This window comes from Cervus elaphus, chromosome 9 (assembly GCF_910594005.1).
Source record: "Cervus elaphus chromosome 9, mCerEla1.1, whole genome shotgun sequence".
Classification (NCBI taxonomy): Eukaryota; Metazoa; Chordata; class Mammalia; order Artiodactyla; family Cervidae; genus Cervus; species Cervus elaphus.
The window spans coordinates 12,985,732-13,107,627 of NC_057823.1; the positions used below are offsets into that span (position 1 = coordinate 12,985,732).

The 121,896-nt window shown below is 38.1% G+C and overlaps 5 protein-coding genes and 2 pseudogenes across 5 annotated transcripts; all 7 read left to right on the forward strand.

The window, feature by feature from the left end:
* Window positions 1-6,337: 6,337 nt before the first annotated feature.
* On the forward strand, window positions 6,338-8,724 carry LOC122700878 (annotated as a pseudogene).
* Window positions 8,725-35,590: 26,866 nt separating this feature from the next.
* On the forward strand, window positions 35,591-36,692 carry LOC122700879 (annotated as a pseudogene).
* Window positions 36,693-56,977: 20,285 nt separating this feature from the next.
* On the forward strand, window positions 56,978-58,016 carry LOC122700880 (olfactory receptor-like protein OLF4). The gene has a single exon (XM_043913910.1). The coding sequence runs from the start codon at window positions 56,979-56,981 to the stop codon at window positions 58,014-58,016; it is 1,038 nt and encodes a 345-aa protein (XP_043769845.1). The 5' UTR covers window position 56,978.
* Window positions 58,017-76,715: 18,699 nt separating this feature from the next.
* LOC122699350 (olfactory receptor 7A10-like) lies at window positions 76,716-77,720 on the forward strand. Its single transcript, XM_043911181.1, has one exon. The coding sequence runs from the start codon at window positions 76,716-76,718 to the stop codon at window positions 77,718-77,720; it is 1,005 nt and encodes a 334-aa protein (XP_043767116.1).
* Window positions 77,721-85,088: 7,368 nt separating this feature from the next.
* Window positions 85,089-86,033, forward strand: LOC122700881 (olfactory receptor 7A17-like). The gene has a single exon (XM_043913911.1). The coding sequence runs from the start codon at window positions 85,101-85,103 to the stop codon at window positions 86,031-86,033; it is 933 nt and encodes a 310-aa protein (XP_043769846.1). The 5' UTR covers window positions 85,089-85,100.
* A 13,834-nt stretch (window positions 86,034-99,867) lies between these two features.
* LOC122700882 (olfactory receptor-like protein OLF4) lies at window positions 99,868-102,067 on the forward strand. The gene is made up of 2 exons (XM_043913912.1): window positions 99,868-99,879; window positions 101,093-102,067. Exon 2 carries the CDS (start codon window positions 101,108-101,110, stop codon window positions 102,065-102,067), a length of 960 nt encoding a protein of 319 aa, XP_043769847.1. The 5' UTR covers window positions 99,868-99,879; window positions 101,093-101,107.
* An 18,590-nt stretch (window positions 102,068-120,657) lies between these two features.
* Window positions 120,658-121,611, forward strand: LOC122699351 (olfactory receptor-like protein OLF4). The gene has a single exon (XM_043911182.1). The coding sequence runs from the start codon at window positions 120,676-120,678 to the stop codon at window positions 121,609-121,611; it is 936 nt and encodes a 311-aa protein (XP_043767117.1). The 5' UTR covers window positions 120,658-120,675.
* Window positions 121,612-121,896: the final 285 nt, after the last annotated feature.

Genomic DNA, 121,896 nt, shown 5'->3' on the forward strand with positions numbered 1-121,896 from the left:
GCAGTATTGCTTCAGATATTGACAAATATCTTAAGGGCAAAATTATCTCTGGTTGAGAACCAATGACTTAGTTGAAACATGGAAGTACCCTGACAGAATTCTGATCAGAGCCCTTTCCTGCCTCAGTTTGAGCCTTTCAACAAATCATTTAACTGCTTCACGTGCATTTATTTCTGCAGTGGGAAATAGAGCACAACATTTTCCATGAAGTGCCTAAAAGTTATCTGTCTCAGGTTAAATAGCATTAAAACATCTAATTTTTTAAACAATTAACAAATATTTTATGTGAGGGAATAAATGACAGTTCTTAACTTGCAATAAAGGAGGACATTCTTAAATTTTTAGACAAATGTTACAAGAAGTCAACAAATGTGGTGACATATCAAAAGAATACTTCTGTTTTGAAGAAAAAAGCAATTTTATGAGAATTAAAGGACTTTGTGCTCACCACAAATTAATCTTTTAAGGATCAAAGGGACCTAGTCTTGACAGTTCCCTTAGTCTCAGGGTTTGGAAAAAAAATTTAGGATTAAGCTACAGATGTCCAGGTTAGATCTCTGAAAAACAGACAAGATCAAGCACAAGGAGTAATAAAGACTGGATTTACTTGACTTTGAAACTGATCTCTTGGGATCAGAGAATCATTAGGAAAATATTTCTTTCATTTTATTGCAGTGGCCCAGAGAGAAATCATATATGTAGAGGTAGAACTAACTAGAGGGAAATATGCCTAATGAGCAGGTATAGAGAGCTATTAATATCTCCCTTGCTGAGGTCCCTTAGTGTTTGCATCCTTAAGCTGGACAGGACACAGAGTTGCTTTTAGAGTAAAAAATCTGGATCAGGGGCCAGTGCTTTACTACACAGCTGTTTTGTCTGGTGACAGAGCTTCAGTCTTCATCATCAGCTACACAGTGACAGATTCCACAAGAGACCTCCTTCTAAGAAACTCCATCTAGGTAAGTCTGAGAGCAGAGGAGTTACTTCAGGAAAGATTCAGAGTATATGAAACCTGAGAACTTTTACCTGAATTCAGCTAAGAGCCTAAACAGCCTAGCCCAGAGATGAGAGAAGACTGTTTATATTCTTGGTTAACTAATAATGTATAGTTTTATTTATTTATTTAATCTGCTAATAATAATGTGTTTTTTTGAATCTGCAATGCAAATGGACAATTAAATAATGGGAATGAAGGTCTGGTTCGATGACAATGTGAAATAAGTGAGATAAATGACATATTTCCAGTAAAATTAAAATATATATGAGTTTTGCTGTTCAGCAGAATAACATATATAGTATTATATGTGGAGGCCTATGCAGAAATTTGAATATTTTTTTAAAATTTGAGCATATTCTGTATTCATTTAAAAAACATCCAAATCAAAGGAGGTAGATATTACCTGCAACATCAGTTTGTGAGACATCTATTTCACAATATTTTCTCTTATGCTGTGTGCTCACATGAAAAAAAATGCATTTAATACATCTGAAGAAGAATGCTGAACACTTTTTCTTTGCAGTTATTTCATTACTAATGAATCCACATATATTGATATTTGGGGGATTTTTACATATTTTTTCTTTTGTAAATTGAACGTGAAAGCTCTTTTCACAGTTTATATACAAGCACCTGAGTTTCTAAATATTGTTTTTGTTCCATATTTTCAAAAAAAATTTATTTTTACACTAGCTGCTCTTTAACATTAATTCATGTGTGTGTGTGTGTGTGTGTGTGTGTGTGTGTGTGTGTCCTGACATATGGTCTATTCTCCACTATTTCCCAGCACAAAATTTTCTAAAACTTAAGTCATACAGTGCCTATAAGATGTTAATCTCAGGTTAAATAGTATTAAAATATCTATATTTTAAAAAATAGTTGACAGATATTTTATATGAGAGCATAAATGACAGCTCTTAATTTGCAATAAAGGAAGACATTCCTAAATTTTTGAAAAAATGTTTTAAGGAGCCAAAAAATGTGGTGCCCACGATTACATAATATGAATATGTTTTAGGGGGAAATCTGTGAAAATATATACATTTTGAGTGGTTCAGTCAATCAGTTCAGTTGCTAGTCATGTCCGACTCTTTGTGACCCCATGGACTGCCACACACCAGGTTTCCCTGTCCATCACCAACTCCCAGAGATTGCTTTACTGAGTGCTTAGTTCTATTATTTAATCATATCATGTCTTCCCATGTTATATTTTATATATTTGGAAATTTTTTCTGTATCCTTAATAGTGATGACAGTCTTTTATATGTATTGTGTTCTTATTTCACATCTGTTTTTCCTTAATGGTAGTTTTTTTGCCTTTATGTTTAGATTTGTTTTTAAAAATAGAAGTTATTTTCTCTCCTCTTGTGGAAGGCATTTTTTTTTTTTCATTCAGTTAACTACTGCTTCTTTTTCATAAGCATTTTGGAGTCTTTTTATTGTTATATTGATAGAAAGTAAAACTTTAGATGTTGTCTCATTTTTTGCTTTTCAAGTATTGTGTCTTTACATTTTTCATTAACAGTCCTTTGCCATTTTGAACTATAATTAGAGACCCAAAATAATACAATTAAAATTTTATTTTACATGTCTTATTTCATATCAGTCTTATTAAATATCATTTAATACAATTGATTGAAACCACTAGTCTTCACATCGAAGAAGGCAATGGCAACCTACTCCAGTACTCTTGCCTGGAAAATCCCATGGACGGAGGAACCTGGTAGGCTGCAGTCTACGGGGTCAGGAAGAGTCAGACATGACTGAGTGACTTCATCTTCACTGTTCACTTTCATGCATTGGAGAAGGAAATGGCAACCCACTCCAGTGTTCTTGCCTGGAGAATCCCAGGGACGGCGGAGCCTGGTGAGCTGCTGTCTATGGGGTCACACAGAGTCGGACACGACTGAAGCGACTTAGCAGCAGCAATCTTCACTTGGTTTTATTTTTCTTTGCATCATTTTTATTTTATAAATTGTCATTTCCTCAATATTTTTCTATATAAATGCACACACTTTTAAAACACAAAGCTGAATAAAATATGAGGCCTCTGTTCATTTGAATATTAAATCATAATATAAAAAATTTATTGCAATCGGGCCTGGTGCACTGGGAAGACCCAGAGGAATCGGGTGGAGAGGGAGGTGGGAGGGGGGATCAGGATGGGGAATACGTGTAAATCTATGGCTGATTCATATCAATGTATGACAAAACCCACTGAAATGTTGTGAAGTAATTAGCCTCCAACTAATAAGAAAAAAAAAAAAGTTTATTGCAATCATATAAATGCATAAATGTGATATACTGTCCTCAGAGATAAATCATATGTTAAAAGCATATATTATCTTGGCCTCTGTAGGATTTTATGGAATATGGTGTGGAGAAGCCTCTGCCTGTTGGACTAGCAACAGAATCAGGTCTAGACTGTGCCCATAGCTATTGTAACTAGTACTGCTATGAACATTGCAATACACTGTCTTTTTCAATTATGGTTTTCTCAGGGCATATGCCCGGTAGTGGAATTGCTGGGTCACCTGGTAATTTTATTCTTAGTTTTTAAGCAATCTCCATACTGTTTGCCACCACAATGTTATAAAGCAATTATACTCCAATTAAAATAACTTTAAAAAATAAAAATAAACAAAAATGGAAAAACGTCCCATACTGCCATGAATTTCAGATATTTTGACTATGTAGAGAAGAAGACATGCCTTTTACATTGTTTTACACACCTTTTACATTGCATATTGCAGTATATGCAAATATAGACATAAACATATATGTACATACACAGACAGATATACTAACTTACTTTCAAGGGACTGAACAAAGAGAACCCTGATATGATTTTGTCTGTATCCTTACTCTGAAGGATGCTCTTTGATAAGTTATTTTGTGTTTTATTTAATCTATTATATTTAATTCTTAGAAAAGGTAGTTCAGTTCCCTAGTAGGTCCTCATCTCAGAATATGGAAAAATATTCATTTTGTGTGTCCTCCATACCTGTTTTAGCATTTCCCTGCCTCTGTTCATCCTTTCATCTTTCAGCCTTGGCAATTTTGTGGGACCATAATCTTTCAAGTTCATGTGATATATATTTATTCATCTACCATTTCCAGCTAAGTCTGGTGTGGGTGGGGTCAGAATGGCAGTGAGTAAGTATAGCATCATTACATGTGTCAAGATATTCACAACATAGGAAAATAACAAGGAATGAGAAATATACACTGATGGCTCATATAGTTAAATTAAGTGTATGAAGAAATGTCACTTTCCTTTAGATTTATTAATTTAAAAAATGGTTCATGAGAGAGCTTCCTACAAGCAATGTGAAAGCGTAGATGGAGTTTTTGAAGACAAAGGAGGCGTGAACATTTCCAAGTAAGAAAGTGAATGAGACTCGAAAAAAGGGAAGTATTATAGTGGCTCTGAGCATTAAAGCTTTCACATCTGGTGAAACGGTCAAGTTCAGTGTTTACTAGCTCTATGTGGCCAAGAGCAGGGCAATGTGAATGTGAAGTTTATAGAAAGCACACAGGGTGAGCATCCTTTTAAGCTACAGAATTTTGGCTTCATTCTCCAGTGGCAATTTACTATTCTGAATTATGTATTTATTCATTTTGCTCATTTTTCTACTTCATTCAGTAAATGATCTTTGCATTATAAGGACATCAGTCCCTTTTCTTTTGAATAAATTGATGTTTTGCTGCTTTACTGGTTATTCTGGTCATCATGGGGTTTCTTTGGTGGCTTGGTGGTAAAAAATCCTCCCGCGAGGCAGGAGATTCAGGAAACACTGGTTCAATCCCTGGGTGGGGCAGATCCTGGAGAAGGAAATGGCAACCCACTCCAGTATTCTGGAAAAGCCAATGGACAGGGCTATAACAGAAGTTGCAGTACTCCCTGAACTAAAGAAGCTTTCTCCTCATCTCCTTCTCTCAGAGACGACCTGAGTTTATTAAGCCATTTTTCTCCCTCATGTCTATTTCTTTCCTACAACTAGGCTTTTTGAACTTTTTAAAATATTTCATCAAATAAAGAGAGAAAATAGTCATATTAAAATGGAGATATTTTATTAAATATTAAAAAGCATATTAAAATGTTTCACTGTCCATAGAAATCTTAATAACTGGAATTTGGGTACTACTTCCCCATAATTGAGAGTATAGATAATCTGGTTTTGACAGCTCACCTTGTATTATTTCTGATCTAATTTTGCAGCTGAAGTTGAGAAGATGCTGTGTATGTTTGTGTGTGTGTGTGTGTGTGTGTTGTGAGGTATGAAAGTCTTTATGGCAGGAGGATCTGAACTCATATACACAAATTATTCTCCTTAAAATACAGACACCAGAGAGTAACATGGAAACTTACATTGCCATATGCAAAATAGACAGCCAATGGAATTTGCTATATGACTCAGGGAACTCAAACAAGGCCTCTGTAACAATCTAGAGGGGGAGGATGGGGAGGGAGATGGGAGGAAGGTTCAAGAAGGAGGGGACACATGTATACTTATGGCATCATGTTATTTGGCAGAAAAAAACAAAATTCTGTAAACCAATTACCCTTCAATTAAAATAAATACAAAAACAGAATGATGGCCGTTATAAGGTTAGAGCAAAAATATATTAAATAAAATCAACAAAATTATAAAGTGCAAGACCAACATGTGAATGATGGGCTCCCTGTATTCCTTAGCATCTGTCTTATCTCTCATCACTCTCCCTCTTGATCATTCCCCTTGACACACAAACTTCCACTTGAGCCTTGACTATCAGAAACAATGGCCTTCCTCAGGGTTTTAGCACTGGCCATTCCTCCTGCCAGGCCCACATTTCCTGAGATAACCTTGACACCCCAGATCCTCTTCCTTGATATCTCTGTTCAAATGTTACGTTGTTTGCCAGCCTAGCTGAACACCCAGTAAAAAATAACACCTCTACTACTACCTACTATATACCTTCTCTACTTTTCTTCATTTGACATTTTATTATATTTCTACTTGTTTACTTTCTTTCTCCATCATTGAACTGTAGGGGTTTGTGTCTCCTAGCATACTCTACTTATTCAGGAGATGGTGAGTACTCAATATATAGCCTCAGTGCTTTGTCAGAATCCCTCATGCAAAGTTTACAATACATGACCTCTTGGTGAAAATACAGATGAACAGGAATTTGTAATCAGAGGATGTCCCAAAAGGGAAAAGTTTCACACCAAAACTGTAGATGTTGATTTCTTGACCACAAAACATAAATTGTACAATTTCATTTATACCAACAAGATCTATTTTTGTTAAATCAGTCTTATTATTATTTTTATTTCTAGGTAGTGACCTCCACTACATGGAATCAGGAAATGATACACAGATTTCAGAATTTCTTCTTCTGGGATTCTCAGAGAAACCAGAAATGCAGCCCCTCATATTTGGGCTTTTCCTCTTCATGTACCTGATCACTGTGTTTGGAAACCTGCTCATCTTCCTGGCTGTGAGCTCAGACCCCCAACTCCACACCCCTATGTACTTCTTCCTCTCTAACCTTTCCTTTGTAGACATCTGCTTCACCTCCGTCACCATCCCAAAGATTCTGTGGAACATCCAGAGGCAGAGCAAAGGTATAAGTTATGCAGGCTGTATTAGCCAGATGCACTTTTTCCTACTGTTTGCAGGGCTGGATAACTTTCTCCTGACTGTGATGGCCTATGACCGCTACCTGGCCATATGCCACCCTTTGCACTACACAGTCAAGATGAACCCCCAGCTCTGTGGACTGCTGGTTCTGGTGTCCTGGGCGATGAGTGCTCTGAATTCCCTGTTACAAAGCTTAATGATGCTGCGGTTGTCCTTCTGCACAGGCTTGGAAATCCCTCACTTTTTCTGTGAGCTCAATCAGGTTGTCCGATGTGCCTGTTCTGACACCTTTCTTAATGACATAGTAATATATTTTGCAGCTGCAATCCTGGGTGGTGGTGCATTCACTGGAATCATTTATTCATACTCTAAGATAATCTCCTGCATAAGAAGAATTTCATCAACTCAGGGGAAATATAAAGCATTTTCCACCTGTGCATCTCACCTCTCGGTTGTTGCCTTATTTTATTGTACAGTCCTATCAGTGTACCTTAGCCCTGCTTCTACCCATAGCTCACAGTCAAATATAACAGCTTCAGTGATGTATACAGTGGTCACACCCATGCTGAACCCTTTCATCTACAGTCTGCGGAATAAAGACATAAAAAGGGCTCTGAGAAGATTCATTGGGATGGCGTCTCTAAAAATGCCAACTTACCTCTGGTTGAAAAAGTGTAAATGATTATCAAGCTAAAAATCTGGAGCAAGAAATTACTATTTTTTGACCAGATTGTAGGTGTAGACCATGCTTTTTCTATTATTTCCTGGTATTTCCTCTGCTTTGACTTCAACTTCTATCTACATTTAAGAGATTCAATTTTTTAAGATTTCCACTCTAATGTATAAAATATTTTTCTGCTTTCACACAGTCAGAGAATAATAAATAAATGATCATGATTTCTGGCTACTAATCATTTATTAATGATATATACAGATGCAGATTAGTTGACATTAATGGTGGAAGTTAGATTGGGGGAAAAATAGATGAGGACTTGTTTCCAAGTAGAGGAAGTGCCCAGGGGTTTATAAAACTTAGAAATTAAAATCCACCGCAAGTAGAAGAAAAACTAGTTCTTTCTTAATGAGATAAGGAAGCAAAATCTAGCAGACATGCAGGACCAAACCTGTGGCGAAGAAGGGTTGCCAACAAACTGAGTGCATAAACAAGGTAAGAATGGGCTAATGTGAACTAACTGATAGGACAAGGAGTAGAGTTGTGACGGATGCCTGATCAATAGTGTGTGGTCTCGGTGGGAAAGAAGTGAAAGTGGGAGGTGACTAGTGAATTGTGAATGAAAGGAAGATTTGAAAGCCCTGAATTTTTGCTGGGCAGGTGATTGGATGGCATCACCAACTCAATGGACATACATTTGAGCAAAATGACCTGCCTTTCAAAATCTTTCCACACACTAGGATTGTAATGCCTTCTTCCCTTCCTCCCTTTCTTCCTTCCCTCTCTCCTTCCTTTCCTTCCCACCATTCTTCTGCTTTTTTTGTTTGTTTGTTTTTAACCCCGCAATGACTATTTATTGTCTTCTGTATCCTCATACCTTAAACACCATCTTCCGCCATCCTTATTGTAAACTGATACCCTTGACTCCTAACTCACTGAGAACTTGGAAGAACTTCGAAACAATTTTCCAAAGGGATGCACCTCCATAACAATCCACCCACCAGCTCTACCACTAAAATCTCTGCCTTCCTACCTGTCACTGTAAACACTGCTTCTATGAAAGCCAGTATAAATATATATATATATGTATATATATATATATATATATAAAATCTCATCAGCTCAAGGGAAGTATAAAGCATTTTCCACCAATGCATCTCTCCTCTCAATTGTCTCCTTATTCTTTAGTACAAACCTAGGAGTGTACCTTAGCTCTGCTGCTAGCTCCAGCTCAAGTAAACTGCCTTGGTGATGCACACTCTGGTCACACCATGCTGAAACCTTTCATCTACAGTCTGAGAAACAAAGACATAAAGGGGGCTCTGAAAAGACTCTTTGTGATGGTAAGTCCAAAAAAGACAGTTACACTGGATTTGGAGAAATGCCCACGACTACTATAGGGCTCAAAGTTTGAGAGTCAGTAGTTAATGATCCTTTAATCAGATTGTAGATGTAGAAGTTGCCTTTTTATTTATTTCCTGGAATTTTTATATTTTTCAGCTGCTCTGTAGAATGTAATTACCTCATTATTAGTGAAAATATCCGAAGGCTTTCTCTTCTTTTTCTTTCCTCCTGTGTCCCTTCTTTCTTCTCAAACTTTGATATGAAAAGTTGGAAATTCTCATGTATCTCATGGAACTGCCTTAATTTATTAAGAATCATTTCTTCTTAAATGACAAATATCACCCCATGTAATATGTCTTCAGTTTTACTAAAAGACTAGTCATGAGTTACCACTCTATTGGGAGAAAAAAAAAAAAAAAAAACTAAGCTTGGAAACTTGATTGTGTTTATAACATTACAGAGAGGAAAAACTTGAGACTACAGTTTTTTTATTTCTATGTCCATTGTCCCTTTTTACATCACTTCCTGAATTGGTGTTCCTGATAATGAGGACTTCAACATACTAGTGTCTTTTTTTATATATGTAATAGACCATTTAGTTTTATTCTGTAAATAGGATTCTATTCTCTTAACAGGCTCTATGTCCACATTGGATACCATAGTTACTGGAAAAACTGATTATCAAATACATGTCTGACAGTTTCAGTCTATACATAAATAGATCGACTTAATATGACCTTCAAGTCAGAGAAAACATGGAATATAATGAAACAAACTTTAAATTATACTTTGTAACATTATGCATGTCATTTCTTTTCAAACTATACATCTACTGAATAAATTAAGGAAAACCTCCTTACTCATAGGTAGCTGCTGGTGCTGCCACTAAGTCGCTTCAGTCATGTCCGACTCTCTGCGACCCCATAGACGGCAGCCCACCATACTCCTCTGGTCCCTGGGATTCTCCAGGCAAGAATACTGAAGTGGGTTGCCATTTCCTTCTCCAATGCATGCATGCATGCTAAGTCTCTTCAGTTGTGTCCAATTCTGTGCGACCCCATGGACAGCAGCCCACCAAGTTCCTCTGTCCACGGGATTCTCCAGGCAAGAATACTGGAGTGTGTTGCCATTTCCTTCTCCACCCATAGGTAGAGACAGTAAGAAATAGAGGTATTAGCATAATATATAGGAAGCAGAGAATACTAAGAAGGGAATATACAAGAATTTCACAAACTAATAAACAGGCAGTTCGTCTCCTAGACTATATGCCAAGACATTCACATCATAGTTTTATCCATTTATGAATGAAATTTACATACTAAAAATGAATATATATGTTTCAGGGTCTACATTTCATATTTAGCTGTAATTTTTTGTATAGATAGTTCACTAAAAATATGTTTTTAAATTGTAAGAAAAATTTAAAAATAGTATGGGACACCAGTGTCAATGTATAAGGTGATTTCTTCATTGAGGTGAAGGACTGATGAAACTGTTTTACATTTTCTTATTGAATCATCTTATTCTTCCTGCTTGAAAACTTGCAGTGATGCCTACAACAATTATTTTTCCCATTGTTCTACATAAAAAACCTAATTCGTCCTAAATACTGCCATAAACAAAATGAGCAGTAAGTGATATTATCCACTTCATATCTCCCATATGATACAATAGAATTTCTTCAGTTTTCATGATCAGGGTTCATGAAAGAACTTGAATTTCTACCTACTCAAATGTTCAGGGTCAACAGTTTTTGTGTACAAATATGTGTGTCCTTGCAAGCTCTCCTTGGTATCTGGACAGGAATATCAATGAAGTCACTTTTTAATACAGTTCTGTAGGCTATCAGGATGCCCAAGTGGTCTAAGGCATCAGACTCAAGCTAATACAATTTTGTGAAGAAAAATAAATTTAAAAAAACGTGAGTAACAAAGCAATCAGAAATGCTGTCTCCAAACGTCAGAACATGGTCTAACATAGGGACAATAATCCAAAAAAGAGTGGATATGTGTATGTATAACTGATTCACTTTGTTGCACACCTGAAGCTAACACAACATTGTAAATTAACTATATTCCAATAAAGCATTTTTTAAAAAGAAACAGTAGATTATTATTGCCCACTTCATTCCCTTTTATTATTACATTTTTAGTGGGTTACGTTATCAGCCATCCTAAAATAAAATGGTAAAACATAATGTGCGTGCATGCTAAATCATTCCAGTCATGTCTGACTCTTTGTGACCCCATGGACTGTAGCCTACCAGGCTCCTCTGTACATAGAATTCTCTAGGCAAGAATACTAGGGTAAGTTGCCGTGCATTCCTCCAGGGCGTCTTCCTGACCCAGGGATTGAACTGGTGTCTCTTATGTCTCCTGCACTGGCAGGCAAGTTCTTTGCCACTAGCACCACCTGGGAAGCCCCAAAACATAATGCATTTATTATTTAATGGGATGGTATGGTTTGGAATTTTTCCAAGCTCTGTTAATTTCCTCATGAGTCTGTAATTAGCTGTCTATCTCTACATATGGTTTCTAAGGCTCATCTGTGCCTGGCTATAGTGTTCTTCCATCTTAAACTAAATTATAGTTAGTTCATTCATTTCTCTATCTATTTAATTTAGTTTACAGGAAAAAAAATGATTTTATCATATGTACATTGCCTTAATTTATTCCACTGCTCCTATGATCATACATAATACTTTGCTTTCTTCCCAGTTAGAAGACATATCATCCACACTTGTTCACTGTGGCTCAGCTACCTGTATTCAATCTGACCCTGAGTCATGCATCTTTAGATTTATTCCCCTTTAACTCATTAGAGTATGCCATGTGATAAACTGAATATATTTAACATGTACTAATAATAGAGGAAGTAGAGGGACTTTTCCAGGGTGACATCAAAACAAAATGGCAGTGTAGGAAATCCTATACCTGTCCCCTCCCAGAAACATCAAATTGAAGAACTATCCATTCACCAAAATACCTTCGTACAAGCAAAGCATTTCAGGTGAGGCATCACAGCACCTTGATGAAGGAAACTACTTTTTTTAAGATGCATTGAATAGAATAGGAAGGACAATTTCACATTATCCCTGTCACTCCTACCCCAAATCTAGGCATCCCAGGATGAAGAGAGAAACCTCCAAGTGGGGGAAAGATGAGTGAAGGAAGTATTTGACTTCACCTCATACTCCAGTGCAATATCTTTAGTAGTGTCAGGCTAGCCCTTGTGGTCTAGATCTCAATCCAATTCCTGCAAACACAAGATCTGAATTTGCCGCAGCACCAAGCTATTCCTCATGCTGTCAGTGTCCATGCAAGCTGCAGCAGACAGTCCATGCAGTCTCCTTCAGACACAGACTTGTGCCTCATCTAAAACATCATGCTGGCCCCTGAGACCCAACATTCAGGCTTGACATGGAACCAATCCAGCACATGGTCCCCATTCTCTAGGAAATCTCCCTCAAACTAAAGATCACAACCCTCACCAGAATAAAACCAATCTCTACCAATTGAAATGTCAAGCTCATAGCAGGGGTCCTTGGCACCTGGTTGGCAACTTTGGACCAAAATTTCACTCCTGATCATAGAATTACATGTCATGCTCACCACCACAGATTCAAGCACCAAGTCTCCCCTGGTGATTTCAAGATCCAGCCCCTGCTTGTATGATCTCAGACACTGGACAGATCACAGGGACCTGAGAATTAGGCAACTTGATTACTCAGACCCCAAACTTGCCCACCCAAGGACTCCAGAAGCACTTCCACCTGTGGACATCATCAGGGAACTCACTCAGTATCTTTTGTAGGGTGACTGCAGAAGGACTTGGGCTACTATCATGAAGAAATTTTTAAAAATCTGTTTTCAGATTTTACTGTTTTCTACAGTGGAAGCACCAATTTACTTTCCCACTAACAGTGTAAAGGGGGTTCCCTTTCCTCCAGACCCTCTCCAGAATTTGTTACTAGCTGACTTTTTAAAGATGACATTTCTGACCAGTTTGATGTTGTACCTCATTGTTGTTTTGATTTGTATTTCTCTAATACTTAGAGATGATGAGCATCTTTTCATGTGCCTGTTGGCCATCTGCATGTCTCCTTTGGAGAAATGTGGATTTATGTCTTCTGTGCATTTTACAATTGAGTTTTTTTTATTTAATTTGCATGTTTTTGAAATGAACCCCTTGTTGGTCACATCATTTGCAAATATTTTATCCCTGTCCATAGGCTGTCTTTTCTATTTATTTATGGTTGCCTTTGGAAGCAAAAGCTTATAGGTTTGGTTAAGTCACATAGGTTTATTTTTGCTTTTATATCTATTGTCTTGGAAGACTGACCTAAGAAAACATTGCTATGATTTATGCTGGAAAATGTTTTGCCTATGATCTCTTCTAGAAGGTTGATGGTGTCTTTACTTATATTTAAGTCTTTAAGCCATTTTGAGTTTATTTTTGTGTATAGTGTGAAGATATGCTCTCGCTTCATTGATCTACATGTGTCTGTTCCAGATATCTCAACACCACTTTCTAAAGAGACTGTCTTTTTCCCATTGTTTCCTTTTTCAAAATTTAAGTGTCCATAAGTCTGTGAGTTTATTTCTGGGCTCTCTATTGTGTTATATTGATCCACATGTCTTATTTTTGCCAATAGCACAATTTTGATAACTGTAACTTTATAGTATTGTCTGAATGTGGAAAGGTTTTGCCTTCTGCTTTGTTCTTTTTTCCTCAGGATTGCTTTGTCAACTGTGGGTCTTTCATGGTTCCGTATATATTGTTGGATTATTTTTTCTAGTTCCATGAAAAATGTCATGGGTATTTTGATAGGGATTACCTTAAAACTGTAGATTGTTTTGGGTAGTATGGCCATTTAGCAATATTAATTTTTCCAAGAGCGTGAAATAACTTTCAATTTCTTTGAACCATTTTTGTTGTTGTTCAGTTGCCTAGTCATGTTTGACTCTTCGTGACCCATGAACTGCAGCACACCAGGTTTCCCTGCCCTTCACCATCTCTGGTTGTTTGCTCAAGTTCATGTCTGTTAAATTAGTGATGCTATACAACCATCTCATTCTCTGTCACCCTCTTCTCCTCCTGCCTTCAATCTTTGCCAGCATCAGGGTCTTTTCCAATATTGAATCATTTTAAATTTCCCTTATTAATGTTTTGTAGTTTTCAGTATATAAGTCTTTTGCCTCTTTGGTGAGGTATTTTCCTGAGTACTTTTTAGATGCAATTTTAAATGAGATTGCTTGTTTACATTCCCTTTCTGAGATTTCATTGTTAGTGTACAGAAATGTGACTGATTTACATATGCTAATTTTGTATCCTGCAACCTTGATGAATCTGTTCATCAGTTCTATTAGTTTTTGTACGGAATATTTAGTTTCCTGTCTATATAGAGCATCATGTTATCTGTGTTTAATGACAACATTACCTCTTCCCTGAAAATCTGAATACATTTTCTTTTTTTTTCTTGTCTTCCAATTCTATATTAAAGGGAAATAGTGAGAGTGAGAATCATAGTCTTGGTCTAGATTCTAGTGGAAAGTCACTCAGTTTTTCAGTGTTAAGTATTATATCAGTTTTGCAATTATCATAAGTAGTTTTTATTATGTTGAGATATGTTACCTACATGGCATTCCTACTGATTTAGATAGTAAAGAATATGCCTTAAATGCAGGAGACCCAGGTTTGTTCCCTGGATCAGGAAGATCCCCTGGAAAAAGGAATGGCAATCCACTCCAGTGTTCTTCCCTGGAGAATTCCATTGACAGAGGAGTCTGGTGGGCTACAGTCCATGGGATTGCAAAGAGTTGGACATGACTAAGCACTAACATTTTCCCTATATATTAACTTTAATAAAGGTTTTTATTATGAAAAGATGATGAATTTTATCAGCATTTTTCATTTTCCTACTATGATTTTTATTATTTTCTTCCTTTCATTATTTTCTTCCTTCCAACTTTGGGCTCTTTGCTCTTCTTTTGCTACTTCCTTTAGATGTAAAAGTAAATAGTTTGTTAGATATCTTTCTTGTTTCTTGAGTAGGTATGCATTACTATGAACTTCCCTCTTGTTAACACTGTTGCTTTATCTCAGAGGTTAATATATGTCATGTTTTTATTTTCATTTGTCTTCAAGGTTTTTTATGACTCCTTTGATTTCTTAATTGACTCAATATTGTTCAGTAGATCATGTTTAGCTTGCAGATATTTGTGATTTTCCAGCTTTTTTCTTATAGTCCATTTGTAGTTTCATGCCATTACAATCAGTAAAATGCTTAATATAATTTCAGTCTTCTAATTTTTTTGAGATTTGTATTGTGTCCCAACATATGGTCTATTCTTGAGACTGTTACACGTGCACTTGTGAAGAATGTGTATTCTGCTGCATTACATTTGGATGGAATCTTGCTACTCAAAGAGTGGTCCATAGACTAAGAGCTGTAGTATCAACACCAGCAGGAGGTTTCTTTGATTTTCAGAAGCTCTGGGCCTACCAGAACCTGATGAATCCCAATCTGCATCAGAACTACAATCCTGCATGATTCCTATACACAGTGAAGTTGGGGAAATGCTGGTCTGGAACTAGTTTTCTCATCATCTCAAGTTAACAATCAGACTGCATAATTATTTGTATTGAGTACTGTAGGTGTTTAGCAGTATTGTTTCAGATATTGACAAATATCTGCCAAGGAAAAATTATCTCTGTTTGAGAACCAGTGGCCTATGGTTGAAACATGGTGAATGCTGACAGAATTCTGACCAAAACCCTTTCCTTCCTCAGTCTGAGCCTTTAAACAGATCATTTAACTGCTTAAAACACATTCCTGCAATGGAAAATTGAGCTCACAATAATACTGCTTCTTAGCACAAACTTTTATAAAACTTAAATCAAGCAGTGCCTATAAGATGCTAATCTCAGGTTAAATAGCATTAAAATACATAAATGTGCTTTTTAATAATTAACAAATATTTTACATTAAGGGACTAAGTATGAGCTCTTAACTTGTAGTAAAGTGTGACATTGCTAAATTTTGGGGCAAACGTGTCAAGAAGCCAAAGAATGTAACATCCACAGAAAGTGTAAAAGTTAGTCACTCATTGTGTCCAACTATTTATGACCCCATAAATAGTGGGCTAAAGCCCACCTGGCTCCTCTGTCCAAGGAATTTTTCAGGCAAGAATACTGGAGTGGGTTATCACTTCCCAGGAGATCTTCCTGAACCAGGGATCAAATCTGGGTCTCCTGCATTGCAGGCAGATTCTTTACCATCTGAGCCACCAGGGAAGCCAATTTTTTGGGCAGTTGTGTCAAGAAGCCAAAGAATGTGACATCCATAACTATATATCAACAGAACACTGTCCTCTCTCTAGTTCAAGGAAGAAAGAACAGTTTTCTGACAATGAAGTTCTGTGTGCTCACCACAAATTAATCTTTTAAGGATCAAAGGGACTTCAACCTGGGAGTTCCCTTAGTCTCAGCCTTTGGAAAAATATTAAACCAAGGGTTAGGATAAGGTGGTCCAAGTTAGACTCCTGAAAAACAGACATGATTAAATTCAAAGATTAATAAAGACTGGATTCACTTGACTTTGAACCTGGTCTTTTGGGAGCAGAGCATGATTAGGAGAATCTTTCTTTCATTTGATTCCAGTGACACAGAGAGAAATCATGTACATAGAAATAGAAATAAAGAGAGGGAAAGGTGCCTAATAAGCAGGTATAGAAAGCTATTAATATCTCCCCTGCTGAGGTCACTTAGTGTTTGCATCCTTAAGCTGGACAGGACACAAAGTGGCTTTTGTAGTCATAAATCTGGATCGGGGCCAATGCTTTACTACACTCTGCTGTCTTGTCTGGTGACAGCTCCAGTCTCCATCATCAACCACCCAAGGAGTGACACATTCCACAAGAGACCTCCTTCTAAGAAACTCCATCTAGGTAAGTCTAGATGAGAGCACAAGAATTCCTCTAGGAAAGATTCAGAGAAAATGAAACCTGAGAAGTTTTACCTGAAATCAGCTAAGTGCCTGATCAGCCTAGTCCAGAGATGAAAGATAACTGTTTGTATTCTTGGTTAACTAGTAATTGCGTATTTGTTTATAAACTAGTAATTATAACAACTATAACTAGTAATTATTATAGAAACTAGTAGTTTGTTTATTTAATATAATAATAAGGATGTGTCTGTTTGAGTCTACAATGCAAGTTGATAATTAAGTAATGGTAATAAAGGTCCAGTTTGATCACACTGTAAAATAAGTGAAATAAATAATATGGCTCCATGAAAATGAAAACATATGTGAGTTTTGCTGTTCAGAGAAACAGAAACACTTATTATGTGTGAGGGACTATGCAGAACATCAAGTATTTTTTAAATTTCTAATTTGGGGTATATTTGAGCATGTTCTGTATTCATTTATTTATTTTTTAATTTTTTCCCAATTACTTTTATTAGTTGAAGGCTAATTACTTTACAATATTATAGTGGTTATTGCCATACATTGATATGAATCAGCCATGGATCTACATGTGTTCCCCATCCTGAACCCCCTGTCACCTCCCTCCCCATCCCATCCCTCTGGGTCATCCCAGTGAACCAGCCCTGAGCACTTGTCTCATGCATCCAACCTGGACTGGCGATCTGTTTCACACTTCATAATATACATGTTTCGATGCTGTTCTCTCAGATCATCCCACCCTCGCCTTCTCCCACAGAGTCAAAAAGTCTCTTCTATACGTCTCTGTCTCTTTTTCTGTCTTGCATACAGGGTTATCATTACCATCTTTCTAAATTCCATATGTATGTGTTAGTATACTGTATTGGTGTTTATCTTTCTGGCTTACTTCACTCTGTATAATGGGCTCCAGTTTTATCCATCTCATTAGAACTGATTCAAATGTATTCTTTTTAATGGCTGAGCAATATTCCATTGTGTATATGTATCACAGCTTTTTTATCCATTCTTCTGCTGATGGGCATCTAGGTTGCTTCCATGTCCTGGCTATTATAAACAGTGTTGCGATGAACACTGGGGTACACGTGTCTCTTTCAGATCTGGTTTCCTCAGTGTGTATGCCCAGGAGTGGGATTGCTGGGTCAGAGTTCTATTTTTAAACTATTTGCATGGTGAAAGTGAAAGTCGCTCAGTTGTGTCTGACTCTTTGCAACCCTGTGGACTATACAGTCCATGGAATCCTCCAGGCCAGAATACTGGAGTGGGTAGCTGTTCCCTTCTCCTGGAAATAGAACTGCCATATGACCCAACAATCCTCCTCCTGGGCATACACACCAAAGAAACCAGGACTGAAAGAGACACGTGTACCCCAATGTTCATTGCAGCACTGTTTATAATAGCCAGGACATGGAAGCAACCTAGATGCCCATCAGCAGAAGAATGGATAAGAAAGCTGTGATACATATACAAAATGGAATATTACTCAGCCATTAAAAGGAATGCTTTTGAATCAGTTCTAATGAGATGGATAAAACTGGAGCCCATTATACAGAGTGAAGTAAGCCAGAAAGATAAACAATACAGTATACTAATGCATACATATGGAATTTAGAAAGATGGTAACAATAACCCTATATGCAAGACAGAAAAAGAGACACAGATGTATAGAACAGACTTTTTGACTCTGTGGGAGAAGGCGAGGGTGGGATGATCTGAGAGAACAGCATCGAAACATGTATATTATGAAGTGTGAAACAGATCGCCAGTCCAGGTTGGATGCATGAGACAAGTGCTCAGGGCTGGTTCACTGGGATGCCCCAGAGGGATTGGTTGGGGAGGGAGGTGGGAGGGGGTTCAGGATGGGGAACACATTAGACCCATGGCTGACTCATGTCAATGTATGGCAGAAACCACTACAATATTGTAAAGTAATTAGCCTCCAACTAATAAAAATAAATGAGAAAATAAATAAAATTTTTAAAAGGCAATATGGTAAGTATCTTAATGTTCTACTTTATGTATATAATTTCTCTCAAGCAAATTAATAAAAGAAACAATCCAGAACTGAAAAAAAAAAAAAAAAAAAAAACTTAGTGTTGTTGTGGGTGTTCTGTAGAGTCTTGGAAATCCCCCACTTCTGTGAACATAATCAGGTGATCTAACGTGCCTGTTGTGGCACCTTTCTGAATGACATCATGATGTATTCTTCAGCTGGAGTACTAGGTGGGGTGCCTTCATTGGAATATTTTACTCTTACTCTAAGATAGTTTCCGCCATCAGAGGAGTCTCATCAGCTCAGGGGAAGTATAGAGCATTTTCACCTGTGCATCTCACCTCTCAATTATTGCCTTATTTTATGGTATGCTTCTAGGAGTGTATCTTAGCCCTGCTGATACCCACCTCACACTCAAGTGTAACAGCCTCAGTGATGTACACTGTGGTCACACCCTTGCTTAACCCCTTCACTTGCAGTCTGTAAAATAAAGACATAAAGAGGTCTCTGAAAAGATTCATTTGGATGGTTTCTACAAAAAGGCCAACTATTCTGGGACTGAAGAAGTACCCAGATTGCAGGGCTCAAATCATTGGAGCCTGAAACCACCTTTATTGGATCAAATTATGGAAGCAGAAATTTCTCTTTCTATTGTGTCTTGAAATTGCTATTTCTGTGACTTCAAGTTCTCTCTACACTTAAGTAATGCAATTTATCAACTTTTCTGCTCTAATACCCATACAGTTTTTCCGTTTCTCTATTCTCCTGCTTTCACAAAGCTTTCCCCAAACTTACACCAAATAGTTGCAAAGTTCTGGTTCTTGAGAATATGGATGTCTTAAGAATAATCTCTTCTCAGATGAAATATTATCCCAAGTTTTTTTTTCTTTTTTCTTCTGTTGTACTAAGGATAGTTGTGAGTTATATTACTCATATGGAATAAACTCTACTTGGCACCTTCTCTGTGAAATGTATGTAGCTCACCTCATTAGACTTTTTTTTTTCTGTCTCATATATAGATAGTTTACCATTTCTTCTCCTACTTTTGCAAAGTTTTCCCCAATCTTATATCTGAAATATTTGGAAATTCCTGTTTTCTTCCCCCATAAGGCAGCATGAATGTCTTATGAATAATTTCTTCTCAAATTATATTTATCATCCCAAGGTTTTTTTTTCCCTTTTATACTAGAGTTACTAGTTGCATTTTTCACGTGAATAAAAACTACACTTGAAAACCCAATGTGTATTTTATAACAGAGAAACATCTGAGACCACAGTTTGTCACATTTGCATACATCATTTATTTATATATAAATATCTTAACTGCTCTTCCTGATAATGTAGAGTTTGACTACTATTGTGCATTATAGATGGGCTTCCCAGGTGGCACTAGTGGTAAAGAACCTGCCTGCCAATGCAGGAGCTGCCCGTTCAAGCCCTGGGTCAGGAAGATATGCTGGAGAAGGGAATGCAACCTACTCCATGATAAATTGATGAATTCCATGGACAGAGGAGCTTGGTGGGCTACAGTCCATAGGGTCTGAAAGAGTCAGACATTACTGAAGCGACTTAGCATGCATATTCATGCTTTATAAGTGGTGACTGAGTTTTATTATCCTCCTTAACATCCTGCTTTTTAATTCAGTCATGTTCACGTACCTGCCACAGCGACTGGCAAAATGTTTATCAAATACGTATCTCCATGTGAAGTCTACACAGAAACACAAATTTGAATAGATAGGTTGACTTAATATGGTCTTTGATTGAAGGAAGACCTTAACTATATATGATGAAGCAAAATTTTAAATTATACTTTCTATTTCATTTTCATGCTATATTGAAATATGGAAGACTGGTGCCCAGGCAAACGGTTGTTGTTGTTATTGTTGTTTTCTTTTTTGGTTTGTTCCATTTGGATGTAGAATTATTTGAAATATTTATTTTTATTATTGAATTAGCTTTTTTTTCTGCTTAAAAATGTACATTTCTCCCTACAAATGTGAATCCTCTATTGATCTTAATGAAATAACTCCTCTTTCATAAATTTTGTCATATTTGCTAAAGGAATATTTTTCTTGGTTAGTCTAGCTAAGGTTTTTTGTCAATTTTATCTTTTCAAAGAACCAGCTCAGTTTTTTAAAAAAGCATTTGATATTGCTTTCCTTACCATTATTATATTTATCTCTGATTCAATCTTTGTTTCCTTTCTTCTTCTAATTTTGGGCTCAGTTTCTTCTTCCTTTTCTAATACCTAGTCATAATTTTTTTATTTTATTTTACTAAGAGTAGTATTCAGAATAGCATGGTCCTGGTATAATAAAAGACACATTAAGACCAGTATATCATAGTGGAGAGCCCGGAAGTAAACCCATGCATACATGATCACTAAATATTTGACAAACCAGCCAAGAATACTCAATGGAGAAAAGACTGTCTCTTTAGTAAATGGTCCTGTGAAAACTGGGTATTCACACTTAGAAAGATGAAACTAGACTCTACCTTTACCTCTCACAGTTCTACTGTCAGCAGATTTCAATTATACAGCACAGTATTTTCAACTAAATTAATCATGCTGTTTATGAGATCCTCAACCTTATAATCTTGTATCTAAAAATTTGGACTCTCTTGCCAACCACTCCTCAATCCCCATGCCCAGCACCTTACAATAGCCATTCTACTTTTCTTCTATATGTTTATTTTTTATATTAGACACAAGCGATACCATATAATTTTTATCTTTCTCTGACTTACTTCACTTAGCATAATGCTTTCAAGGCCCATCCATATTGTTGCAAATGACAGGGTTTCCTTCTATTTAAAGTTAAATTCCCTTGTCTATTTCTACCACATTTTGTCTATTTGTCTGTCAACAGTTTGTCTCCATACAATGACTGTTGTGAATGAACATAGGAATGCAGATAGTCCTTTAAGATAATGTTTTTCACTTCCTCTGAATATATCCTAGAAGTGGGATGGCTGGATTATATTGTAGTTCTATTTTAATTTCCTGAGGAACTTCCATACAGTTTTGCATAATGGCTGTACTAGTTTACTATCCCACCAATAGTACTAAAGTGTTTCCTTTTCTCCACATCTTCTCCAGTATTTATTAGCTCTTATCTTTTCAATAGAATACATTCTAATGAAAGGTTGTTGCTGAACGATAAGACGCCGGGATTCTTGGCCTCTGGAGGAGATGAATTCAATCCGGGGCCAGAGACAAGGCTGGATTCCACGCTCAGAGCTTTTGTGTAATAAAGTTTTATTAAAGTATAAAGGAGATAGAGAAAGCTTCTGACATAGGTATCAGAAGGGGGCAAAAGAGTACCCCCCTCCTAGTCTTTAGCTGTAAGTTATATAGTCACTCACAGTCTGTTAATGAAAAGAAAGGAATGTCATAAAATTTAGAATGGCACCAGATAATTGATCCCTGGCCATAAAACGATTGACTTGAATCTTGTAGAAGGGCAGAATACCAACAAATAGTTTCATTTACATAGATTAGGGAACAATATCTGAGTAAGTAGGTTAGGCCATTTGGCGGAACCAACTTGAAGACAGAGTCTGGGGTACATTAACATAGCTTAAGACAACATTTCCATAAGAAAAAGAAATGTATTGGTTAACTCAAGGTTTGAGAGTAGTTAGCTTCAGGTGAAACCAGGTGTCATGGCAACACAGCATTTTAAGAGAAACCTCCTTTTAAATTTGTATAGAGAAGAAAATATATCGCTGTTTTTTTTTTCTCCTGCCGCTTAAGAGAGATAAAAATGTCTGGCACTTGCAGCCTCTTTCCTCCGTTTGGAGACCCCTGGCCTTCCTGACTGTTACCCTCTCACTAACAGGTGTGAAGTTATATCCCAGCATAGTTTTGATATACATTTACCTGAATATTCATGGTAATTTTTTCCATTTTCATGTACCTGTTGGACAACTGTATATCTTTGTCCTTTGGAAAAACGAAAAAAATGTCCAAAGGAAAAATGTTCTTTGTCCTTCTTTTTCTTCCAGTATTATTTAGATACAATTGACATGTAGCACTGTGTAAACTTGGGCTTCCTTGGTGGCTCAGGCAGTAAAGAATTTGCCTGCAATGCAGGAGACCCAGGTTCAATCCCTGGGTAGGGGAGATACTCTGGAGAAGGAGATGACAACACACTCCGGTATTCTTGCCTGGAAAATCACATGGATAGAGGAACTTGGCAGGCTACAGTCCATGGGGTCACAAAGAGTTGGACATGACTGAGTGGCTAACAGTTTAATGCTGTACATAGAAGGTAGTAGTCAGTCAGCTTGCTTGGTAAGAAGCTACTCCTCAAATCACAATGGTTTGCAATAATGAAAGTATATTTTTATCATATTAGACAAATCCTGCAAGGTGTCTATGGCTCTGACCCGACTGTACTAGGCTGCATGCATATCTTCATTCTGGGAGTCATGCCAATGGACCAGCTCCTGTGTGGGAGGTGCTCTTTCTTGTGACAGAGAGGGACAGTAATAGAAAGGGTGGACTTTCCTAAAGCCTCTTTGAACTTCTCCTTTTGCACTGAGCACCTCATGTTTGCCCTCATTCTATACACCAAAGCATGTGGCATGTCCAAGTCAAAGCCAATCAATGGGGACATGCACTCCTCCCACCTGAGGCACAATCAAGACTCAAAGCAATGGGTCAGGATGTGCAGACCTCCTAAGAGTATGAAGTAAGAGTAAACCAATACTTGTGAAGAGTTTAAAAAGTCCACCTGGGGAAGAAACAACCACACAAATAGTCTATACTTCTACCAGCAGCAAATCTTTATCAATTATATGCTATAGACACTCAACAAAGGAAGATAAGAAGAGTTGGAGAAAGGTATGATTTAAGAAACAGCAGTTTTACACACATACTTAGTAAGGTATTTATTTAAGGTGTTTAGTCTCTGAATCCTGTCCAACTTTGTGATCACATGTTCTGTAGCCCACCAGTCTCCTCTCTCCATGGGACTTCCCAGGTAAGCATACTGTAGTGGGTTGCCATTTCCTACTGCTGGGGATCTTCCCAACCCAGGGATGGAACCTGCGTCTGCTGCATTGCAGGTGGATTCTTTACCACTGAGACACCAGGGAAGCCCTAGTGGATCATAGAAACATGGTAAAATTGGTTGAGAGTGTAAAAATTCTTCCTCAGGCTGTATAGAGCCAACATAAGGGCGTCACAGTTCATGTCCTGTGTAGAACAATGTCCTGCATAGAACAACTGATTGTGATGTGTCCTCACAATCACTCTGCTTCCTGTGCGGGGCCCTCGGAGAAAATATGTCTTCAAGATCACATCTCACTGTCTCCCAAGAGCAGTCATCCTGGACTCATTTCTAATCAGCAAATTCTCTGGAGTCCAAATGATCTTTGTAGTTTTTGAACTTGGACATAGTCATAACAGGTGCTATGGATTGAGCATCTGTTTGTGCCACATAATTTCCTGTGACTCTAAAATATCAACTTCTCACACCAGCTCCTTAGGTGGAAACTCCCCAGTTTATATATAAGGAAATAAAAGTTAAAAGTTTATTTCCTGTCAAGAGGGAAATGTTCAAAAAGCACATGTAAACTTAGGCATGTAGATGTTGAATGACCAGATCCAACAACTGACCACCTTTCATCAGACCTGAGGTGGGAAGGAAGAATCCTAATGGAGAAAATATAAAATACCTACACCTGACTGTAACACTGGTCCACAGTCCTGATACTCACGAGGGTGGTCCACAGAACAAGACCTGACCTGCAACATCAACAACATCTGGTAGCTTGTTAGAAATACTGAATCTCTAGAACACTCTAGTCTTGTCAAATCAGAGTCTGTATTTGAAAAATACTCCCTAGTTATTCACACACACATTGATGTTGGGAGAAGTGCTTATTTAGTGAACAGTGTTTCTCAACCTCACCACTATTGACATTGTGATAGGTAATTCCTTGTGTTAGGGGATGTCCTGTGCATTTTAGTTTTGTTAAACTATACCCTTTGCCTCAGCACACTTTGTTTCAGTTGCAGTTCCCCAGATATGACAATCAAATATTTCTCCAGATATTTCCAAGTGTTCTCTGGAGCCAAAATCATCTCTGATTGAGAACCACTGGCCCAGAGCAAAAGAACTAGGAAATATTCTGTGTTGTAATCAAAGCACATGCCTTACTCAGTTCGTAACTTTGAGCCAATTACCTCACAATTCTGAAAATTTAGAATAAGTTTCAAAATTGTATAGTCCTCATAGGATGGCCTGTTGTAAAAATTAAATGAGACAATGCATATATAATTCTTAGCTCTGCCTATGGTGTGTCAAAAAAATCTAAATGTATCTCTTATAATAACCAAACATTTTAGAAGGATGAAAAAACAGTTTAACACTTCTATTAAAAATGTAAAATTCCTAATTGATGTGAGGAAAGCATTATGAATCCAAGGGTTATTTTACCCATGATTTTATAGCAAAGGGACACACTTCTCTCCTTTATTGAAGAAATAATACTAATTTTCTGGATATATCAAGAGCTGCCTTCTCACCATAAACCAGTGCCTTCAAGACCCAAGATACCGAGTCAAGACAGGTTCCTTAGGCTTAGACTTGAAGGAAATTATGACTGAAGTTCGTAAAAACATTTTAGTGTCAGACCTCCGGAAGCCAGGAGAGAATCTGGGGTAGTAATAGGAACTGAATACACTTGACTTCGAACCTCATCACTTGGGATCAGCAAATCAGTGGGGGAAAAAATCCGTTCTGTCCAGACAAGTTCCCCTGAGGAAATGATGTGATCAAGGTTGAGTAACAAGGGAAAATGTGCTGAGCAGGTATAATGAGCAGGTACAGAAACTATAAGGCGCTATGACCGTCTCCACTGCTTCAATGTCTGAGCAGTTCCACCTTGAGCTGGAGTGGGCATGGTTTTTGCATTTGCAACCCCAAATCCTGTTCTGCTTCACTCCTTCCTGTTCTCTTGTTGTACGACAGACCTTCAGTCTGTCTGAATCATCAGTCTGTCATCATCACCCACAGGGAGGAATTTGGATATCCACAAAAAGACCTTCCTCTCAGCTGTCCCAGCCAGGTGAGTAAAAGACTCCAGTGGGCATTGCAGGAGAAAGTTAGAGAAGAGTGAAACCTATGAAACCTAAGTACATTTACCTGAGGTTATTTGAAAACATAAACAGTGGGCCTGGAGCATAGAGGTTTCCATGATTGTTTGTTTGATTGACTAATTAATTTATAATAAATTTATTTAATATGTTAAAAGGACAAATGTCTATCAGATTCATCAAGTCTAGAATTGTTGTTGACAGTTATGGGATGGGAATGAAAATCTAGTTGAATGAGACTCAAGAAGAAATGGGGGGGCAAGTGGTTGTTCAGTTGCCTGTAGTGTCCGACTCTTTGCAACCCCAGCACACCAGGCTTCCTTGTCCTTCACTATCTCCTGGAATTTACACAAACTCATGTCCACTGAATCAGTAATGCCATCTCAGCCATCTCATCCTCTGTCATCCTCTTTCCTCCTGCCTTCAATCTTTCCCAGAAGTCTTGCTGTTTAAGGGAGTAGGAAAATAAACTATTAGATTAGGAATGGTTTGCAGTGAAATGAGGACATTCTATTTATTTGTTTTAATTTTTAAGATGGGATATATTTGAGCAACTTCTATATTCATTAGGATCCCAGGTGGCATAGTGGTAAAGGATCCACCTGCCAATGCAGGAGACACGAGACACAGGTTTGATTCCTGGGTCAGGAAGATTCCCCTGGAGAATCTTCCCTTGGAAAATTCACTTTGGTATTCTCACCTGGGAAATCCCATGGGTAGAGGAGACTGGCAGCCTCAGTCCATTGGGTCACAGAGTCAGACATGACTGAGCATGCGCTGAGCACACACAGGTCAATGGAGTAGTTGTTGCCCTGTAATCCCAGTTCTTGAGATACACATTTCACAGAAGCTTCACTCACCCTGCATATTTACTTGATAAAGAAATTGCATTTAATATATAAACAGGCATATGTTAAAGGGATTAACTTTGCAATTAGTTCACTAGCTGAGAGACTATACATAGTTTTAGGTTTATTAGCCATTTACTTTCTCTACTGCTAATTGTCTATGTAAGCTTTTTATTTTATATACTGGTGTCTGAGTGATTTTTATCCCCCCCCCCCTTTTTTTTTTGGTTGCATTATTTCCTTATAAATCATTTCATCACCAACTCAGAAAATGCCAGGAACGGCACTCCAACATGTGCAAGAAGGAGAGAATTAGACATATTTTTAATACTTTGAAAAGTCTTACTGCTGAAAATAGAGATACATGTTGTGTTTCTCTCCCCTCCCTTTCCCTTCCCCACATAGGTGTGTTAGGTGTCTTTTTGTGACACCATTTCACCCAAAACTGGCCTAAGCTGCAACCAGTTCCCTTACTAGAATCCTTATTCCTCTCTCTCTCCCTTTATTTTTGTTTTTTATTGCATTCTTTCAAACAAAAAGTTAGAATTTTTAAAGGAAATTTACTATTTACCATTTAAATATTATATTAAATAAATGGTATAAATATATTATACCATTAAATATATATGCTTTCTATATATATAGTTGCCATATTATGTATAGTTTATATATATATATAGTTGCCATATAGTTGCTATATATATAGTTGCTCAAATATACCCCATCTTAAAGCATATATATAAATATATATATGCTTTCCAGGTGGTTCAGTGTGTAAAAAATCCACCTGCAACACAGAAGATGCAGGCAGGCACAAGTTTGATTTCCCAGGTCAGGACAATCCCCTGGAAGTGGGCATAGCAACTCACTCCAGTATTCTTGCCTGGGAAATCCCATGCTGAGAGGAGCTTGGTGGGCTGCAGTCCATGGGGTTGCAAAGAGTCAGACATGTCTGAAGTGACTGAGCATGCAGGCACGCATGCACATGTATGTATGCATGATGTATTTGTTGGGTTGTGTGAGAGTTTATAAACTGTGAGTTGCCCAGTCTATCAGTTTTTTGTCCTCCCGCCCATTGCTTTTTAAACATGGTAGTCAACATTTGCTGTCATCTTGTGGAACACATGTGTTTGTATTCAGCTTAAGATTGCTTACATCTTTTTTAAAAAGCATGTTTGAATCCATTTATATTTATATATTTTGAATGTGTAGTGTTAGATATTGCTTCCTTCACTGTTTTTTTAAAAATTATATTTCCAATCCTTTTCATAAGATTATACCCATTTCATTTATATTTAACTTATGTTAACTTGAATGTTTTTATTTTGTATATTTTGTTTCAGATTCATCTTACTCTTTTACTAATATTCAACATTGTTCAGTAAAGTTGTTTTGAATCAGCTATATTTAATCTGGTTTTATTTCCTGTGATATTCTTTGTGTTTTATAAAATTTATTTCTACATAAATGCACACCTTAATGAAACCACAAGAGTGAACAGTGAACAAATCAGGTGAGGTCCCTGTCTGTTGGGGTCTCACGTTCCAATGGAGAAATAAGATTACAATAAAATAAATGCATGTGTGACAAAAAGTCCTCAGGCATAAACCAAATGAAGGAAGGGGAAGATTTTTGTAGCATGTGAAAGGTTTTATAGCATATTTTGTGGGGGAGGACTTTACCTTTGGGATAGGAATCAGAAACAAAAGTAGAATGTGACCACAGGTTTGTCAAAAAGAGATCAGAATACAAAACCCAAGAATAATAAAGAAAGATGTAACAGGAAAAACAAATGAGAAAAAAGCCAGCTTCATCCACTATTGGACCATATTAAAAATGGTGGTGGGTCAGTCCCTAAGTCTCGTCTGACTTTTGTGACCTCATGGACTGTAGCCCATCAGACTCCTCTGTCCATAGGATTTCCCAGGCAAGAATACTGGAGCAGGTTGCTATTTTCTTCTCCAAGAGATCTTCCTGACTCAAGGATAGAATCTGGGTCTCCTTAATTGCAGGAGGATGCTTTATTGACTGAGCCATCTAGAAAGTTCATAATTTTAAAAAGTAATTAATGCACTCAAACACAGAAAAGACAGGAATAACTAATTCCCATGCCTCAGGGAAATGAGATGGATACTGTAATAAGACAGTGGATGAATAAAGATGCAGTGAGTATGTGGTTCCTTGGGTCTGAGGTCACTTTAGCATGTGCACTGCTTCATGTTCTCTCTGTAAACTGATTCTTCTGTTGAGCTCTTTATTTTTATTGTTTCTCTCTTAGCAGGAACTAGGCTTCTTTCAAAACTATTCTTGTGTTTACTGCAATGGATAAGAAATGTTTTTGACTATGTCCTAGAGTAAAACAGGTGGCCCAAGTGGTAAAGAACCCACCTGCCAATGTAGGAGACATAAGATGCATGGGTTCAATCCCTGGGTCAGGAAGATCCCCCGGAGGAGGGTGTGGCTACCCACTCCAGTATTCTTGCTTTGAGAATCTCATGTACAGAGGAGAGTGGCAGGCTACAGTCCAAAGGATTGCAGAGTCAGACATGACTGAAGCGACTTTGCACCCTTGCAGGCAGAGTAAAACAGGAAACTTACATATGATCTAGTGTGTGTGCACAGACAAGGAATAAATACACATGCATACATACGCAAACACAAAAGGAAGCTAAACAAAGAAAACCAAAAACACTTACCACATGTGACACACCCTGATATTTTCTTTTGTGTTTTACTGTATTCTATTTTGGTCTTACAAACTGCATAGACTGTAGCTGTAACAGGTCTGAGCCTCGAATAGAATATAATAAACATTCCTCCAGCATGTCTTCCATATCTGTGTTACTGTCGCCCAGCTTCATTTTGTTTTCTAATCATAGGCAATTTCTGTGAGAACACATTCTTTCATTCCTTTATCAATATATATTTATTCAGCTACTGTATCCAACTAAACTAAGTATGGGGTCTTAACGGTTATGTATGACATTGATACAAGGCTCATGACACTCACAGTCTAGCACAGAGTATAAGATATTGAATTAAATTAAAATTACACACTGATAACCTTACTATGTAAATTATTGTAAGAGATTATCATTTTGTGGAAATTTTTTTAAAAGATTCATATAGATGATATCAGTTCAGTTCAGTTCAGTAGCTCAGTCGTGTCCGACTCTTTGTGACTCCATGCACTGAAGCACATCAAGCTGCCCTATACATCACCAACTCCTAGCTTACTCAAACTCACATCCATAGAGTCAGTGATGCCATCCAACCACCTCATCCTCTGTCGACCCTTTTGCTCCTGCCCTCAATCTTTCTCAGCCATCAGGGTCTTTTCCAATGAGTCATTTCTTTGCATCAGGTGGCCAAAGTATTGGAGTTTCAGCTTCAGCATCAGTCCTTCCAATGAATATTAAGGACTGATTTCCTTTAGGGTGGACTGGTTGGATCTCCTTGCAGTCCAAGGGACTCTCAAAAGTCTTCTCCAACACCACAGCTCAAAAGCATCAATTCTTCAGCACTCAGCTTTCTTTGTAGTCGAACTCTCACATCCATCCATGACTACTGGAAACACCATAGCTTTGACTAGAGGGCCCTTTGTTGGCAAAGTAATGTCTCTGCTTTTTAATATGCTGTTAGGTTGGTCATAGCTTTTCTTCCAAGGAGTAAGTGTCTTTTAATTTCATGGTTGAAGTCACCATATGCAGTGATTTTGAAGCCACCCCCCCCAAAAAAAATAAAGTCTGTCACTGTTTCCATTGTTTCCCCATCTATTTGCTATGAAGTGATGGGATCGGATGCCATGATCTTAGTTTTAAGCCAACTTTTTCACTCTCCTCTTTCATTTTCATCAAAAGGCTCTTTAGTTCTTCTTTGCTTTCTATCTTAAGTGTGGTGTCATCTGCTATCTGAGATTATTGGTATTTCTCCCAGCAATCTTAATTCCAGTTCGTGCTTTATCCAAATCAACATTTCTCATGATGTACTCTGCATACAAGTTAAACAAGCAGGGTGACAATATACAGCTTGGACGTACTCCTTTCCCAATTTGGAACCAGTCTGTATTCAATGTCCAGTTCTAACTGTTGCTTCCTCACCTGCACACAGATTTCTCAGGAGGCAGGTAAGGTTATCTGGTATTCCCATCTCTTGAAGAATTTTCCACAGTTAGTTGTAACCCACACAGTCAAAGGTTTTGGTGTAGTCAATAAAGAAGAAATAGATGTTTTTCTGGAACTCTTGCTTTTTTGATGATCCAGCAAATGTTGGCAATTTGATCTCTGTTTCCTCTGCCTTTTCTAAATTGAGCTTGAACATCTGGAAGTTCGTGGTTCATGTACTGTTGAAGCCTGGCTTGAAGAATTTTGAGCATTAATTTGCTAGCGTGTGAGATGAGTGCAATTGTGCAGTAGTTTGAGCATTCTTTGGGATTGCCTTTCTTTGGGATTGGAATGAAAACTGACCTTTTTGAGTCCCATGACCACTGCTGAGTTTTCCAAATTTGCTGGCATATTGAGTGAAGCACTTTCACAGCATCATCTTTTAGGATTTGAAATAGCTCAAGTGGAATTCCATCACTTCCACTAGCTTTGTTCACAGTGATGCTTCCTAAGGCCCACTTGACTTCACATTCCAGGATGACTGGCTCTAGGTGAGTGATCACACCATTGTGGTTATCTGGGTCATGAAGATCTTTTTTGTATAGTTCTTCCATGTGTTCTTGCCACCTTTCTTAATATCTTCTGCTTCTGTTAGGTCCATACCATTTCTGCCCATTTTTGTGCCCATCTTTGCATGAAAGATTTCCTTCGCATCTCTAATTTTCTTGAAGAGATCCCTAGTTTTCCCATTCTATCATTTTCCTCTATTTCTTTGCATTGATCACTGAGGAAGCTTTCTTATCTCTCCTTGCTATTCTTTGGAACTCTGCATTCAAATGGGTATATCTTTCCTTTTCTCCTTTGCCTTTCACTTCTCTTCTTTCCATAGCTATTTGTAAGGCCTCCTCAGACAACCATTTTGCCTTTTGTCATTTCTTTTTCTTGGGGATGGTCTTGATCACTGCCTCTTGTACAATGTCACAAACCTTTATCCATAGTTCTTCAGGCACTCTGTCTATCAGACCTAATCCCTTGAATCTATTTGTCACTTCCACTGTATAATCATAAGGTGTTTAAGTCATACATGAAAGGTCTAGTGGTTTTCTCTACTTTCTTCAATTTAAGTCTGAATTTGGCAATAAGGAGTTCATGATCTGAGCCACAGTCAGCTCCCAGTCTTGTTTTTGCTGAATATATAGAGCTTCTCCATCTTCAGCTACAAAAATATAATCAATCTGATTTAGGTGTTGACCATCTGGTGATGTCCATGTGTAGAGTCTTCTCTTGCGTTTTTGGAAGAGGGTGTTTGCTATTATCAGTGCGTTCTCTTGGCAAAATTCTATTCGCCTTTGCCCTGCTTCATTCTGTACTCCAAAGCCAAATTTGCCTGTTACTCCAAGTATTTATTGACTTCCTACCTTTGCACCCCAGTCCCCTATAATGAAAAGGATGTCTTTTTGGGGTGTTAGTTCTAGAAGGTCTTGTAGGTCTTAATAGAACCATTCAACTTCAGCTTCTACATACAGCATTACTGGTTGGGGCATTGACTTGGATTACTGTGATATTGAATGGTTTGGCTTGGAAACTAGCAGAGATCATTCTGTTGTTTTTGAAGTTGCACCCAAGTACTACATTTCAGACTCTTTTGTTGACTATGATGGCTACTCCATTTCTTCTAAGGAATTCTTTCCCACAGTAGTATATATAATGGCCATCTGAGTTAAATTCACCCATTCCATATGCAGTCTAAAAAAGAAGATGGAGTCTTTATTTTAATCAGATGAAAATTAGTTTACAATGTTGTGTTTGTTTCTGCCAGACAACATCGCAAATCAGCCATAATTATATAAGACGGGCTTCCCTGATAGCAGTTGGTAAACAATCTGCCTGCAATGCAGGAGACCTCAGTTAGATTCCTGGGTTGGGAAGATCCACTGGAGAAGGGATAGGCTACCCACTCCAGTATTCTTGGGCTTCCCTTGTGGCTCAGCTGGTAAAGAATCTGCCTGCAATGCGGGAGACCTGGGTTTGATCCCTGGGTTGGAAAGATCTTCTGGAGAAAGGAAAGGCTACCCACTCCATTATTCTGGCCTGGAGAGTTCCGTGGATTGTGTAGTCCATGGGGTCGCAAAGGGTCAGACACAACTGAACGACTTTCACTTTTCACTTTTATATACATATATGTGTGTGTGTGTGTGTGTGTGTGTGTGTGTGTATCACCTTCCTCTTTAACCTCCCTCACCTACCCCTATCCCAGTCTCACAGAAAACCAGGCTGAATACAAAATTGTCATATTTAAATAGAGCCCTGTTTTATATGTCCAGGGTATTTAGGTACTATTGAAGCTGAAGCTCCAGTCCTTTGGCCATCTGATGCAAAGAACTGACTCTGCAAAAATAGCACTGGACTTTAGGTACTATTACTACACTTAGGGAGGAAAGATAATCTAATGTTGACAGCTTGGCTTGTGACATTGTTTTCTAATTGTGTGCCTGAGGTTGAGAATAGCCCAGTCATTGCAAGGAGGCCTCTTGGTACCTGCAATTTTCTCATACTATTTCTCATCACTCTACCTCATGGACTTTCCCATGGACACAAACACTTCCTTTCAAACTTGATATTTTTTTAAACAAATACCTTTTCAGATCCTTTGACCTTGGAGTAATCTCTGTCCAGCACACACATTTCCTTCAGAAAACCTCACATCTCCAGCCCTCACTTCCATGAGGTTTCTGTTCAGATGTTTGGTGTGCTCTGAACACCCTATAAAACGTTGTTGTTGTTGTTGTTCACTCAGACATGTCCAACTCTCTGCAACCCCGTGGACTGCAGCACACCAGGCTTCCCTGTACTTCACCATTTCCTGAAGTTTGCTATGGTGATGCCATCCAACCATCTCATCCTCTGCGGCCCTCTCCTCCTCCTCAATCTTTCCCGGCATCAGGGTTTTTTGCAGAGTCAGCTCTTTGCATCAGCTAGCCAATTGATTGGAGCTTCAGCTTCAGCATCAGTCCTTCCAATGAATATTCAGGGCTGACTTCCTTTAGGATTGACTGGTTTGATCCTGCAGTCCAAGGTACTCTCAAGAGTCTTCTCCAATGCCACAGTTCAAAAGCATCAATTCTTTGGCCTTCAGCATTCTTTATGGTCCAAATCTCACATCTGTGCATGACTACTGGAGAAACAATAGTTTTGACTATAAGGGCCTTTGTCAGCAAAGTGATGTCTCTGCTTTTTTAATATGTTACCTAAGTTTGTCATAGCTTTTCTTCCAAGGAGAAAGCATCCTTTAATTTGATGGTGCATCCACCATCCACACTGATTTTGGAGCCCAAGAAAATAAAGTATAATATCCCCATTAACTTTCTACTTTATACTAGATCTCTTTCTTCGTAACAACTATCTCTCAGTACAGTATACTCTTTATCTAGAAGTAGGTCAGTCCTCAATTTATATTCCCCCAAATCACAGCAGAATTCTCATCTAAACTCCCCAATACATGGCCATTTGGGGAGGAGGCTGGATATGGGGTAGGAGTTGGTACTCAGAGATGGCACAATTCAAACTACCACACAATTGCACTCATCTCACACGCTAATAAAGTAATGCTTAAAATTCTCCAAGCCAGACTTCAGCAATATGTGAACTGTGAACTTCCAGATGTTCAAGCTGGTTTTAGAAAAAGCAGGGGAACCAGAGATCAAATTCCCAACATCTGCTGGATCATTGAAAAAGAGAGAGAGTTCCATAAAAATATCTATTTATGCTTTATTGACTAGGCCAAAGTCTTTGACTGTGTGGATCACAATAAACTGTGGAAAATTCTGAAAGAGATGGGAATACCAGACCACCTGACCTGCCGCTTGAGAAATCTGTATGCAGGTCAGGAAGCAACAGTTAGAACTGGACATGGAACAACAGACTGGTTCCAAATAGGAAAAGGAGTATGTCCAGGCTGTATTTTGTCACCCTGCTTATTTAACTTATATGCAGAGAACATCATGAGAAACGCTGGGTTGTAGGAAGCACAAGCTGGAATCAAGATTGCTGGGAGAAATATCAATAACCTCAGATATGCAGATGACAACTCCCTTATGGCAGAAAGTGAAGAGGAACTAAAAAGCCTCTTGATGAAAGTGAAAGAGGAGAGTGAAAAAGTTGACTTAAAGCTCAACATTCAGAAAACTAAGATCATGGCATCCAATTCCATCACTTTATGGCAAATAGATGGGGAAACAGTGGAAAGAGTAGCTGACTTTATTTTTCTGGGCTCCAAAATCACTGTGGATGGTGATTGAAGCCATGAAATTAAAAGACACTTACTCCTTGGCAGGAAAGTTATGACCAACCTAGACAGCATTTTAAAAAGCAGAGACATTACTTTGCCAACAAAGGTTCATCTCATCAAGGCTATGGCTTTTCCAGTAGTCATGTATGGATGTGAGAGTTGGACTATAAGGAAAGCTGAGTGCCGAAGAAGTGATGCTTTTGAACTGCGGTGTTGGAGAAGACTCCTGAGAGTCCCTTGGACTGAAAGGAGATCCATCCAGTCCATCCTAAAGGAGATCAGTCCTGGGTGTTCATTGGAGGGCCTGATGCTGAAGCTGAAACTCCAATACTTTGGCCACCTGACGCGAAGAGTCGACTCATTTGAAAATACCCTGACGCTGAGAAAGACTGAGGGCAGGAGGAGAAGGGGACAACAGAGGATGAGATGTTTGGATGGCATCACCAACACAATGGACATGGGTTTGAGTGGACTCCTGGATTTGGTGATGGACAGGAAGCCTGACATGCTGTGGTTCATGGGGTCGCAAAGAGTCGGACACAACTGAGCGACTGAACTGAACTGAACTGAACAGATGGCACAGGGGATCTCCTGAAGGGGAAATTTTCATACAGATATTATGGATTTTAATTTTTGAATGGAAAATTGTAGAATTTCAAACTTGTTGCAATGCCAGTTTCAGATACAACTAGTCATGTCATTTGTTTTTTTGTTTGTTTCCAGGTAGTCACCTCTCCTACATGGAATTGGGGAATGATACAGAAATTTCAGAATTTCTTCTTCTGGGATTCTCGGAGGAATCAGAACTGCAGCCCCTCATATTTGGGCTTTTTCTTTCCATATACCTGATCACTGTCTTTGGAAACCTGCTCATCATCCTGGCTGTCAGCTCAGATGCCCACCTGCACACCCCTATGTACTTCTTCCTCTCTAACCTGTCCTTTGTAGACATCTGTTTCACCTCTACCACTATTCCAAAGATGTTGTGGAACATCCAAACACAGAACCAAGTTATCACCTATGCAGGTTGCATCACACAAATTTATTTTTTCCTACTCTCTGCAGTATTGGACATCTTCCTCCTCACAGTGATGGCCTATGACCGCTTTGTGGCCATCTGTCACCCCCTGCACTACATGGTCATTATGAACCCTAGGCTCTGCTTTCTGTTGGTTCTGGTGTCCTGGACCATCAGTGTCCTGAATTCCTTGTTACAGAGTTTAATTTTGTTACAGCTTTCTTTTTGCACTGTTGTGGAAATACCTGACTTTTTTTGTGACCTCAGTCAAATAACCCAACTTGCCTGTTCTGACAACTTTCTTAATAATATGGTAATGTGTCTTGCAGTTGTGCTTCTAGGTGGTGGTACCCTGGCTGGTATCCTTTATTCTTACTCAAAGATAGTTTCCTGTATATGTAGAATGTCATCATCTCGGGGGAAGTATAAAGCATTTTCTACCTGTGCATCTCACCTCTCAGTTGTCTCCTTATTCTTTTGTACGAGCCTAGGAGTGTATCTTAGCTCTGCTGCTACCCACAGCTCACACTCAAGTGCAACAGCCTCGGTGATGTACACTGTGGTCACACCCATGCTGAACCCCTTTATCTACAGTCTGAGAAACAAAGACATAAAGGGGGCTCTGAAAAGATTCTTTGTGATGGTGCATCTAAAAAGGCCAATTATTGTGAACTTGGAAAAGTGCCCAAGAGTGCAGATCTCAAAGTCTCAGAGTCAGTAGTTGTGATTTTTAAATCAGACTTTGGAAGTAGAAGTTGCCCTGTTATTTGTTTCCTGAAATTCTCTCTTTTTTTTTTTTCCAACTATGTTACACAATTTAATTACTCACTTAATTACTCTTCTCTGTCAGATATCCAACCATTTTTCTTTTCTTCTTGTTCTTTCTTCCTATTTTTCCTATTTCATCCCCAAGCTTTGATATCAAAAAGTTGGAAATTCTCACTTATCTCATGAAACTGCTTGGATCTATTAAGAACAATTTCTTCTCAAATGACAAATACCATCCCAGGTGATGCATCTTATTTTTACCAAAAGAATAGTCATGAGTTACCACTCCATCAGAAAAAAAACTAAACTACTGAGTTGATTTTTACAACATTGTGGGAGAGGAAAAACCCAAGACTATAATTTTTCACTTCTGGGTCCATCATTCCTTTTTATATCACTGGCCTGAACTGGTGTTCCTGATAATGTAGACCTCAACATAACAGTCTGTTTTATAAAAGGTCATTGGGTTTTATTCTCCTAAATAGGATTCTATTCTCTTATCAGACTCTATGTACACATTCCCTACCATAGTCATTAGCAAAGCTGATTATCAAATTCAGATCTGCCAGTGTAGTCTACACAGAAACAGAAACTGAAATAAATCAATTGACTTAATATGATCTTCAGCCGTATTATGACTTAGTCAGAGTCATATTACTGAATATGAATCAGAGATGACATTGCATATAATTAAACAAATTTTAAATAATATTTTGTACTGTTACACATGCCACTTCTTTTTAAGCTGTATGTATACTCATTAAAGTATGGAATATCAGTGTAAGTGTATAAGGTGATTTATTCATTGAGGTAAAGGATTGATGAACCTGTTTTTATTTTTACTTATTGAATTACCTCACTGATCCTACTTGAAAATTTCAGGTGATGCCTACAGCTATTACTTTTTCCATTGTTCTAAATAAAACTTAGCATCCATTCTAAATGTTGTCAGAAACAGAATGAGCAGTGAATGGGCAGTATCATCCACTATTTATCTCACCTACACAAAGCAATTCCTTCAACTATCGTGATCAAAACTAAATCATAAGAATGTGCTTTCTTGTATAGACATAAGACCCAGGGTCAGCCTGTTCTGTACACAAACATGCATGTTCTTGCAAGCTCACCTGGTTATCAGGAAAGGAACATAAAAGAAGTCACTTTTTATTTTATTTATTTATTTATTTTTTTAAGAAGTCACTTTTTAATAGAGTTGTGTGGGGAAAAAATGTTGGATGAGTGTTGAAGTCCTTTAATGGACCAGAACCTGGTGGTCCGGAGTCGCCGATAAGAAAGTGAAAGAGAGAAAGAAGCTAATAGTCCCTGGTTTATGCAGAGAACCAATAAAACCCTAGAACAGGGCTTGCACTGCTCATGAAGGCACAGGGCACCCTCTCAAGGGGGTCTTGAAAGCCCGGGCAGGAGAATGAGCTTTGTGGGTTTCCACGCTCCAGAGAATTAGTGGGAGGGAGAGAGAGAGAGAGAGAGAGAGACACGAGGACCCAAGCTCTGATGGAGCAAAGGTGCTTTGATGATCTTTCTGTAAGTATATATAGGCTGTTGTACAAGGAATTTCTTTTGACAATGATAAAGATCAGAAAACCAAATGTATAGCAACCGTTACCAAGGGAACAAGGGATTAACAATGGTCATAAGGTCAGGAGACAATCCATATCTCAAGAAAGAGGATTGAGACTAAGCAGTTTTGTCATAAGGAGAATGTTTACTGAAGGAGATTCATGCATGTCTCATCCAATGACCTCAGTCCTGGGAGCAGTGTGCTGTTCCACTCATTTCTGTTGCCAGAAACTGATAAGGAACAGAGGATTTATGAGAAACAGGATGTAGGAATCCTCCTGTTAAACATTCCCTGACAATTCCCCCTTATTTATTTATTATACTTGTAAAAAGGGTCCCAACCATTTGAGTTTGTTTAATTTTAACAATTTTGCATAAAGGCAATGGTAAACAACAAATATAATTGTCAAGGCAATCACCAAAGTTACAGTTCCAGACCCGATGCTGTGAGTAATGTTCTGAAACCATCTGCGTGGGTCTAGCCCAGATAATTGATTAGCTAGTTGCTCAGCTAAAGTTTTCAAATTAGTGGAAGAGGGCAGATTTTTAGAAAAGGTTTCAAAGATTTTTTTTAATAATTGTAAATTCAGAGAGGCATTATCATGTATGTTTTGTAAATGAAATTTGATTTGTTCCCAGTTGTAGGCACTATGATTGAATTGAATAGGAGTAACACAAAATTGAGTAGAATTCCAATCACATTTTACTATCACCTGTTTTTGTACATCTATTAATTGATCCCCAACCCATTTGATGGCTGTTTTTAGTTCTTGTGTTTCACCTTGAATATCCTCATCTATCTGAGCCTGAGTGGCCCACATAGTATGAGCATCTTTAGTCCAATTTTGGATAAAATTATGTGTTTGAATTGAGGTTTGTAAAGCAATGCCAGTGATGGCATCAGTGGTACAAATAGCTATTAATCCCAAAATGCTAAGAATCAGCCATCCAATGAATCATTTCGATCGCCCGAGTGGTTTAATAAGTAACCGGGAAGCAAGTCCAGCCATGGGACCTTCTTCCCAGGGCCGCTGGTAACCACAGACTATGTCGAGATCGAAGAATCAAAAGGAGTTCATTTCTTAAGGAAACAGAAGAGTTAAGACAAGTATATAATTTGCAATTTATACAAGTTACAGAATGTGAAGTATTATTGAATTGTAAACTCCCTACAGCTAGAACAAAAGGAAGGGGAACACAAGCTTGTATGAAATATGATTGATTATAACGAAAGAAATAGTTACTGTGACTACGAATGGTCCCTGTGAAATGTCCAGTCCAAGTCCCAAGTTCTTTGGTGCTTGCAGCAAGTTTCCAGATGTCCCATTGTTTAGGCCCAATCTGTTTATCGAGGACGATTCAAGGACAAGGTGGGCCCATAGGACGATTCAAGGACAAGGTGGGCCCATATCACCGTCAAGCACCCAAGAAGTCCTTTGTCATGGTAATGCTCCAATGTAGTGTTAGTAACCTTCTATGCAATTTGAGCAGCATAGTCACACGCAGTGATGTTAATATCATCTGAGCAGTTAGATAACCATATACAATGGGGTACCCAATCAACAATGGTGTAATTGGCCACAAACATTAATTTTCCCTGATTTAGCTTGACAATTATCTCAATAAATAGGAGTATATGTAAAGTCTTTATAAGTAAACCCCTTACATTCTAACTTTTGTCCTTTTCCTAGAGTTTTGGTAGTATTGACATGGTTTTCATAAAATGACAGGGCAGTAAACAGTCCAAGCAATGTGTGGAAGTTCCTTTTGGAGGCAGGATGAAAGTGCATGTTTGTCGACTAACATTAATACATAATTTTGTTGGGCCCATGCATAAAGGAAGGAGTTCATAGCCTAGAGAAATGTTAATTAGTCTTCCTTTTTCCTCAGGATGAGAGGGCCCTCCAAGTTCTAAGGAGGGGGCATATGTGTTGAGTCATTAGTGGACATGATTGGTCCTATATCTATCCATTCTACAACCTACAATAAAAGGAAGGGGTTAGGTATATAAGCCCAATAAGTGTGATCAATCAAGTCAGCCTGAGTGGGGCAAGCAAAACAAGCATAACGACAAAAAATATTTTCAGGATTCCGAGGCATTCCCTGTTAAGAAATCAGATTTTCAGCTTGATTAATAAGGACTGCTATTTGTCCCCAAGTAAGGAGACCATAAGGTCGATAATGTCGCGTGCGGTGTTTTGGGGAAATTTTTAAAGCCGCCATGGCTTGTACTGGAATTTCTTCCTTTTGGGGCTTTTGTTGTTTCATCTCTAGTTTGAATGCTGGGGGCCACCTTAGGTTGAATCTTCTGAAGAGGAAGCCATGTGAGTTCGTTGGATCCATCTGGAGAAGTACAAGTATACCGCTTTCCCTGTTCGATTAGTTTCCTAGATTTCCAATGATTAGTTAACCCGTCTTGATACCAAATGGGCAGAGGAAGGGAGGTGTCCTCCAAAGCCTCGAAAGGTTTTTCTGCTTTTGTCAAAACATCTCCTTGTGGTAAGTTTAAAAAAATTAAAACAAATAAAGCTATATTAACAGTAGTTATAGGCTTAAAGAATATATTGTGCTGGAATCAAGTAAAGTCTATTCTGGATAATGAAGATAACAGTGTTCATGGGTATTCCCCCCTTTTTAAAATTTTTTTATTTGTAATTTCAGTGTGTGATGTGCTTATTTAACTATGTCTTGTGTTTGTGAATTATCAGGAATGTCTGTAATTTGTTTAAAAGAGAATGAATGTAAAAATTATTTGAATTGCCTAGAAATATATGCAGGGCCATTGTCTGTTTTTATAGAATTAGGTGTTCTCATTCTTGTAAAGTAAGCTAACAGGTGGGTTATAACATGTCGTGTAGCTTCACCTTGGAGAGGTGTGGTCCATATAAAAGAAGAATTTGCTTTTTGTTTTTTGTTTAAAGAAGAATTTGTATCGATTGAGACATGAAAGAAGGAAGAGGAAGAATGTTCAGGGCAATGAGTTACATCCATTTGCCATGAAACTCTCTCCCGTTTGTCATAAACCTTTTGTATACTTTTGTATTCATCATTCTATTTGCCATTGTTTATACCTTTTTATAAAAAACATACATCTTACTTTTCTTTAGCAACCATGAAGTGTCTTGTATATTAGCATTTTATAGATTTGCAAATATATTTATTATATTATATATTATAATATATAATTATATATGTATATATAAATTTATTAGTAGTTTAAAATCTCTTTAGTTTTTCTATAAGAAAAACTTTTTGTAAGAGGAAGTTAGTGTTCAGTAATTAATGTTGTAAAATCTTGTTTTATTTGGAAATGACCTAGCTATTTAATGGAGAAGGAAATGGCAACCCACTCCAGTATTCTTGCCTAGAGAATCCCAGGGATGGAGGCTGCAATCTATGGGGTCGCACAGAGTCGGACACAACTGAAGTGACTTAGCAGCAGCTAATTAATAAACTTTTACCATTTCAGTTCAATTCAGTCGCTCAGTCGTGTCCAACTCTTTGCAACCCCATGAACCACAGCACGCCAGGCCTCCCTGTCCACCACCAACTCCAAGAATTTACTCACACTCATGTCCATCAAGTCGGTGATGCCATCCAGCCATCTCATCTTCTGTCGTCCCCTTCTCCTCCTGCCCCCAATCCCTCCCAGCACCAGGGTCTTTTCCAATGAGTCAACTCTTTGCATGAGGTGGCCAAAGTATTGGAGTTTCAGCTTCAGCCTCAGTTCTTCCAATGAACACCCAGGACTGATCTCCTTTAGGATGGACTGGTTGGGTCTCCTTGCAGTCTGAGGGACTCTCAAGAATCTTCTCGAACACTACAGTTCAAAAGCTTCAATTTTTTGGCACTCAGCTTTCTTCACAGTCCAACTATCACATCCATACATGACCACTGGAAAAACCATAGCCTTGACTAGAAGGACCATTGTTGGCAAAGTAATGTCTCTGCTTTTTAATATGCTATGTAGGTTGGTCATATCTTTCCTTCCAAGGAATAAGTGTCTTTTAATTTCATGGCTGCAGTCACCATCTGCAGTGATTTTGGAGCCCCCAAAAATAAAGTCTGACACTGTTTCCACTGTCTCCCCATCTATTTCCCTTGAGATGATGGGACCAGATACCATGATCTCAGTTTTCTGAATGTTAAGCTTTAAGCCAACTTTTTCACTCTCCTCTTTCACTTTCATCAAGAAGCTCTTTAGTTCTTCTTCACTTTCTGCCATAAGGGTGGTGTCATCTGCATATCTGAGGTTATTGATATTTCTCCCAGCAATCTTGATTCCAGACTGTACTTCTTCCAGCCCAGTGTTTCCCATGATGTACTCTGCATATAAGTTAAATAAGCAGGATGACAACATACAGCCTGGACGTACTCCTTTTCCTATCTGGAACCAGTCTGTTGTTCCATGTCCAGTTCTAACTGTTGCTTCCTGACCTGCATACAGGTTTCTCAAACGGCAGGTCAGGTGGTCTGGCAATCCCATCTCTTTCAGAATTTTCCACTGTTTATTGTGATCCACACAGTCGAAGGCTTTGGCATAGTCAATAAAGCAGAAATAGATATTTTTCTGGAACTCTCTTGCTTTTTTGATGATCCAGCGGATATTGGCAATTTGACCTCTGGTTCCTCTGCCTTTTCTAAAACCAGTTTGAACAATCTGGAAGTTTTCGGTTCACCTATTGCTGGAACCTGGCTTGGAGAATTTTGAGCATTACTTTACTAGCGTGTGAGATGAGTGCAATTGTGTGGTATTTTGAGCATTCTTTGGCATTGCCTTTCTTTGGGATTGGAGTGAAAACTGACCTTTTCCAGCCCCGTGGCCACTGCTGAGTTTTTCAAATTTGCTGGCATATTGAGTGCAGCACTTTCACAGCATCACCTTTCAGGATTTGAAATAGCTCAACTGGAATTCCATCACCTCCACTAGCTTTGTTTGTAGTGATGCTTTCTAAGGCCCACTTGACTTCACATTCCAGGATGTCTGGCTCTAGGTGAGTGATCACATCATCATGATTATCTGGGTCGTGAAGATCTTTTTTGTACAGTTCTTCTGTGTGTTCTTGCCACCTCTTCTTAATATCTTCTGCTTCCGTTAGGTCCATACCATTTCTGTCCTTTATCAAGCCCATCTTTGCCTGAAATATTCCCTTGGTATCTCTAATTTTCTTGAAGAGATCTCTAGTCTTTCCCATTCTATTGTTTTCCTCTATTTCTTTGCATTGATCACTGAGGAAGGCTTTCTTATCTCTCCTTGCTATTCTTTGGAACTCTGCATTCAAATGGGAATATCCTTCCTTTTCTCCTTTGCTTATCACTTCTCTTCGTTTCACAGCTATTTGTAAGCCCTCCTCATACAGCCATTTTGCCTTTTTGCATTTCTTTTCCATGGGGATGGTCTTGATCCCTGTCTCCTGTACAATGTCACGAACCTCCGTCCATAGTTCATCAGGCACTCTGTCTATCAGATCTAGTCCCTTAAATCTATTTCTCACTTCCACTGTATAGTCATAAGGGATTTGATTTAGGTCTAGTGCTTATCCCTACTTTCTTCACTTTAAGTCTGAATTTGGCAATAAGGAATTCATGATCTGAGCCACAGTCATTTTATCATTAATGACAGATGCATGAGGGAATTGCTGTCACATTGGCTATAAAGCCTTGGCTACAAAATTTTGACAAATAGTAGGACAGTTAAGCGTAACTTGAGGTAACATAGTCTTTTGAAATCTTTTATGAGGCCCAATGTGATTACAAAAAGGGAGAGAGAAAGTGAATCTCTCTCGGTCTAAAGGGTGTAAATGTATATTTAAAAAGCAATCTTGTAAATCAATAATAACAACATGCCAATTTTGAGGAATAGTAGTAGGTGATGGGATTCCTGATTGCAATGCACCCATCCATAGGTTTCATAGACGCGTTAATTTTTCTAAGGTCTGTTAATAGATGCCATTTGTTAGATCTCTTTTTGATAACAAAAATAGGAGAGTTCCAAGGAGAGCAAGATTCCTCAATATGTTTCAGCTCTAATTGTGTGTCTATAAGTTCTTTAGAAGCCCGTAAATTTTCTTTTGTAAGGGGCCATTGCTCTGTCCAAATAAGTTCGTCATTCTTGCAAGTTATTTTAATAATTGCTTTGTTTGTTAAATGAGCAGTGGCCCCTAGGAAAAATGTAGAATGTATATCTGAGCTTGCCATTGCATAAGTAAGTCCCTTGCTATTAGACTAAGGGGTGCATCTATCACATAAGGTCTTAATGTTGCAAGCTGGCCTTTGGTCCCTCACATAGGGAGATTTGAACACTTTGATAAACTTATTGTATTTTGGTTTGAGAAATTCCTTCAATTTGGCAAAAGATTTTTGTATAGGCTAGGATTTGGGCTATAAGTGTTTGGAAATAATAGTAATATTAGATCCAGTGTCGAGGAGACCAGAAAATCTTTTACCATTAATTTTGATACTTATATTTGGTCAGACATATTCAGATACCAATGATGTCCATAAGGATTGCTTTTGATCTGTACTGCTGAATCCGCCTGTCTGTACATCATTAGAGGGGTTAATAGAAATGTAAGGCAAAAGAAGTAATTGAGCAATTTTGTCCCCCCTTTTTGAATTGTCATAGAATCTGAGATGACATCATGATTTGAATTTCTCCTTCATAATTTGAATTAATTACTCCAGGGTGAACAGTAATTCGTTTAGAAGTCAAACTACATCGGCCAAGTAAAAGACTGAAAGTTTATGGGGGCAGGGGCCCAAAAAGTCTGGTAGGTATTCTAGAAGGGACTGCTTGAGGGTAAAGGAGAAAATCATTTAGGGCTGGTATATCGATGGCAGCACTGCCGGATGTTGAGGGTTTGAGGGAAAAGATGGAATATGCCCCTGATTTTTGTTGAAGGGGACCTGGAGGGCCCCCTGCTTGGAGTTTCCTGGAATAGGTTTTCTTTCAATATCAAATTTAGATTTACAATCTTTGGCCCAATGAATTCCTTTATGGCAGCGAGGGCAGATTTTTGGAGGTCTTTTATTAGCCTTCTTAGGGCAGTCCTTTTTTAAATGGTTCTTATCTCCACATGTAAAGCATTCTTCATTTTGCTTTCTAAAGGCAGTAGCCATTGTTTCAGCTAGCATTTGCGTCTTTTGAATTTCTGATCCTAGATTGGGACAAGCCTTCAAATAATAATAGTCCCAGTCTCACGAATTGGAGTGATAGCTTTTTGACATTCCTGATTTGCATTCTCATAAACAAGTAATTTCTCTAGCTGTTTTTTGGCTTCTTCTTCAATTACAGTATGGGAAATAGCAGTTTCTAATCTAGCTAAAAAATTAGCGTAATTTTCATTAGGTCCTTGTAATATTTTAATGTAGCTACTTGTAGGTTCTCCTTGAGGAGTAATTTGATCCCAAGCTTAAAGGGCCACTGTTTTTAATTGTTCATGCAACAAGGGAGGGCATTGTATTTGAGCTTCTATGGCATCAAATGGTCTGGTGCCAGTTAACATTTCAAAAGTAGTTTGGTTTTGGGGAGTGCCAGCTCAAGCATTCTTGTTAGCATGATCTCTGGCTATATCATGAAACCACGTTGTCCACTGGAGATATTCTCCTGGTTTAAGGAGAACTTTTACTAAAATTTTCCAATTATAAGGAATAAAAATTTTAATAGAAGATGTCATAGCATTTAGAAGTTCTTTAATGAAAGGTGAATGAGGGCCATACATAGTTATAGCCTTTTTCATTTATTGTATGTGAGAAAAATCAATGTCTCCATATTGAGGTATTAGTTGTCTTTGAGCATTAACATTTTTTAACATAGGAAAGACAGAAAGATCATTGGCCTCAGAGACTTGAGATTGTAAAGCCAGAAGTATAGAGAGCCTCTGTCATGACAGAGAGCAAATAAATGTCAATTTTTTTGAAAATATGAGTCTGTGTTAAGGACTTATCATTATTATCTAAAAAAGTATTGCCAGTTTTGATGTAAAAAGGTGTTTCAGGAGAGTTGTTGTCAGAATTATTAGGTTCTAGCAAAGGAGAGCCTTTTGGAGTTGCACCTGTTGGCAGGGGAGGAGCATTTGGAGCAGCCAGGGTAGGATTAGTAGGAAAATTTTGAAATATTTTTTGCTGTTTTAATTGGGCCTTTTGTAAAACTTCATCATCTAATTTATATTCATGTTTTGTCTGCTGTCAAATATCAGAAGGGCTAGAATTACCTTGTAATGGCAGAATTACAGCTTTAATGAGAGCCCATAGGGGCCAAAAATCAATTGGAATATTTTTTTCTCCATCTGATGGCTTGTTCAACATTTTCTTGGACATGGTGCCAAATTTCTAAATCAAAATTGTCTTTATCAAAAAAAAAAAAAATTTGTCTTTATCAGGGAAACAAGGATTACATTCAACCACTGTTTGAAGGCAAGCCTCTATTCATTGGAGCAAAACCAAAAATCCCTGAGCTTTAAACAAATGGTGAAGTAGAGAAATAATGGGGCTTTTCAGCCGTTTGACCTGTATCTTAGTACTTACTGACTTCAATAGGTCCCGAGTCACTCTGTCCAAAATGCCACGTATACCAGGTCCCTGTTCTGGGAGCCATTTGTTGTGGTCCTTTAATGGACCAGAACCTGGTGGTCCGGAGTCACTATGGCTAACAAACACATGAAACGATGCTCAACATCACTCATTATCAGAGAAATGCAATAAAAACCACAATGAGGTACCATCACATGCCAGTCAGGATGGCTACTATCCAAAAGTCTACAAGCAGTAAATGCTGGAGAGGGTGTGGAGAAAAGGGAACCCTCTTACACTGTTGGTGGGAATGCAAACTAGTACAGCCACTATGGAAAACAGTGTGGAGATTCCCTTAAAAAACTGGAAATAGAACTGCCATTTAAAAAAAAAAAAAAAAGAACTGCCATATGGCCTAGCAGTCCCACTCCTGGGCATACACACCGAGGAAACCAGATCTGAAAGAGACACGTGCACCCCAGTGTTCATCACAGCACTGTTTATAATAGCCAGGACATGGAAGCAACCTAGATGCCCATCAGCAGACGAATGGATAAGGAGGCTATGGTACATATACACTATGGAATATTACTTAGCCATTAAAAAGAATTCATTTGAATCAGTTCTAATGAGATGGATGAAACTGGAGCCCATTATGCAGAGTGAAGTAAGCCAGAAAGATAAAGACCAATACAGTATACTAATGCATATATATGGAATTTTAAAAGATGGTAATGATAACCCTATATGCAAAACAGAAAAAGAGACACAGATGCACAGAACAGACTTTTGGACTCTGTGGGAGAAGGTGAGGGTGGGATGTTCTGAGAGAATAGCATTGAAACAAGTATACTATCAAGGGTGAAACAGATCACCAGCCCAGGTTAGATGCATGAGACAAGTGCTCAGGGCTGGTGCACTGGGAAGACCCAGAGGGACGGATGGAGAGGGAGGTGGGAGGGGGGATAGGGATGGGGAATACATGTAAATCCATGGCTCATTCATGTCAATGTATGGCAAAAACCACTACAATATTGTAAAGTAATTAGCCTCCAACTAATAAAAATAAATGAAAAAAATTAAAAATAAATAAAAAGTAGAGAAAAAAATAAATAAACACCACATTCCTACAAGAAAAAAAAAGAAAGAAAGAAAGTGAAAGAGAGAAAGAAGCTAATAGTCCCTGGTTTATGCAGAGAACCAATGAAACCCTAGAACAGGGCTTGCACTGCTCATGAAGGCACAGGGCACCCTCTCAAGGGGGTCTTGAAAGCCCGGGCAGGAGAATGAGCTTTGCGGGTTTACACACTCCAGAGAATTAGCGGGAGGGAGAGAGAGAGAGAGAGAGAGAGAGAGAAACGTGGACCCAAGCTCTGATGGAGTAAAGGTGCTTTAATGATCTTTCTATGAGTATATATAGGCTGTTGTACAAGGAATTTCTTTTGACAATGATAAAGATCAGAAAACCAAATGTATAGCAACCGTTACCAAGGGAACAAGGGATTAACAATGGTCATAAGGTCAGGAGACAATCCATATCTCAAGAAAGAGGATTGAGACTAAGCAGTTTTGTCATAAGGAGAATGTTTACTGAAGGAGATTCATGCATGTCTCATCCTATGACCTCAGTCCTGGGAGTGGCATGCTGTTGCCAGAAACTGATAAGGAACAGAGGATTTATGAGAAACAGCACGTAGGAATCCTCCTGTTAAACATTCACTGACAAATGAAAGTAATCAGAAATGCAGTTTGCAAATGTTAGAACACAGTGAAACATAACAAGCAATAGATTATTATCCTTGCTGTTAATATTGTTCCACTGATGATTATATTTGTTAGCAGGCTAAGTAACCATCCATCATAAAATAAAATAGTAAGACATAATGTATTTATTATCAAATGAGATGGTACGGTTTGGGGTTGTTCCAAGTTATACTATATTTCTTGTGAGTCTGTAATTAGCTGTCAGTCTCTGTAATTAGCTTTCAGTCTCTGTACATTTGGAGAAAGAAATGTCAAGCCACTCCAGTATTTTTGCCTGGAGTATCCCAGAGACAGAGGATCCTGGTGGGCTGCCGTCTGTGGGGTTGCACAGAGTCAGACACAACTGAAGGAACTTAGCAGCAGCAACAGCTCTACACAGTACGTCTAAGGCTCATCCATGATCCTGTGCCTGGTTGTAGTGCTCTTCTCTCTAAAACCAAACTGTGCACCATTTCTATTTCTAGGTTAACATAGTTTACAGAAAAAGAATGAGTTTGTCATAAGTAAGTTGTCTTAAAGAAGACTGAGGACCAAAGAATTGATGCTTTTGAACTGTGGTGCTGGAGAAGACTCTTGAGAGTCCCTTGGACTGCAAGGAGATCAAACCAGTCAATCCGAAAAAAAATCAACCCTGAATATTCATGGGAGGACTGATGCTGGAGGTCCAATACTTTGGTCACCTGATGTGAAGAGCTGACTTACTGGAAAAGCCCCTGATGCTGGGAAAGATTGAAGGCAGGAGGAGAAGAGGGCAATAGAGGATGAGGTGGTTGGATGGCATCACTGACTCAGTGATGGGAGTCCTTCTTTTTGTGACACCACAGACTGTAGCCTGCTAGGCTCCTCTGTCCATGGGAGTCTCCAGGCAAGAATACTGGAGTGTGTTGCCATGCCCTCCTCCAGAGGATCTTCCCAACCCAGGGATTGAACCTGGTGTCTCTTATGTCTCCTGCATTGGCAGTGGGTTCTTTACCACTAGCGACACATGGGAGTGAAATTGAAAGTTGCTCAGTGTGTCCAACTCTTTGAGACCCCTTGGACTGTAGCCAGCCAGGCTTCCCTGTCCATGGGAATTCTGCAGGTCAGAATACTGGGCTGTAGCCATTCCCCTCTCCAGGGGATCTTCCCAACCCAGGGAATGAATCCAGGTCTCCCGCATTGAAGGCAGACTCTTTACCTTTTTAACCACCAAGGAAACCAGTGCCACCTGAAAATCCCATTGAACAGAGTAAGGAAAGAAAATTTCATATGACTCCCATCTCTTCTACCCCAAGTCTGGACATCCCAGTGAGAAGAGAGACACCTCAAAGTGGGGAAAGAAGAGTGAAGTGAACATCTGTACTTATAATTTGGAGTAACAAGAGGAATATGTGCCCAACAAACATATATAGGGAGCAAAATTCTTCATAGTTACAAATTCAGGGCTTAATGGGACACCATTGTTTCTTTTCGGTGTTCAAAGCCTGACTCAGAGACTGGTATTTCACTCCTTCCTGCCTTCTTGCCAGGGGGAAGATTTCAATCTCTACCATCAACCATCCAGGGGGAATTTGTGATTCCTCCTGGAGACTGTCCTCTCAGAGATCACAATCCTTGAGTCTGAAAGCTCCGTAGACATTGTAGGAGTGAATCAGAGAGAAGGAAAACCAAGAATGTTTACCTGAGCCAACCCTCCCTAAACTATGCCCCCAATTCACTGTGACTGGTTGCTTGCTTGCCTCATTCATTCATTAATTTATTTACGATGCTTAAGAAAGAAGTGAGTATTGTACTCAGCAAAGCAAGGTCAATGTTGAAAATTAAATTGAAGTGTGTGTTAAGTTGCTTCAGTCGTGTCTGACTCTTTTGACCCTGCAGAAGGTAGCCCACCAGACTCCTCTGTCGAAGAGATTCTCCAGGCAAGAATGCTGGAGTGGGTTCCCATGCCCTCCTCAGGGGATCTTCCCGACCCAAGGATCAAACCTGCATCTCTTACAACTCCTGCATTGGCAGGAGGGTTTTTGTTTTGTTTTGTTTTGTTTTTTTTTTTTACCACTAGCACCATCTGGGAAGCCCAATTAGAAGACAGAATGGGAGATGTAAAGTGCTTCTGGTAAAAGTGGAAAATAAGTCCAAGGATCTCCATAATTAACTGGATTAGAGAAATATCATTATTAGCAGAGGAGGGGATACACAGCGAAGTGATGGCATTCTTTTGTATTTTAAAAGATGGTGCATACTTGACTGTATGTTAATGAGAAACAGACCAAAGAATTCTTGAAAGTAGTCTCTTGCAACAGCATTTCATTAGATATGTTTCTCATGGTATCCTCTCAGTGTGGGTATTCACATGAAAGAAAATTATATAATATATCAAAGTAGCCATGGTAATGACCTTTACTTTCAAATTACTTCATTATCTGTGAAGGTGAATATATTTGTGAGTTTGTTAGAATGTATGATGGAGATACTTTCTCCATCGTAAGTTGCCTATGGGAGTCCTTTCCTTTTGTATAGTGATGTCATAGTATTTCTACTGTCATTTTTCTTCACATTCACTAAAAAAAAAAAGCAAAAAGGCTTTATGTTTTGCTTTGTTTTGTTTTTAACCAACTAGCTGTTTTACATTTGGTTCATTTATGCACGTATAGATTTTTTGTTGAAAAGGGGAATACTAATTTTCTAGAGTTATTGGGAAACATTTCCTCACAACTCAATGCTTTGAAACTCCATGGGACCTAGTAAACACAGGTTATCATTCTCAGATTTGGAGAAAACGTTAGATCAAGGTTGAGATTAGGTGTAATGAGGTGAGATTTCTGGAAGGCAGGAGAGTTCATGGAGAACTAAGAATAGACTGGATTCACCTGATTTCTACTAATCTGGTCTCTTGGGAACGGAGACTCAATAGGAATCATTTTCTTTCTGTTCAGATCAGCGTCCCACAGGGAAATTACGAGCTCAGAAGTTGGGGCAGCAACGGAAACGGTGCCTAAGGAGCAGCCTAGGGAGCTATAACTGTCTCCTCTGCTGTAATTCCTTAGTGTGTGCATTCCTGGTGCTGGAGAGGACTTAGTTGTTGCTTTTGGAATCTAATCATAGCTCAGGAACCAATGCTTTGCTACTTCCTGTTGGCTTGTCTGGAAACCGAGCTTCCATTTCCATCGCTGATCATCCAGACAGTAATTCAAACATCCATACAGAGATTTTTCTTTTAGAGACATTATCCAGGTACACCTGAGAATTCAATAGGTACGTGAGGAAAAAAGATTCAGAGAGAAATGAAACTGAAAACTTTTACCTAAGCTCACCTAAGAGCCAGACTACTCTAGCCCTGAGACAGGAGATTGCCATGTGTCTATGCTAGATAGACTAATTCATCCATAATTAATTCACTTAATGTGGTAAAAAGAGGTGTCTTTTGAACTTAGAAATACAAGGAGCATTGTTACAGCTAACTCATGGAATAGAAAGTTCAGCTTAATGAGAATGAAGAAGGAATTTGAGGCATAGTGTAGTTCCAGTAAAATTAGAACATAGCTGAGGATATTTACAGTTAAGGGGAGTTGTATTATAGAATATTAGGTTCAGAGTCTTGTTCAGTGAACTAAGGGCATTTTTTAAATGCTTAAGACGGGATGTATTTGAGCATGTGTTTACTAGAAAGAGTCATTTTTTTATTAGATAGTTTGTTTTTATGATATTGAGCCACACGAACTGTTACTAATTTTTGGAGACTAATCCTTTGTTGGTTGCATATTTTGTAAATATTTTCATGTTTTGCATCTTTTATTTTCATGTTTGTCCATATATCATGTTTATGCTTGAATATGTTTGTGTGTTGATTAGAAACAAACTAAGGGAGGTGGATATGGATAACAAATTGCACCTAATATGAAAAAGACTTATGCTAACAAGCTCTATTTAACAACTATTTCATTACTGAGAGGTGGGGAAGCAACAGTGACACTTGATACCTAGGGAAGGAAATCAACTTCATCTCATTGGCAGTGATAAACATTCATTTGTTAACAGGAAGGAACTATTCTATTTACTTATTGAATAAATCTGTCTAGCACCTCCAGACAGTGTATACTACTCTCTTACTATGTAAAAGAGAACATTAGCATTTATAATGGTTCCATGGCCACCCATGACAGAAAACTAATATGTGGTACATCCAAAATTCAAAACAGAGTTTTCAAGTGCCCAGAGTCTTTTCATATGGTATCATTTTAAAAAATATTTCACTGTTTCAATTTTTTAAATGTACATTGGTTGTTGTACCTTGTATATTTTCTGTTTTTAATTGAGAATTTATTTCCTATGATCATTACTCTAATTGAATGTTTAATCAGTAACGGGTCATAACATTGTAAAATGTTGTTTGTTTCTCTGGAGACTAAATTGTGTGTATGTTTTTCCTGATTTATTATGTATTCTGGGCATTGGCGAGATATAACTAGGATTTGAATATTGCCAGGACCAATAATTTTTTTTTCTCATCACAATTTCTCAGGAACCACGTGAGTATTCTAGATCTTTTCACCCACTGATGTGTAGGTCTCTCCTCTGTTTTTAAATTGACTCTCATGTTTTCTTAAATACAGGACACAAAATGGTCATATAAATATGGATCTCCATGTTTACATATCCATGGGAGGCTTACCAACTGCAATTTGGGTATTATTTCTACATTCTTTTATTTACTGAGGTAACATTGGTTTAAAACTTTGCATAAGTTTCATGTGTATATTATATTTTGACTTCGACTACAGTGTGCTCACCACCAAAACTTCAGTTTCCATCCTTCACTACACAGTTGTCACTACTGGCCCATTTTGCCTGCCCCAATGCTCCCTATGACAGCTACTGTGTTCTCTGTATCTAAGTGTTTGTTATTATTTTATTTGGTTTGTTCATTTATTTAATGATGTATACACACACACATATACTTTATTCCACACCTGAGTGAAATCATATGGTGTTTGTCTTCTTCCATCTGAGTTATTTCCTTCCATCATACCTCCTAGTTTAGATGAACATTTGTCAAAAATGGTAAGACTTATTTTGACTGAATAGTATTCCATGGTAGACACCTACCACATCTTTATCCATTCATCTATAAATGGCTGCTTCCATATTTTAGTTGTTTTCAATAATACTGCAATGAACATTGGTGTGCATACCTCTTTTCAAATTAGTGGGACTTTTGGGGGGTGTGGATAAAATATTCAGAAGTGGAATTTTTGGATGATATGTCGGTTTTATTTTTAAATTTTGAGGAATTTCCACACTGTTTTTCAACAGTGGCTCCACCAATTTACATTCCTACCAACAGTGCATAAAGGTTACCTATGGTCTTCATCCTCTTTAACACATTATTTCTAGACTTTTTGATAACAGTCATCCTAAAGGGCCAAAGGTGATATCACATTTTGGTTTTGCTTTGCATTCCACTAATAATTAGTGAGGTTGGACATCTTTTCATGTGCCTGCTGGTCATTTGTATGTCTTCTTTGGAGAAAAGTCTATTCAGCTCTTCTGCCCACTTTTGAATTAGGTTGTTTGTAGTTTGATTGCTGACTTATATGAGTTCTTTATAAAATTGAATATGAATCCCTTATCTGATAAATTATTGGTGAAGATTATCTCCCATTTAGTAGGTTGTCTTTTCATTTTATTCATGGTTTCCCTTGCTGAGGAGATCTTTAATTAATATAATCCCATTAGATTATTTTTGTTTTGTTTTTTTCTGCCTTAGGAGAAGTATCTAGCAATATATTGCAAAAGAGTGTATTGCCTTTGTCTTCTTCTAGAAGTTTTATGATTTCTCATGTATAGCATTCATTAGTTTAACCCATTTTGAGTTGATTTTTTTTTGTTAGGAGTTAAACTTTTATTCTCTTGTTGCAATTGTAGGTGGGTTTGTATTTGAGTTTATTTTTTCCTGCTAGTTCCTCATTATTGTATATAAACATAGTAGTTTTTAATATTGATTTTATACCTATAACTTCATAATATTCATTTGTTATTTCTAATAGTTTTTAATGGGATCTTTAGAGTTTCCTACACTAAATTTTTGTCAACTGTGATTTATGATAGATTTACTTCTTTTCCAGTTGCAAAAAATAAATGTCTTTTATATATTTTCTTGCCTCATTACACTAGTTAGGACTTCAATACTATATTGAATATGAATAGGAAGAGTGGGTACCTTTGTCATGTTCCTAATCTTAGAGAGACAGCATCTAGTTTTCAACATTGATTATGACGTTAGCAGTGGGTTTGTCATATATGGGTTTTATTACGTTGAGGCAAATTTCCTCTATACCCACGTTACTGAGAATTTATATGCTTAAAGTTTTTATGAATCTTTTGAACTCTCTTTCAACATCAGCATCTTTTTCTGGATCTATTGAACTGATCATATGTTATTTATTCTTCATCATTTTATTGCTATTTTCCATGTTAATTTGTAGATGTTAAAACATCCTTGCCTTTCCAGAAACATAAACCACTTGACTACACTTTTTTATGGTGTGTGGTCCTTTTAAGTATTGTATTCTCTTGTTAATATTTTGTTGAGGCTTTTTGCTCTATGTTCTTCAGGTCTATTGCACTATGTTTTTTTTTTGTTGTTGTTGTTGTTGTTCTAGCTTGGTTTGGGAATCAGGGTAAATTTGGTCTCATGAAATTATTAAGGATGGTTTTTCTCTCTTTTAATTTTTGGAAAAGTTTGGGGAGGATAGGTAGTGTTTCAAAGAATTCACCCCTGAAGCTGTCTGGTCCAGAACTTTTGATTTGGGGGAGCTTTTTGGTTACTGTTTTAATATCTTTATTAAATAATAGGTCCGTTCAAATGTTTTATCCTTTCATGATTCAGTCATGAAATGTCATATAATTCTAAGATTCTGTTTATGTTTTCTAGGTTGTCTAATTTGTTGACTTATAGCTGTTCATAATCTTTTGTATTTCTCTGGTATTCATTGCTATTTCTCCTTTTTCATTTCTGATTTTATTAATCAAAAACTTCTGCCTCTCTCTTTTATATTTTTAGTGAATCTAGTAAAGGTTTGCCAATTATGTTTGTCTTTTCAAAGAATCAGCTGTTAGTATGACTGATCATTCCTATTTTATAGTCTTTATTTCATTAATTTCTTCTCTGATTTTTATTTCATTCTTTCTACTGAATTTGAGCTGTGTCTTCTTCTTTTTCTACTTCCTTTAGAAGTAAAGTTAGATTGTTTGTTGAGAGCATTCTTGTATCTTGAGGTAGGTCTGTGTTCTTATAAACTTCTCTCTCATTTTTTTGCTCATCTCATAGATTTAGACATGCCACACTTTCATTTTTATTTGTCTTCAGATATTTTTCTTAATGACTCCTTTGATTTCTCAATTGACCAATAGTTGTTCAGTAGCATGTTGTTTAGCCTGCATATATGTGTGATTTTTTTTTTAGTTTTCTTCTATAGTTGATTTGTAGTTTCATACCATTGTGATCAGAAAATGACTGATGAAATTTCAGTCTTCTGAATTTATTGAGACTCTATTGTTTCCCAACATATGGGAAACAATACTTTTGAGAAAGTTCCATGTGCACTTGAGAAGAATGTATATTCTGCTGCATTTGTATGGAATGTTCTGTACAAACCTATCATGTCCATCTGGCCCAATGAAAACATAAGGCTGTTGTTTCTTTTTGATTTTCTGTCTCAATGAGCTATGCAATGATGTAAAAGGAGTATCAAAGCCCTCCTCTATTATCGTGCTGCTGTCAATTTCTCCATTTAGGTCTCCTAATACTTGCTTTATATATGTCAGTTCCTCTATTTTAGATGGATATACCTTAACAACATTTAGTATAACTTTATCTTCACCATTTTTAGGCCTTTCTGAACTCTCAGTTTACAAAAAAAAAAAAAAAAAAGCACCCTCATCCACTGTTTTTTACACTTTTTTACACTATTCATAGACTCTGTCACCATTTATTTGTGTGCTTATATTCTTTATCATTATTCTTTTGGTTTTTCTTTCTCAGAATTTTAAACCTAAAAAATGGCTAGTACTCAGCATATATTTCTCAAATGGATAAAAATATTTCTCATTAAAACTGTGTAATAAAAAGAAAACTGTGTAATGCATGATCCCTTGAGAGAAAATCTGAAAGTTTTCTCTACATCATAATCTAACTGGGGCTACCTTAGCAATTTAGATCTGTTTTTTCCACTTAGGTCAGTATTATGCCTCTCTCTCTAACAGAATTTGTAGTCAGAGATGTCACAAAACATCCTTTAAATGTGAGGATTCATTAAAAATACAGATGAAAAGATGGATGGGTAGATAGATAGGTAGATAGATAGGTAGAGATAGATATAGATGTAATTGTAGCATTTTCAAATGAATAATGCCCATTTGGGTAAAAGTGATTCACACATTTTTTTTTTTTTTCATTCCTAGTCATCAACACCACAACATGGTACCAGGAAATGGTACACAAGATTCAGAATTTCTTCTTCAAGGATTATCAATGAAACCAGAGCTACAGCCCCTCATATTTGGGCTTTTCCTCTTAATGTATCTGATCACTGGGTTTGGAAACCTGCTCATCATCTTGGCTGTCAGTTCAGATTCCCACCTCCACATGCCCATGTACTTCTTCATCTCCAACTTGTCCTTTGTAGACATCTGTTTCACCACCACAACAATCCTAAAGATGTTAATCAATATACAGAGCCAGAGAAAAGCTATATCCTATGAAGGCTGCATCAGTCAGATGTATTTTTACATGCTCTTTGCAGTATTGGATGATTTTCTTCTGACCGTGATGGCCTATGACCGGTATGTGGCCATCTGCCACCCCCTGCACTACACAGTCATCATGAACCCCCAACTCTGTGGACTGCTGGTTCTGCTATCCTGGATCATTAGTACGCTGCTTTCCTTGTTAGAAACCTTACTTGTGTTACGGCTGTCTTTCTGTACAGATTTGGAAATCCCTCACTTTTTCTGTGAAATCAAGCAGATTGTCCAGCTTGCCTGTGATGATACGCTTCTTAATGATACCATTATGTATTTTACAGCAGTGCTGTTGGGTGGTGGTCCCCTGACTGGTATCCTATACTCTTACTCTAAGATAATATTCTCTGTACGTGGAATCTCATCACCTCAGGGGAAATATAAAGCAGTCTCCGTCTGTGCATCTCACCTCTCAGCTGTCTCCTTATATTATTGTTCAAGCCTAGGAGTGTACCTTAGCTCTGCTGCTCCCCACAGCTCTCATTCAAGTGCAACAGCCTCTGTGATGTACACTGTGGTCACACCCATGCTGAACCCCTTCATCTACAGTCTCAGAAACAAAGACATAAAAAGAGCTCTGAAAAGAGTCATTCACATGGCAGTTATAAAAAAGGAAATTGTTCTGGGTTTGAAGAAGCATCCTTGAAGAAGAGCTCAAGCTTTGGAACAAAAACTCCTATTCTTTGATTAGATTCTGGATGTTGAACTTGCTTTTTCTATTCATTTCCTGGAATTTCTGTTTCTTTGACTTTTACACTTTAAATAAATTGTACACTCACTTTTTGAAGCTTTCTCCTCGATCTGATGAAAAGACAGTTATCCCCATTATCCACTTACCTATTTTCACAAAGTTTTCTCTAGCCTAAGAGCAGAAAGACTTTGAAATTCTGGTTAATTTCATGGTGCTACATGGATTACTTATGAATAATTTCATCTCAGATGATATATGCATGTGCATGCATGCTCAGTTGCTTCAGCTGTGTCCCACTCTTTGTGACCCTGTGGACCACAGCCATGGATTCTCCAGGTGAATATACTGGAGTGGGTTGCCCTGCCCTCCACCAGGGGATCTTTCCAACCCAGGCATTGAACCCATGTCTCCTGCATTGCAGGCAGCTTCTGTATCACTGAGCCACTGGGGAAGCCCCAGATGACATATATATTATGCCACATATTTTCAGAAGAACTACAAATACTGGAAAATGGATAACAAAGTATCAATAAGCACATATTTATCATTACTATTTTAAATGCCAATGGGCTAAATGTTTCAACTAAAGAAATAGGGTGGCTGATTAAGTTAAAAAAAAAAAAAAAAAACAAGACTCTTCTGTCTTCTATATGCTGTGTATAAGAAACTCACTTCAGAGCTAAATTCACACAAAGAATGATAGTAAAAGGATGGAAAAGATATTTCATGCATATGGAAATTAAAAGAAATAGGAGATATGGAGAACATTATCTTAGAGGAAAAAAATAGACTTTAAAACAAAGGCTAAAACTTGATGTATATTCTGGGCTGAGGAGTCAATGGGGCGAAGCTACTATCTCTTGGATTATGACTGAACTCCTCTAAGTCAAAATCCCGCCCAGGCTGAAGGATTCCTCAGCTCCACAGGAGCCTCCGAGCCATGGATAGCCGGTCCCCCGCCGTCCCCACTGGTGGGCCACCACCCACGACCCTTGGGGCATGGCATGGCGTGCCCTGCCCCGGGACTGGACTGGGATCTAGTGCAGAGAGCCCTTCATCCTGGGACGCGGGGAGCCGCTGAAAAGGCGGCCACCCCCTCGCCTGACACGCACCGCACATTCATGCGGAACCTGGTGCTAAACCATTCCTAGGCGACCTGCTTCTGGGTGGAGGTTTCTTTTGTAGCAGAGCAGCTCCCTCCCTGCGACCTATTTTTGACACAAGGGTTTATAAGGAAAAAAAAAAAAAAGGAAATTTAAAAAAGATTTTTAAAAAGCCAAAACTAAAGATAAGTACATTATATAATATTAAAGTCATCAATACAAGAAGAGTACATAATAGTTGCTAACATGTAGGTGCTTAATACGGGCTTCCCACGTGGTGCTAGTGGTAAAAAAAAACCTGACTGCCAGTGCAGGAGATGTAACAGTGGTGGATTTGATCCCTGGGTTGGGAAAATTCCCCAGAGGAAGGTATGGGCTACCCATTCCAGTACTCTTGCCTGGAGAACCCCATGGACAGAGAAGCCTGGCAGGCAACAGTCTGTAGGGTCTCACAGTGTTGGACATTACTGAAGTGACCTAGCAGAACACACACACACATGTAACATAATATAGGAACACCTGGAAAAGACCCCGATGATGGGAAAGATTGAGGGCAGGAAGAGAAGGGAGCGACAGAGGATGAGATGGTTGGATGGCATCACCGACCCAATGGACGAGTTTGAGCAAGCTCCAGGAGATAGTGGAGGACAGGGAAGTCTGGCATGCATGCTGCAGTCCATGGGGTGGCAAAGAGTTGGACACGACTGATTGAACACCAACAGCAGGAAGTTGCCATTTAGCACAGGGAGCTCAGCTGGATGCTCTGTTAAGACTTATAGGGGAGAGGGGGAGAGGGAGCCTCAAGAGGAAGGGACGTATATATACTTATGGCTGATTCACTTGTTGCATGGCAGAAACTAATACAGTTTAGTTTCAATACAACAATACAATACAGAAACTAATTACACTGTAAAGTAATTATATTCTAATTAAATTTTTCTTTAAAAAAACAATCATGATCAATCTTATTATATGTAGGTCAGCTGATTAGCAACCTCCCTCTCTCTACCAACTCAATTCCTCTCCTTATATAAAATAATATAGTCTAAAGTTCTGGGGATTAGGATGTGGCCATTCTTTGGTGGCCCTTATTCGGATTATTAAAAAGTATCTTTCAGAAGTATAGTATTTGGAGTCACTTAAGTGCCCTTATATAAAAGAAACAACACCAAAATTTATCATGGCCTCTGGAATGAGTAAATATCATTCTTTCAAAATTACATGCAAAGGCCTTTTTTAGGTGCAAAAGGCTTAAAACTATCTACTCTAGATTTTAACAAAGGATCACAGACTTACTACCCAAAGAATGGTCCTCAGACCAAATCCTGAATGCATTATCACCTAGAAGCTTGTTAGAAATTCAGCATCTCAGGGCCAACCAGGACCTACTGAGTCAGAATCTGCATTATAACTACAATCATGTATAGTGAGTTTGCAGAAGCATTGGACTAGAATAGGTATTCTCATCTTCTCCCTTAACCTTGGGGCATGATAGTTATTTGTTTTCTGTTCTATCCCACACATTGTGGGTGTTTAGCAGCACTTTTTCAGATATCACCAAATATCCTCAGGGGAAAAATGATCTCTGGTTGGAAACCAGTGGCCCACAGGGAACTGAGAATATCCTGACAGAATTCCATTAAAGGTTCCCATCCCTCACTCAATTTATATCTTGGGCAAGTCACTAAATTCCTCCAAGTCCAGTTTCTTTAGTGGAGTACATACAGTACATCATAGAATGAACTTTCATAAAGATTAAATACAATCTGCAAATACAGGTTATATGGCTTAAAAAGAGATCTAAATCTGTTAAAATTAACAAACTTTTTTTTTATGAGGGATTAAATGACAGCTCTAATTTTACTTACTTAATTTGTGATATAAGTGTAAAAACCATACTTGTTTAAGCAAAAGTTTCATGAGGCCAAAAGATATAGTGTTCAAAGTTTCATATTAAAAAAGCCCACTTCTTAGCTTTGTTGGAAGGGTAACAGCAGTTTTCTGGAGATGTTAGGACTCCGCCATTTGTGTCGCCACCACAAATTAATGCTTTGAAGATCTAAAGGACCTAATCAAGACAGGTCCCTCAGTCTTAGATTTTTGATAAAATGTGGTCTCATGGTGGAATAAGGTACTAGGAGGTTATACCTTTAGATGGCACAAGAGTTTATGGAGAAGGATTAATATTAATAGTATTCACCTGATTTGTGACCTAGTCTCTTGTGAACAGAGAATCATTAATAGGAACTTCTGTCTAGACCAGTGCACTGGGGGAAATCACATGCTTGAGGCTGGAGTAACAAGAGGGAAATGTCCCGAATGACCAGATCTAGGCATCCATAAATATCTCCTGCAGTCCCTCAGCTTCTACATCCTTGAGTCGAAGGAGACATACTTGTGTTGGAGTCCTGTGTCTGTAAAGGAACTGGCACTTCACCCTTTACTGCAGTCTTCTCTGAGAACATAGCTACAGACTTCGTCTTCAACCATGCAGGGAGGAATTCAGACTTCCAGAGACCTTCCTATCAGAGTGTGTGTCCACGTGAACCTGGGAACACACAGCTCCTTCAGGAAAGAATCAGAGAGACTGTAAGCTGATAACTTTTACCTGAAAGTCATTAAGAGATTGTAGTAAGACAGGAATAAAGACCATCTCCAAGAAAAGTAAATGCAAAAAAGCAAAATGGCTGTCTGAGGAGGCCTTACAAATAGCTGTGAAAAGAAGGGAACTGAAAAGCAAAGGAGAAAAGGAAAGATATTCCCATTTGAATGCAGATTCCAAAGAATAGCAAGGAAACATAAGAAAGCCTTCCTCTGTGATCAATGCAAAGAAATAGAGGAAAACAATAGAATGGGAAAGACTAGAGAGCTCTTCAAGAAAATTAGAGATACCAAGGGAACATTTCATGCAGAGATGGGTTCAATAAAGGACAGAAATGGTATGGACCTAACGGAAGCAGAAGATATTAAGAAGAGGTGGCAAGAACACACAGAAGAACTGTACAAAAAAGATCTTCATGACCCAGATAATCACGATGGTGTGATCACTCACCTAGAGCCAGATATCTTGGAATGTGAAGTCAAGGGGGCCTTAGGAAGCATCACTACAAACAAAGCTAGTGGAGGTGATGGAATTCCAGTTGAGCTAGTTCAAATCCTGAAAGATGATGCTGTGAAGGTGCTGCACTCAATATGCCAGTAAATTTGGAAAACTCAGCAGTGGCCACAGGACTGGAAAAGGTCAGTTTTCATTCCAATCCCTAAGAAAGGCAATCCCAAAGAATGCTCAAACTACCACACAACTGCACTCATCTCACACACTAGTAAAGTAATGCTCAAAATTCTCCAAGCCAGGCTTCAGCAATACATGACATGTGAACTTCCAGATGTTCAATCTGGTTTTAAAAAAGGCAGAGGAACCAGAGATCAAATTGCCAACATCTGCTGGATCATTGAAAAGCAAGAGAGTTCCAGAAAAACATCTATTTCTGCTTTATTGACTTTGCCAAAGCCTTCGACGGTGTGGATCACAATAAACTGTGGAAAATTCTGAAAGAGATGGGAATACCAGGCCACCAGAAATATCAATAACCTCAGATATGCAGATGACACCATCCTTATGGCAGAAAGTGAAGATGAACTAAAAAGCCTCTTGATTAAAGTGAAAGAGGAGAGTGAAAAAGTTGGCTTAAAGCTCAACATTCAGAAAGCTAAGATCTGGTCCCATCACTTCATGGGAAATAGATAGGGAGACAGTAGAAACAGTGTCAGACTTTACTTTTGGGGGCTCCAAAATCACTGTAGATGATGATTACAGCCACGAATTAAAAGACGTTTACTCCTTGGAAGGAAAGTTATGACCAACGTAGATAGAATATTAAAAAGCAGAGACATTACTTTTACAACAAAGGTCTGTCTGGTCAAGGCTATGGTTTTTCCAGTAGTCATGTATGGATGTGAGAGTTGGACTGTGTGGAAAGCTGAGCGCCGAAAAATTGATGCTTTTGAACTGTGGTGTTGGAGAAGACTCTTGAGAGTCCCTTGAACTGCAAGGAGATCCAACCAGTCCATCCTAAAGGAGATCAGTCCTGGGTGTTCATTGGAAGGACATGAGTTTTAGTAAACTCTGGGAGTTGGTGATGGACAGGGAGGCCTGGCATGCTGCAGTTCATGGGGTCGCAAAGAGTTGGACACGACTGAGCGACTGAACTGAACTGAATAGTCAATTGTATATATGGTCCACATCTTCATTTTTTTTTTCTGTATACAAATTCTCAGAGCAGCTTTATTTGTAATAGTTGCAAACTATAAACAGCACAAATGTCCATCAGCTGCTGTACAGTGAAACAAACTGTGATACATACAGTGGAATTCTATTTAGTAATAAAAGGGAATGGCTTTCTGATACACATGACAATGCAGATGAATATCAAAATTATGCTGAGTTAAAAAAAAGCCAGACCCAAATGAAAAGGACATAGTACATGATTCCACTTATATAAAACTAAACGTGCAAACTCTGGATATTAAATGTGTACAGTTTTTTGTAATTCAATCATAGCTCAATAAAGTGCAAAAATGCAGTTCCCAGTGACTAAAAGCAGATCAGTGGTTGACTTGACAGGACAGTGAGGTGGGGAGTCAGGGAATAAACAGGGCCATGGGAAAACTTTTGGGGACATAAGGCATGATATATATCTATATATATCTATCTATATACCTATATGGGGCTTCCCAGGTGGCGCTAGTGGTAATGAATCCGTCTGCCAATCCAGGAATCACAGGAGACATAGGTTTGATCCCGAGGTTGGGAGGATCCCCTGGAGAAGGAAACAGCAGCCCACTTTAGTATTCTTACCTGGAGAATCCCATGGACGAGGGAGCCTGGTGGGCTACAGTCCATAAGGTTGGACATGACTGAGCAACTGAGTATGCATTCATGCATGTATCTATATATCTATGCATCTATATATCTATATATTTCTTGACTGTGATGAGTTCATGGGTATATACATATGTTAAAACTTATCAAATTGCACATTTTAAATATGTGTAATTTATTGTATGTCCATTCCAGTTCAGTTAATGTATTTGAAAAACAGTTTTTAAAATTGAATTTGAAACCATAAGAATGAATAGTGTGAAATTGCAGTGCTGACCTGTGGGGAGCAGTGGTGGGCTGGGGAAGTGAGAACTCCAGGGAGAGAGAACAGTGCAAAGTTTGAGGCCGAAGGGTATGGTATGTTTGAGTTCAGAAAAGTCCTGTTTGGAAGGAATTGAGAGATCCAAGGGGAAAGGGGCAGGAGATGAGGTCAGAGAGGGTAGCAGAGGCCAGATCACATGGGGCCTCGCATTCATCTATTCTTCAGCAATTATTTGCCAAGTGCTTATCACATGTCAGGGACTTCCCTGGTGGCTCAGACGGTAAACTGTCTGCCTACAATGCGGGAGACCTGGGCTCAACCCCCGGTCAGGGAGATCTCCTGGAGAAGGTAATGGCAACCCACTCCAGCATTCTTGCCTGGAAAATCCCATGAACGGAAGAGCCTGGTAGGCTACAGTCCATGGGGTCGTAAAGAGTCAGACACAACCGAGTGACTTCTCTTTCACTTATTACATGTCAGGAGTTATTATAGGTGGTTGGGGATTATTTAAATTCACTAGGGCTGTGATATCAAAGTACCACAGCCTGGGGTGGGGTGGTGTGGACCTTTTTTTTAATTTCTTTAGTTTAATTGGAAGCTTTAATTTTAATTTAATTTAATATTGTAGTGGTTTTTGCCATACATTGACATGAATCAGCCATGGGTGTACATGTGTTCCCCATCCTGAACCCCCCTCCCACCTCCATCACCAGCCCATCCCTCTGGGTCATCCCAGTGCACCAGCCCTGAGCACCCTGTCTCATGCATCGAACCTGGACTGGTGATCTGTTTCACATATGATAATACACAGGTTTCAATGCTATTCTCTCAAATCATCCCACCCTCACCTTCTCCCAGAGTCCAAAAGACTGTTTTATACATCTGTGTCTCTTTTGCTGTCTCGCATATAGGGTTATTGTTACCATCTTTCTAAATTCCATATATATGCATTAGTGCACTGTATTGGTGTTTTTCTTTCTGGCTTACTTCACTCTGTATAATGGGCTCCAGTTTCATCCACCTCATTAGAACTGATTCAAATGTATTCTTTTTAATGGCTGAGTAATACTCCATGGTGTATATGTACCACAGCTTTCTTATCCATTCATCTGCTAATGGACATCTAGGTTGCTTCCATGTCCTGGCTATTATAAACAGTGCCACGATGAACATTGGGGTACACGTGTCTCTTTCAATTCTGGTTTCCTCGGTGTGTATACCCAGCAGGGGGATTGCTGGGTCATATGGCATTTCTATTTCCAGTTTTTTAAGGAATCTCCACACTGTTCTCCATAGTGGCTGTACTAGTTTGCATTGACACCAACAGTGTAAGAAGGTTCTCTTTTCTCCACACCCTCTCCAGCATGTATTGCTTGTAGACTTTTGGATAAGCCACTCTGACTGGCGTGAAGTGGTACCTCATTGTGGTTTTGATTTGCATTTCTCTGATAATGAATGATGTTGAGCATCTTTTCATGTATTTGTTAGCCATCTGTATGTCTTCTTTGGAGAAATGTCTGTTTAGTTCTTTGGCCCATTTTCTGATTGGGTATTTTATTTTTGTGGAATTGAGCTGTAGGAGTTGCTTGCATATTTTTGAGATTAATTCCTTGTCCATTGCTTCATTTGAATTGGATGCTTTCTGTTCACTTATTGTGTAGTTCTTCTGCAGAAAACTTCCAGTGCTATGCTGTATAGAACTAGCAAGAATGGGCATTTTTGTCTTTCAACTTAGGAGGAAAGCTTTTATTTTCATATTTGAGTTTGCTGTTACCTGTGAGGTTGTCATATAATGCCTCTATTATCAAAAACTTTTGAGGTACATTTATTCTAAACCCATTTTGTTGAAAGCTATTACCATCATAGAGTTTCCTTGGTAGCTCAGCGTTCACAATCTGCCTGCAATGAAGGAGATACAGGATGCGCATCTTTGATTTCTGGCTTGGGAAGATCCCCTAGGAGGGCATGTCAACCCACTCCAGGGTTCTTGTCTGGAGAATCCCACGGACAGAGATGCCTGGAAAGCTACAGTGCCTAGGGTCGCAAAGATTCAGGCATGACTGAAGCTACTGAGCATGCACACATTATAAAGGATGTTTAATTTTGTAAAAAAAAAAAAAAATTTCTCAGTCTTTAGTGATTATATTTTTTATTCTTCATTCTGTTAATTGGTGTATTACATCTATAAATTTATATATGTTGAGACATCCTTGAATCTCAGGGGGAAATCTCATTTGAATTCAGTGTGTAATATTTATCCTGTGCTATGGAATTTTTTTTAAACTGGCATTTTGTGGGGAGGGAATACTTTGCATCTATGTTTCCCAGGAATATTGTTCTGTAATTTTCTTTCCTTGTAATGTTTTTATTTGATTTAGGTGTCAGAGTAATGTTGACTTTGTCAAATGACTTAGAAAGTGCTACCTCCTTATCAACTTTTTTAGATTTTGAAAAGGATTGTTATAATTCAACAGTGAGGCCATCTTACATGGGGCTTTTCTTTAATACTGATTCAAGCACTTTTCTATTAATTGGTCTGTTCAGATATTCTGTTTCTTCATGATTCAGTCTTGGTAACTTGTGTGTTTCTAGGTATTTGTTCACTACTTCTCAGTTACTTAACTTGTCGATATATAATTGTTTGTGATGCTCTCATGATTCTTTGTCTTTGTGTGGTATCAGCTGTTACGTCTCCTCTTTCATGTAAACACTTCTTAGTCATTCCGCTTTTTTCTTAGTCTAGCCAAAAGATCACCAATGTTGTTTGTCTTCTCAAAAATCACCTCTTAGTTTCATTAATTTTTAAATTGTCTTTCTAGCCTGTGTCTTATTTCTCTATACTCCAATACTTATTTCCTTCCTTCTGTTGACTTTGGGCTTAGTTTGCTGTTCTTTTGTAGTTCCTTGATGTAGAAATTTAGGTTGTCTATTTGGTATCTTTCTTTTATCTTTTTTTCCCCATTTATTTTTATTAGTTGGAGGCTAATTACTTTACAATATTGTAGTGGTTTTTGCCATATATTGACATGAATCAGCCATGGATTTACATGTATTCCCCATCCCGATCCCCCCTCCCACCTCCCTCTCTACCCGATCCCTCTGGGTCTTCCCAGTGCACCAGGCCCGAGCACTTGTCTCATGCATCCAACCTGAGCTGGTCATCTGTTTCACCCTAGATAATATATATGTTTTGATGCTGTTCTCTTGAAACATCCCACCCTCACCTTCTCCCACAGAGTCCAAAAGTCTGTTCTGTACATCTGTGTCTCTTTTTCTGTTTTGCATATAAGGTTATTGTTACCATCTTTCTCAATTCCATATATATATATGGAATTTCTTTTATCTTAATTTGCCACTTCATATGCATGCTAAGTCCCTTCAGTTGTGTCCGACTCTCTGTGAACCTACAGACCATGTAGCCTGCAGGCTTCTCTGTCCATGGGATTCACCAGATAAGAATACTGGAGTGGCATTATTAGAGAAATGCAAATCAAAACCACAATGAGGTACCATTACACACCAGTCAGGATGGCTGCTATCCAAAAGTCTACAAGCAATAAATGCTGGAGAGGCTGTGGAGAAAAGGGAACCCTCTTACACTGTTGGTGGGAATGCAAACTAGTACAGCCACTATGGAAAACAGTGTGGAGATTCCTTAAAAAACTGGAAATAGAACTGCCATATGACCCAGCAATCCCACTTCTGGGCATACACACTGAGGAAACCAGATCTGAAAGAGACACATGCACCCCAATGTTCATCGCAGCACTGTTTATAATAGCCAGGACATGGAAGCAACCTAGATGCCCATCAGCAGATGAATGGATAAGGAAGCTGTGGTACATATACACCATGGAATTTTACTCAGCCGTCAAAAAGAATTCATTTGAACCAGTCCTAATGAGATGGATGAAACTGGAGCCCCTCATACAGAGTGAAGTAAGCCAGAAAGATAAAGAACATTACAGCATACTAACACATATATATGGAATTTAGAAAGATGGTAACGATAACCCTATATGCAAAACAGAAAAAGAGACACAGAAATACAGAACAGACTTTTGAACTCTGTGGGAGAAGGTGAGGGTGGGATGTTTCAAAAGAACAGCATGTATACTATCTATGGTGAAACAGATCACCAGCCCAGGTGGGATGCACGAGACAAGTGCTCCAGCCTGGTGCACTGGGAAGACCCAGAGGAATCGGGTGGAGAGGGAGATGGGAGGGGGGATCGGGATGGGGAATAAGTGTAAATCTATGGCTGATTCATATCAATGTATGACAAAACCCACTGAAATGTTGTGAAGCAATTAGCCTCCAACTAATAAAAAAATTTAAAAAAAAAAATAAATGGCAAATTCCTAAAAAAAAAAAAAAAAGTGTAAATCACACTGTGGCAATTTGTTTTATGTCTGTCAGATTTTTAAAGTGCAAATATCAATTAATATTCATTGACTAAACAAATGAGTCAAGATCCTTACATAAATTATCTTCTTTTCTAATAAAGATTTTTAAAAGAAAAAAAAAAAAAAAAGAATACTGGAGTGGGTTGCCATGCCCTCTTCCAGGGGATCTTCCTGACCCAGGGATCCAACCAGGTCTCTTTCATCTCCTGCATTGGAGTCGGGTTCTTTACCACTAACACCACCTGACAAAGTCCTTGGTGTTTAGAGGGCAAGTTTAATCCTTTTCCATCATATGAGGATACAAGAAAACTTTTAACTTACAATCCAGAAGACAGCCTTCTTTGGACTTTGACCATGCCTGCACCTGACCTTACATTTACAGAACTATAAAAAAATAAAAGTGTGTTGTTGGTAGGCTACAAGTTTATGAAATTTCGTACAGCCCCTTGAACTGATGACAACCCACTCCAGTGGGTAACCTGGAGAATTTCATGGAAAAAGGAACTTAGTGGGCTACAATTCATGAGGTTGCAAAGAGTCAGCCATGATGAATGACTGAGCACACCTGCCCTGACTTTTAACCATTTCACAAGACAGCAGCTTACTACTTAAAAGTCAGCCACAGAATCAGTCCTCCGCTTCCAAACTTTTCTTTTAGGAAGGGCCCAGTCTCTTTTAAGGGCTAACTTGATTGCATCAGGCCAAAACAGGATAACCTCACTCTTGATTAGCACAACGAAAACTGAATTGAGACTTTATTAAACCTGGAAAATATTTTCATTTTTTTCCGTAAAGTATATCCTAATATTGAATGTTAAATTCACTTATCCACACTCAAGGGGAGATGCATCTAGAGTGCATAAAGCAGAAACAGGGATCTTGAAGCTGTCTCAGAATTCTGCCTGCTACACTGTGTTAAAGAAGATTCAGTATTGTTATGATGTCAGTTCTACCTAACCTGTTCTACAGATGGAAATTCAACTAAAAATTCTTACAAATTTTCTTTTGGGTAGTAATCGCCAATCATTTCTCATATTTATATGGAAAATGCAAAGAACTGCCAAAGGCAAAAAAATTTTTTTGAAAGTTTCACACTAACAGGTGCTCTAAAAATAAAATAATGAAGACACTGTGATTTGGGACTTTCCAGGTGGCACTAGTGGTAAAGAACCCCCCTGCCCATGCAGATCACATAAGAGATGAGGGTTCAATCCTTGAGTCTGGAAGATATTTTGGAAGAGGGCATGGCAACCCACTCCAGTATTCTTTCCTGGAGAATCCCCATGGACAGAGGAGCCTGGCAGGCTACAGTACATGGGGTTGCAGAGTCAGACATGACAGAAGGGACTTAGCACATATGCACACAGAAACTTATGGAGGAGTGGAACAGAGTCATGAATAGACATGAGTCATATCTGCTCAACTGATTTTTGACAAAAGCATTAAAACAATGAAGAAAATAATGTTTTGACAAAATGGCACAGGAAGTGGATATCTGTAGAGAAAAATACATAAACATCTATGCATCAATATCAGTAACTATATTAAATTGTGTGTATGTCCCACCCATATCACCTTTATTCCTATCATGTCTGATATTTCAAAGCTCAGTTTTCAACTACTATATCTTGATCTCTTTATCCAAGGGCTTTAAGTGGACAATGAAACATTTTCTCACCATTTGCACAGTTATCTGAGAATTGCAATGAAATATTATAACCTTTCCTGGAATTCTTTATTCTTATGGTAGTCAATCCACACAGTTTCTAAGATTTTTACTTATTTTCTTGGGCTCAAAAATCACCCCAGAGGGTGACTGCAGCCATGACATTAAAAGACACTTGGTTCTTGGAAGGAAAGCTCTGACAAACCTAGATAACATATTAAAAAGCAGAAACATCACTTTGCTGACAAAGGTCCTTATACTCAAAGCTATAGTATTTCCAGTAGTAATGTACAGATATGAGAGTAGGACCATAAAGGAGGCTGAGCATTAAAGAATTGATGTTTTTGGCTCATGGTGCTAGAGACTTTTGAGAGTCCCTTGGGGAGCAAGGAGATCCAACCAGTCCATCCTAAAGATCAGTCCTGGGTGTTCATTGGTAGGACTGATTTTGAAACTGAAACTCCAATACTTTGGCCACCTGATGCTAAGAGCTGACTCATTTGAAAAGACCCTGATGCTGGGAAAGATTGAGAGTAAAAGGAGAAGGGGACGACAGAGGATGAGATGGTTGGATGGCATCACCAGCTCAATGGACATGATTTTGGGTGGACTCAGGGAGTTGGTGATGGACAGGAAGACCTGGCGTGCTGTGGTTCATGGGGTCGCAAAGAGTCGGACATGACTAAGCGACTGAACTGAACTGAACTGAACACCTAACTTCTAACCTGTTCATCTGGGAATGGCAAATCAGCACGGAAATTTTCCATTTTGTCCTGACAAGTTTCCCTGAGGAAATGATGTGTTCAAGGGTTGGAGTAACAATGGAAAATGTGCTGAAAATAATGAGGAGATACAGAAAATATAAGGAACTACAAATATCTCCTCTGCTACAATGTCTGAGCAATTCTATCTTGAGCTGGAGAAGGCGTGGTTGTTCGTTTAGATTCCCAAGTCTGGTTTTGCTTCACTGCTTCCTAATCATCTCTTGTTTAAAGATAGAACTTCAGTCAACATCATCAACCATTCAGGGAAGAATTTGGACTTTCACACAGAGACCTTCCTCTCAGACTTTCCACCCAGGTGAGTCCCAGTAAGAAACAACCACTGAAGGAGAAAGTTCCAGAGAATGAAACTCAACGCTATTTATCTGGGGTCACCTGAAAACCTAAGCAACTGACCCAGAGCCAAGAGATCTCCTGTTTGCTTGTTTGCTTTATTAATTCATAATAAATGTATTTAACAACTTAAAAGGAAAGTACCTATGAATTCGGAAATACAAGAATTATAGTTGATAATTAAGTTATATGAATGAAAATCTAGTTGGAAAAGACTCAAGAAGAAATGGGAGGCACAGTGATCAGTGAAATTTGAATGTTTCCAAAGACTTTTGCAGTTGATGGGAGTAGGAAATAAACGATTTGGTTAGAAGTGATTTGTAGTGAAGTGACAACATTTTATTTAATTTTTAAGATGCAATATATTGGAGCATTCATAAGGAAGATCCAGATCAATGGCTGTAGTAACTACCTGGAAATATAGTTCTTGAGACACACACGTCACAGAGTCTTTACTCAGATTTGAGAGTTCACTTGTTTTAAAATTGCATTTACTATACAAACGGGCATATGGTAAAGGGGTTAACTTTGCAATTAGTTCACTACCTATGGGCTGAATATATTTTGGGACTTATTGGCTATTTAGTTTCCCTACTGTAACCTGTCCATGCAAATTGTTTCACATACTGGCTTCTGAGGGTTATATTCTTCTTTTTTTTTTTTTTTCTACACCCCTTCTTTTATAATTTCTTTCACCTCTGGCTAAGTAAAGGTCAGAAACTGCACTCCAACAAGTGGAAGAAGGAGAGCATGAAATGTATTTTAAATACCTTGACAAGTCTTGTTGCTGAAACCAGAGATACAGGCAGCTTCTCTGTCTCCACTCTTCCCATCCCAACACAAGTGTATCAGGCACCATTTCTGTGGCTCCTTTTCACTGAAAAATGCTCTCGACTGCAACAATTTCCCCTACTCCAGATTCTCTATATGAGTCTCTCTTTATTCTTGTTTTTATTGCATTCTTTCAAACAAAGGGTTATCATTTTTAAAGGAAGTTTGCTATGCCCCATTTAATTCTTGTATGTGTGTGTACTGCATTTGTTGGGTTGTATGAGAGTGCATAAATTGGAAATGGTCAAAACTATCAGTTGGTCATATTTTTCCCTCCCTTCCACTGCTTTTCAAACATAGAAATTCTTCTGCCTCCTTAGTAATAACAAACCATCATTTATGTGAATTGCCATCTTATTCACATGTTTTTGCTTAGGGCTACCTTTTGCCTTTTATGAGTAGATCTGTTTTTAACATGGCAATAATTTGTTGCCCTTTTGTGGAACACATGCTTTTGCATTCAACTAATTTATTGCTTATTTCTTTTTCATAAACATGTTTGAATCCATTTAAATGTATTTAGGGCTTGCCTGGTGGCTCAGATGGTAAAAAATCTGCCTGCAATGTGGGAGACCTGTGTTTGATAGAGATCAGGAAGATAGAGGTCAGGAAGATCCCCTGGAGAAGGGGATGGCTACCCATGCCAGTATTTTTGCCTCTAGAATTCCATGGACAGAGGATCCTGACAGTCTACAGTACATGGGGTCGCCAAGAGTCAGACACAACTGAGCAACTTTTACTCACATATGTGTTTAGGTTGAATCTATGTTTCTACACACTGCTTACTATAATGATTTTTAAAATTATAATGCATATTCTTTTTTTTTAGGTTTTTGCTCATTACATTTCACTTGTGTAAATTTGACTATTGTTATTTTATATATTATTTCTTTCAAAAATTCATCTTACTATCTTATTCAATTTTGTTTAGCTGTTTTGTACCCACTATATTTAGCATGCTATCCTATTTATTTCATAAACTTCATTTTCTAAAAATCTGTTTTATATAAATGAACAACTTTATGAAGCCACAAGAGCAAGGAAAGCAGGTGAGGTCCATGCTTTACAGATCTCCTTTTTTTTTTTCATGGATAAAGAAGATTACAATAAAATAAATGTGTGTATTACAGAATGTCCATAGGCATAAACCAAATGAAAGAAAAGGTAGATTTTGTGGCATGTATAGGATTTTATAAATCACCCTGTGAGGTGGCTTCCTCATCTGGGACAAGAATCAGAAAGTGAACTAGAACCTGAAAAAGAATGGATATATGTCTCTGTTTGACTTAATCATTTTGTTGTATGCCTAAAACTAGTACAGCATTGCAAATCAACTATAATCCATTATAATTTTTTAAAAATTTAAGTAAGTAAAAGAAGTGAAGTATAAAAAAGAGAAGTAGAGTGTGACCAATGGGTTTTTCCAAAAAAAAGAACAAAAACAAAGCCCCGACATAATAAAGAAAATGACACATAAGAAAATTAACAGAAGGGTCAGCTTCATCCACTATTGAATCACAGGTGCTTAGTTGCTCAGTAGTGTCTGACTCTTTGTAACCCCATGCACTAGCCCACCAGCCTCCTCTGTCCATGGGGATTCTCCAGGCAAGAATACTGGAGTGGGTGGCCAAACCCTTCTCCAGGGGATCTTCCTGACTCAGGAATTGAAGCAGGGTCTCCTGCATTACAGGCAGATTCTTTACCAGCTGAGCTACCAGAGAAGCCCACTGAACCACATAGAAATAGATGTAGTCAAAAACACAGAAACAAATATGAAATAAAAATTCGATCAAGGGCTTCATGTGGATACTGTGATGTTGTAAAAAGAGGAAAAGAAGTGTGGTCAGTGTGGTCAGTGTGGTATCCCTTGAGTCTGAGATCACTTCAGTGCCCATGCTGCTGCCTGTTCTCTCTGTAACCTGCCTCTTCTGTTGAGCTCTTTATTTGTATTGCTTTCCCTCAACAAGATTGCTTTCCCTATCCTTGCATTTATCTCAGTGGATAAGAAACTTCTTTGAAGTGTCCAAGCTATCTACATGCTTTTAACATCTAGCATGTATGCACAGGCAAGCAAAAAATAGATACATGTGCTTATGTGCACACACATACAGACACAAACACATCTGAACAAGTGTGTTAGTTGCCCAGTCATATCTGACTCTTTGCAACTCCATGGACTGTAGCCTGCCAGGCTCCTCTGTGCATAGAATTTTACAGGCAAGAATACTGGAGTGGCTTGCCATTTCCTTCTCCAGAACATCTGAACAAAGAGAACCAAAAAACCCATATTATGTATGATGCACTCTGATATTTTCTTTTGTGTTTTACTTATTCTATTCTATTTTATTCTTACAAATTACAGAGTCTGACCCATTAATAATTCTGGATCTCCAAATATGGAAAATATTCTTCAGCATGTTTCCATACCTATGTTAGTATTTCTTGGCTTCTTTTTCTTCTTTCATCATCAGCAACTTCTGTGAGAACATATTATTTTATTCCTTTATGCAATGTATATTTAACTCAGCTACTATTCCTAACTAAACTAAGTCTGGGGTGTTGAGGAGTATGCGTGATATTAATAAATGCCTCAAAGTACTCACATTCTAGATAGGATAATAGGCATATAATTAAGCAAAATTTACAAGTTATTGCAAGAGAAATACTTCTTTATATGTGGGAATATTGTTAAAAATGATTCATGAACAAGATTACATAGGCAGTCTAATAAAGAAGATGACATTTTGAATATAGTGGTAAATAAAAAGTTCCAAATAGACCAGTGGTTGACTCTCCAAGCAGAGGGAAACAGATGCACATAGACTCTGAGTCTTGAGCCTGTGATATTCAGTGATGCTGTGACTGAAGATCAATATTTATGAGATTGATGTGGGTGAGGGTAGCACAAGGAGATGAAGTTGGTGATTCAGATAATAAGAGTCAAGCCTAGAGTTTGAAATTATGGGGTTTGGGGTTCATCCTTCAGTGGGGAGACACTGGGAGATGATTAAGTCTGGGAGTTGGGCAGCCTGCTTTGTAATATTGAAAGGTTTCTATGGGTCAGTGTAAATATTGGCTGCAGGGGTACCAGCCTGTGAAAGACAGGTGGCATTGGGAACCTCAATAGGAAAGCAATGGAGACATTTGAGAGGAAGAAGAAAAAAAAAAAAAAAACAGTCAAATCTCATTGCCAGAGGTAACCATTTACTAACAGGAAGTAGCTGTAGCATAGTACACGTGCCTGCTCAGTCGTGTCTGACTCTTTGAGACTCCATGGACTGTAGCTCACCAGTCTCCTCCATCCATGGGATTATTCCGGCAATACTAAAGTGAGTTGACATTTTCTTCTCCAGGGGAATCTTCCCTACCCAGAGATCAAATCTGCATCTCCTGTGGCTCCTGCATTGACAGGCTAATTCTTTACCACTGGGCCACCAGAGAAGCCCACCACCAGGAAGGAACTATGCAAAGCTTTTTATGTGTACTGATTAAATCTGCCAGGCTTCTGCGACTTAGCAACTAAACCACCACCACTAAATCTGTCAGCTACTCCAACAGGATGGATACTGCTATTCCTATTGTTTGGGTGAAGATATTAACTTTTAAGATATTTCCAGTGACTTTCCAAAATCAAACAGCAAATATGTTCAGAACCAAAACTCAAAACAGGAGTTTCAAATTACAAAAGGTTTACATTTGATATCACTTAGAAAGAGCTTCAAATTATAAAAGTTTTGCATTTGATCTTATTTAGAAAAATATTTCAGCAGATAGCTTTTTAAAATCCTCCATTTTTGTTGTAGTTTCAGTACTTTCCTTTGTGAATTTTTAATTTATTCCTCTTGTCAATTTTTCTAGTAGGATGTTCTACATTGATCATATAAATATATCATCCTTTCTTTTTGGTAAAATGCTTTTAGCTTCTTTACTCTTCTGGGTATCCAGGATTGAAAGATTTCCAGGACCAAGTATGCTTATCTTTATCACAAAAAATTAATACACCCATTAAGTCTCTTTTTTATACCTGATTTTTTTAGCTTTACAGAGCCTGTCATCTGATAATTTTTATAATTTCTTATTTGCTTCTATTCTTCCTTCATCATTGAACTGTATGAACTATTGTATATTAGCACTGTATGCTCTTTATCCAGAAGTTAGTCAGTCTTCAATTTATACTGCCAAATATGTGACATAATTTCTCTTCAAAGTTTAGAATAAATGATTTTATGGAGAGAAGATTGAATGTGGAATGAAGTATTCAGAGATAGCACATGGAATCACTTGAGGGAAATTTTTCATATAAAAATTATAGATATTAATATTAAATGAAAAATATGAATTGTAGAATTTCAACTATGTTTACAATGTTAATTTCTGAGAAAACTAGTCATGTTATTTTTGTTTCTTGATAGTCACATTCACCACATGGAACCAGGGAATGATACAAAAAATTTGGAATTCCTTCTTCTGGGATTCTCAAAAGAACCAGAACTGCAGCCCCTCATATTTGGGCTTTTCCTCTCCATGTACCTGATCACTGTGTTTGGAAACCTGCTAATTATCCTGGCTGTCAGCTCAGACTCCCACCTCCACACCCCCATGTACTTCTTTCTCTCCAACCTGTCCTTTGTAGACATCTGTTTCACCTCCACAACCATCCCAAAGATGCTGCAGAACATAAGGACACAGAGCAAAGTACTAACCTATGAAGACTGCATCACCCAGATGTACTTTTTCATCCTCTTTGCAGTGCTGGACATGTTTCTCCTGACCGTGATGGCCTATGATCGATTTGTAGCCATCTGTCACCCCTTGCACTACATGGTCATCATGAACCCCCAGCTCTGTGGTCTGCTGGTTCTGGTGTCCTGGATGATGAGTGCCCTGAATTCCTTGTTACAAAGTGTAATGGTGTTGAGATTGTCCTTCTGTACAGACTTGGAAATCCCCCACTTTTTCTGTGAAATTAATCAGTTGATTCAACTTGCCTGTTCTGACATGTTTCTTAATGAGATAGTGATGTATTTTGCAGCTGCAATATTGGGTGGTGGTTCCCTCACTGGGATTCTTCATTCATATTCCAAGATAGTTTCTTCAATACAAAGAATCTCATCAGCTCAGGGGAAGTATAAGGCATTTTCCACCTGTGCATCTCACCTCTCAGTTGTCTCTTTATTTTATTGTACATGTTTAGGAGTGTACTTTAGCTCTGCTGCTACCCACAGCTCACATTCAAGTGCAATCGCCTCAGTGATGTACACAGTGGTCACACCCATGCTGAACCCCTTCATTTATAGTCTGAGGAACAAAGACATAAAAAGGGCTCTGGAAAGAATCATTAGGAAGGGAGGTATAAAAGTGTTATCTGTTCTGGGGTTGAAGAACTACCCATGATTGCAGGATTTAAATAAATTGCTATGTTTTAACCAGATTTTGGAAGGAAAACTTGTCCATTTACTTTTAGGAATTTCCTTTTATTTGAATTCAACTCATCTACACAGTTTAAGGAACTCAATTTATTGAGTTTTATTATGAATAAAGGTTTGGAAATTTTGATAGAGGGTGCATGAGTCTGTAGAATGCTTTGGGTAGTATCAGCATTTCAATAATATTAAGTCTTCCAAGTCATGGACACCTTATATTTTTTCATCTATTTGTCTTCTTTAATTTTTCTCATCAATATCTTACAGGTTTTAGTGTAAGATATTTAGTGTACAGATTTTAGTGTAAGATATTTTAGTCTTTCCCTTCATTGATTTTTGTATCTACATGATCTATCTAACCCCTCTGAACAACAATTCTGAAAATTTAGAATGAGGTTTCTGATTGTATAGTACTCGTTGGATGGACATCTGTAAAGAACAAATGGGACAATCAGACTTAGCTTTGGAGAAATCTTTGTCTCAGGGCTGTAAAAAGGTTCAGTGTTTTAACTTTGGAATCCAGAAGAGTTCATGGACTAGTAATAAGCATTGGATACACTTAACAGCTAACTGGTCTCTTGGGAACAAATCAGCCCAGAAAACTTCCATTCTGTCCAGATAAATTCCCATGAGGGAGATGTGCTTGGGCTTGCAGTAACAGTGGAAAATGTGCTAATGAGAAAATACAATGGATATGCAGAGCTGTAAATATCTCCACTGCTGCTAGGTCTAAGCATGTTCCACTCTGAGCTGGAGAAGTCATGGTTTGTGCATTTGGATTCCTGAGTCTGGCTCAGGGACCCTTACTTCACTTCTTACTTCTTTCTTGTCTGGGAACAGAGCTTCATTCTCCACCATCAATCACCTGGGGAAGTTTTGTATTTCTACCCAGAGACCTCCATCTCAACCTTTCCATCCAGGTGAGTCTTAGAGCCCAGTAGACACTTCAGGAGAAAATCACAGAGAATGAGATCCAAGAACATTTACCTGCAGTCACTTAGAAACCCAAATACCTGGCTCAGAGCCAAAAGATCTCCCTGTTTATGTGCATGGTTGATTAACTGATTTATAATCAATTTATTTAACATGTTAAAAGAGAATCACCTATCAGATTCAGCAGTACAAGATTATTAGTGATAATTAAGTGATAGGAATGAAAATATACTTGGATGAAATTCAAGAAGAAATTGGAAGCACAATGGTCTCAGTAAAATTTTAACATTTCCAGGGAGATTTCAGGTAGGAAAATAAACTATTACATGAAGAGAAATTTGCAGTGAAAAACAGTGACACTGTTTTAATTTAAAAATTTTTAAATATGGGATGTGAATTTGAGGAAATTCTGGGAGATAGTGAAAGTCAAGGAAGGCTGGTGTGCTGCAGTCTACGGGGTCACAAAGATTCAAATCAACAGCATAACTTCTACCTGAAAACCACAATTTTTGATACACATTTCACAAAATTTTCTCTTACACTGGGCATTGACTTGAAAAAAATTAAATTTAATATGCAAACAGACAGATGATAAAGAGCTTATCTTTGCAACTGTTTATTACCTGGGAGACTGGATATATTTGGAGGTTTATTAGCCATTTGCTTTGTCACAAACTGTTTATGCATATTCTTTGGTTTACACACTGGATTCAGATTGTTTTATTCTTTCCAGGTTTTTTTCTGTATCATTTCTTTTATAATCTATTTCATCTCCAGCTCTGAGAGAAAAGGCCTGGAATTATATTTCAACATGTGGATGAGGGGGAGAATGAGATGTATTTTAAATACCTTGACAAGCCTTCTATGCTGAAATAGATACACACAACTTCTCTCTCCCCACTCTTTCCCTCACATATAGGTGTCTCAGGTACCATTTCACCCCAAACTGTTCTAAGCTCCAACCACTTTCTCTTTCTCCATTTATTCTTGGTTTTTTAATTGCATTTCTTTAAACAAAGATTTACAAATTGTTTTAAAAGAATTTTTGCTCTTTGCAATTTAAATCATGTATGTATATGTAATATAACTGTTGTTGGGTTGCATGAGAGCTTATAAGTTTGGGATGTTTAAATCTATTAATTGGTCATATTTTATCCTCTTTCCCACTGATTTTTTAAACATCAAAAGTTCTTATGCATCCATCAGTTCAGTTCAGTTCAGTTTAGTTGCTCAGTCGTGTCCAACTCTTTGCAACCCCATGGACTGGAGCATGTCAGGCTTCCCTGTCCATCACCAACTCCCAGAGCTTGCTCAAACTCATGTCCATCGGGTCAGTGATGCTATTTAACCATCTCATCCTCTGTTGTTCCCCTCTCCTTCTGCCTTCAATCTTTCCCAGCATCAGGGTCTTTTCCACTGAGTCAGCTTTTCGCATCAGGTGGCCAAAGTATTGGAGCTTCAGCTTCAGCATCAATCTTTCCAATGAATATTCAGGACTGATTTCATTTATGATTGACTGGTTTGATTTTCTTGCAGTCCTTCTATGCATCCATAGAAGTGATAAACCACTTGTTATAGGCATTACCATATTATCTCACATGTTTGTTGTTGTTGTTTTTTTCCTGCCACCTTTTGCCCTTTGTGAGTAGTCTATTTTTAAAAGAGAAATTATTTGCTGGCTTCTTGTGGAATATGTGCTTTTGCATACAATTAAAGATTGCTTCCAAAAGGAGATCAGTTCTCAGTGTTCATTGGAAGGACTGGTGCTGAAGCTGAAACTCCAGTACTTTGGGCCACTTCATGCAAAGAGTTGACTCATTGGAAAAGACCCTGATGCTGGAAGGGATTGGGGGCAGGAGGAGAAGGGGACGACAGAGGATGAGATGGCCAGATGGCATCACCGACTCGATGGGCATGGGTTTGGGTGGACTCCGGGAGTTGGTGATGGACAGGGAGGCCTGGCGTGCTGCAATTCATGGGGTCGCAAAGAGTCGGACACGACTGAGCGACTGAACTGAATTGAACTGAAAGATTGCTTATATGTTTTTCATTAGAATACCTTAATCCATTTATGTTTGTGTAACTTGAAATTAAAATTTTAGATATAACTTCCTGCACTGTTTTTTAAATTGCATTTTCTATTCTTTTTTAAGTTTTTACTCATATTATTATATTTAAAACCTGTGTTAATGTGACCATTGTTACTTTACATTTTTCTTTCAGAAGTTCATTTTATTATCTCATTCTATTTTGCTTAATATCTTTGTTTTGAATCCAATACATTTAATCTGGTTTTGTTTCCCTTGGTGGTCTTTTTATTTTGTAAATTTAATTTTCTAAAATATTTGTTTCTGTATAAATGCACACCATTATGAAACCATTTCATTCTATTTTGCTTAATATCTTTGTTTTGAATCCAATACATTTAATCTGGTTTTGTTTCCCTTGGTGGTCTTTTTATTTTGTAAATTTAATTTTCTAAAATATTTGTTTCTGTATAAATGCACACCATTATGAAACCATTAGCATGAACAAAGCAGGTGAGGTCTCTGCTTTGGATCTCATATTTTCATGGAGAAAGAAGAGTATAATAAATAATGCATGTATGACAAAAAATTTCCTTAGGTATAAATCAAATCAGAAAGGAATAAGTAAGTTTTGTGGCACGGGTAGGATTTCATAGAGTATATTGTGGGGAGGTCTTTGCATTTGGGACAAGAATCAGAAACAGAAGTGAAATGTGACCCATGGTTTTAGCAAAAAGAGATCTAAACTCAAAGTCCAAGAATGACAGTGATACCACATGAGAAAACTGAGTGACGTGACATCCTCATCCATTATCTTATTACCCCATTCTTTGAAATGTATAAAAATAAGTGTAGTCAAATGCACAGGAATAAATACAGAATAAAAATTCAGTCAAGGTTCTAATGTGAATATCATAATGAGGCAAGTGGAGGAATAAAAGTGCAGTCAGCATGTGGTCCCTCCCTGGAGTCTGACTTCCGCACCCACGAAGCTGCCTGTTCTCTCTGCAACTGAACTCTTGCCTTGAGCTCTATTCACATTTCTTCTCACCCATTTAAGGACTAGCCTGTCTTGTAAGTATTCTTGCATTAACTGCAGTGGATCAGAAGCTTTCCAGAATGTGTCCCAGAGTAAAGCACACCTTTCACATGTGACCCCACTTGTGTGCACAGGCAACAAGGAATACACCTGTGCATGTGACTTCCCAGCTGGCGCTAGTGGTAAAGAACTACCTGCCAATGCAGGAGACATAAGAGATGTGTGTTTGATCCCTGAGTCGGAAAGATCCCCTGGAGGAGGGAATGGCAACTCACTCCAGTATTCTTGCTTGGAGAATTCCATGGACAGAGGATCCTGGGGGGCTATAGTCTGTAGGTTCACAAAGAGTCAAACACGACTGAAGTGACAGCACACATGCACCCATGTGTATGCACATACACACACAAGAACAGCTGAACAAAAAGAATCAACCCTTACATGTATTAATACAATGTACTTTATTCTTCTGTGTTTAATTTGCTATATCCTATTTTATTTTTACAAACTATAGTCTAATACTGTAATAAATCTTAATCTCGGCATATGGAAAATATTCCTCCAGCATGCCTCCCATGCCTACATTAGCATTTACCTGCTTCATTTTCTTCCCTAATCATCTGCAGTTTCTGAGAGAACATATTCTTTTATTGTTTTATGCAATATATAATGAATTTATTCAGCTATTTTTCCCAACTAAACTAAATTTGGGGGGATTGAGGAGTATGCATGATATTGATACATGCTTCAAGGCACTCACAGTCTAGATGAAAATATTGAATTAATAAAAATCACACAGTGATAACCTTTTATCTAAATTATCACTAGATAAACTGTCCTTTTTCTGTGGGAATAATTTTAAAGTTCATATAGGAGATGTCCAAAACTCCATCTCTAAATAGGAGATGGAGTTTTTAATACACAGATAAGTGAAAAAATTCCAGATGGACCAGTGATTGAGTCTTCAAGCAGAGGGAACAGGTGCATATATGCTCTGAGACTCGAGCCTGTGGCATCTAGTGAATCTGTGGCTCAAGTTAAATATTTATGAGATGAAGGTGAGTAAGGGCAGCATGAGTGTAAAGTTGGTGGTTCATTCAGGGAAAGTCAAGGCTGGGGTTTGAAGGTATAGAATTTGGGGTCCATTCTCTATTAGGGAGTCACTGGGGAGAGTTAGGTAAGGGGGTTGGACAGTCAGCTTTGTAATATAGAAAGACTTCTTTAGATTAATGTGAATATTGGATAGAGGGTCCTGTACCAGCCTGTGATAGGTGGGAAAGATGATTGGAAACTGAAAGAAGGCTGGGGATTGGGGACCAAGATGTGGGAAAGCAATGGAAACATTTGAGAGGAAAAAGAGAAAAATCAGTCGAATCTCATCACCAGAGGTGATGTAAATCACTCATTTACTACCAGGAAGGAACTATTCTAAACTTTTTGCATATATTGACTAAATATGTCAGCTATCTTATTGCGAGTACTGCTATTCCAATAACTTGAGTAATAATATTAACATTTAGAAGGTTCCAATGGCTCTCCATGTTCAAACAGCAAATATATGCAGATCCAAAATGTAAATCTAGAATTTCAAACTACATAAGTTTTACAGCTGATATCACTCGGAAATTCTTTTACCAGATCATTCTTTAAATTCTCCACTTTTGTTGAACTTTATTTCACTTTGTGCATTGTGGGTTTATTCCCTTTGCTCATTTTCCTAGCGGGAAATCTGTCAGATATTTGATAACATAAATACATCTCTTCTTTCTCTTTTAGATAAAATGTTTTTTGCTGCTTTGCTATTCTGGGTAACATGGAGATAGAGCAGGGGCTAGAATGTCACCAAAACTAAGGAAGTTTTATACTCACCACAAACTACAGATTACCTAAATTTATTAGAACTTTTTTCCCCTTACATGTCCTTTTCTGCCCCTCTCAGTTTTTTTAAGTGGTATTTTATTTTTCTTTGAATACTGGACATAAAATGGTCACGTTAAAAAGGAGGCCTACCCATGTTTACAGGTCCATGGGAGACTTAGCGACTGGAATTTAGGTACTATCACTACAATTTTGCAGGAAAGATAATCACTGACATTGACAAAACATTGACAACTTGCATTGTGTGTCCTGATTATTGCGGCTGAGAGTGTACTGGTAGTAGCATCACTCCAGTAGGGGTGTGTATGCATGTGTGTGAGTGTGCAAACATGCATGTTGTGGAGCATGAACAGTTCCCAAGGCAGAAAAGGGATACCTGAAGCCATGTATGCATACGTGTGTACTAAGCTACTTCAGTCAAGTCCTACTCTTTGTGACTCTACGAGCAGTAGCCTGCTAGGCTCCTCTGTCCACGGGATTCTCCAGGTAAAAATATTGGAGTGGGTTGCCATTCCCTTCTCCAGGGGATCTTCCTGATCCAGGGATTGAACCCGTGCCTCTTATGTCTCCTGCATTGACCGGTGGATTCTTTACCACTGGCGCCACTTGGGAAGCCCAAGTCCACATATAAGGGCTTCGGTATGAGGTCCTTATACTATAAACCAATATATAAAAATAAATTATAAAAAAAGAAAATAAAATAATAAGGGAGGGATTCATTTCTAACCACTGGATCTCTTGGAAACAAAATTAATAAAATGCAGGTTAAAATATGGTGAACTAAGATCCCTGTGACTTGAAGTCTCAGCTGTGGCAGGAAGGACACTTCGTTCCTCCAAATTCTCTGACACTTTTTAGTATCATTCTCCATCTTGCACATTCCCTGGACACAGTGGTTTACTTTTTAACCTTGACTTTCTAAAACAACTGCTTTTTAGGTCCTTCACCCTGGCTTTTCACTCTGACTAGCACACACTTCAACCAGATAACCTCATGTCTCCCACCCTCTTTTCCATGAGGTCTCCAATCAAATATTTTCCAGTCTAACTCAATGACTGAGTAAAAAATAATGTACCTTTAACCATTTTGCTATACTTGATTTTTTTTGTTCATTTCATCTGTTGCCATCTAAAAATTTGTATGATTTTTTTTCTTTATATTTTTTCTCCATTATTGAAGAACAGTAGAGACTGTTGTACTTTTTGCCTAGATATTGGTCAGACCTCAACTGACATTCTTCAAATGTGTCACATTAACTTCTTATTAAAAGTGTAGAATACCTGACCACCTGGACAAAAGGCTGGATGCACAATAAGAAGGCACAAGAGCATGCCTTGAAGGGGAAAGTTCCATACCAAATTATGGATACTGACTTCTAATGCAAAGTATATATTGTAGAATTCAATTAGATTTCCAATCGCAATTTTTGAGAAATTTAGTCATGTTGATTTTTTTGCATGGTAGCCATCTCCACCACATGGAACCAGTGAATGATACACAAATTTCAGAGTTTCTTCTTCTTGGACTATCAAATGAACCAGAACTGCAGCTTCTCATATTTGGGCTTTTCCTCTCCATGTACCTGACCACTGTGTTCGGAAACCTGCTCATCATCCTGGCTGTCAGCTCAGACCCCCATCTCCACACCCCTATGTACTTCTTCCTCTCCAACCTGTCCTTTGTAGACATATGTTTCATCTCCACCACCATCCCAAAGATGCTGAATAATATACAGACACAGAGCAAAGTTATAACTTATGAAGGCTGCATCACCCAGATATACTTCTTCCTATTCTTTGCTGCACTGGAAAACTTCCTCCTGACTGTGATGGCCTATGATCGTTTCATGGCCATCTGTCAGCCTCTGCACTACATGGTCATCATGAATCCCCGGCTCTGTGGACTGCTGGTGCTCCTGTCCTGGGTGATGAGTGCCCTGAATTCCTTAAGCCAAAGCTTAATGATGTTGTGGCTGTCCTTCTGTAAAGACGTGGAAATCCCCCATTTTTTCTGTGAAATTAATCAAGTGGTTCGACTTGCCTGTTCTGACTCATTTCTGAATGACATGGTGATGTATTTTGCAGCTGGGATGTTGGGTGGTGCTTCCCTCACTGGTATTCTTTACTCATACTCTAAGATAGTTTCCTCCATACGAGGAATATCATCAGCCCATGGGAAGTATAAAGCATTTTCTACCTGTGCATCTCACCTCTCAATTGTTTCCTTATTTTATTGTACTATCTTGGGAGTGTACCTTAGCTCCACAGGTACCTACAGCTCACACTCAAGTGCAATCGCCTCAGTGATGTACACAGTGGTCACACCCATGCTGAACCCCTTCATCTACAGTCTCAGAAATAAAGACATAAAGAGGGCTTTGAAAAGAATCACTGGAATGTCAGTTATATAAGGTCCAATTGTCCTGGGGCTGTCCTCATGATTGTAGGGCTCAAAACCTCAGAAGCAGAAGGTGCTATTCTTCCTTTTTTTAAATTTATTTGAGTGAAGTATAGTTGATTTACAATGTTGTATCATTTTCTACTGTACAGCAAAGTGATTGTTATATATATATATGTATGTGCGTGTGTGTGTGTGTGTGTGTATATATATATATATATATATATATATATATATGTATATATATATACAGCTGCTAAATAGCTTCAGTTGTGTCCGACTCTGTGCAACCCCACAGATGGCAGCCTACCAGGCTCCTCCATCAAAAACCATGATGCAAAAGAATATTGAATATAGTAGGTTTCCCATGTAGCTCAGCTGGTAAAGAATCTACCTGCAATGCAGGAGACCCTGGTTCAATTCCTGGGTCGGGAAGCTCTTCTAGAGAAGGGATAGGCTACCCACTCCAGTATTCTTGGGCTTCCCTGGGACTCAGCTGGTAAAGAATCCACCTGCAATGTGGAAGACCTGGGTTCAATCCCTGGATTGGGAAGATCCCCTGGAGAAGGGAACGGCTACACATTCCAGTATTGTGGCCTTGAAAATTCCATGGACTGTATAGTCCATGGGGTTGCAAAGAGTCGGACACGACTGAGGAACTTTCACACACATTGAATATAGTTCCCTGTGCTCTACACTATAGGACTTTGTTGTTTATCCATTTAATACATAATAGTTTGCATCTGCTAACCCCAAACTCCAAATCCATCCCTCCCCAGAACCCTCTCCTCCTTGGCAACCACAATTCTATTCTCTATGTGAGTCTGCTTCATAGGTAATTTTAGATTCCATGTATAAGTAATATCATATGGTATATTTCTTTCTCTTTCTGACTTACTTCACATACTATGATAATATCTAGGTTTATCCGTGTTGCTGAAAATGGCATTATTTCATTATTTTTATGTCTAAGTAGTATTTCATTATGTATTTTGTATATGTGTGTGTGTGTGTGTGTGTGTGTACAGTGGTGTTGGTGGTGGTTCTAGTTTCTCAGTCATGTCCAACTCTTTGTGACCCTATGGGCTGTATCCAGTCAGGCTCCTCTATTTGTGGACTTCTCCAGGCAAGCATACTGAGGTGGGTTGTCATTCCTTTCTCCAAGGATATACATATATATCCTTGGAGATGCACAAAGATGCATCTCTAAAGATGCACATGTGTATATTTACACCACATTTTTTTTTTAATTTTTTTTATTAGTTGGAGGCTAATTGCTTCACAACATTTCAGTGGGTTTTGTCATACATTGATATGAATCAGCCATAGATTTACACTTATTCCCCATCCCGATCCCCCCTCCCATCTCCCTCTCCACCCGATTCCTCTGGGTCTTCCCAGTGCACCAGGCCGGAGTACTTGTCTCATGCATCCCACCTGGGCTGGTGATCTGTTTCACCATAGATAGTATACATGCTGTTCTTTTGAAACATCCCACCCTCACCTTCTCCCACAGAGTTCAAAAGTCTGTTCTGTATTTCTGTGTCTCTTTTTCTGTTTTGCATATAGGGTTATCGTTACCATCTTTCTAAATTCCATATATATGTGTTAGTATGCTGTAATGTTCTTTATCTTTCTGGCTTACTTCACTCTGTATAAGGGGTTCCAGTTTCATCCATCTCATTAGGACTGGTTCAAATGAATTCTTTTTGACGGCTGAGTAAAATTCCATGGTGTATATGTACCACAGCTTCCTTATCCATTCATCTGCTGATGGGCATCTAGGTTGCTTCCATGTCCTGGCTATTATAAACAGTGCTGTGATGAACATTGGGGTGCATGTGTCTCTTTCAGATCTGGTTTCCTCAGTGTGTATGCCCAGAAGTGGTATTGCTGGGTCATATGGCAGTTCTATTTCCAGTTTTTTAAGGAATCTCCACACTGTTTTCCATAGTGGCTGTACTAGTTTGCATTCCCACCAACAGTGTAAGAGGGTTCCCTTTTCTCCACAGCCTCTCCAGCATTTATTGCTTGTAGACTTTTGGATAGCAGCCATCCTGACTGGTGTGTAATGGTACCTCATTGTGGTTTTGATTTGCATTTCTCTAATAATGAGTACACCACATTTTTATCCATTCATCTGTCAATGGAGTTTTAGATTGTTTCCATGTCTTGGCTATTGTAAACAGTGCTACAATGACTATTAGGGTGCATGTATCTTTTCAAATTACAGTATTCCTTGGATATATGCCTAGAAGTAGAATTGCTGGATCATATGCCAATTCTGTTTTTACTGTTTTGAGGACCCTCCATACTGTCTTCCATGGTGACTCCAATAATTTACACGCCCATCAACAGTGCAGGAGGGTTCCCTCTTGTCCACACTCTTGCCAGTATTTTTTATTGGTAGACTTTTTAACGATGCCCATTCTGACAGTGTGAAGTGGTACCTCACTGTTTTGATTGTTGAAGTAGAAGTTTCTCCTTCTATTTATTTACTTCAATAACCATTTCTTTGAATTCAACTCCTCTACACAATTTGTCATTCACTTTATTAAGCTTCTACTCTGTATGTTATATAGACATTTCCCCTTTGTCCATATTCACACATGCCCAAAGTTTTTCCCAAGTTTAAATCAGAAATGTTTGAAAATTTTCCAGTATCTTACACAGGACAGCTTTGATTTCTTAAAAATAATTTCTTCTCAAAGACCTGTTTCAGTGGACTTGTGGACACAGTGCAAGAGGGAGGGAGTGGGACGAATTGAGAAATCAACATCAACATATATGCACTACTGTGTGTAAAATGGATAGTTGATGAGAAGTTGCTTTGTAACGCAGGGAGTCCAGCCTGCACTCTGTGATGACCTAGAGGGGTGGGATGCGGGGAGGGAGGGTGACTGCAGAAAGATGGGACACAATAACTGCAGATTTAAAGTGCACAATTTGATGAATCATAAGAGTTATAAAAAGACTAACAGAATGTACTGCATATTTCCATTTGTGTGTAATAATACAGTGCACATATATTTAACTGCTTTGCATGTAATTGTGAAAACTTTAAGCTCCCCGAGGCTCAATTTCTTTATTTCTGAAGTTAATGTGGAATACTAAAACTTCATATGGATGCTGTAAGAAATAAATGAAATGTGTGGAAGTTCATATTTTGTGCAAATAAAATATTTTTGTGTTTATATGAGTGTGTTTCATACAGTTTTCTTTGAAACTGGCATAATAGTACACACACATATACACATACAAACACAATTAGGATTCTATCTTTTATGATAATAGGAAACTTGACAGAATGTTGGAAAGGATAGATATGAAAATAATGAATATCTGAATTACCAAGAAGCATAAAGATGTAGAAATATAAGCACAAAGATTTAAAGTCAAATGGGTAACTTTGTTTTCATAATACATTGCTTATCTTATCTTAAAGTTATGAAGACATCATAGTCAGGCAAAATTAATATTTATGCAGTGAAGAATTCACTAATAGCACAGAATACCTTTAATTTGATTTCAATTTTTTTCTACTTAATGTAAATTTTCAACATAAAATGCCCTTACCCAAGGTAAACCAATGAAGAGGCTTAAAGTTAATTCTAGCAAGAAAATTTTATTGGCAAAATGTCTATATTATGAGAAAGAAGATTGAAGCTGGAGGAATCAAGCTTCCTAATTTCAGGTCATTCTACAAAGCTACAGTCATCAAGACAGTATGGTATTGGCTCAAAAAAGAAATATAGACCAATGGAACAAGATAGAAAGCCCAGAAATAAACCCATGCACCTATGGGTACCATATTTTTGACAAAGGAGGCAAGAATGTACAACGGGGCAAAGACAGCCTCTTCAATAAATGGTGCTGGAAAAACTGGACAGCTCTATGTAGAAGAATGAAATTAGAACACTTCCTAACACCATACACAAAAATAAACTCAAAATGGATCAAATACCAAAATTTAAGACCAGAAACTATAAAACTCTTAGATGAAAACATAGGCAGAACACTCAATGACATAAATCAAAGCAAGATCCTCTACGAACCACCTCCTAGAGTAATGAAAATAAAAACAAAAATAAACAAGTGGGATTAAACTTAAAAGCTTTTGCACAGCAAAGGAAACTATAAGCAAGGTGAAAAGAAAATCCTCAGAATGGGAGAAAATAACAACAAATGAAACAACTGACAAAGAATTAATTTCCAAAATATACAAGCAGATCATACAACTCAATATCAGAAAAACAAACAACCCAATCAAAAAGTGGGAAAAAGACCTAAAGAAACATTTCTGCAAAGAAGACATTCGGATGGCTAACAAACATATGAAAAGATGCTCAACATCGCTCATTATTAGAAAAATGCAAATCAAAACTACAATGAGATATCACCTCAAACTGGTCAGAATGGCCCTCATCAAAAAGTCTACAAACAATAAATGCTGGAGAGGGTGTGGAGAAAAGAGAGGGTGTGCACTGTTGGTGGGAATGTAAATTGATACAGCCACTATGAAAGATGGTATGGAGATTTCTTAAAATGCTAGGAATAAAACCACCATATGACCCAGCAATTCCACTCCTAGACATATACCCTGAGGAAACCAAAATTGAAAGAGACATGTGTATTCCATTGCTCACTGCAGCACTATTTACAATAGCCAGAACATGGAAGCAATCTAGATGTCCATCGACAGATGAGTGGATAAAGAAGTTGTGGTATGTATACACAATGGAATATTACTCAGCCATAATAAGAAACACATTTGAGTCAGTTCTAATGAGTTGGATGAACCTAGAACCTATTAAACAGAGTGAAGTGAGTCAGAAAGAGAAAAATAAATACTGTGTTCTAACACACATATACGGAATCTAGAAAAAATGGCACTGAAGAATTTATTTACAGGGCAGCAGTGGAGAAACAGACATAGAGAATAAACTTGTGGAAATGGGGAGAGGAGAGCAGAAGGTGAGATGTATGGAAAGAGTAACATGGAAACTTGCATTACCATATAAAAAAGTCTATATTATGTTCCTACTGCTATTGTAAAATACTCCAACTCTAGTTGCTTAAAGTAAACAAATACATACTCTTACAGTTCAGATATCAGAAGCTTGAAATGAGTCTTATTTGGCTAATATTAAATGTTTAGGGAGGTGGTTCAAGATGGTAGCATAGGTAGATTCTAAACTCACCATGACCCACGAACACACCAAATCAACAGCTGTATGTGGATCAATTTCTTCTGAAAAAGATCCAAAACCTAGGTGAATATTTCCTCCATAGCAAAGACTTATAAGATCCCATAAAAATGGCAGGAGAAGCAGAGATGCGGTCTCTTCGAAGACCCCACTACTGGTGTTGGTAACCCACCAGTGGGCAGGATCTCACATTTTCACTAAGTAAAATGGGTTTGTACCTTACATCATGCACATGAGCCCTTGGGATCTACACCAAAGAGATGTCACCAAAGTGCATGGATCTAAACACCAATGGAGCTGCTTTTCAGGAGACCCTAAAGTCGGTAGGGACGGGAAAGTCTGCTCTGAAAAAGCTTCTGCACATTCACTGACTCCAGGGCCCAGCACAAAAGCAGCAGTTTGAAAAGCACCTGCTGCATGCATGCTAAGTCGCTTCAGCCGCGTCCAGCTCTTAGCTACCCTACAGACTGTAGCCCGCCAGACTCCTTTGTCCATGGAATTCTCCAGGCAACGATACTGGAGTGGGTTGCCATGTCCTCCTCCAGGGGATCTTCCTGAATAGGGGATCGAATCTCTTATGTCTCCTGCACTGGCAGGCGGGTTCTTTACTAGCACCACGTGAAAAGCACCTAGAAGGTGTATAAAGGAGATTCATAGTTAATTAAAGCATCTGCTGGGGGTGCAGGGGCTTGAAATGTTCTCCGGGAACAGAGGCACTTGCAGGCATCATGTGTGCGCTCTCAATCCACCGTGCTAGCTCATCACCGGCAGGTGCCACTATTGCGCTCCCTCCACTTTGCTAGCTTGTGCCAATGGAATGCCCTATCTTCATGTTTTTCCTTCACCTTGTGAAGTCAGCAGGTTTTCCTGGAATTTGCACTTTCTTTGCCCCACTAAAACTCGAGAGCTTGTCCCCACACTCTCCCATGCCCATTCTATGGTCAGTGGGTTTGCCCCACCCATGTGTCTCCCACAGCCACACTGCCCTTGGAGGGCTCATTCGCCCGTGGATACCCACATACCTGCTGTAACCAGTGGGCTTAACCTGGCTTCAGGCACTCCTGCAGCCCTGCTGAAGCCAGAAAGCTTGCCCTGCACCATGATCTTCCTAGGCCCTGATGTAGGTAAGGCTTCCCCTGGTCCAGGCTCCTTTGAGAGCCTCGCTGAGAGTTTGCCCCACTCATGTGCTTATCCATGACCCTGCTTCAGGTGAACTTGCCCTATGCTCCTGCCCCTCCACCTACAGCTGGTGATGTTCTGCCAGACTTGGACACCCCTGTAGTCCAACTGCACACTTCTGGCACACACAGCACACACAGGAGGTGCCATTTGAACACCTGGCATTGTGAACAGGTGGCCTGTGTTTAGGGGTCCTAAATCCCCACTCAATCATGTCCTACTCTTTGCCATCCCATGGACCATAGCCTGCAAGGCTGCTGTGTCCATGGGATTCTCCAGGCAAGAATACTGGAGTGGGTAGCCATTCCCTTCTCCAGGGGATCTTCCTGACCGAGGGATAGAATCCAGGTCTCCTGCATCGGCAGGAAGATTCTTTACCTTCTGAGCCACCAGAGAAGCTCAATCACAACTAAATTTTGTCTTAAATTAACTGTTTAGGAGCCCTGATAAATCTGAAATACGAATCTTTCCTTGTGACAAAAAATATCATATTTGAAGTTAATTGGGATTGAGATGTGGAAATACTTTGGAGGTCCTTATTCTGCCTACTACAGAATCTTTCTCAAAAGTGGATCATTTTGTGTCATTCAAGAACCCTTATATAAAAGACACCTGTTGGTTTACCACAGCCTCTGGAATGAGTGAATAAGTTATTCCTTCAAAATTACATGCAAAGTCAGTTTTTGGTGCAGAAGAACTAAAACTATCTACAACTGACTGTATCACAGGCTGACAGTCTTTCTACTCAAAGGGTGATCCACAGATTGGGACTACCAGCATCAAAGTCATCCAGGAGCTTGCTAGATATTCAGAGTCTCTGGGCACACCAGGACCTGCTGAATCAGATTCTGCATTTGTTGTAGGATTGTTGTTGATTCCCAGAGAGATTGAAGTTAGAGAAGAACTTGTCTGGAGTAAATTTTTCAACCCTTTACTGTTGACATTTGGGGCAGGATGATGCTATTCTGGGAGTTCTTTCCCATGAATTTTAGATGTTTAGCAGCATCATTTCAGACATCATCGTACATCCTAGGGGAAAAATCCTTTCTGGTTGAGAACCACTATCCTAGAGTTTGAAAGACAGAAGCATCCTGACATGTTTTTGTTTTTGTTTTTGTTTTCATTTATTTTTATCAGTTGGAGGCTAATTACTTTACAATATTGTAGTGCTTTTTGCCATACATTGACGTGAATCAGCCATGGATTTACATGTATTCCCCATCCCAATCCCCCCTCCCACCTCCCCCTCCACCCGATTTCTCTGGGTCTTCCCAGTGCACCAGCCCTGAGCACTTGTCTCATGCATCCAACCTGGGCTGGTGATCTGTTTCACCCTTGATAATATACATGTTTCGATGCTGTTCTCTCGAAACATCCCACCCTCGCCTTCTCCCACAGAGTCCAAAAGTCTGTTCTGTACATCTGTGTCTCTTTTTCTGTTTTGCATATAGGGTTATCATTACCATCTTTCTAAATTCCATATATATGCGTTAGTATACTGTATTGGTCTTTATCTTTCTGGCTTACTTAACTCTGTATAATGGGCTCCAGTTTCATCCATCTCATTAGAACTGATTCAAATGAATTCTTTTTAATGGCTGAGTAATATTCCATGGTGTATATGTACCACAGCTTCCTTATCCATTCGTCTGCTGATGGGCATCTAGGTTGAGAAGCATCCTGACATGTTTATAGTCAAGGCACATCACATACTCAGATATTAACTTTGGCCAGATCACTAAACCCCTCCAAGCCTCCTTTCTGCAGTTGATAATGGAATTCTTAATGTACTTCCTCATAGATAAAACATTTATAAATAATAAATTAAAAAATCTGTATAACATGCTAAGCTATGGCTTTAGTAAAAAAAAAAAAAAAAGATCTAAATATATTTCAGATCACGAGCAAGTATTTTATGAAAGTGAAAATGTTAGTCATGTCCAACTCTATGTGACTCCACGGACTGAAGCCACAAGGCTCCCCTCTCCATGGAATTCTTCAGGCAAGAATACTGGACTGGGTTGCCGTTCCCTTCTCCAGGGTATCTTCCCAACCCAGAGATCAAACCAGTGTCTCCCATATTGTAGGCGGATTCTTTACCATCTGAGCCACCAAATATTTTATAATGTAGAACTAAATGATAGCTCAAAAATAGATATGAAATTCCTAACTGATACAGCAAAAGTGTTAGGAAGACAATGCATGCAGAACCCATGTATTATTATCAAAAGAACTCAGTTTCTCCCCCCTACACACACACACACACACACCTTGTTGAAAGCATAGAAATTTTCTGGAGATTCAGAAGGTAAGTCCCCACCACAAGTCAATGTTTTGAAGATACAAGAAACCTAATCCAGATGGGTTCCTCAGTTTTACACTTGGAGAAAATTTGAGATAAGGAACTGGGAGATTTAGAGATCTCAAAAGGAGGCAATTTCATGGAGAAGGAGTGAAAAAAGGAAAACAAAATTGGATTCTCCTGACTTCTACCCTGGTCTCATGTGAATAGAGGATCATTAAGAAAAATTTCCTTCCTTCCAGAACAGTTTTCCACAAGGGAAATATATGTTTAAAGGTTGAAATAACTAGAGAGAAATGAGCAGATATAGGGCATAATATATATCTCTACTCTGTAGCCTCTCGGTGTTTATAAACTTGGACTGGAAGGGACCTTTCTTTTCCTTTGTTTGTTTGGAATTCTAACTCTAACTGGGGAGCTGTAGCTTCACTCCTTCCTACTGTCTTGTCTGGGGAGACAGCCTTAGCCTCCATCATCTACCATCCAAGGAAAAATTCAGACTCCCAGTTGGAGAATGACCTCTCAGAGTTAACATCCAGGTGAGTCCAACAACCCAGGTTACAGTGCATGAGAAGGTCAGAGACAAAGGAAGCCAATTAAACTCAGCCCAGAGAAAAGCAAAAAGCTCTGTCTCTTTGCTTGATTAACTAATTAATGTATCTATTTTGGTTGTTACATAATATTTCACAATGTGACTGTGCTACTTGTACTTTTGATGTCTTTCATATTCTTTACCATTAAATTGCTACTATGTCGATGCTAGAAAAAAATATGTTGAGACTGTTAAATTTGAATCATGGTTCCTATAAAAGACAATCCCTCCACCCCACTCAGGGGACACACTGAGCAATGTCCAGGGACATTTTTGTCATGCTGGAGAGAGGTGGGTGGACACCATGGATACCGTAAACATCCCTCAATGCATAGGACAGAGCACATAAAAGAGAACGATCTGGCCTAGAAAATTCAGTGCTGAAACTGAGAATCCCTGGGATAAGAATATCTGTATTTGTAATATTTATTGCTGTCTTCAGGTTGTTTTTCAATCTTGTAATCCTTTGTGTTTCTGCCAGAAAAACTAGAGTATTGCTTTTGCTACCAGTTGAAAAGTTCCAACCTCAATCACCATGACAGTTCTTTTTTACCAGGCTGATGAGTGTAACACATTTCTCATTTTCTTAAACTACTGCACAGTTTCAGCAAAATTTACATGTATTGAATATCATTACTGTTTGCTTATTATTACTATGTGCCCACATATTACTTGCCCATTTTTCTATTACTTTCAGCACTCCGAATGATCTCTACTGATCATTCTTGCTCAGTGGAATTTTGGAGGGAGTATACCCCTTCATTTTTTTTTTTTTTTATGATGTCTGAGATACGGGACCAATTTCATATTCTTCCAGATAGATAGCCATTTACTCCAGGTTTTATTTAACAACCCAAACTTTTTCTACTAAATTGAAATATAATCTGGCCATATGGTAAATGTCTATATACAGTGAGGTCTAAGTTTGTGAGGTCAGTTCTGTCAATCACATTATGTTTTCTCCTACTACTTTTTATACTTGAAAGATTTCTGCATCCTTATTAGGAATAACATCCTTTTATATTTATTGTGTTCTTCTTAAAACATTTGCTTTTCCTTTCTGCTACATTTTAGCCTTTTGTGGTGAGATCTATTTTTGTAAAATAGCAATCACCTCATCCCCTCTTGTGGGAGACATTCTTTTACATTCAGCCAACTACTGCCTCTTTCTCATTGGAATTCATTTATGTTTATATAGGTGAAAAGTATAACATTAAATACTGTTCCTTCAGCTTTTCAAGAAGTATATTTTTATAATTTTTATTCTTAGATCTTTGTCATTTTACTCTTTAATGAGAAAATCATGTTGATGTGATTAAAATTTTACTCTTCGATGTGTTATTTCAGAAATCAGTCATAAATTTTTATTAAATGTCGTTAAATATAATTATTTTAATCCACTAGACTTGCTTTTATTTTCCTCATTATTTTTTTATTTTATGAATTTTCTTTTCTATACTTTTTTCTATACAAATGCACACATTTTGAATCAACAAAAATGAAGAAACTATGGGGACTCTTTTCTGGATTATAAACAACAAGGAAAGGCCTAATACAATAAAGTAAATGCATGAATCATAAATAAATCATTTAAATATATGAATCTTCATAGCCTGGAGGACTTCATGGAATATGACTTGGTAGGACTTTATGGAATATGACCTAGGAGGACTTTGCATGCTGAACAAGGAGGGTGGTGGGAATTGCCTTTTATAGGAACCATAGTTTAAATTTAACAATCTCAACATATTTTTTCTATAATTGACCTAGTAGCAATTTATTGATTAAGAATATGAAAGACAGTCAAAATTGTAAGTAGCACAGTCACATTATGAAATATTATGTAACAACCAAAATAATTACATTAATTAATTACTCAAGCAAAGAAACATAGGTCTAGAGTATACCCATTGGATGTGTCAAAAAAGAGATCAAAACCCAAAGCTCAATAATAGCGGAAAATAATGTCACAAAGAAAAATGAGATAAGGACCAGCACACCCACTATTGCACTATATTAAGCAATCATGGTCAAATGTGCATGGATATGTACAGGAATAACAGATCAGGAGGATAAGGTAGATATCACTGTGAGGCAAGTGGAGCAATAAAGGTTCAGTCAGTGTGTGGTCTCTAGAGTCTGAGGTCACTTCAGAATCCACACTGCTGCTTATTCTTTCTGCAACCTGACTCTTCTATTGGGCTCCTCATTCATGTTGTTTACCTCTCATTACCAGGATTTCCCTTTTTAAACTAGTCTTGCCTTTACTGAGGTAGATTCTTGAGATCTAGACTATATCTAAAATCTATGCCTTTATTTTGTGGTCCAGCATGCTTGCTCATAGAAACAAAGAAATACAACAATATGCACACACTTGCATGACTAAACAAAGAGAACTATGCAACAACCTTGCATGTCCCCCTTACTATGCATTTGTGATCATCTCTGAGTTTTTCTTTTGTAACTTATTGGTACTACTCTATTTGATTCTTAATATCATAGTCTGAAACCCTAATGGGTCCCAATCTCAGTATATGGACATTTCTCTGACATATCCTCCTTACTTGTGTTAGTACAATTGATCCTCTATATCTACAGCTTCCACGTCTGTTGGTTTGCCGATTTGCAAATCAAAACTATCCAGAAAATTTCAGCAAGTTCCAGAAAGCAAAATTTGAATACACTATGCACCAACAGCTATTTACAGGACATTTCTCTGTTATTAGATATTATAAGCAACATAGAGATGATTTAAAATACAGTACACTGAGGATATATGTAGGCTATGTGCAAGACTACACTACACCATTTTATATGAGACTTGCTCATCCTCAGATTTTGGTATATGCAGGAAGCCAATGCTCCATGGATACAGAGGGACACACTTCTGTGCTTTCTTTCATCATTGCCAATTTTTCTGAAAATAACTTCCCTCACTCTTTCTTGCAATATATGTTATCTATTCAGGTACCTTTCCAAGCAAACTAAATCTGATGTGGAAGAGTGGTGAGCAAGTATAGCATTGCCATGTGCCTCTGGGAACTCACAGTCTGGTGATGGATAAAAGACATGCACATAAATAAAATTTTCAAAATGATAACACTTCTATCAAAATTAAGTGCACAAAGTGTCTTTTTCCTATGAAAATATTAAGAAGAAAATAAAGCTTCATAAAATAGATAAATCTTGGCAGTCATAAAGTGTAGATGGAGATTTGGATATGAAAAGGAGGTAAAAACTTCCAAATAGACCTGTGGTGAGACTCCAAGAAGAGAGAAACAGGTGAGTAAAGTCACTGAGCATCAGCGCTGCAGGGTCAGGGGAAGCGGTCAGTCAGGTTCAGGGTTTGTGAGATCTGTGTGGATGAGGGCAGGGCAATGTGAAGGTGGAGCTGGCAGACAGGTCTCAGAGATTCAGGCTTCAGGTTTGAGGCTAAGGGATTTTGTCTTCATTCTCCATTGAAATGTCACAAAGGGGAGAGGAAGTTTGAGGATCAGCTTTGCAATATAGAACATTTATCTGGATCAAAGTGAATACAGGGCTAGAGAGGTGCCAGTCAGTGACAGATGGAAGAGACAACAATGAATAGGAAAAAAAACAACAACTGTGAAACTGGGGACCAAGAAGTGAAGAAACGGAGACACTGGGGGAGCAGAAAAAAATGCGCCTCATTTTAGCCTAAGTGTTAACCATTCATTTACCAACAGGAAAACTTCAATCTGTCAACTACCTTAGGATGATTGATACTGTTCTCCCCACTATTTGAACGATGATATTAACATTTTGAAAGGTTAAGTTGGCACTCTCCAGGTTTAAAAAGCTAAGGAGTGGTAGATCTGAAATTCAAATCCAGATTTCCTGATTCAAAAGTTTTGCATTTCATATCATTAAGTAAGTTCTTCTCATATGATCCCTTGTATTTCAGCAGCATCAGTTGTAATTTCTCCTTCCCCATTTTTGATTTTGTTGTTTTGAGTCCTCTGCTTTTTTTCTTGAGGAGTCTGGTAAAAGGTTTATCAATTTTATTTATCTTCTCAAAGAACTACCTTTTAGTTTTATTGATCTTTGCTACTGCTTGCATCAATTCTATTTTGTATTTTCTGCTCTGATCTTTATGGTTTCATTCCTTCTACCTAAGGGTTTTGTTTGTTCTTCATTCTCTAGTTGCTTTAGGTGTAAGTTTAGATTGTGTTTTTTTCACTTATTTTTATTAGTTGGAGGCTAATTACTTTACAATATTGTAGTGGGTTTTGTCATACATTAACATGAATCAGCCATGGAGTTACATGTATTCCCCATCCCAATCCCCCCTCCCACCTCCCTCTCTACCCGATCCCTCTGGGTCTTCCCAGTGCACCATGCCCGAGCACTTGTCTCATGCATCCAACCTGGGCTGGTGATCTGTTTCACCCTAGATAATATACATGCTTTGATGCTGTTCTCTCGAAACATCCCACCCTCGCCTTCTCCCACAGAGTCCAAAAGTTTGTTCTGTACATCTGTGTCTCTTTTTCTGTTTTGCATGTAGGGTTATCATTACAAATAGATTGTTTATTTAAAACTTTTCTTGTTTCTTGAGGTGTGATTGAATTACTATAAACTTCCCTCTTAGAACTGCTTTTGCTGCATCTTCTAGGTTGTGGGTCATTATGTTTTTGTTGTCATTTGAATCTCTGTATTTTTTTAAATTTCCTCTTTGATTTCTTTAGTGATCTCCAGGTTATTTCAGTAGCATGTTGTTTAGGTGCCATGCATTTTTCTAGCAGTTCTTTTTCCTCTTGTTGATATCTATCTTATAGGGTTGTGGTCGGAAAAGATGCTTGATACAATTTTAATTTTCTTAAATTTTCCAAGGCTTGATAGATAGATGTCATCTATCCTGGAGAATATTTCACATGTACTTGAGAACAAACTGTATTTTGCTGCTTTGGGGGGGAAATCTTTAAATTTCTAATTTGTGGCCTATAATTGTTCATAGTAGTCTTTCATGATCCTTTGTATTTCTCTGGAATCAGTTGTAACAACACTTCTTTCATTTCTGATTTTTGTTTATAAGTGTGCTGGCCATTCTTCTGCTGGCATACACTTCCACACACAACCCTGTGTGTCCGTCCTATTCTTAACTGAAGTCACTGTTCAAATGTCAACTTGTTTGCCAGTCTTGCCTAAACACTCATTAAAACCACAATGCATTATTCACTCTCGTGTTTAGATTTGTTTTCCATTGTTGTCATATCACTCGTCCTCATCTGAAGTGGTGTAGAATTTTATTATTTCCTTATATACATTTTCTCCATCAATGAATTGTAGGGATTTTTGTGCTTCCGCATCCATTACTCACAGTCTAGTTAGTGCCCAAAATGTGACCAGACTTCAATGTACTTTCCTTACATACAAGAAGGATTTCTTATTAAAAGTATAAAATTCCTGTCCCCTTAGAGAAAAAGCTGATTGGGACAGAAATTCCATATCATAAGTGACACAGAATATCCCAAAACAAGGCTCTGTAACAACCTAGAGGGGTGGGATGGGGAGGGAGGTGGGAGAGAGGTTCAAGAGCCAGAGGACATAGGTATACCATGTTGATCTTTGGCAGAAATCAACACAATATTGTAAAGCCATTATCATTCAATCAAAAATAAATAAATTTAATTATAAAAAAGAAAGCCAGATCCATACAATGAATATCAAAATTAATGTATTGACTGAAAAGTACATGTGGTAGCATTTAGAATATGTGACTAATGTAAGTTCATGTGAATATTAATCATATTATTTGCTTCTCTCCTCAGAGTCACAGCCAGCATATGGAATCAAGAAATAAAACAAGAATTTCAGAATTTTTACTTCTGGGATTTTCAGAGGAACAAGGAATAAAGCCCCTCATATTTGGACTTTTCCTTTCCATGTACCTGGTCACCGTCTTTGGAAACCTGCTCATCATCCTGGCTGTCAGCTCAGATCCCCACCTCCACACCCCCATGTACTTCTTCCTCTCCAACCTGTCCTTTGTAGACATCTGTTTCACCATTACCACCATCCCAAAGATGCTGTGGAACATCCAGTCACAGAACAAAGCCATAACCTATGAAGGCTGCATTATTCAGATGTATTTTTTCATACTCTTTGTATGTTTGGATGACTTCCTCCTGACCGTGATGGCCTATGACCGTTTTGTGGCCATCTGTCATCCCCTGCACTACATGGTCATCATGAACTCCCAGCTCTGTGGACTGCTTGTGTTGGTGTCCTGGGTGATGAGTGCTCTGAATTCCTTGTTACAAAGCTTAATGGTATTGCGGCTGTCCTTTTGTACAGACTTGGAAATTCCCCACTTTTTCTGTGAAATTAATCAGATGGTCCGACTTGCCTGTTCTGATACATTTTTTAATGACATGTTGTTTTATTTTGCAGCTGGCGTGTTTGGTTTTTTAACCCTCACTGGAATTCTTTACTCATATTCTAAGATAGTTTCCTCCATAAGAGGAATCTCATCAGCTCAAGGGAAGTATAAAGCATTTTCCACCTGTGCATCTCATCTTTCAATGGTCTGCTTATTTTATTGTACAAGCCTAGGAGTGTACCTTAGCTCTGCTGCTACCCAAAGCTTACACTCAAGTGCAACAGCCTCAGTGATGTACACTGTGGTCACACCCATGCTGAACCCCTTCATCTACAGTCTGAGGAACAAAGATATAAAGAGTGCTCTGGAAAGAATCATTGAAATGGCAGCTACAAAAGGTCCAACTGTTTTGGGGCTGAAGTAGTACTGTGATTTCAGAACTGAAATAAAGGGAGCCAGAAATTGATATTATTTATCAGATTGTAGAAGGAGAACTTCCTCCTTTTCTCTGTTTCCTGGAAATTCCATTTGTATGAATTTAACTCCTATACACATTTTATGTAACTCACTTTATTGAGCTTTATTGTGAATAATGCCTTTAATTTTGATGGGGATTGCAATGGATCTGTAGAGTGCTTTGGGTAGTATGGATATTTTAATAATATTAAGTCTTCTAAACCGTGGACATTTGATAATCTTTTCATTTATTTGTCTTCTTCAATTTCTCTCATCAGTCTCTAACAGTTTTTAGTCTATATGTCTTTCAACTCCTTGATAAAATGTATTCCTAAATATTTATTTCTTTTGAATGTTATTAGATAAGTCCTGGGAGCTTATCTAGTAGCTGTGTCATACTGCAGCTAGCAATATGCTTATTTGACATGATTGTCTTTGAAATGAATGACTCAAAAATCTAGAACTTAATTTTAAGTACTTTTATTACAGTCAAAAAAAGGTTAATGGTAATGCACTTATATTGCAAATATGCTACTGTCACTTATAAATGTTTTCTTGGTTTTAGGTTATGTCTAAAATGCTGTTGCTGTTGTTCAATTGCTAAGTCGTGTCCAACTCTGTGACCCCATGGACTGCAGCATGCCAGGCATACCTGTCCTTCACTATCTTCTGGACTTTGCTCAAACTCATGTCCATTGAGTCAGTGATGCTATCTAACCATTTAATGCTCTGTCACCCCCTTCTCTGGCCAGTATCAGGGTCTTTTCCAATGAGTTGGCTCTTCACGTCAGGTGGCCAAAGTATTGGAGCTTTAACTTCAGCACAAGTCCTTCCAAAAAAGATTCAGGGTTGATTTCCCTTAGGGTTGACTGGTTTGATCTTCCTGCTGTCCAAGGAACTCTCAAGAGTCTTCTCCAGCATCATAGTTCAAAAGCATCAATTCTTTGGCATACAGCCTTCTTTATGGTCCAACTCTCACATCTGTACATGACTACCAGAAAAACCATAGCTTTTGACTAAATCGACATAGTCACTATAAAAATTATCAAATATATATCTCCTAGTTATGACTACATGGGAAGATAAGTGGGATTAAATTGACCTAATGATGAAAGGTTGCTGCTACCAGACATGAACAATGCCAGGATTCATGGCCTCCAGAGGAGATGAATTCAATCTGGGGCCGGAGACAAGGCTTAATTACTCAGAGATTATTTTGTGTAATAAAGTTTCATTAAAGTATAAAAGAGAGAGAAAAAGTTTCTGACATAGACATCAGAAGGGGGCAGAAAAAGTGCCCCGTTGCTAGTTTTTAGCAAGGAGTTATATACCTATAAGCAAGCTATTAACTAGAGAAAGGAAAGCCTCAAAACTGAGAGAGTTGCACCAGGCCCCTCATTTACAACATGCATTTTGAGAAAGCATTCACACAAGGTGAGTCATCCTGGGCTCACCCAGAATTTTTATTTTATTTTATTCATATCAATGAAACAATTCACATGAATTTTGAAGAAAGGCAGATTTCCAAGCAAATACTTAGTTCATTAATGTAGCTTAAGAAATACATTTCCATGAGAAAAACACATTGGTCAGCTCAAGGTTTGAGATAAAGTTAAGTTCTGGTGGAACCAGGTGTCTCCATGGCAACACAGGATTAGAAGAGAAAAGAAAAAATAAAAAGTCTTCCACTTGCAGTTTATTTCCTCTTGCAGCTTGGGGATCTAGGACCTCCCTTCTGAGGCTACTCTCAATAGAATCTTAGTGTCAGAGAAAAACATAAAAATGAGTAACTAAAATGTCAAACCAAGTATTTTGTTAATATGCATAATATTTCTTCATCATGCTATACATCTATTTATTAAAGCATGAAATATTGATGACCATAGGTTAGAAGACACATTTATTGAGATGAAGAACTGGTTTCTGTATTTTATGTTTAATTACTGAATTATCTTCCTGCTTCTGCTTGAACTGTTAATGCTACCTACGACTTCCACGCTTCCCTGGTGGCTCAGATGGTAAAGAATTTGCCTGCAAAGCAGGAGACCTATGTTTGATCCCTGGGTGGGGAAGATCCCCTGGAGAAGGGAATGGCAACCCACTCCAGTATTTCTTTCCTGGAGCAGCCATGGACAGAGGAGCCTGCAGGCTACAGTGTATAGGTTCATAAAGAGTTGAACATGATTGAATGACTAACACTGCTCCTACTATGTGCTCATCCATAGCCCTGATTCACGTGAGTTTGCCCTATGTTCCTACCCCTCCCCCATATAGCTGGTTCACTCACACCAGACCTGGACTCCCCTACAGCCCATTGTGTCTATCAGGCAAACACGATACACACAGGAGATGCCCCTCAAGCACCCAGCATTGGTGGTGAGGCAACCACTGTTTGGAGGGCCATGGGACTGAAATAATCGGAGAAACAGTTCTGAGCAGGCTACTACCCACAAGGCACAACATGCAAAGTTGCCCGAAACACTTTTCCAAGTCTTCCTTGGAAAAGGACTATTCACTTGTGCTGGAGCTTTAGCCTGAGTTGCATGTTTCATATCTAGAGGCTACAGAGGAGCTCATGGGAGACAAAGCTGGGGGAATGGAATCTCAGTGCTCTTCTTTGGCCTCACTATATCTCACAGGTACCCCCCAAAAGGAGCTTATGCACTCATCTAGATCTCCAATTTTTGCAACTAGTCAAGAGGACACCTACTGTGCTTCATCAGTAAGCCAGCAGGGGTGTCCATCGTGTTCCCACAGAACTGTAAGTAACTGCAATATTTAAATAACTGCTGCCTGAGAATCTATCTTCCAACTAGTCTGAAACCATATATTGACAGTGGTCCCTCCCTTTGGCACACTGATAGGGCTTGCTTGGAACCACCTCCAACACTGGGACCAAATAGAAGTCACAGAACTGAAGGACACAATAACTGAACTAAAAAATATACTAGAGAGGCTTAACAGCAGACCAGATGATGCATAAGAACAGATCAGCAACTTGGAAGACAGGATAGTGGAACTCAGCCAAACAGGGAAGCTAAAAGGAAGAGAAAAAATAAAATGAAGACAGTTTAGAACATACACAGAGCAACATCAATTGGAATGATGTTTGCATTACAGGGAGAAGAGAAGAGAGAACAAGAAGAGAGAGAGAGAGAAAGGGACAGAAAACTTATTTAAAGGAATAATTGCTGAAAATTATTCTAACCTAGAGATGCTGAGAGACTGTGAAACAAAAACTCAAATAAATCAAGAGCAAGACACATTATGATTAAAACAACAAAACTTACCATAGAATTTTAAAAGCACCAAGGGAAAAACAACATATTACATACACGGGCACTCTTAGTGTATTAACAGATTTCTCAGAAGAAATTTTGCAGGCCATAAGGGAGTGACATGATATACTCAAAGAGGTGAACAGGAAAAAAAGAAATATCAAACTAAAAATACTCTACCCAGCAGTGTTTTTATTCAGAATTGGAGAGTCAAAAGAATTTTAGAGATAAGTAAAAACTTAAAGAGTTAATCATCTCTAGGCAGGCCTAACAAGAAATAGCAAAGGGACTTCTTTAAGCTGAAAAGAAAGATCAATATTAACAACAACAATGGCAACAAACATATGAAAGTATACATCTCAATGGTAAAAGTAAATGAGTAATAAAAGTAATGGATTAATTACCAATAAGCTAGTATGAAAGTTAAAAGAAAAGTAGTAGAAAAAACTGCAACTAAAACCATTAGTCAAAAAACATAAAAATGAGACATGCAAAATGTGACTTTGAAAACATGAAACATGGGAACAATTGAAAATATAGAGTTTTAGGAAAGCATTCAAATTTAGACTGTTAGCAACATAAAATAGACTATTATAATGATAGGTTGATTTAAGTAAGCCTGATATAAAAAGGACACATGATTTAAATAGTTTTCTAAAAGAATATATAGAATGAAACAGTGACAGAAAATGATGTTTGAACATCACAATTTATTAGAGAAATACAAATCAAAATTGCAATGAGGTATCACCTCAGATGTGTTAGTAGCACTACTGCTACTGCTGCTGGAGTGGGTAGCCTTTCCCTTCTCTAGGGGATCTTTGCAATCCAGGAATCAAACCCAGCTCTCTGGCATTACAGGCAGATCCTTTACCAGCTGAGCCACCAGGGAAGCCCTGTGTTAGAATAGCTGCTATCAAAAAGACAAGAAATCACAAGTACCGATGAGGATGTGGAGAAAAGGAAACCCTCATACACTGTTTTGGGGAATTCATCATATATAAGTGCAGCCACTATAAAAACTATGGATATCACTCAAAAAAAAAAAAAATGTAAGTAGACCCACATACTCCACTTTGAGGATTTTATCTGAAGAAAATAAAAATGTATTTGAAAAGAGGTATACATCCCTGTATTCATTACAACTTTATTTACCATAGACAAGATATGGAAACTACTTATCTATCAATTCATTAATGGATAAAGAATATATGAGATACACACAGTGGAATACTACATGCACTCACACAATGAAATACTACTCAGCTATGGAAAAGGAGTCACTGCCATTTGAGACAACATGGATGGACCTCGAGAGTATCATGCCATATTAAATATGCCAGACAGAGAAAGACAAATACTGTATGGTTTCACTTATATGATTACACTTACATATGGAATTTAAAAAAACAAACAAACAAAAACTCGTAGATACAGAGAAAGTCTTGTTGGTTATCAGAGAATGAGCGAACTGGGGTGGGTGGACAAAATGGGTGAAGAGGGGTCTGTTGCAGTCCTTTAATGGACTGGAACCTGGTGGTCTGGAACCGACGATAAGAAAGTGAAAGAGAAAGAAGTTGATACTCCCTGGTTTAGGCAGACAACCAGTAAAACCCTACAACAGGGCTTGCACCACTCATGAAGGCACAGGGTGCCCTCTCGAGGGGGTCTTGAAAGCCCGGGCAGGAGAAGGAGCTCGGCGGGTTTCTAACGCTCCAGAGAATTAGCCAGAGGGAGAAAGAGAGAGAGAGAAAGAAAGAAAGACATGGGGACCCAAACTCTGATGAAGCAAAGGTGCTTTAATGATCTTTCTGTGAGTACATATAGGCTATTGTACAAGGAATTTTTTTCGACAATGATAAAGATCAGAAAACCAAACGTACAGCAACCATTACCAAGGTAACAAGAGATTAACAATGGTCATAAGGTCAGGAGAAAATCCATATCTCAAGAAAGAGGATCAAGACTAAGCAGTTTTGTCATAAGGAGAATGTTTACTGAAGGAGATTCATGCATGCCTCATCCTATGACATCAGTCCTGGGAGCAGCATGCTGTTCCACTTGTTTCTGTTGCCAGAATAAGGACAAGGAACAGAGGATTCCCCTGATAAGAAACAGGATTTATGAGAAACAGCACGTAGGAATCCTCATGTTAAATATTCCCTGACAATTCCCCCTTATTTATTTATTATATTTTTTAAAAGGATCTTGACCATTTGAGTTTATTCAGTTTTTATAATTTTTTGTATAAAGGCAATAATAAACAACAAACATAATTGTCAAGACAGTCACCAAAGTTACAGTTCTAGATCCGATGCGGTGAGTAATGTTCTAAAACCATCCACATAGGTCTAGCCCAGATAATTGATTAGCTAGTTGTTTAGCTAAAGTTTTCAAATTAGAGGAAGAGGGCAGATCTTTAGAAAAGATTTCAAAGATTTCTTTTTGTAATAATTGTACATTCAGAGAGGCATTATCATGTATGTTTGGTAAATGAAATTTGGTTTGTTCCCAGTTGTAAGCACTATAATTGAATTGAACAGAAGTAACACAAAATTGAGTAGAATTCCAATCATATTTTAGTACCACCTGTTTTTGTACATCTATTAATTGATCTCCAACCCATTTGATGGCTGTTTTTAGTTCCTGTATTTCGTCTTGAATATCCTCATCTATCTGAGCCTGAGTGGCCCATATAGTATGAACATCTTTAGTCTAATTTTGGATAAAATTGTGTGTTTGAATTGAGGTTTGTAAAGTAATGCCAGTGATGGCAGCAGTGTTGCAAATAGCTATTAATCCCCAAATGCCAAGAATCAGCCATCTAATGAATTGTTTCGATCGCTGGAGCAGTTTAGTAAGTAACTGGGAAGCAAGTCCAGCCATGGGACCTACTTCCCAGGGCCGCTGGAGATTTATTGGTAAACACAGACTACGCTGAGATCGAAGAATCAAAAGGGATTCATTTCTTAAGGAAATAGAAGAGTTAAGACAAGTATATAAATTGCAATTTATACAAGTTATAAAAAGCAAAATCTTAATGAATTGTAAACTCCCTATAGCTAGAACAAAAGGAAGGGGAACACAAGCTTGTATGAAATATGATTGGTTATAACAAAAGAAATAGTTACTATGACTACGATTGGTTCCTGTGAAATGTCCAGTCTAAGTCCCAAGTTCTTCAGTTCTCATAGCAAGTTTCCAGATGTCCCATTGTTTAGGCCCAATCTGTTTATTGAGGACAATTCGAGGACGAGGGAGAGGGGGCATTCCACCATCAAGCCACCCAAGAAGTCCTTTGTCATGGTAATGCGCCATTGTAGTGTTAGTAACCTTTTATGCTACAGTAGCATAGTCACACATAGTGCTGTTAGCATCATCTGAGCAGTTAGATAACCATATACCATGGGGTCTCCAATCAACAATGGTGTAATTGGCCATAAACATTAATTTCCCTTATTTAGCTTGACATTTATCTCAATAAACAGGAGTATATTTAAAGTCTTTATAAGTAAACCCCTTACATTCTAACTTTTGTCCTTTTCCTAGAGTTTGGTAGTATTGACATGGTTTTCATAAAACGACAGGGCAGTAAACAGTCCAAGCAATGTGTGGAAGTTCCTTTTGGAGGCAGGATGAAAGTGCATGTTTGTCGACTAACATTAATACATAATTTTGTTGGGCCCATGCATAAAGGAAGGATTTCATAGCCTAGAGAAATGTTAATTAGTCTTCTTTCTTCCTCAGGATGAGAGGGCACCTCTGAGTTTTAAGGAGGAGGCATACGTGTTGAGTTATTAGTGGATACGATTGATCCTATATCTGTCTATTCTACAACCTACAATAAAAGGCGGGGTTTGGTATATAAGCCCAATAAGTGTAATCAATCAAGTCAGCCTAAGTGAAGGAAGCAAAAGCAAGCAAAGCAAGAATAGCAACAAAAATATTTTCAGGATTCAGAGGCATTCCCTGTTGAGAAATCAGATTTTCAGCTTGATTAGTAAGGGTTTTTACTTGTCCCCAAGTAGGGAGATCATAAAATCAATGACATCGAGTGTGGCATTTTTTGGAAATTTTTAAAGCCGACATGGCTTGTATTGTAATTTCTTCCTCTTGGAGTTTTTGTTGTTTCGTCTCTAGTTTGAATGCTGGGGGCCCCCTTAGGTTGAATCTTCCGAAGAGGAAACCATATGAGTTCGTTGGATCCACCTGGAGAAATACAAGTATACCCCTTTCCCTGTAAGATTAATTTCTTAGATTCCCATTGATTAGTTAACCCATCTTGATACCAAATGGGCAGAGGAAAGGAGGTATCCTTCAATGCCTCAAAGTGTTTTTCTGCTTTTGTCAAAATATCTCCTTGTGGTAAGTTCAAAAAAATTTTAAACAAATAAAGCTATATTAACAATAGTTATAGGCTTAAAGAATATATTGCATTGGAATCTAGTAAGTCTGTTTTGGATAAGGAAGATAAAAGTGTTCATGTGTATTCCCCCTTTTTAAAATTTTTTTGTTTGTAGTTTCAGAGTGTGATGTGCTTATTTAACTATGTCTTGTGTTTGTGGATTATAAGGAATGTCTGTAATCTGTTTAATAGAGAATGAATGTAAAAATTGTTTGAACTGTCTAGAAATATAGGCAGGGACATTATCTGTTTTTACAGAATTAGGTGTTCTCATTATTGTAAAGTAGGCTAACAGGTGGGTTATAACATGTGTAGGTTCACCTCGGAGAGGTGTGGCCCATATAAAAGAATTTTTATCGACTGAGACATGTAAGAAGGAAGAGAAAGAAAGTTCAGGGCAATGAGTCACATCCATTTGCCATAAAATTCTCTTCCATTTGTTGTAAACATTTTTATACTTTTATATTCATCATTCTACTTGTTATTTCTTATACGTTTTTATTTAAAAACATATATCTTATTTTTCTTTAGCAACCATGAAGTATCTTGTATACTAGCATTTTATAGATTGGAATATATTTATTACATTATATTATATATTATAACATATATATTCATTTTATATATATTAATATTCATATATATATTTATTAATAGTCTAAAATCTCTTTAGTTTTTTCTGTAAGAAAAACTTTTTCTAAGAGGAAAGTAGTGTTTAGTAATTATTTTATTTGTAAATGACCTAGCAATTTAATAAACTTTTATCATTTAGTTTAGTACAACTCTAGAAATTTAAGTTATTCCAATACTAAGAGATTATTTTAGATAGACATTTTTAAAATGTAATTATTTTTAATAGAGTTTATCTAAAAGTTGTCATCTCATTTACATATTTATATATATATAAAGAGCTACTTTTTTGTTGACAAATTTAGTTTACCTTAAATCTAAGCATAATAAAACTATTATACAATGTTAATGATTTAAGATATGTCTTAATTAGATTAGCAAACAAACATTGTATTTAATATTGAATATTTTTCAGTTCATGTGAACCTGAATTTAAAAAGAGCTTATTTATAAATTAATTTCATATTATCTAAAAACAAAGACATACATTGAGACAGAGATAAACTTAGATAGACAGACAGACATAGTTTTCCATTTGAAATTTAAAATATCCTTTTGTCTCGTCTTGTTGTTGTTGTTTCAGTTTTACCATTTTGTTTATGGTTGGAGTCCCAGATAGAGTGAGCTGTGTATCCCAAGGGCATAATAAGAGTTAACTTTAGGTTTTTTCTTAGGCCTGTTTTTGTTTCCTAGGCAGAATTGGAGCTCCAAAAAAGTATTTTAACAAGTCAACTTTTTCCTAATTGCACGAGTAAGAAGGACCAGTTTTGTAATTTCAAAAAAGATTCTATTTTAATCAGGTTTTTTTTTTTTTTTTTTTTTTGAAGTCTAAAGAATATCATGGCCATTCAGTGTCACAGTGTCAAAAATGTTATTTCTCTTTTTTGTAGTCACAGTATATCATTAATGATATACGCATGAGGGAATTGCTGTGACATTGGGTATAAAGCCTTGGCTACAAATAGTAGGACAGTTAAGTATACCTTGAGGTAACATGGTCTACTGAAATCTTTCATGAGGCCTGTTGTGATTAGCAAAAGGGAGAGAGAAAGTGAATCTCTCTCGGTCTAAAGGGTGTAAAGGTATATTTAAAAAGTAATTTTGTAAGTCGTAATAATAATATGCCAATTTTGAGGAATAGTAGTAGGTGATGAGATCCCTGGTTGCAATGTACCCATAGGTTTCATAAACACATTAACTTTTCTAAGGTCTGTTAAAAGATGCCAATTGTTAGATTTCTTTTTGAAAGCAAAAATAGGACAGTTCCAAGAAGAGCAAGATTCCTCAATATGTTTCAATTCTAATTGTGTGTCTATAAGTTATTTAGTAGCCTTTTTTTTTTTGGTAAGGGGCCATTGCTCTGTCCAAATAGGTTCGTCATTCTTCAAAGTTACTCTAATAATTGGTTTGTTTGTTAAATGAGCAGTGGCCCCCAGGAAAAATGTGGAATGTATATCTGAGTTTGCCATTGCATAAGTAAGTCCCTTCCTATTAGATTAAGAGGTGCATCTATCACATAAGGCATTAACGTTGTAGGTTGGCCTTTTGGTCCCTGACATGGGTAGATTTGAACATTTTGATATATTTCTTGTATTTTGGTTTGAGAAATTCCTGCAATTTTGCAAAAGATTTTTTGTATAGGCCAGGACTTGGACCATAAGTGTTTGGAAATAATCGTAATATCAGATCCAGTGTCTAGGAGACCAGAAAATCTTTTATGGTTAATTTTTATATTTATATTTGGACGGGCAAATACAGATACCAATGATGTCCATAAGGATTGTTTTTGATCTGTACTGCTGAATCCGCCTGTTCATACATCATTAGAGGAGTTAATAGAGATGTAAGGCAAAAGAAGTAATTAAGCAATTCTGTCCCCCCTTTTTGAATTGTCATAGAATCTGAGATGACATCATGATTTGAATTTCTCCTTTATAAATTGAATTAATTACTCCAGGGTGAACAGTAATTCCTTTAGAAGTCAAACTAGATCAGCCAAGTGAAAGACTGAAGGTTTGTGGGGGCAAGGGCCCAAAAAGCCTGGTAGGTATTTTTAAAGGGACTGCTTGAGGGTAAAACAGAACATCATTTAGGGCTGGTATATCGATAGCAGCACTGCCGGATGTTGATGGTTTGAGGGAAAAGATGGAATTTGCCCCTGGTTTTTGTTGAAGGGGACCCAAGGGGTCCCCTGCTTGGAGTTTTCTGGAATAGGTTTTCCTTCAATATCAAATTTAGATTTACAATCTTTGGCCCAATGTATTCCTTTACAGCAGCGAGGGCAGATTTGTGGAGGTCTTTCATCAGCCTTCTTACGGCAATCCCTTTTTAAATGGTTCTTATCTCCACAAGTAAAACATCCTTCATTTTCCTTTCTAAAGGCAGCAGCCATTGTTTCAGCTAGCATTTGCATCTTTTGAGTTTCTGATCCTAGATTGTGACAAGCCTTCAAATAATCAATAATAGTCCCAGTCTCACAAATTGGAGTGATAGCTTTTTGACATTCCTGATTTGCATTCTCATAAGCAAGTAATTTCTTTAGCTGTTTTTTTTTTGTTTGTTTTGTTTTGTTTTTTTTTGGCTTCTTCTTCAATTACAGTATGGGAAATAGCAGTTTCTAATCTAGCTAAAAAATTAGCATAATTTTCATTAGGTCCTTGTAGTATTTTAGTGTAGCTACTTGTAGGTTCTCCTTGAGGAGTAATTCGATCCCAAGCTTAAAGGGCCACTGTTTTTAATTGTTCATGCAACAAGGGAGGGCATTGTATTTGACCTTCTATGGCATCAAATTGTCTGGTGCCAGTTAATATTTCAAAAGTAATTTGGTTTAGGAGAGTGCCAGCTCGAGCATTCTTGTTAGTGTGATCTCTGGCTATATCATGAAACCACATTGTCCATTGAAGATATTCTCCTGGTTTAAGAAGAACTTTTACTAAAATTTTCTGATCATAAGGAATAAAATTTTTAATAGAAGATGTCATAGTGTTTAGAAGTTCTTTAATGAAAGGTGAATGAGGGCCGTACATAGTTATAGCCTTTTTTATTTATTGTATGCAAGAAAAATTAATGTCTTCATATTGAGGTATTAGTTGTCTTTGAGCATTAACATTTTTTAACATAGGAAAGGCAAAAAGATCATTGGCCTCAGAGACTTGAGATTGTAAAGCCAGCAATTTAGAGAGCCTCTGTCGCAAATGAGAGCGAGTGAATGTCGATTTTTTGCAAATATGAGCCTGTGTTAAGGACTTATCATTATTATCTTTAAAAGCATTGCCAGTTTTGGTGTCAAAAGGTGTCTCAGGAGAGTCGTTGTCAGAATTATTAGGTTCTAGCAAAGGAGAGACTTTTGGAGTTGTGCCTGTTGGCAGAGGATGAGTATTTGGAGCAGCCGGGGTAGGATTAGTGGGAAAATTTTGAAATATTTTATGTTGTTTTAATTGGGCCTTTTGTAAAGTTTCATTGTCTAATTTATATTCATGTTTTGTCTGTTGTCAAATATCAGGAGGGCCAGAATTACCTTGAAATGGCAGAATTACAGCTTTATTGAGAGCCCATAGGGACCAGAAATCAATTGGAATATTTTTTCTCCATCTGGCAGCTTGTTCAACATTTTCTTTGACATGGTGCCAAATTTCTAAATCAAAACTGTCTTTATTAGGGAACCAAGGATTGCATTCAACCAGTGTTTAAAGGCAAGCCTCTATTCATTGGCGGAAACCAAAAGTCCCTGAGCTTTAAACAAATGGTGAAGTAAAGTAGAGAAATGATGGGGCTTTCCAGCCATTTAACCCATGTTTTAGTACTTACCGACCACAATAGGCCCTGAGTCACTCCATCTGAAATACCACCTATACCAGGTCCCTGTTCGGGCGCCACTTGTTGCGGTGCTTTAACGGACTGGAACATGGTGGTCCAGAGTCCACAATAAGAAAGTGAAAGAGAGAAAGAAGTTGATACTCCCTGGTTTAGGCAGAGAACCAATAAAACCCTACAACACGGCTTGCACCGCTCATGATGGCACAGGGCGCCCTCTCGAGGAGGTCTTGAAAGCCTATTTAGGAGAATGAGCTTGGCGGGTTTCAACACTCCAGAGAATTAGCTGGAGGGAGAGGGAGAGAGAAAGAGAGAAAAAGAAAGAAAGACACGGGGACCCAAGCTCTGATGGAGCAAAGATGCTTTAATATCTTTCTGTGAGTATATACTCACAGTATATAGGCTGTTGTACAAGGAATTTCTTTCAACAATGATAAAGAGCAGAAAACCAAACGTACAGCAACCGTTACCAAGGGAACAAGGGATTAACAATGGTCATAAGGTCCGAAGACAATCCATACCTCAAGAAAGAGGATTGAGACTAATCAATTTTGTTGTAAGGAGAATGTTTACTGAAGGAGATTCATGCATGCCTCATCCTATGACCTCAGTCCTGGGAGTGGCATGATGTTCCACTTATTTCTGTTGCCAGAAACTGATAAGGAACAGAAGATTTATGAGAAACAGCATGTAGGAATCCTCCTGTTAAACATCCCCTGACAGGGGTCAACTGTAATGTGACAGATGGTAACTAGATTTATTATGTTGATTACTTTGTTAGTGTGATAAAGCTATTATTTTTTTACTCCTGAAACTGATATATTTAGCAATTTCACCTCATTAAAAAGAAAAGTTTCTGCAGGGTTAAGTTCCTCCTAGATGTTCAGAGGATCACCTGCTTCCTTTCCATTCCAGTTTATATTGCTGGCTTCCTGCATTCCTTGTCTCGTGGCCCCTTTTCTATCTTAAAAGCAAGCAATGTAGCATTTTCAAAATCTCATTGACAGCAACTCTTTTGCCTCCCTGTTGCACATTTAGAGGGCCAGTATGATTACCTTAGTCCTACCTCAATAATTACAACAAAATTGTATCTTAAAGTCAACTGATCTGACACAGTCAAATGTATACATGTATCCATTCTCCCCCACAAACTCCCCTCCCGCCCAGGCTGAGCAGAGTCCCATGTGCTCTACAGAAGATTCTTGTTAAACAGCTATAAAGTGAAGTGAAAGTCATTCAGTCATGTCTGACTCTTTGCCACTCGATGGACTGTTGTCTGCCAGGCTCCTGCATCCATGGAATTCTCCAGGCAAGATTACTGGGATAGGTAGCTGTTCCCTTCTCCAGGAGATAGTCCCAACCCATGGATAAAACCCAGCTCTACCACATTGCAGGTGGATTCTTCACTGTCTGAGCCAAGAATACTGGACTGGGTAACCTATCCCTTCTCCAGGGGATCTTCCTGACTCAGGAATCGAACCAGAGTTTCCTGCATTGCAGGCGGATTCTTTACCAGCTGAGCTACCAGGGAAGTCCCAATACAAAATAAAAAGTTAAAAAGTAAAATAAAATGGATAACCCCCCCAAAATAAGACAAAGAAAAAATAGAGTAATCTGATTAGCAACCTTGATAAATCTGGTGTTTTAATCCTCTCTTGCTACAAAAAGAATATCATATTCAAAGTTAATTGTTATTGAGATGTGGAAAGATTTTGGAGTTCCTTATTCTGCCTACTACAAAATCTTTTTCAAAAGCATATCAGTTTGTGTTGTTCAAGAACCCTTATATAAAAGAAACAAACAGAATTTGCCACAGCCTCTGGAATGAGTGAATAAGTTATTCCTTCAAAATCACATGCAAAGTCTGGTTTTGGTGCAGAAGAACTAAAACTATCTACAACTGACTATATCACAGGCTGACAGTCTTTCTACTCAAAGAGTGATCCACAGACCAGGACCACCAGCACCAAAATCATCCAGGAGCTTTTTAGGTAGGTATTCAGAGTCTCTGGGCACACCAGGACCTGCTGAATCCGATTCTGCATTTGTAGTAGTAGTGCTGTTGTTTACCAGACACATTGACATTAGAGAAGAGCTGGTCTGAAGTAACTATTTCCACCCTTTACTGTTGACATTTGGGGCAAGATGATGCCATTGTGGGGGTTCTTTCCCATGGATTTTAGATGTTTAGCAGCATCATTTCAGATATTGTCTAGCATTCAAGGGAGAAACACTTCTAGTTGAGAACCACTGGTCTAGTTTGAAAACTAGAAGTATCCTGACAGATTTACAATCAAGACTCATCACATACTCAGATAATAACATTGTCCAGTTCACTAAAGACCTTCAAGCCCCGTTTCTGCAAGGGAGAATAAAGTTCTTAAAATGCACTTCCTCATAGATGAGACATTTGTAAATATGCAATTGAGCAATCCATATTCGGTACTAAGCTCAGGTTTTAGTAAAAAAACAATATTAAATATATCTCTTATCATTAACAATTGTTTTATAATGAAGGGCTAAAATGACTTCTCTGAACTACAGATGTAAGTATGAAATCCCTCTTGTGTCATGAAGACAATGCATGTAGTGTCCAAACTTTATTACCAAAAGAGCTCAGTTCCCCCCAACTCACACTCTTTGTTGAAAGGAGAACAGAAATATTCATAGAATTCAGGACCTGTGTCTCCAGCACAAGTCAGTGATTTGAAGATGCAAGAGACCTGATCCATACAGGTTCCTCAGTCTTAGATTTGGAGAAAACTCTGACTCAGAGTTGAGATAAGGTGCTAGGAGATTTAGAGATCTGAAAAGGAGGCTACTTCATGGAGAAGGAGTGAAAAACAGAGAACAGACTTGGATTCACTTGACTTCTACCCTGCTCTCTTGTGAATTGAGAATCATTAAGGAAAATTTCCTTCCTTCCTTAACAGTTTTCCACAAGGAAATTATGAGGTTTAGAGCTTGAAATAACAGAGAGAAATGTGCCTAATGAGCAGATATAGGGAGTTATAAATATATCCATGTTTGCAGTCTCTCAGCATGTGTAACATTGGGCTGAAAGGGCCCTTTTTCCCCTTTGTTTGGAGTTCTAATTCTGGTTGGGGACTGTAGCTTCACTCATTCCTGCCATTTTGTCTCCATCACCAACCATCCAAGGGAGAATTCAGATGCCCCCATTGGAGACCATCCTCTCAGAGTTCCCATCCAGGTGAGTCAAACAACCCAGCTGACCACACATAAGAAGGTCAGAGAGAATGGAAGCCAATTTAACAAAAGCCAGAGGCAAGAGATTGCTGTATCTATTTATTTGCTTGATAAATTAATTAATGTATTTATTACAGTGATTGCATAATATTTACAGTGCAGCAGTGCTATTTACATCTTTGACCATCTTTCACATTCCTTATGAAATTGCTATTATGTCAATGCTAGAGAAAGACGTTGAGATTGTTAAATTCACACTGGTGCCTATCAGGGGTGATTTTCCCCCAGGGGACACATTGAAAAAATGTTCTGGGACATTTTTGGCTGTCACCCTGGAGGAGGGTGAATGGAGACCATGGATGCTGTAAACATCTTTCAATGTACAAGACAGAGCATAAAAGAGAATGATCTGGTCCAGAAAATTAATAGCCCTGAGACTGAGTATCCCTGGGGTAAAGCATGTGCCTGTTCAGTTGTGTCTCCCTTTTGCAACTTCATGGGCTGTAGCCCACCAAGTTCCTCTGTCCATGTTGCTATTTCCTTCTCCAGGGGATCGACCCAGGGGTCAAAGTCACATCTTTGGCACTTTCTGCTTTGGTCAGTGGATTCTTTACAATTTAGCACCACCTGGGAAGCCCAAAGAATATCTGTATTTGTGATATTTATAGCTATCTTTGGGCTGTTTTTTAATCTTATAATACTTTGTGTTTATGATAGCAAAATTAGAGTACTGCTTTTGCTACCAGTTTAAAAGTTTCACCCTCAATCATCAGAACAGTTCTTAATCCCAGTCTTTTTCCCAGGCTGATAGGTAAAGACATTTCATGTTTTCTTAAAATATTGCTCAGTTACAGTAAATTTTACATATATTCATCACCACTTGGTTTTATTATTATCATTATATGCCCATATAGTATTTACCTATTTCTCTATAGTTTTCAGTGTTTCAAAATATTTTCACATCACTGTTTCTCAATGGAATTTTGGAGTTTATTTTTGTATGATGTCTGAGAGTGGGCCAATTTTATATTCTTTCAGACAGACAGCCATTTATACCAGGTTTTATTTAACAATCCAATCATTTCCTACTAAACTGAAATATAATCTAGCCATATGGTAAATGTCCATATACACTGAGACCTAATTTTGTACGATCGGTTCTATCAGTTGATCACATTAAATGTAGAGAGATTTTTTTGCATCCTTACTAGGAATAATATCCTTTTATATTTATTGTTAAACATTTGCCTTTTCTTGTTGCTACCTTTTATCTTTTTGTGGGTAGATATGTTTTGTTAAATAGCAATCATACTACCCCATCTTGTGAGAGACATTCTTTTGCATTCAAATAACTAGTGCCTCTTCCTCATTGAAATTCATTTATGTTTATATAGATGAAAAGTATAACATTTGATACTGCTTCTTCAGCTTTTCAAAACTATTATTTTTATATTTCTCATTCCCAGGTCTTTGCCATTTTACTTTAATGAGAGACCCATGTTGATGCGGTTAAACATTTTATTCTATGTTTTATTTCAGAGGTCATAAATTTTAATTAAATGTCATTTAATATAATTGACTCCATTATGATTTAGCCTTTGTAGATTGTTATGTCTCTATACATTTTTTATTGCTTCTATGTTATCCAATTTGTTGGCATATAACCATTTATAGTAGTCTGTGTGATCCTTTATATTTCTTGGGTACTGTTACTAAAAGTTGGGGTGGTCTGGCTGCTCATTACTTAAAATCTGATTAAGAAGTCAGGTTGGTGGAAAGGAAATTTTGCTTTGTTTCAGATGCTGGCAACTGCGGTGTGGGGAGGAGTGCTGACTTCTGTCCAAAGGCAGATTCCCCCTCACTGAGAATCAGTGGGTAAGAGCTTTTATAGGCAGAGGGAGGGGACTACATGTAGAAAAAGCACAGCTATCTCTGACAGCTAACTTGAATGTATGCAGTGGTCTGACCAGCGTCATCCTGATTATTTTAAGTACAGTTAATCTTCATTTCCAGGGTTGGTCTGTTCCCGTGTCCTTGAGGCCAGTTCTTGGAGTCGTGGCAGCTTTTATGTCATGATTACAGTCAGGTCCTCATGTAGTTGACTTCTTTCACCTGATGAGTGTTTCAGTATCTATAAGACAACTCACAGGATGCAGATCAGAATATTATCTGCAAATCTTGAGAAGGAACTAAAGGCCCTTGACTGATTGTGCCTAATGACTAAACTATTATTATTTAGTCTGTTGGACTGGTTTCCTTTGTTTCTGCGTTTTCTCACTGCTCTGATTTAAGTTCTTCTCCAGTTCAAGTTTTTCTACAGACAGAAGACAGGTGGAACACAAGGTGAAGGTGAAGAACATAAGGTTCTCCTCCATTTCAGTATCACTTGTAACATCTCCTCTTTCAGTTCTGATATTATTTATTTGAGTCCTTGCCATTCTGTCTGCTGGGTACACATTTACACACATAACTTTGCATCTCCCTCCCATTCTTACTAGAGGTTATGATTCACGTGTCACCATGTTTGCCAGTCTTACCAAAGCACATGAAAAATAGAAGGCTGTACTCTTTCCGCTATACTGGTTTTCTTTCTCATCATACCACTTGTCCCCATCAGAAGTGCTAGATAATCTTATGTTTGCTTATATATTTTTCCATCAGTGAATTGTAGGGAGTGTTGCTTTTCAGCATCTTATATTCATAGCCTAGACAGTGCTGAAAATATAGTCATACTTCAATTTACATTCCTTCAATAGATGGGTTTCTCATTAGAACTGTAAAATTCATCCTTCCCTCCTGGGGAAAATGCTGATTGGGAAAGCAATTTCATATCAGAAATGGCACAGGGGGATTCATTAAAGAAAATCAGATCCATACAACAAATACAAAAATTAATTTATTGACTTCAAAGTTTACATTATATAATTTAGAATATGTGAATGATTCAAGTTTGTGTGAATATTGGGGCTTCCCTGGTGGCTCAGAGTTAAAGAATCTGCCTGCAATACAGGAATTGCAGGAATCACAGGTTCAATCCATGGGCTGGGAAGATCCCCTGGAGAAGGGCATGGAACCCACTCCAGTATCCTTGCCTGGAGAATTCCATGGACAGAGGAGCCCGGCAGGCTATAGTCCATTGGGTCACAAAGAGTCAGATACAACTGAAGCAACTTAGCACACGGACCCGCATATATTTGTATTAGCCATGTTATTTCCTTCTTTCCTAGAAGCTACTTCCATCATATGCAACCAGGCAATGATACATGGATTTCCGGATTTCTTCTTCTGAGATTTTCAGAGGAACCAGAAGTGCAACCTCTCATATTTGGGCTTTTCTTATCCATGTACCTGATCACTGTGTTTGGAAACCTGCTCATTATCTTAGCCGTCAGTTCAGACCCCCACCTCCACACCCCCATGTACTTCTTCCTCTCTAACCTGTCCTTTGTAGACATTTGTTTCACCTCTACCACCATCCCAAAGATGCTGTGGAACATCCAAACCCAGAATAAAGCCATAACCTACGAAGGCTGCATCACACAGATTTATTTTTTCACACTCTCTGCAGTGTTGGACGTTTTTCTCCTGACCGTGATGGCCTATGACCGCTTTGTGGCCATCTGCCATCCCCTACACTACACAGTCCTCATGAACCCCCGGCTCTGTGCACTGCTGGTTCTAATGTCCTGGGTCATATGTCTCCTGAATTCCTTGTTACAAAGCTTAATGGTATTGCGACTATCCTTCTGCACAAACTTGGAAATCCCCCACTTTTTTTGTGAACTCAATCAAATGATCCAACTTGCCTGTTCTGACACCTTTCTTAATAACATGGTGATGTATTTTGCAGCTGTCCTGATGGGTGGCAGTCCTTTCACTGGTGTCCTTTACTCCTACTCTAAGATAGTCTCTTGCATATGTGGAATCTCATCACTTCGGGGGAAGTATAAAGCATTCTCTACCTGTGCGTCTCACCTCTCAGTTGTTTCCTTATATTATTGTACAATGCTAGGGGTGTACCTTAGTTCTGCTGGTACCCACAGCTCAAAATCAAGTGCAACTGCCTCAGTGATGTACACTGTGGTCACACCCATGTTGAACCCCTTCATCTACAGTCTGAGAAATAAAGATATAAAGAGAGCTCTGAAAGCATTCTTTGTGAAGCAAAATACAAAATGATCAATTGTCAGAATACTGAGGAAATGCACATGATAGCAGAAGACAAAGCCCCAGAGTCAGAAATTTTGATTATTTAATCAGATTGTTTAAGTAATATTTTTCTCTGTTATTTCCTGAACTTTTTATTTCTTTGACCTCAAATTCTTTATGAAATTTAAATAACTGACTTTATCAACCTTTCTGCTCTTTCAGGTATCCAACAGCTTTGCTCATTGTTGTTTTCATGTTTCCCCAAATTTATTTCCAACCATGGCTCAGAAATACTTGGAAATCCCCAATTACCTA

Excerpts from the sequence above, each read along its gene's own strand:
- LOC122700881 (XM_043913911.1), top strand. The coding sequence starts at position 85,101 with ATGGAACCAGTGAATGATACACAAATTTCAGAGTTTCTTCTTCTTGGA.
- LOC122699350 (XM_043911181.1), top strand. The coding sequence starts at position 76,716 with ATGTTATTTTTGTTTCTTGATAGTCACATTCACCACATGGAACCAGGG.
- LOC122700882 (XM_043913912.1), top strand. The coding sequence starts at position 101,108 with ATGGAATCAAGAAATAAAACAAGAATTTCAGAATTTTTACTTCTGGGA.
- LOC122699351 (XM_043911182.1), top strand. The coding sequence starts at position 120,676 with ATGCAACCAGGCAATGATACATGGATTTCCGGATTTCTTCTTCTGAGA.
- LOC122700880 (XM_043913910.1), top strand. The coding sequence starts at position 56,979 with ATGCCCATTTGGGTAAAAGTGATTCACACATTTTTTTTTTTTTTCATT.